We start from the raw sequence: 143293 nt of genomic DNA, 5'->3' as shown, positions 1-143293 counted from the left end.
TCTGGGCAGGTGGAAAACAGCAACATGGGTCTTGCCTTGACATCCACCTGGGAACCACCTCATCTGGGGCAGAGACTCCCACCCCTGGCAGCTCCTCCCCAGCCTTGGATAAGAGCTGCAGGCCTTCAGATGAGGCCAGTAAATAGTGGCAGGTCAAAGACCTGAACTGGCTCTTCCCTGGCTCAGCAGCAACTGGAAATGCACTTTTCTGCCCCACTTTACAGGGACAACTTATGCAATTCACAGTCCAGCCCTAATTTTAACGTCAAGGTGGGTTGGGTGTTGTTGTTTGGGGGTTTGGGTGGGGGGGGGGTATTTTTTTTTTTTTTTAATTCCTTCATGCCCATCGAGAATTTCCATTTCAATCTCATCAGTTGCTGCATGGGCCCATCGTTTTTGCTTGGAAATGCACAGGACATGTCCATACAGCTCTACAGCACTGCTCCCCTCCCTACACCCTCTCCACCTCCGCTTCCCACCTTCCCCCTCCCCAAACTATGACTCATCTCAAGGCAGAAGGTTAATTTAGGTTAATTATCTTCCTGGTTAGCAGTGCATACATGTCCTGAGCAGCAATAAAGGTTTGACACCCCTCCTGCTGCTGCAAATCAATTTTCTTCCTCATTTACTGTAAATGGAAACGAGCCAGCTCCTCTGGCATCAAAGTAAACATTTCTCTGCATGAAACTCAACTTGTGAACCTGGTAATTTCAGATTTGCTTATAGCATGCGCATTTGCCAAAGGAGAGAGAAAAAAAAAAAAAAAAGAGAGAAAGAAAAAGAAAAAGAAAAAAAAAAAAAAAGAAAAGCAGCTGTTTGATGTCTCCAAAAACTAGAATTAGCCCTGCAGATCAAACATCAGTTTTCCTGCTGCTTTAATAATGGAAGGATCCAGTTGCATTAAGCACGGGGATATCATTACAGCATGCACGGTGCTTACACATAAGCTAACCCCTAATTCCCCTACTTAGCAGCTAATGCATGTTATTATTATTTACTCCTGCAGCGAGAGGCTCAGCCATGATCCCAGTCCTGCGGGCTGAGGTGTTCCAGAGGAGAGTCCCTGCCCCGGAGTCTAAATAAGACAACAGGAGACAACAAAGGAAATGTTGCTGCCCCTGGGGCAGGGGGCGAGAAGGGACACGCAAATAACCCCCCAGCAAGTTTGCAGCACAAGCAGGAATAAGACGCTGGTGGTTGCAGCCCTACCCGAGCCAGCTGCCACTCCTGAAGGTGCTATCAGGGAGGTGGAACCCAGCTCAGCCCCCTGAAAATTGAGTTTTCCATCTGAGCTGTCTCTGTGGTCAATGGGGACAGGTCAGAGCATTTGGAGGGTGATTTTGGGGTTAAGGGAGAAGGTTTTTATTAAGGAGTGTTGGGAAACACTGGAGCAGGTTGTTCAGAGAGGTGCTGGGTGTCCCATTCCTGGTGGAAGTCAGCTCAGCCTCCTGAAAATTTAGTTTTTCACCTGAGCTGCTCGTTCCAGCTGTCTCCGTGGTCTATGGGGACAGGTCAGTGCCTTGGGAGGGGGATTTTGGGGTTAAGGGAGAAGGTTTTTATTAATGAGTGTTGTGAAACATTTTAGCGGGTTGTCCAGAGAGGTGCTAGGTGTCCCATTCCTGGTGGAACCCAGCTCAGCCTCCTGAAAATTTAATTTTCCATCTGAGCTGCTCATTCCAGCTGTCTCCGTGGTCTATGGGGACAGGTCAGTGCCTTGGGAGGGTGATTTTGGGGTTAAGGGAGAAGGTTTTTATTAAGGAGTGTTGTGAAACATTTTAGCAGGTTGTCCAGAGAGGTGGTGGGTGTCCCATTCCTGGTGGAAGTCAGCTCAGCCTCCTGAAAATTTAATTTTCCATCTGAGCTGCTCCATGGTCTATGGGGACAGGTCAGTGCCTTGGGAGGGTGATTTTGGGGTTAAGGGAGAAGGTTTTTATTAAGGAGTGTTGTGAAACATTGGAGCAGGTTGTCCAGAGAGGTGGTGGGCATCCCATTCCTGGAAATATTCCAGGGCAGTTTATACAAGGCGCTGAGCAACCTGACCTATTGGAGTGTCCCATGGCAGGGACTTGGGTGAGATGGGCTTTAAAGGTCCCTTCCAACCACAAACTTTCTGGGATCAACCTCATGATTCCAGGATTCACTGCATCCACTGCAGGTAGGACGATTTTCTCACTCAACCATAGGGTCTGGAGCCACAACAAATTGTCCAAAATGAGATTTTTACAGCCCTTTGGGATGCTTTGGAGGACCTGCCACAGGCAGGAAACCTGACATCCGTGGCACATGCACCGGAAGGTCTGAAGTGATGAATCTTTGGAGGGGTTCAAAGATGTCTCCACTGAGCAGAGCCCTGGATCACCAAATCAGAGTGAATGTCTCAGAAGAGGAGGGGAATCCCAAACCCAGTTCCCAACCCTAAGAGAATTTCCCTCAGGGACAATGGCACCTTTCCATGGGGTGAGGGTAGAACACGATGTGAGGAGGGGTGGCCTCATTAATCAAGGCTGAAATTGCTCACACAAGCTCCAAGTTCTGTTTAAAAATCTTCAGCACCCCCTTGGCATCTTCTTTTCTTCTCTGGAGAGGGAATGGTGATCCCTGCTTTTCTCCTAGAGGTTCATGGAAGCCTCTGCTCTGTCTCTTCTGACATCAGTTCTATGAATTTGTGGTTCAAGACAGGAAATGTTTTGAATATGGCCCGATCAAGACTGATCCTGGGGTTGTGGAAGAAGCACTTAAATTTTATAGTGAACAGGGAAAAATGTTTGTTGTGATAAATACTCAAACTTAGGAAAGAGGGACTCAAGCAACAAAAAGGGAAATTTTCTTGAAAGGCGTCGAGATGGTCGGGTTTGTTTGAAAGTAATAAATGGTGGAAAAAGACTTAAGAAGGAGCATAGGAAATCTGGCAGCTCTGCTGGCCCATGAGCAGAGTGAGGGGAAATTAAAATCAAAATTGACTCTATCTCAAAATACCTAAACTGAATACAAGAATTACTGCCATTTGTAAAGGTGTTTTTTTTGTTTTTTTGTTTTTTTTTTTTTTTTTTTTTTTTTTAATAGGTTGTGACCTGATGGACTTTAAAACTAGAACTGCTCCAGGGTAGCAGGACAGTTATAACCCCAGAATCTTCATTTCATCCCAAGGGGGAAAACTCTTATATCCTTCTGTAATTCCCTCCATCCCCTTTTTATGACCTTGATTGAAGGTTCTGACTTTAAAAGAGGCTGGGATGTAGCACCCTCTTCTCTGAGGAAGGATGTGATGAGTAGACAAAGTGATGTCACAGAAACTGAAATTTCTGAGAGGACAATTAATTGCACAAATCTATAATTAATCATAATGAGTCACATTTCCTCTCTGACAGCAAAAGAAAACAAAAGAAAAACCGTCCCTTTTCATGCTGTATTGCAGAAATGGAACGACTGTGATAAGAACAAGCCAATTAGGGACATCCTTGAGGGGATTTTGTATTTAAAATAGAGTTAATTTTGCTTAGAGGATGGAGAGGGAGCAGATTGCTCCAAGTTCCTCTGAGCAGAATTATCCGTGGCTGTAGAAATGTTCAGAACTCCATGAAGAATACAAAAAATAATCCTATGCTCTGAATGGAATTACATATGTTAGATAGGTGCTCATAATTTTACATACAGTTTTGGGTTGTTTTTTGTTTTGTTTTTTTTTCCTTGCTGAGGACAAAGCTGAGGAGTCAATGCTGCCCAGGCTGGAAACAGATTTCCCAGGGAAGTGATTGTGGCATCAAGCCTGACAATTCCAGGAGCATCAGGCACGTGGAGGGGGTTGTGGAGTTGTTCTGTGCAGGGCCAGGAGTTGGATTTAATGATCCTTGTGGGTCCTGTCCAGCTCAGGACATTCTGGGATTCCATAACACTGAAGCCCTGGGGGTTTTGTTGGGATTGCAAAGTTTAAAAAAATCCAAGTTGTTCATTTGACTTGGTGGCTCAATGAAACAGCGACTGCTGCAGTAAAATCTGGAAGAACATCAAAGCTGAGTTGGAAAAGAGCAGCATTTCTACTTTTTAATGCATCCCCCCCAAACTGCATACCCTCATACACAACATTAGCTCACTTCAGGCCTTGATGAGCTTTTCCTTGACTTTCCTCTAGGACCAGAATAAATAAACACAGGTTGATTGGAGTTACCCCCTTGCCTTGACTGATCTTTGCAGATGAACTCCCTCTCCTTTTAGCAACAGTTTTTCCTCCTTCTGAAGCCCCAAACTGATAAATATTCCTGAGAAACATTGTGTTGATGTTGGAACACCATGGGCATGGTGCACAAAGGTACCACCCCTGGCTAAGAGCTCCATGAGCCACAGAAACCTGATTTATGTTACCATTTTAATTTATTTTTTTTATAGCAGCATCTCAATTCTGTCCCCTGAGTGTTGCAACCTCTGCTTCTACATTCCTGGATTTCTGGTCCTCTCATTCTCTGATGCTGTTTCTACCACGCCGGTGGAAATAATGAAAATTGGGTAAGAACTGAGTGTTTTGAGCAAAGTGCAGTTCCTTTGGAGGATCAGAGCTCCAAGAGTGGCACTTCAACCAACAAGTGGCAGCAGCCTGATAATTTTTAATGAAGTTTTCATCATCACAGGAACTCAGGGAGCTGAGACCTGCTCAAGGAAAACCTTGACACCAATCAAACAGCTCTGCTACAGTGACCTGGACCCCAAATTTTATCACTCTGTCCTCTGAGTGTTGCAACCTCTGCTTCTACATTTCTGGATTTCTGGTCCTCTTGCTCTCCAGTGCCGTAAGGGTTCATCTGCCCAAGCACAACCACCTAAGATAAATCAGATAAATGATTCCCTAATCATTATTCCTCCCTGTTGACCCTGGGAGGGTTTTTGTGTGAGCAGCTCCCATCTGAGGTGAACTGCAGCGAATCCCATCCCCTGCTGCCTGCACCCTGCTGGCTTGTGCCAGCTTGAATAGCAGACTTGTTCAGCTCTGTACCATTTCATTATTCCCAGGCACCTGGAATCTGCAGATCATCGACCTAGGGAATGAAATATATTCCTCCACTCGAGGAATCACAGCCTGGGTTGCAGGAGCAGAGCATTGTCCCTGGGGGTTAATGGCCTGGTGGCACCAATGTCCCTTGTGCACATGCAGCCAAGCAGGAGATGCAGCTGAGCAATTTTTCCTTTTATTTTTTTTTGTTGTGGTTTTTTTTTTTTTTTTTTTTTTTTGGCTGAGAAGGCAAGATTTGCTCCAGGATTACTTATGCAAGCAGCTTGCTCTCTGCGTGGCTATAAACACTAATTTGGAGACCCACAGCGAGCCAGAAGCGTTGTTGATGAGATGTTGATGAGGCAGAGGCCAGAGAGGTGTTTATGAGGCAGCGGTGGTGCCAAAGCCAAGCAGCTCCTCTGAGCCCTGACTGGCACAGCCCCATCTCTCCAGGCTCAGCCACAGAGGGAGTTTATTGCATTCCCTGGGAATTCTGACGAGGAGCTCTTCCTAATTAACCTGGCCGTGGTTAGAACGGGCAAGAACGGAATCCTCCCCAGGTCCTGGCAGCTGAGCAAGAAACTCTTTGCAAAAAGTGTGATGGTTCTGGTTATTTTTACCCAAGAATGAAATGACACATGTATTATTTATACTTTGGACCACAACTTATACTTTTGACCCAATAATGACCACCCAAGGCCTGCAACGCAGACTTTTTTCACCCAGTTACAGAAAACCACCCAAACCCATGAAGAAGGAGGAAGAAGAAGGTGAAGAAGGAGGAAGAAGAAGGTGAAGAAGAAGGTGAAGAAGAAGGACTTAGACAACACCCAAAGCCCTCCATCTTAACTCACATGTATTACTCTATACTAAAATCCCCGAAATCCAAGCTTCCAGAATTCCAGCATCCAAAGAGGACAGAAAAGATCGTGTGAGAAGAACTCTATGGATTGTGTGGTGCTGAACTCTATGGATAATCAGTGTCCATGGTGCCATTTCCTCCTGAAATCCCTTCTTTTTCACTGTCCTGATGAACTCATGTAGGAGCTGCAATGTTGTTTCTTTCCTCTTGCTCTTCTCCTCTTGCAGTTTGAGGCCTCATACACTTACAACTTTTTTTTTAATTTTTAAGTATTATGTGATTTGGGGTTTTTTTATCTGTGCAGACATCATGTCCTTCACTGTCCTGTGGAGATCCTACAGAGCTCTTGGTCACGAAAAGGACGTGACTGAGAACTCTCAAAGGACTTTATGGAGAAACATTTTTTATCAAGAGTTGTCTTCCATCAAAAGTTGAGGTGTTTTGGGCAGACATTTGTCCTTAAACCCTCTGCTGAGTGAGGGCCTCTGCTTCTAGTTTTCAGCCTCCTCTTTTCCAGAACAAAATCTCTTCTAAGCTTCCTTATAGTTAATTTTTTCCTTAGGTACATTCGAATTTTCCTTTCTCTACCCTTTTCCAGCTTGTCTACACCTTACTTAAAATTGTGTGTCCAAGAGTAAGCCTTTAACTCTGTTCACTTACACATTGTTTCATCAAAAAATACTTTCAAAGTCAGTAACTTCTCTCTTTTTTGGTTGTTCTTGACTCCAGATTTTGTAGCCCCCTGGTGTCTGCACTCCCAATGAGTATCTCACAGTACCTCACAAATTGCATTAAAAGAGAATCACTTCAAGAGGAATCTCTGACCTCCCAGTTCCTTACAAATCCAAGTTTTTGTGGATCAGAGGTCTGAGGTCTTTGGGGCAGGTTAGGTTCAGTCTGGAAGGTTCTTGGTACAAATTGCTCTGCCCAGGATGGAGGTGGAGAATCCTAGAAGGGGAACCTCATTTAAATTTCCTGTGTGAGTTTTTGTGCCACTGTCGAGATCCCAGCTGGATCAGGGGGATTCCAAGGAGTGGAGTGACTGTGTCCAGACTTCCCCAAGTTAGGAATGGAGGATCCTAGCACAGAGCTGGAGGTGGGGAGAGGAAGTGGATTGAAGGGGAGGATGAAGGAATGGCATTTCACAGCTCGAGGGGATGCTCTGTCTCCAGGACAAGGCTGCAGGATCCTGCTGGAGTCCTGGACAGAAATCCTGCTGTGGGAATGTCACCTGCTGCAGAGACAGAGCCTGAACTTCTTCCCTCCTCTGCCCTCACTGGCACTGACCCTGTGCAGATGTTCACTGAAAACAGCTGGGCCACAAAAAACCAAACCAAATTCAACTAAAACCAACCAAAACTGAATCCATCCCCCCAAACCTATCTGTGGAGGAAAGCACAGATCCCACGTCATTTAATTTGGAAAAGGGGTCAGATATTATAATAAGAATATTGGATAAAAATAAGATCTTTTTTTTAAATAAAAAACAGTGATTGAAAAACGAGCACAGGGAAGGAGAGATACCAGCTGCTGCCCCGAAATAATATTTCAATTGCAATAAGAAACTCCTTTTATAATAAGAGAACGTGCAAACGTCAGCAGTGTGGCATCTCCTCGAGCTGTTTAGATGCTGGCTGTTTATTTACACAGCAAAGAGCCACGTGGGAAGGTGTTTTGTCTGCAGTGAGTGAAACCTTGTGGCTTGATTTAGAAGAAAGACCTTTCCAAGATAAACACAGCTGGTGTTGTGGCACGGGAACACGGGATGGAGGAAAGGGAAAAAAAAATAAAAAAAGCAAAGATGACGAGCCAGCATCTTCTCAACCTTTGCTTAGAGGCTGTTGGAGTCATAATTCACTCAAAGGCACGAGAACAAAACCCTCGTGGCTCCCTCCCATCATGGTGAGATCTGAAAGCCCAGATATGGTGTTGGGCAGGCAGGAGACTCTCTCTCAGGTGGGCAGATGTGGCTTTTGCTGGGCTCTAGGAGAGGCTGGTGTGTCCATCCAAGCTGCAGCTATTACAGCCTGCCCCTGCCCTCAATCAGAGCTCGGCTGGTTGTTCACAGAATCACCTGGAAAATGTTGTTCTCAGGCTTGCCCTCTGCTGTATCAAAGCTTTGTTTCTGCCTTTTTGTGTTCCTTCCCCTCCTGTCCCCTCCTTGCCCCCGTGAAGCGACCAGGGGTGTCTTGCAGTGGAGCCCTTGCCTGTGATTAACGCGCTGACCTAGCAATTATTCACATCTGGATGGGTCTTTGTTCCACTTTGAAGTCTCTCAATGGCTTCTCTTTCCCCTCACCTGTCTTCATTCTCCCCTCGGTGCCCCCATCCCACCTCCTCCTTCCCCACCTCGGCTATTAGCCCTCAGAAGAGCCAGTGGGCCCCGAAATGAAACACAGGAGGGACCCAAAAATTCCTCCCTAATGGGCCCAGGTGAGCTCGGAGTGGCAAAGGGAAGGTTCAGACCTTGAAGATGACCTTTCCCAAAGTGCTTGAGTCAATAACAGTGTGCAACCCTCCCCAGCCCCTTGCTGATAATTGCCAAGGTGGAGATGGACTGGAGGCTCTTTCTTCTCTCCAAGCATGTGAGAGCTTTTAATCTTCGCCCAAAAAGGGAAAAAAAAAAAAAAAAAAAAAGAAAATAATAAAAGACAGAGAGAGAGAGAGAGAAGGAGAGGGGGAAAAAGAAGGAGCAAAGAGCTGGATGATGGAAAAGATAGAATTGGCTGGGTAAAGGGTGAGCCTGGCTCCTCCTGAGGTCCTCCTGCAGTGGGAGAAGTTTGGGGTGAGCAGCAGCTCCTCTCAAAAACCATCTTTTGTATGTTGGGAGAGGAGGAGGGGACGCCTCCCTCTCCCACATTCCTCCACCCAGCCCCCAGCCTCTGGAGCAGGAGGAAGATGAAGGGGTTTGTGGGGCTGGGGGGAGTGGGAAGTCCCTGTGCTTTGAGGAGATTAACTTTTGGAGTAAAACACAGGGCGATAGTCTTTCAAAATTGCCTTCCAGCTATGACAGGCAATGCTCAGATTAATCAGATTACAGATGCTCTTTTATATCTGGCAGATGGGTTGGGACAAGGTGGGCTGGGAGAGAAATGCTTCATCTTTTTAATTTTTTAAAATTATTATTATTATTATTATTTACTGCTATTTTTTGATGCAACACAAGTGTTCCCCACCTGCTTCCAAGCCCAGTGGTCAGCAAAAGGCCTCCAAAGGTTCTAGGTGGGCTTTGGAAAACACAGCTGGAGCAAGCCCTGCTGTAGGAGGACGTGAAGAAAAGAGGTCCACGGTGCCAAAGGAAGCAGAAAGAAATGAAATGTTGAGATGTGAAGGTAACATGAGCAAAACGAGATTTTTTTTTTTCTCCTTTAAGTAGAAAGTGTAGGTGAAATGATTGTGGGAAAACACAAAATTTTGGTGCTCAAGGAATTACATCCAAAGGAAGCTGTGCCCATTTCTAGAGCATTCAAAGACTTTCAGGCTTATGTTCACATATCTTTTATCCACCTAACCTTGAGAACCCCCTTTTTCCAAGGCTGTCTGGAAATAAGAAAGGGGAGCAGTGTGTGCCTTGCTCCTCTGCACATTGGAAAGAGCAGGGACAGAAAAATACTGACTGAGGATACATTTAGGGCAGAGCAAGAAAAATTATCTAATTTATAAATGATACATTTATAAATGATAAATTTAGAAATTATATTATAAATTATCAAGCCACAAATTATAAAATGCCTTCCAAAGGAAACCTGCTGTTCCAGACACTTCACTACAGAATAATTTTACCTGTTTTCAGCTGTCAAAACATTTAATGCCAAACAAGGCTCCTCGCTCGCCTTTTATATCCAACTGCTAGAAGCAGGCAGCTCCAAGGATGTTCCTCTCCCCTTCAGATGGGATGAAATCCTTGGATTAATTGATTAATTCTCCTTAATTGAATGAGGCTCTTATGGCAAATTGTCACTATAAAATCCTGAATTTCAGCTGAGCTACAGCAGATTGTTTTAATTCATTTCCAACTTTTGACAAACTCAAGGATGGTCCCTTCCAAAACATGAGGTCCACTTGGCAGAGGTTTTGCTGATCTTGGTTAACCTCTCAAGATGCAAAGTTGGAAGGAAAACCATCCTGTCCATGGGTGGTGACATGGAGCTGTGAGGTGATGAGGTTGTCTCCACTTTCTGGCCATGAAATTCATCATCCAGGATTTGAGTCTCTCTCCAGGCTCAAGGGTGATCACAATCACCCAGGTTGGTTCTTCCAGGGAGAGCAGCCAGGGCTGGAGGATGCAGCAAGAGATAAACCCCCACAGGGCTGGAGTTGGATGGAAATGTGGAATAATTCATCCACACTTAGGAATAAAACAGCAGCTTGGTGAGAACAGGGAGCTTGAGACCCAAACAGCCCAAACAGGACCTGAAGTTGTAAAAAATGATCCCTGGATATTGCTCAGGATATTTGTGACACAGCAAGTGCGTGGCAAGTGTGAGAAGAGCCTGTGTGGGCAAAATCAGGACATGTAATTCCATGGAGCAGGGAATGTTCTGTTTGCTAAAGGAAGTTGCAGCTTGGAGAACTTGGACACAGTCACTGGAGGGGCTGTGTCCCACAGCTGGGGGAGTGAATCCTGCAGGGTGAGTCAGCCATGAGGATAACAGGAGAGTGTTTCCTGGTTTAAGCCCTGTGGAGCTGGACAAACCCTGGGAAAAAAAAAGACATGGATGGAGACACTTGTTCCTTGTGTGGGAACTTCTCCAAGGTACAACAGACCCGTGTCTGTGATGTCTTGGGAAGGGAGAGACTGAAACAGAGACTGGGCAGGGCTGGAGAGCAAAGGAGAGATTTATTAAAAGGCCTTTAAGGATCCACCTTGGGCAGGACAAGAGCCTGGCCAGGGCTACACCCAAGGTGGACACAAAATGGTCACAAAATGGACACAAAATGGACTGAGCTGGGAGGTTTAGAGAACTACATAAACAGGTTCAGAAAATAAAGTAAAATACAAATCCAAATGGATTTTCATGGATGGGTAATCCTCTACAGCAGGCTCAGGTAGGAGCAGCTGATCTGATCATGCACATGGCTTTGTCTGAGACTCCACGAGCACCTCCCCATCCCAAACTGCTGCTCCTCATCCCAAACTGCTGCTCCTCATCCCAAACTGCTGCTCCTCATCCCAAACTGCTGTTCCCTATCCCAAACTGCTGTTCCCTATCCCAAACTGCTGCTCCTCATCCCAAACTGCTGTTCCCTATCCCAAACTGCTGCTCCTCATCCCAAACTGCTGTTCCCTATCCCAAACTGCTGTTCCCCATCCCAAACTGCTGCTCCTCATCCCAAACTGCTGTTCCCTATCCCAAACTGCTGCTCCTCATCCCAAACTGCTGTTCCCTATCCCAAACTGCTGTTCCCCATCCCAAACTGCTGTTCCCTATCCCAAACTGCTGCTCCCCATCCCAAACTGCTGTTCCCTATCCCAAACTGCTGCTCCTCATCCCAAACTGCTGTTCCCTATCCCAAATTGCTGCACCTCATCCCAAACTGCTGTTCCCCATCCCAAACTGCTGCTCCCCATCCCAAACTGCTGTTCCTCATCCCAAACTGCTGTTCCCCATCCCAAACTGCTGTTCCCTATCCCAAATTGCTGCTCCCCATCCCAAACTGCTGCTCCCCATCCCAAACTGCTGCTCCTCATCCCAAACTGCTGTTCCCTATCCCAAACTGCTGCTCCCCATCCCAAACTGCTGCTCCCCATCCCAAACTGCTGCTCCTCATCCCAAACTGCTGCTCCCCATCCCAAACTGCTGCTCCTCATCCCAAACTGCTGTTCCCTATCCCAAACTGCTGTTCCCTATCCCAAACTGCTGCTCCTCATCCCAAACTGCTGTTCCCTATCCCAAACTGCTGTTCCCTATCCCAAACTGCTGCTCCCCATCCCAAACTGCTGTTCCCTATCCCAAACTGCTGCTCCTCATCCCAAACTGCTGTTCCCTATCCCAAACTGCTGCTCCTCATCCCAAACTGCTGCTCCTCATCCCGAACTGCTGCTCCCCATCCCAAACTGCTGTTTAGTGCCAGACCAAATGGCACAAACTCACATGTCAACCAGTTGATCATGGCTGGATAGATTGTGCTGCTTTCCCCCCGCCCCTTGATGTCTTTATTCTTAATTTTAAACCAGTGTCCCGTGGTGATATCCCACTCTGTTGCCTTTATCTCTCAATTATGCAGGGATTATTGCAGAATTAAAGGTGCATTTATCAGGCTTTTAGGAGGAGCCAGTGTTCTGCCACCGGCCATGGAAATGAACAATTCCAGGGACTTTTATCTTCCTTCCAACCAATGCAAAAAGCCTGTTTTCAGCTTCCAAACCTGCCAGTAAATAACCTGCCTTGGGACAACCTCCGACCCTCCCTCCTGCCCTCCACACTCCTTCCACTCAGTTTTCTTCCTGTAATAGGTCTGGAAAGGTTGAAAGGTGCTGAACTCTTGTGCAGGGAATTCAGCTTTAAAGACCCTGAACTCTGAGATTCCCCGAGGGGCACAGAGGAGGGGAGGAGGAGGAAGAAGGGGAGGTGTCTGCTGCTTTAGCACGGTGACCTAAATGCTACATCTCATGTACGTGTCATGTCAAATGTCATCTCCAGGGCTGGAATTACTCCGAATAACCTGTCTGGTCAGTGGAAGTGACTGAAAAGGCTTAGCTGCAAGCCATTGCTTTGAGAAAGCCTTGCCTTTTATACTTCCTCTTTCATTTATTTATGGGCTGGGGAGTTTTTTTCCCCCCCTCCTGTCCTTGCACAAGACCCAGCGAGTGACTTTTGCTCTGGCTGATTGTAGATCTGCCTGAGGAGCAGCAAACAGCAGCTGCAGAACAGGAAGGAAACAGTGAAGCCCATTAGGAGGTGGTTTTTTGAGGTCAGAAATGAGAAACCAGGAATGAGGGCTGGAGGGAAATGTTTGAGCAGTCCTCTTTGGTTGGGCTCAGCAGGGAGGAGAACACTCAACTGGGACCCTCCAGCAGAGTCTTGGACCCTGTGTGCTGCAAAGCCAAGGTGACATTGGTGACAATGTCCTTTTCCTTGGGAAGGCTGAGCTGGGACAGAGACAGGACAGAGCTGGAGAATAAAGGAGAGATTTATTGAAATACCTTTAAGGTACACCTTGGGCAGGACAAGAGCCTGGCCAGGGCTACACCCAAAATGGTTCCAAAATGGTCACAAAATGGTCACAAAATGGACTCAAAATGGTCACAAAATGGACACACGGTCACCAGGTCTCACACTTTAATCAGTTTGGGTCCATTTGCACCTTGGGGTTGAATTGTCCAGTTCCAGCTGCAGCTGATGCAGTCCCATCCTTCTTGTTCTCTCCCTTCAGCCACCGTTGTTGGTGCTTTGGGGCCTGAAAACTTGTCCCAGGTGTCCTTGGTGTGCAGCAGGACAAGGATTTGTTTTGTGTCCCTGCTGTGTGCAGAGAGCTGAGTGACACTGACTGTGAGCTCAGAACACCCTGGGCACCACAGAACATGAAATACATGGAAGCTGAAACATCAACAGGCATCAGCACTGTCACTCTCCTTGGGGGTGAAGGCTCCATTCCCCAAACCATCTCCTCTCTCCCACCTTTTTCTGCTTCAGAGCCTCACACTGCCATCATTTGGGAAGCACTTCTGTATTTTTCAAAGGATGGTGTTAAAAGATACCTTGGGGAATGAGCACTGCCTGCTCAAAGCCTCTTCAATCTACTCAAAAATAGGCAGTGGGAGATAAAACTGTGAATTAATTCACAGTAGAAATAAGGCAGAGGTGCCCCAGGAGGGAAAACCAGCCCAGCTGTTTGCCTCTAGCAACAAGAGAGATTTGGGACAATCTTCTTGGCCAGGATAAATGTCCAGAATTTAAACAGGTCACGTTTGGGATGCCATCAAACAGCGAGGGAGAAGATGCTGAAGCAAAGCCTGGGATCATAAACTGAGCCTTCCTCTGCATCAACAGCAAAATAAATCCATGCAAAGACTTGATGTTTGCCCAAGATCAGATCTTGGATAAGGGGATCAGGACCACTGAATCAGGAATTAAACCTGAACTGGGTGTTTCAGGCTTAGCCTCGACTGCTGCAATTTTGGAATGGGAGATGCACGTCTTCATCTCAGCAAAATTACTGGGATTATTCCTTCTTCCAGCTTGGCTGAAATGGTTTTTCCAGGCAGTGGGAACTCAAAACTTGGAAACTGGTTATGTGAAATTCAGATCAAGAGCTTAAACCCTCCAGAAGGAGAAGGTGGCCAAAGGTGGAATGGTTTTCCAGCACTCATGTGGACACATCTGAGAGGGTTTTTTCCTGTACCAGATTTTTTGGAGGACAGGAAAGCTCTTGTAAAAACAGCATCTAATCCCTGTTCCTGCACAGCAGATTTCCAAGGAAAGATTTTTCCCAACTCAGCCCTTCATTTGCCTTTTACCAGCGGGATACAGCTCATACTTGGGATTTCAAGTAGGAAAGAAAAATTAGATCAAGCCTTCCCAGCAAGTCCTATTAAAATCTGTTGGGTTGTTTTGTTTTGTTTTGTTTGTATTTTAAACATAGATCTACACAGTGATGGAATTCCTTTGGCTTTTTGAATAAACTCTTTGAACTCCCAGCTGTTTTTGTGAAGGGGAAAAAACATCAAAGACTTTTCTGCAAAGTCCCTCCATGTACCTGAGGAGCTCAGGGCTCTGCTCTTCTCTTGGAGTGCCTCTAGGAGACTGTGAGGAGGGACTGAGGGGTGTGAAAATGTGGCTGCTCCTGGGAATTCAGGAGAATTTCCCCTTTTCTGTGATTGACTGGCCTCTTTATCAAGCTTCATTAAGGATATTTTTCAACCCATGGCTGTTCTTCAAGGACCCACAACATCTCAGTCTCAGGTCTGGGTCTCTTTGCTCACCCAAGATTCAGGTGGTGGTTTGAGAGAGTCTTTTGCTCTCTGAAGGCCCTGAGCCAGACGTGAGAATGAAACAGAGTCTTCAAGGTCTTGTTTTTTCTTGGTTTCTTGCATTGTTTATTAATTCTTATCTCACAATGTTCTCTGATCCTGGCTGAGGTGTTCTGCTGCTGGGACACAGGACAACTTCCTCCTCGATGGGAAGTCACTGTCCTCTTATACAGATAATTATGTGTGTATTATTTATACAGATAATTACGTGTATATTATTTATACAGATAATTACGTGTGTATTATTTACACTGATGTGCCAATACCCATCACCTGTACTAACAGGGTCACCTCTAGTCTGACCCAATCCCCTTAAACTACTTTGTGCCACTGTCACAGCAAAAGATGGATGACAGGGAAGAAGAAGAAGGAGAAGAACCCAGGGCACTGCCCTAAACCCTCCATCTTGTTCTCCATTCACCTTCACACTAAGAGCCCCAAAAACTACAAAATTTCCCACCCTGGGACACACTACACCGCTGTCTGTCACACCTTTGTGGCTTGTAATTCTTCTCTCAACATTGGAAGTTTCTTCCAGGGGCTGAAGTCAAAGGTTGTGTCCCCCTGGGCTCTGTGCCAGGGTCTCCAACCCCCCTGGATGACCCCAGACCCCCCTGGTCAGGATTCAAACCCTCTTCATTGGGTCCCAGTCCTCTCTGCCAGGGTCTGTGACCTTCCAGAGGAATGCTCTGGACTCCAACATCTCAGTACTGATTGCCCCTGTCCAGAGCTCCTTTCCCAGGTCCTCCCACAATTTGGAGCAATAATGCTTCAAAACACCAATTTGCAATTTGGTGCAATTAATTTTCAATCAATTAATTACTGGCAAAGGCAGCTGAAGGATGGGTCTGAGGCTGTGGGTGAGAGACAGAGAGAAGGGAAGAGGTTCCCATGGCGTGGATTTCCTGGGTGAGTGACTCTCACTCTGCGTCTTGGTTGTAAAAATCAAAAAGTGGAATTGTTCCCTCAGCCCAGGAAGGTTCCCTGATGCCCTGGTGAGGCTGGGACAGGGAGGGTGGAAGGGCTGTGCAGGGCTTTGGGGCCAGAGGAACCCCCTCTCTGAAGGCTGAAGGCAGTGTTCCCCTTGCAGAGAGCTCGCTGCAGCTCCTGAGCCTGCCCCGTGTTTTTGGGGAAGGCAGAATTATTGAGGAATTATTGAGGAATTATTGAGGAATTATTAAGAAATTATTGAGGAATTATTGGGGAATTGTTGAGGAATTATTGAAGAATTCTTGAGGAATTATTGAGAAATTATTAAGGAATTATTGGGGAATCGTTGAGGAATTATTGGGGAATTGTTGAGGAATTATTGAAGAATTCTTGAGGAATTATTAAGAAATTATTAAGGAATTATTGGGGAATTGTTGAGGAATTATTGAGGAATTATCGAGGAATTCTTGAGGAATTATTATTGAGGAATTACTGAGGAATTATTGAGGAATTATTATTGAGGAATTATTGAGGAATTACTGAGGAATTATTGAGGAATTATTGAGGAATTATCGAGGAATTATTGAGGAATTATTGAGGAATTATCAAGGAATTATTGAGGAATTATTAAGGAATTATCGAGGAATTATTGAGGAATTACTGAGGAATTATTGAGGAATTATTGAGGAATTATCGAGGAATTATTGAGGAATTATTGAGGAATTATCAAGGAATTATTGAGGAATTATTAAGGAATTATCGAAGAATTATTCAGGAATTACTGAGGAATTATTGAGGAATTATTGAGGAATTATCGAGGAATTATTGAGGAATTATTGAGGAATTATTAAGGAATTATTGAGGAATTGTTGAGGAACTATTGAGGAATTATTATTGAGGAATTATTGAGGAATTATTAAGGAATTATCGAGGAATTATTGAGGAATTACTGAGGAATTATTGAGGAATTACTGAGGAATTATCGAGGAATTATTGAGGAATTGTGGAGGAACTATTGAGGAATTATTGAGGAATTATTAAGGAATTATTGAGGAATTGTTGAGGAACTATTGAGGAATTATTGAGGAATTACTGAGGAATTATTGAGGAATTATCGAGGAATTATCGAGGAATTATTGAGGAATTACTGAGGAATTATTGAGGAATTGTTGAGGAACTATTGAGGAATTATTATTGAGGAATTATTGAGGAATTATCGAGGAATTATTGAGGAATTATCGAGGAATTATTGAGGAATTGTGGAGGAACTATTGAGGAATTTTTGAGGAATTATTGAGGAATTATTAAGGAATTCTTCAGGCAGGAGAGCAGAAGAGGGTGATTTGTGGTGGGGAATATCCTGATGTCCCTTCAGTAATGGCTGAGGCTGTCTGGCAGAAGGTAGGAACGAGTTAGGGAGCAGCACCTCTTCCTTTTGAAACCAGAGCCTCTGCGGATGCTTCCTGCGGGTTGGGACTGGAGAAACGAGCAGCTCTTTTCCCAGTTTAGTTCCTTTTATTTTCTCCTTGGTTTGGTTTTGGTTAATTTTCAGCTTTTTTTCCCTCTTAGTTTCCTGAGAAGAAAGCACTCCAGAAACAAACCCAGAGGATTTAAGATCCTGATTAGGCAGATCAATTTAATTTGGTTTTTTTCAGTTCCAGAGCTGAAGTTAACAGGGATGGAGAAAAAGAGGTGAAAACATGAGGGGTTTATTGAGAGAAGGAAGTTGTGTGGGGATCTGGGGAGAGTTTCTAACATTGGGTTGGAATTTCCACCTGAAAAGTTACCTCAGAACAACTTCAGTGTCTCTTGCCTCTTTCCTGTGCTCTTGTGCCAAATTTCAGGGCTGGGAGCTCCAGTGGAACTGGGAATGCACAGGAACCAGGCTGGAGAAAAACTTGGGGTTAATTATTTTGCCCCCTTTTTATAGGAAATGAGAGGGAAAGGGAAGGGAAGGGAAGGGAAGGGAAGGGAAGGGAAGGGAAGGGAAGGGAAAGGGAAAGGAAGGGAAGGAAGGGAAGGGAAGGGAAAGGAAAGGAAGGGAAGGGAAAGGGAAGGAAGGAAAGGGAAGGAAAGGAAAGGAAAGGAAAGGAAAGGAAAGGAAAGGAAAAGGAAAGGAAAGGAAAGGAAAGGAAAGGAAAGGAAAGGAAAGGAAAGGAAAGGAAAGGAAAGGAAAGGAAAGGAAAGGAAAGGAAAGGAAAGGAAAGGAAAGGAAGGAAAGGAAGGAAAGGAAAGGAAAAGGAAAGGAAAGGAAAGGAAAAGGAAAGGAAAGGAAAGGAAAGGAAGGAAAGGAAAGGAAAGGAAAGGAAAGGAAAGGAAAGGAAAGGAAAGGAAAGGAAAGGAAAGGAAAGGAAAGGAAAGGAAAGGAAAGGAAAGGAAAGGAAAGGAAAGGAAAGGAAAGGATGAGGCAGAAGTTGGTGATCCAGCCCTTTGACAGGCCTCTCCAAAAGCCCCAGTGACCTCTGTGATTCTACGAAAATCAAAAATTACATTCCTAATAAACTAAATGTGTGTGGGGGAAAAAATGGCTCAGAAGGGATGGAGACAAAGTCAGATCCATTTTTTTTTTTTTTTCATTTCAAATATCCCTTTGAAAAGAAATTGTTTGAACCAAGGAAAAAATATTTTTGATAACAAAAATGTCATTGAGTCAGGTTGAGGACTGGAATCTGCACATCTTCCTTTGGAAAGGCTGAAACAAAACAGTTCCATTTTCCTCAGACAATGGGATTTTTTTTTTTTTTTTTTTTTTTTGTCCTCTACAAGGCAAAATGAAGGAAAACCACCAGTTCGACCGCCCAAAACTTAAAATGCATTTCAGAACCGGGGATGTGAGACCAAAAAAGAGATGATGGATGAAGAAAAGCAACTTTTGCTTTCACCAAGGAACTCCCAATGCCTTTGTGGAGGAGGACAAGACCAATTTCACTACAAATCCTGCGGGACTGGCTCAGCTTTATCCCATCACACACAACTGGGATGCTCAAAGATACAGAACATCAAAGGGCCAAACTCTCCCCACTCCGGAGTGTGCCACATCCCGTTTTTTTCCTTGGGAAAACAGCTCAGGGAGCGCCCAGAGGGATGGATATGCAGGAACACCGGGATGCTCGGGGGTGAGGGGATGTTTGTCAGGGGCTGGGAGGTGATTATTCCCCCCGGAGCCTTTTATATGGTCCCCAGGGGAGCCCAGGGGGGATTGCAGGGGCTTCTCACACCCGCAGCTCCTCTCTCAAGTACCTGCGAACAGGTCCCGTGCCTTTGGTCTCAGCCAGGTCCCAGCGGACCCCGGGCCCCATTTCCTCAGCTAATGGGTGGGAGGGCAGCCAAGAATGTCACTTTTTTTTTTTTTTTTTTTTTTTTTTTTTTTTTTTTTTTTTTTTTTTTTTTTTCCTTAAGGGTTTTTCAAGGCAGGCTGTAAACCTCTTGTTTTCCTCCTCCTCGGCTGGGTTTGTTGCTCTGCTGTCTCCCCCCCATCCCTCTCCCAGGTGATGTTAAAACTCAACAGGCTCCTTTATCCCTGGGCTGGCTCTTTTCTGTGGGATGCTGGAGCGAAATCCACATCACTGGGGAGGTGGCAGCCCCACATCCTCTCGGATTTTTCCTCATTGGGTTTTCCCCAGCTTGGCTCTGGCTGGAGAGACCCGGGCTTGGGGCAGAGTCCTTGGGTGGGGAAGCTGCAGCCAAAAAGGGCTGGAAAATCTCATTTTTCATCAGTTTGTAATGGTGCAGCTTGAGAAATGCTGCAGGAATAAGACTGGAAATTCTCATTTTTCATCAGTTTGTAATGGTGCAGCTTGAGAAATGCTGCAGGAATAAGACTGGAAATTCTCATTTTTCATCAGTTTGTAATGGTGCAGCTCAATAAATACTGCAGGAATAGGGCTGGAAATTCTCCTTTTCCTTCCGTTTTCTCCTTTCCCTTCAGTTTGCAGTGCTGCAGCCCGAGAAATGCTGCAGGAATAAGACTGGAAATTCTCATTTTTCATCAGTTTGTAATGGTGCAGCCCGAGAAATAGTGCAGGACTGGGGCTGGAAATTCTCATTTCCCTTCACTTTTCTCATTTTCTTCAGTTTCTCATTTTTCCTTCAGTTTTCTCTTTTTCCTTCAGTTTGCAGTGGTGCAGCTCAATAAATGCTGCAGGACTAGGGCTGGAAATTCTCATTTTCTTCAGTTTGCAGTGGTGCATCTCAATAAATACTGCAGGACTAGGGCTGGACTCGGTGGTCTCAGAGGGTTTTTCCACATTTCAGGATTTTACAGGAGCAGCAGAGGTGCTGAGGCCAGCCCTGCAGGGGATGGAAGCTGGGTTATCCCCTCCTGCCCTGGGTTATCTCTGAGCTGCAGAGATCCCAGTTTGCCTTGTAGCTCCTGGTCCACCAGCCAGGACCCAGAGCAGCAATCCTGGAGCATTTAGAGCCCAGCCTGGCACGGGGCTGATCCTGCATTTTGTCTGCATTTTGTCTGCACATTCCCACTGCAATAAAAGGGCTGGGAGCTGTGTTCCCAGTGCAGCACGAGCCAGGAGTGATCAACCCCAAATCCGGGGCTTTTCCAGTGGATTTGGCCCAAATCCTCAACACTTTCTTTGAATTCCAACATCCCAGATCTGAAACAGGGTGTTCTCCCCTCTCAGTGAAACGTTTCCTTTAGGAATTGATGGATGATGTCGAGAAAAATTTGTGATTTCCCAAGCAGCTTTGTAAAGATCTTCTCCTTCAGAGGAAGTGGATTGGGCTCTGCTCTCGAAAGACCCGATTTTAAAGCTGTGGCTGCTGGAAAAGGAGCAGGAGTAGCTTCAGGAAAAGTCATACAGGAAGGAAGTCATACAGGAAGAATCATCTTCCAACCACCACAGTAAAATAAAATAAAATAAAATAAAATAAAATAAAATAAAATAAAATAAAATAAAATAATATATATATAAAAGCATTTCCTCAGGTCGCTGGGAGCAGGGTGATTTCAGCAGAGTAAATGTGAGCCATCGGGTCTGTTTTCTGGCTGTCTGAGCAAGTCTCTCCCTGCCTCAGTTTCCCCCGGGGAAAAGAAGAATATAATATAAATATTATATAAAGAATATAGAGAATATATAATATAATATAATATAATATAATATATATAGAATATAAAGAGGATGGTGAGGCACAGCTCTGAGCTGCAATGTGGCTTTGTCTGAAAGGGCTTTAAGTTCTCTCCCCTCCTGCATCACCCCACTGCAGGAGAAGACTTGAACAGTTTTTTTAGTTCCAGTGGGGTTTTTTTTCATGGCAAACACCAAATCCCCTTCTAAGGGGAGAAAATTCCCTGTAGCAATGCTCAGAAAACTCCCACCAAAACGTTCCTCTGGGGGACACAGGGAGATATTCCACAGAATAATGGGATCACAGAATGGTTTGGGTTGGAAGGGGCCTGAAAAATCACCTGCTCCAAGCTCTCCACCACGGGCAGAGATACCACCCCTATTTCCTTAGGTTTTGTGCAAAAGAGGCAGCGCAAGAGCTGTAAAAAAATAAATCCTGTTGTCAGGGAAATCTAAAGGAATGTCCTTCTGGCTTGGGTAAGGCAGCAAGAGTTGTCTGGGCTCCCCCAAATTTTGGCTGCATCATTCCCTCTCCTACTGCACTGGCTTTCCCAGAGGAGAAATGGGGATTTGGCTGTTCCAACTTCCCCTGAATTTTCAGACTGGAAAATCTTCCAAGTGGCTTCGATGCCTCTTGTGGAGTGCAGAGTGAGATTTGTGTTCCTGAAGCCTGGGACATGTCCCTCAAAAACCTTGGAAAAATTCAGATGGACTCCTCCAGCGTCTCTAAATTTCCATATCCAGAGGGGATGAATGGTTAGATCATTCCCTCACAATCTTTTTGTGCATGGATTGGGCTTTAGCCATCACCCTGGACGTGGACCAGGAGGTTCTTTGGGAAGTGCAGCCTGGAATGCTGGGGGTTAATCACATCAGGACAAATACCTGAGGAATTAATAATGATTTGCTGCTCATCAGGCAGCCTTCCTCCAGAAATGTAACGCAAGAAAAAACACGTTGGGAAATGTCAGAAAAATGCAGAGGAAAAAAAAAAAATAACCAAATTGTGGGGGTTGGTGGTGTGAGGGAGCAGTTTGGGACCCTGTTCTGGCTCAGTTGAGGTGTCACCTGAGAGGATTTTCCCTGCTGGATGAGGCCACCCAGAACCTCAGGGCCTGGGTCTGCCCTTTGCTCAACTCCCCCAAAAGCTGGGAGGCAGAAGGGGTTTGGGGGATTTCATGCAGGGCACGACCTGTTTGCTGTGGTGCTGCAGCTCCATAAAAGGAGCTGGGAGGACAAAAATTCCGTCTGCTCTGGAAGGAGAGGCAGGGCTGTGGTATGAAAGGCATTCCTAAAGAGGATGGATCACCTGGGCTCCTGTCAGAGGGAAAATCAGGGATGCAAACCCAGCACAAGCCATCGACGGCTGGGGTCTCGTGTCCCCATCTGGGGAATTCCTTGCTGTGCCATCGTAAAAAGAGAAAAGGGAGGGAAATAAATGGAGGAATAAAGTGATTTACAGGAGCAAAAGCATCTCAAGGGGCACTTGGAGCTCTGAAAGCTTACAAGTGCTCATGTTCCAGGGAATAAGTGAAATAAGAGTTTTTTACAACTGCCCCTAATTTTGCACATCAAGGATAAACAGCGACAGCCAACTTGGCCTGAGAGCACCTCCAAATCCCTGGATTTCCCTGCTGCTGGCAGGGGAAATGATGTCCCCAGAAGGATGGCAGTGCCTGGGGAGGGGACTTGGGTGGCTGAGCCATTTGGAGGGACACAGGCAGAAATCCAGGCCTGAGCCACCTCTCCACAAAGGCCCTTTATTCCCAAGCAGCCACAAGGATTTGGGTGTCACAGGGTGGGAGATTGGGACACAGGACACATCCCTGCTGCTATCCCAGCTGTCCCTGGTCCCCGCTCACTGCTAGGATGAAAAACCCTATTTTCTCTGGAGAGTGAAACCCTTTTGGTTCGTGTCATTCCCACTTTGTCTTCCTCACGGATTCTCACCGTGGCTTTCCCCAGGGGTGAGCCTGGTGTTGGTTTGGGAGCTGCTGGCTCACCTTTGCTGGATATTTTGGCAGCAAAAGGAGAGTTTTGTCACGAGTTTCCCTGTGGCCACCAGATGATGGCAGGGATGTCCAGAAATAACAAAATTTGGGGTTTTTTCCTCCCATTTTGGAACATTTTGGGATACCTACTCTAATGATTAAGCAAAACCACAGAGATCAGTGTGATCTGCTGCTGTCAGCTCCACTGCCAGAGAATGACACAGCTGATTTTGGGCTGGGGGTGAGGTTTTTGATGAACAAACCCCTGGTGTGTCACCTGTTGGGAGGCACCTGGTGCCCCTGACCCGGAGCCAGCTCATTGATGGATGCTGTTGGGAGTTGCTGAGCCACTTCTCAGCCACCACTTCCTCTGCCTCTTGCCAGGAAGAATAATTTCAGTCTTGAAGCTGTGGAGCTGTTGAAATGTGGAGGACGATTTTGAGGAGGAGAAATCTGCAAATTGCACTGCTCCCAATCAGCACGACGTGGAAGGAAAATACCTGGCTGCTTCCCAGGTATCTGTCCCTGTTGATCTTGGTGAATATTCGAGTTAATTTATGAAAATCCAAGAACTTTCACCAGCCTTCGAATGCAGAGATTGGATCCTGGCGGTTGGATTTGACTTCTGATATAATCCTGCCCAAATGAGTTTTCCTGAAGCTACCGCCCCTGAGAGGAAAGAAAGTGGGGAAAAAAAAAAAAAAAAAAAAAAAGGAAAACCAGGACAATTTGTGTCCATTTGCAGATCTGTGGTTCAACACCCCAGCTCATTCTCTCCTTTCTAATTGCTGCTTTCTTCTCTTCTCGGGCTCCTTTGTTTCTCTCTGCAAGCAGCCGCAGCTTTCAGATGTTTTAGGGTCATTCCTCCGTGTGCTGCGATGCTGATTATTTCTCCTGCCCTAATTGGGTTTCCCATATCACTCCCAGGCCACGCAGAACACCCAATTCACCTGAGAAACCCTCCCCACAGCCACACTCAGGACAACACAGGAAAAACAACCAAAAAAACCCTCACTGGGGAGCAAACCATGGGTTGTGTCATTTCTTAATTGCGCTTGTCTTAATTAGAGGGTTCCAAAGCTGCTGCAGCCATGTGCCCAGTTTGCCCCATTAACACTTGGGGAGGATGAAGATGGTGTTGATAATAGCCAAGATTCCTTTTCCCGATGTTTTTTAATCCAAAATATTCCGAGTGGAAAGGACTCCAAACACTTCACAGTTGATGAATGATTTGGGAGAAATCTCCCTTCCAGACAATATCAGAATTGCTGCTGATGTCATGGAACAGGTCCCATTCAGAAAAACTATTGACAAGAGTCCAAATTCTTCCCGCTTTTAAATCTCCTTTAATTTCTCCTCTTTGTGGGGATAGAAGCTGTGGGGGTTTTGCTTGTTTGTTTATTTCCCCCTTGCGGAGAGTAAGTTTTAATTTAATTTGCATGTTGAGTTGCTGCTCTTTTTTGTGTCACTTTTAATATATTCAGAGCATTTGGGGAGCCTGAGGTTTGGGGGCAGAGGAGGGGGAGATTGTTCTCATTGACGGATGCGGCTTTGAGAGAAGAAAGCGAAAAATTGGGGAAAATAAATTCCGCGAGTGCCAGCACAGGCGAGGAAATGCAGGATTTTTTTCTTTTTCTCCATGTATTTTTCCCAGGAAAAATAAGCAAAATCCTATATTTCTTCCTTTTTTTTTTTAATAGCATCTGCTTTAACAGAAATAATTACAGCAAGGACAAGAAAAAAAAAAAAGCCCCCCAAAAAAATCCCCAAACAACTAGGCAGCGATTAAGATAGATAAATCCCAGGGAAAGACTAATCAGAAGGATTCATGAAGACATGCAGCCTGCACCCAAAAATACCCTGGAAAATGAATATAAAGAGGATTATGCAGAGCTTTCCATGGACATGGTTGTGTCCTGTGTGTTGAGATGGAGTTTTGCCTCCTGCCCACGAGGATGAGGCCGTGAGGGATGGGGAGACACAGATGCAGGGATGTTTTCTGTTCTATAAACCCTTCTTTCCTCCACATCCCCTCTTTTCCCTCCCCTCCCCACTTCCAGCTTGCTCTTTTCCCAAAGTGTCGCCCCTAAATCCGTGTTTTAGAGCCCGAAATGAGCAAAGCAGGAGTTCCAGAAGTGTGTTACAAAGAGGAGGTTCTGTCCAGGCTGAAGGAGGTGACAGTGCTGAGGGCCCCTTGCCAAGGACCCTTGCCTCTCCTAAAGAGATTTAGAATTTCTCAAGGCTTTAGAAACAACCCCAAACCAGCTGCAGGAAGGTTTGGAGCTGCAGGAATATGCTGTGAAATCGAATCAGAATTTTGCCACCCCAAGCCGCTGAGGTTTGGTGCTGTTAAAACACAGGGCCCGGAGCCAACCTTGCAAAATCTCCTTTTTTTGGGATCATATGGCCAAAACGAAAGAGGAGGGTCCCTGAAGGCGACCTCGAGGGTGTTTATTTTTTTCCCTGTTCATCCTCCAAAAACGCACATTTAGAAATCTCTCCCAAGGGATGCGAAATCCGCCCAAAGGTGAGGACAGGTGACACTCAGGGATGCTCAGACCTCTCTGCCTTTCCCACTCCACACCATCCCTGGCCCGATGAGAATTCCAGGAGACAATGCCAGCCGCCTCGGCCCGATGAAAGGCTCCTGCCCTGCTGGGTTTTTTTGGGGGAGATAACCCCGACAAAAACCCCCACCAGCTCCTGCCGCCCTCCCCCTGGGGAGGTTGTGTCCCCTGTGCTGGGGATTCGTGTGTGTGTGGCACCATTAAGAATTGATATGCTCGATATGAATGGCCATACTTCAAAACCCATGAATAGACCCCCGAGCTCGCCCCCCACCACAAAAAAAAAAAAAAGAAAAAGAAAAAAAAACAAAAAAAACCCACAACCAAAAAAAACCCAAACCCCCCCCAAAACAACAACAACAACAACAACAACAAAAAAAAAACCAAAAAAAAAAACCCAAACCAAAAAAAAACCAAACAAAAAAAACACACACACAAAAAAAAAACCACCAAGGAAAAAAAAAAAAAAGAAAAAAAAAAAGAAAAAAAAAGTTGTTGAAAGTCCCCTACTCAGCCTGGGAGGGAAAGTTTGTGTATCAATCTAGTTTTATAATAGTGTAATTTAGTGTCTAGGCCCGGGCTCTGGTGGTGATATTGTGCTGTGATGAATGAGACAGAGGGCTCCAGGCTGAGCAGGAGCTCGAGGACCCGGCTGCCTCTATTCAGGCCAAACTAATCGGCTTCAGCTCAGCTCTCCGCCAAAGCTCCCCTCTCAGTAGTGGGTTTTTCTCTGGGTTTTTGTTACTGTTTCTTAAAGAGCTCAGCTGGCTGCTGAGGCTGAAAAGAATCAAATTATTAAAGATTTTGTGGAAAATCCAGTGAGAATGGGCCCATGCAAGAATAATAGCATTGTGCCACCGTGGGCCATTCCCAGCTTCCAGTCGGGAGAAATTGTCAACTCTGTCTTTGTTTTCTTAACCCTTTCAATGGAAACAAAATAATATTTAGCTCAGCACAAAATACCTTCTTTTTAATTTCTAATCCTTTCAGGTTCTTTTTTTTTTTTTTTTTTCTCCTTCCCCCCTTCTCCTCCTCCTCCTCCTCCTCTTCCTCCCTCTCTTTCTCTCTCCCCCTCTCCCTCTTTTTGTTGGCTGCCCTCTGAAATACATTTATATCCCTCATACATTCCCCTTTTCCTTGCCAGTTGGCCAGAGGGGCATCTGTTATCAGGAAAGCCCCTTCTTTTTTAAACAGGATGTAAAATGGGTGATTAAATCCTTTATTAACAGTCGCCACCAGAAAAGGGAAGAGGAAAGGGAAACGTTTTCTTTCAAGCTTCTATTTTTAACGTTTGGAGGCAGTTAATAAATCATTGGTGTGTTCTTCAGTGGGCTGGCAGAAAAAATGTGTCATGTTTTTAAATGTCAATTTAAAATTTTAAATTTAGAGGCTAAATTTATTTAATTAGCACACTGTAATGGCATTAAAGATCGGAAAGGAAATGTCTGCCTGTCTCTCCGTCCATCCTCAACCCATCACGCAAGACTCAGGCAAGCAATTTAATCACTCCCCTCTTTTATTTGGGGACTAAGTAGCTTTTCACGTGTGATCCATCTCTTTTCTGGGCTGTTTTTCCTCTGCACACACCAACCCTAAATGCATTGAGGAGAGGCATTGTCTGGGAGATGGGAGGAAAAACTGTTGGACACAGCGTGGATGTTGAACCCAGCTGGTCCCTTGGACCCAGAGAAACTGGGTGTGGGGTGTGTGGAGCACCCCAACTTTCCTGGGGGATGGAAGCCTGGGGTCACAGCTCATTTCCTTGGGCAACAAAGTTGCTCCCACCTTTTCCAGGCTTTCTCAGGAATGGAGCAGGTGTAGGGAAAGGGGAGGGGGTGGGAAAAATCGAATGATCAAAACAAAACCTCTCCATCCCCAGAACGCAGCATCAGGGACGGGGTGACAAAGCACGATGCCAGATCTTCCTCTGGAGTAAAGCTGGATGTGAACAAGCCTGCAACCCTCCAAGTTATAACGTGGATAGAAAGCCCAGAGTCAGAGGCTGGGGGTGAAAATCCAGGGACAAAAGGGCACTCACTGTCCCACTGTGGGAGACCTCTCCAATCAGGATATTCTCCCTCAGCTTTGCTCTGCTCCAACCTCCTGCCCACAGAACTAGGTTATCTCGGTAAATTTGGGGCCAGCTCCGTGTCTTTGGGGCTGGAAGGGGTTGTGTGTCCAGTGCTACAAACAGACCTTGTGTCCTTGTGTCCCAAACAGCAGCCACTGGACAGGGGACTGCTCCGGCCACTTTCCCCGTAACAAACGGAGGGTCCCGTCCAAGCCAGGTGGCTTTGGGACAGGGGAAGAAGCTTATTCAGGATTTTAGAGCTCAGCCAAGCTCAGTCAGGAAGCCTGAGATGTTTTAGGCTGGGGGAAAGGCGTGGGGACCCCGGGCTGCTGTACCAGCTGAGGGAGAGAGGCGTTGCTTTATCTCGGCGCTTTCTGGAGTCGAGTCTCTTTTGTTTGTGCTCCCAGGGATAAAGTTGTCTCCCTACCCCTGGCATAATGCTGGCTTGGGAGGGGACTTTTTTTTTTTTTTGCTCTCCTGGCACTTATAGAGAGGACAAGTCCACCCCTGCTTGCTTGAATCACCTACAACGGTGGGAGAAGAAGGGAGGATGCTGCTGGTGCTGAGGGATCTCACCAGTGAGTCAGCCCAGTGTAGGTGGAGATGACACCGCAGCCCAAGACACTGACATGTCTGCTGATGAGCCAGACACAGAGGAGCTGTTGATTATCTTCCTCTGGACAAGGTGTTCATCCCCCGTCCCACCTCAGGATGTTTCCTCCTCAGTCTGCTCCAAGGAAGGAGAGAGCATCATCGTGCTTTCCATCTGAGGTCATGCGGGAATGTCCCAGAAAAAAAAACCACTTGAAGCACCTTTGTGTAATGTTGCTCCCAGCCCTTTTTCAAGTGTAAAAACATCCTCAGAACTTTCAGGGCAGGTGATAAGAAGATCTTCTTCTAAAGAATCCTACCCTAGAGACCTCTCAGACATTATCTCATGGCCTTGCACCCCTTTTCCTCGTTAGTCAGACCTCACCACCATTACTCTGCTCTCCTGGAGCCTTCTCGGCCCATTTTCAGGCATCGTTCAGAAATGTCACCTGTTACAGTTCTGGTTTCTTTATTTCTGCCAAGGTCAGGATTGAAGACATGGGAAACGTAGATTGGAGTTCAGATTTGGATGTTTGTTGTTTCTCACCCATGTACAGACTCACAGGCAGTGAGGTCTAACCAGCAAGTCAGAGAAATGAGGTAAAATGGAGAGCTTCTAACTTTTTCCAAGGCTATTTAAGTGATAATTACCCAATAACGAGGTGACACTTCTATTATTTATACTTTTGACCCAACAATGACCACCCAAGGCCCACAATGTGGACCTTTTTCACCCAATTACAGAAAACCACCCAAACCCATGAAGAAGAAGTACAACCCCAGTACTGTCACACAATTTCAGGAGCCTGTCTCAAGGCCTCAGGTCAAATGTGGTGCCTGCCTGAGGGTCAGCACCCCTCAGCTCAGAAAGGCTGGAATTTTCAGGGTTCCAACAGTCACCTATCCCTCTTTGAACACCACGTCCTGTGGATACAACCAGCACTATCCATCGGGTTCTCCGTGACTTTCATGCTGTGGTTCCCACCCCTGACCTCACTCCCCAGCACCCTTTGTTGGACACCTGAGGTCAGGATGAAGGACACACGCCTGGAAGGGGCTAAGCAGGGGTGGCTGAGGGACTTTGTTGGAGCTAAACCTTCTCAAGGACACTTCTCATCCTGAGAACATTCGGCTTTCCTCATCACAAACTTGGAGATCAAACAAGGAGCATCACAGGGATCCTTCTCAAACTCTCTCATGGTCATGTCCAACTGTCTTCTTTTGTCTGCTCTTGGAGATGAGTTTCGCAGCTCAGGGGGCTTTTGGTTGATCCTTGAGAGCTCTGCTGGAGCTGTAGGATGCTCATGGACCTGCCACAGCCCGTGGTGAAGACACTGTTGTACAAGAGACAGTGTGTCCTAAACTTGGCGACGTGCCTGGATTAGAAATTAAAGGCAAATAAGGCAACCTAAGCTCTGGAACTGCATCAAAGGCAAATGCAGGGTAAATGGGAAGGATCCAATTTCACAGTTAAGCTTGTTAAATAGGTGGGTGGTGGCTGCCGGTGGTGCGCACGTCCCTTTATTAACAATTTAAAAATGAAATGTCCCTGCCCTGGAGATAGTTGGAGGATCAGAGCTTTTTTTGGGGCTGCCTTGCCACAGGTGATCCTCACTCCTGCAAGGTTCCTACTGAACCCAGCAGAGCTACTCCAGGCACAAAGGACCATCCTGGATAAATGGAATGCAGAAGCGAGGATAGTAATAAACCCTTGGCAGTCCCAACACAGTAGAAATAATCCAACAAATCTTCTTTTTTCTTTTTCATTTGCTCAGTCTGTGAGCGAATAAGTCCCAGACAGAAATTACCCATCTGTTCATTCACACTAATATGGTTTTTGTTTCAGATCGTCCTGGTTTTCCCTGGAATCAATTCCACTCCAGAAAGGTGTTCCCCTTGCACTGAGCCTCTGACTGCTTTCTCTGAGGTAGACTCTGGCTAAGGATGACAATTTGGCAAAAAGGATTTGCCAGATGATATTTTTTTTCCTTTGGGTACAAATCTCAATGCCATCACTACAGCATAGTCATTATAGCCAGAGTTGGTAGAGATTTCACTGGCAGCATTTTCAGATCTCTTTGCAATGTAAAAAAAAAAGGTTTTGGATAGCCTTAGAACAAGTTTAAACCTTTCATTCCAAGACTGTCACATGTTTGTTTGCAGTGTTCACTGGACAAGAATTATTAAAGGTGTCTCCTCTACCTACATCAGCATCAAGATGAACAAATATGATTTTCGTTTATTTTTGTGCATAACTTGGTGTGCCCTGTTGAATTATTGCTACTTTTTTTTGCCTGATTTCTTTCTCGCTAATGGCAATTTATGATTCAACTGCAAACCTTTCATAGCTGGACTTTTCCTCACGTTTACATTCTCAGCCCTGTGATAGATGAGCTGAAAAGAAACAAAGCCTCTTCCCTGGGTTTTTAGCGCTCAGAACCAGGTTGGAGAAACATTCCCGTGAGGACTCGAAACTCAGAAAATAAATTGCATGGATCCAGCACGGATTATTTCTCAAGATGCCGCGATGTTTAAAGAGCTCTGATGATTTTTGGCAGGGGAATGCCTGGAGAGGCTGTTGGGCTGCCTGGCAAGGGCAGCGCTACACGGAACGGTCCCGTAAACAAAAGGAGGTAATTAAAATACACTCGCCAGAAAAGAGCCCAGATTTCCCATGCAGCGTGGAACACTGGGGACAGCAGAGCTTTTCCTTTCTGAGCTCCCCTCAGCTCCTTGGTTTTTATCACCTCTCAGTCAGAGGCAAGCAGGACAATAGACATTCCTTGGGAAATTCTCTACAGGGGACACGACGCCGAGGTCTGTGGTGCCAGTTTTACATCTCCTTAAGGACTTGTCTTCATGGCAAATGTGACCAGAATAGCTATTTTGGAATTAGCTTTCTATGGTGTCACTATTCCAGAGGAAAGAGATTTTATTCCAGATGAATTACCCTGTTGAGGAAAGCGCTTTCTGTTTTGCAACTAAAACACTGTTATGTGTAGGACAGCACATGGTAACGTGCAGAGATATCTGACACGAAGAGGGTCAGATAAAGCCACATTAATGACATGCTCAGATTGTGGTCTTATCTGCAGCATCAAGTGGGGAAAAATAGAGTATCCCTCCTTAAAATGTATTTTACTAAAATACCTTGTCCAGTATGAGCTGCCCCACCTTGTCTCTCTCACCAGATAATGGGGTGAGAAGCTCCTCCACCAGGATCTCAGGTCCTTCAGGTACGTTTGGGTGGAGAAATTGCTCTGTATAAAATTTCACCCCTCTTTGATTAGGAAGGAAACCAAAATTCAGACCCTGATCTAGAACTACGAGAGTGGTGGTGACACCAACCCTCCTTCAGCTGACCTCTCTTCTCAGACGGGAGGTTGGACTCATCCTGCCAGTCCAGATTGTGTTCAATCCAGGTTGTGTTCTCAGGGTGAGCACACCCCACACAAAAGTCATTGCAGTCTCTGAGATAAACATTTAAGATGCCAGCGGGTCACCAGTGGACAAAATCTGTGCCCCTGAGATCAGTGGTGTATTTGGGTGTCTCAGAAATTGCCACCTTCTCGCTGATTCCCCCACGCTGTTATTTCTTGCCAAGCATTGTCTTTTATGTGGCTCGGTTCCCTCCAAGTGCGTGTTCTGCCCTGGATTTAAAATGTTTTTGAGGCTTTTGGCTCCACTGAGAAACTGGGGCCCCACTGCTTGGCACTGCCTTGTCTGCAGAAATATCCACCCTGGCCATGGTGGAGGTGTTGATTCTGGATATTTATCCACGTATGGCCCATGGGAAATGATAAAAACAGATAACAGATGCTCAGGCAGCATCTGTGAGCCACAGAGCCTCTGTATCAACTGCCCCAGAGGAGAGATGTCTGCATGGGTTCTCCCAGTTGGATGGAAAATAAATAATCTTATTTTTTTGGGGGGAGAGAGAAGTGTGAGGATGTTCCTTCCAGTGAAGTGTTTCTGGAGAAATTGGTCCAGCCCCTGATCTCAGACTGAAAGATGCTCCACAAATGCAGGAGAAAATGAACCCTACAATGGATAAAGGCCACTCAAGAATTTGTGGAGAGGGGGAATGTCTTTTACTGGGCCATCTGATATGACCAGAGCAGAGAAATGTGCTTCTGGGTACACAAGATCTTCTTCTCATCTAGATCAGTAAAAATTAGGAGAGATCAGACAAACGAAGTCTGTAGATTAACTGTGCCCTGTGGTGGTGAAGGGCTTGCAGCCTCCCATCTGTGACGTGGGCTGAGCTTTATCTCACCAAGTTATGCTCAGAATGAACCTCAGGGGCCTTTTCCTCCTGCAATCGTTTGTACAATCCCTAAGGATATGGATGGAAGGTTCTGGAGAGCACAGGCTGTAAGTCCAGTGTGTTGCAAGAGCCATTCCCTACCCAATATGTGGATCAAGTATTGGCAAAAAAAGCATCTTACAAGGGTTGGGTTGGCCCCTGAGATGTGGGAATTCAATCCCTGTGATGCAAATGCAACACTGGGGGAGTTATTTGCTGTGGGACCCATCTCACATTATTTACCAAAATTTAATGTCTAACCCAAGGTGGTCTTACACCTTCTGCAATTAATTAGAGGTTTTCTGGAAAGTGATTTATCCCACCCGTTCTGGGGGTAGAGTGAGACTCCAACTCCTGGTGTGGCACACCAGCCTCACTTCAGCAGCTTTTGCAGACATCTCCATCTGCCTCTCCAGAAGGCAGCAAGAGACTCAACATCTCAGTTCTGTTTAATTCTGTCTGTTTAATTTTAGGAGACCAAGGCCAGGTGGTTAAAAAAAACCACCAAATCATCTTCTGGTTTCTTTGTGCTTCTGCTCCTCAGCTGTAAAATAAAGATAAGCAGGGTCTGCCCCATCACAGAGAAGGGGTGGATAGAGATGAGTGGAAGAACACGAGATGTGTGCTGTGGTCACACAGCTGAAGCTGTGGCTGCCCATCCCTGGAAGTGCTCCAGACCAGGCTGGACAGGGCTTGGAGCAACTGGGGTTAGTGGAAAATGTCCCTGACCATGATCTGTTATCAGAAGAAACAGTGGTGGAAAAGCATGGAGGACTATCACCACTGGTGTGATGGTTGATGCCCAAAACTGACCTCATGAGCAGGTCTGTCCCTCAGTGTGCTGCCACTTTTGGACCCCTGAACGTGACAGAAATGTTGATCTAAAAACCCTGTCCAACACAGAGGAGCAAAGAGTCTCTGTCACTATGGAAGCACCTTTGATGATTGGTCCTTTACAGCTTACAACAGGCACTGGAGATCCAGGTACCTCAGCAAATCCCAGAAAATAAAATAGGGATAATGGAAATGCTGCACTTCAGCTCTTAAGGTGCCAGGAGCAGTGGGAAAACAAGGCAAAGTGGGGCAACACTGCAGGATGCAGCTCGTTCGGGTCACTTTTTCTTCCCTATTATTTCATCCTCTGAGAGGAAAATTCCAGATCAAATCCCTGTGCTGGTGACTCTTTGGGTTTAGAGTCTGGAGGGATTTACAACCAGCAAAAGTGTCTCTGGATGGAGACATCAATGCTTGGCTCTAACGCCTGAAGTTCTTGAGAAGGTTTCATGTCACGAGAGTGGAGAATTTGGAGGAGTTATTGACAGTCTTCTGTAGGATTAAATTCCAGATCCTAGTTTTAGTGCTGCAGCTCTTCAGATAGATTTTTTCATGGAGGACTTCAAGGATCATCCAACCCTCTGCCCTACCTAGACTTCTGCTGTCAAGTGCAGAAGAGCTTCTTTTGAAGCCTGGTGGGACAAAACCTTCTTTTCTTCCAGTATTTTATTAGAAAAGGAGAAATCAAGATTTGATTTATCGCCACCATTTGGATGTCCTCTGAGCTGAAATGAGAGAAGACTGGGATGAGAGACACAGTATACAGTGAAATCCAACATTTGAGGCACCAAGAAGAGGTCCACTGTCTCAACAGACACATTTTGGCACATTTTTTACTCCAAAGAACGGGTGGAAGGTTTACCATTGAAGCAGGAGATGTGGCAGCACATGATGAGGCTTTGAGCAAACTCAGTGGTGTCACATCTCTTAAGGGACACGTTCTTCTTGAGACGGCCCCCTTCCAAAAACACCTCCCCAAAAACGCATCTCCTGCAGTTTTCCTTGCAGGAAATCATTCAGCCACCAGATGTCTCTCCACGCTGCCCTGGTGAACAAGGAAGACAAAACTGGAAGTCAAGTCACATGGGGAAAAAAAAGCTTATTTATAGATTTGCACTCTTGTCTTCGTTAAGCCAGATGCTTGGAATTGGTTTTTCCACCATCTCGGTGGGTACTCTGCCTCAGGGGTGGGTTTTGAGGCATCTCCATGGGCTCAGGAGGCTGGAATAAATTGTCTCTGGAGCTCTTTTTGCCCATAGTGGCACTGCTGAAAAACTAGAGCCAATGAGGTCGCTTTGGAGGTCAGAGGAGATTTATGGAAGAGATGGTCTTTAATGAAGATGTTTCAAGGTGAGGAATGTCCAAGATGGAGTGGAGCAGCCAAAGAACATCCAACCATGAATTTAGAGCATGGAGAACATACCTACAGAAGACTCTGTTCCAACCTCCACCATTTTTCCAAACTGGAAAATGCTGGTTGCCAACCTTTTCATCCATCTGATATCCAAGATTTAAACTATCCCAAATCTGAGGCAACATTTGCTTTCCATTTGTTTTGAGAAGTTTATGGTTAAAGACCATTGTGTGAACTGGACACTTTAGAGTATTCCCAACAAATGGGGAATTTCAAATGGAGTTGCACATTACTGAGACTAAGAGGTCATGGAATAAGTGCAAGTTCCTCTGTCCTCACAAATCATGACTGATTTCATTTCCCAATGGGAATGATCATTTAATTCTGCTTGGTGGTCAGCCTGCAGCAGGTTAGGAATGAAGTGTCCCAAATTTCCTTTCTTTTCCCATGGAGAAACCACATTTCTCTTCAAAAACAGCAATATGAGCTGAGTTTGTGGCATTTGTGTAGTTACAGCCACTTAAATTTACTCTTCAAAATCACTCCCAATTTGCATTTACTGCCAGCTCCTGAGTCCAACAGGAATCCTTGTGCAAGTGAATGACGACTGCTCTGATGATTTTGGATCTGGAAGAGGAGCCCACTCACCACCACTGGCACACTGGGAAAGATTTAGCCAGGTGAGGGCCAGGTTTGAGCACCTTCAAGGTTTGAATCTTCCTTGCAGCCACACAGTCGAAATCCAGCTGACTCAACTCGGGCCTTTTGTGCTTCTTCAGCAGCTGTTCAGATTAATGTCATTAAGGATTTATTATTTCATGGTCTGGGCAGACATTGAGGCCATTTTTTGGTCAAAAATGGAATTTGTTTTGGTGTCTTCAGCTGCAAGTTGCTCCCCAGTCAGAAGTGGCCTTCACCCTTCAGGTCCTGTGATGATCAAGAGGTTTTCCTTCTTATGGAAGGTAGTGTAGACTTCTCAGGCAGAACTATTTTTGAGCCAGGATCTGACATGTTCAAAGGCAATTTTGATACCAAAATTGATATAACCCATGCAGCATACGTTTGAAACGTATGTACATTTTTCTTTAGCATTTTATACCCTTTTTTTTGGATGCTTTTTCCAAGTTCCACCTCACAATCGAGAAACCTGCAAATCTGAGGCCAGGCATGCAATTTTGGGAAGGTTTCGTCAGGCCTAATTTGCACCTCTAAAAGTGAGATGCCCAGGTCCAAGTTAGTCAGCCCAGGCTTGTTTTGTGGTCAGGGGAGAGGAGAGTCACCCCCAGGGGGAGATTCATCTCTTAAAACAGACACCCAAGGCTGGTCATGCAAATCACTTGCTGGACATGTCCCGCTCTCTCCTTGGCCGTAAAGATTTGTTCAGGCTTTCAATCTTTTTCAAATCAGGTGAAATGAGCACTGTCTTCATTTTTTTCAGTCAGAGTGAGAGAATAAATTCTCTTTTTCTGAAAGTCATTCCACCCTGAAGAGTTGAAAGAACGGTAGTCTCTAGAGGATCTGTTTTGTGGACATTTATGTGTGATGAATTTATGCCCAGGTTGAGCTGGCCCCATCTCCTGTCTCTGACACAGCTGTGACTGGGGAAGAGCAGGACGACAGGACAAACCCAGGGTGATCCTCCCACTCAACTCCCAGCAACCCCCAGCTGGGACTTCCAATGGAAAAGACTTTTTCAGCATAAAAACTCCTCACGTGTCTCTTTGGTTAATACTGTCCAGCAACTTCTTAAGTTCAGATAAATTTAAACACCTACAGCTCCCTGAGGCAGAGATTTCTTCCGTCAAACCCCATGAGCAGAAAACCTCTTTTCTGTTGTTCTCACCCTAATTACAGTGGATGTCTCCTGGGTGTAATGTTATGAGAAATGGTGGGTATTTGATCCATATTCACCTCTCAGCACTATTGTGGCCCAAAGCCTGGCTGCCCCAAGGATTTCTTGGGAGGATTATGCAGGCTTGCACCACATAACCTGTGCTTACAGAGCAGTTCCCACCTTCTTCATGCCAGCAAGCTCTAACCACCCGCTTGATGAGCTAGCAGAACGTTAAGTTTTTTATTGGCTTGTACTAATTGCAAGCCGCAAATGAAAAAAAGTAATTTCCTTGGCATTACAGGCTTGATAAATGAGGCTGAAAGGTGGACCTGACTTTTCTCTAGTTAACCACTCATTGTGCTGTTAATAATCTGACTTTTTTTCTGCACTGAGATGATTTGCAAGACATCTGGTTGACATGCAGAGCTGTGTGAGCTCCTTGGGTACAGTTGTTTTTACAGACAAACTGGCTCAGGCAGCCCAGGGCCATGGCTAAGAGCTGGCTTTGTTTATCAGCATCACATAAATAAATGCAAACAGAGATAGCCAAAAGCAGATCACTGGGCCTGGGAGTTCTTTGGGACAGGGTCCACCACCCTGTGCTGTGTTTGGGCATCACCCAGCACGAGGGATGGTCCTCAGGAGTGAGGAGCCCAGAGGCACCACCACAAAACAGGGATTATCATTGTGATCGAGGCCGTGATAACAGCAATGACACCTGGATCTCATTGTGCTCCCCAGCTATCAAAACACCCTGATTAAAGGGGAGGAGAACTAATCCATCCAAATTGCACAGCAAGTCTTTTGGTCACATTTTATCCCGTGTTTGGAGTGTCTGCTGCCTTTTAATGAGTAACCTTTCTCTTCCCCCAGCAGGAACAACATCTGCTGCTGAGGCAAGGTGTGTTGAGCAGCCCCTGCCAGCCTGAAACAGCAGCTGGGAGCCGGGGAACTTATTCTGAGCTCTTGAGGACCACTCAATTATCATTCATTAACAAGCCTAAAGGTCAGCCCCTTGCCAGCCCTCCGTGTGCCAAACTCCTCCTGTGTGACTGTGGTGCTTGGAGGGTGGTGTTCCCACTCCATGGCTGAACCAGGAACGAGTTTCCTTATTGATTTAGCTGGTCATGTCAGCCAAAGTCCTTGCCTTGCCCACTTCAGGACTATTGACTTGTCCTGCCCCTCTCCACTTCATCGAGACACCACGCTGTCCCAGCGGACACTGAGGAAATCACAGCAGAGAGGAAATCCCCTGCAAAGTCCTGGCATAGCAGTGTGGAAGATAAAACCATCTGTAGGTGTTTGAAGGGGCCGTGCCTCATTACATCCTGCACTCACAGTGACAACTCTTCGTCAAAAAATCTCCCCCGTCTTCATCCTGATTAACCAAAATCTCCCGTGTCGTCCCTTCGGTGAACTTGGGTCTAAAAGGTAGAGTAGGACCCAAGCTGCTTCTTTATTTTTGACGGCCCCTGGAATTTGGGTGTGTTGCTTGTGAAGGAGCAGCTTGAGGAACAGAAATTCCAGAGGGAGCATTTGTCCCCTGGAAAGCAGGAGTTTGTTGAAACCGGAATTCCAGCGGGGTTGCTCAAGAGCGGGCTGGAGTGATCAGCCCCTGGGAGATGGCTGGTGACTCAGCCAGGGCATTGGCTTCTCTGTCTGATAGGGAGGGGAGGCTTGGACCTGGATTTCCATATGCTGCCACAAAGACCTCGACATTCCCAGGATGAAAGACACTTCCTGCACCAACCAGCTTCGTTGATTAGGGCAGAACAAACAGGTTCAAGGCTCTCCCCGGATTCCTGCATGAGGGAAATACTCACTGCAGTGAATTTGGCACTTCCTCACCACCACCGCTCTTTCCCACGCACAGAATTGAGAGTTCTCTCACATATTCCAGCGGAAAAAAGATTATAGAGTAAATGTATTTCTGAGACCTCAAGGCTTGGTGAGATGTAGCCAACACAGTCTTGCTGTGCCTCCTCTCTGGCAAAAGAGTAGATGAAATTTAGGGTGTTTGGGAGGTTCCTGAACCAGAAAGAACGGCACAAGGATTCAAAGGGTCAGGTCCAGACCACAGATCTGTTTTAAATCGCCTTTAAAGTGATTTAACCTTGCTGTTCTTGCACGAAACCAACTCGAAGAGAAACCAAGCTGACCTCACCTTAACACCACCACCAAGTTCATTAGTTAACACTTCACCTGTTGACACTCGCAGGCAAATCCCAGACTGGATTGTAGCCCTGTGGAATGCAAATCTGGCTATGTGCCTCCAAATGACTGCATGATGGGGGGAAAAAACCCTTCCACACCTGCAAATAAAAGACATCAGTAAGCGAATTCCAAAGCCAGGCTGGGTAGCAATGAGATGGCAAAGCTTTCATATTTTATTGGGTCACGGTGTGTTTCTTTATGGCCTGGTGAGCTGCTGGTCAGGAGCTGCTTTCAGCTGGATTTCACAGCTTCAAAGGATGTTGGATTGGACTGATTGCTCGAGCGGGATTCAACTTGTAGATTAAGACATCATAATTTGGGTGGCAGTATGCAAAGTGCTGCCTGCATGTGCTCCAAGGCTCTGAGCTCCTGTTACAGCCAGTGGAGACTGGATTTCCCGTGTGCTCGAATGAACACAGCTGTCCAGGACCATCTGTGGGTATCTCAGTGTAATTCCTCTGGGTGTCCCCCAGAAGGACCTCCCAGAGGGTCTGTATGCGCCAAACCCATGTGACATTCAGATTTCCAAAGGGGTCCAGGCAGCACTCAGCCCTTATGGTGAAAGGAGCCCCTCGGCTTATTGTGAACCATAACAGGAACTTGGAACTCAGACCTCGACTTCAGGCAAATTTGGCTCAGTCTCATGCCTGGTGACATATCCTGGGGGATGTGAGACAGCTCCCTGGAGCTCCCAGACATCACACAGACCTGCAGGAGAGCCATGGTTCTCCTGGAGCAGCACCCAGGGGAGCTAGAAATTCCCTGAGGGCATCCTCTGTGCCTGTCTGTGGTTCTGAGTTTGTGCCCTGTCTCTAGCTCTGAGTTTGTGCCCTGTCTGTGGCTCTGTGTTTGTCCCTGTCTGTGGCTCTGTGTTTGTCCCTGTCTGTGGCTCTGTGTTTGTCCCTCTCTGTGGCTCTGTCCTTGTGCCCTGTCTGTGTTTGTGCCCTCTCTGTGGCTCTGTGTTTGTCCCTGTCTGTGGCCCTATGTTTGTCCCTCTCTGTGTTTGTCCCTCTCTGTGGCTCTGTGTCACCTCACTGCTGTGAGTGTCCCCCTGAGCTGACCCCACTCCTGGCAGTCCACACAATCCCGTGTGGAAGGCTGTGAGCTCACAGAGGCTTTGGGTGCCTCGCTCACCTCAAGGGTGGTTGGTTTCCACCAGATGGGGTGAAAGGACTCGGGGACAGGACAATTTGCACAGTTCCTATGGGTCAGGCACATCCCAGGCTGGTTTGAGGTAGGGTTTGTGCAGGACTGTGCAAGGAAAGCAGTCAGGAGAGGACATGAAGTGCTGCCCAAAGTGGGAACCTGGCCATGGTTTGCTGAGGAGCAGCTCAGTCAGTGCTGAGGTGAAAGGCTGAGAAATCTGGGGCTGTTCAGCCTGGAGAGGAGAACATCCTGTGGAGTCCTCACAGCCCCTCCCAAGATCTGAAGCAGCTGCATGAAAGCTGGAGAAGAACTCTTCATCAGGAACTGTAGCGACAGGAGAATGGGAAAGGTCTTCGTACTCAAGGAGAGAGAATTTTAGTTAGATACAGCAGAAATTCTCTCCTGTGAGGGTGAGGAGGCCCTGGCCCAGGTTTTCCAGAGGATCTGTGGCAGCCCCTGAATTCCTGGCACTGTCCAAGGCTGGGTTGGACAGGGCTTGGAGCAACCTGGGACAATGGAAGGTGTCCCTGCTCACGGCAGGGGCTGGAACAAGATGAACTTTAAGGTCCCTTCCAACCCAAACCATTCTAATTCTAATTCTAAATCTAATTCCATGATTTCTTTTTGCTGGTGACCAAGCCTCTCCAAGTTCAGTGCACTCAAAGGAACATGGAGCTCTCAACTCCTCTGACTGTCAGGTACCTGGTACCCCTCTGCAGCATGTCAGCCCTTCAATTATGCCTGAGGATGAGGTTTGACTCTTGGCTCTCGTGTTAAATATCTCCCACTTGGTCACTGAACAGTTTTGGGTGATTTCTGTGACCTGGGTTGTCTCCAGCAAAGGCCATTGCCATGGCCAAGTGTGGCCATAGTTTGTGGTGCCTTCCCCATGGGAAGGCATTCATTTTTACAAAAATAAAAGGGAACTTCATAACAAAATGTCCAGGTCATGAGGCAGCAATAAGTTATCAAGAACTTGTTTTCTTTCATCCCTAAAAGGATCTGGGAGTGTTCATGGCATGTGTAAGCTGAGAGTAACTGAGATGTCCACTCATTTCTTAGTTTTGCATATTATGGTTCAAAAAAGAAAAAAAAAAAAAAAGAAATACTCTTGCTCGAACCTGGTGAAGCAAGCAACAGCTTAACAAACAGGCTTATCTCAAGTGCTCTTGAATAAGAATGTTTATCATTTATTTCTGGAAAATATGCTGAGCCCAGAATGCTGAAAGCTCTCTGTGGTGTTTGACCTGTGTGGTTCAAAGCCAGGCATGGGGGGTGTTTTGGGGAGGGGGATAATTTCTCTGGGGTGTCCCAGTGTTCTGCCCACCTCCCTTTCCAGGGAAAAGCTCTTTTTCATTTATAGATGTGCTCATTTAGAGCCTCTGTAAGAAAACTGATTTCTCCAGAGGGTGATTTATACCAGCTCAGGTCTGTGGTTTAAATAACTGGGATAAATCTCTGGATGTGATTAAATCCCTCAATCAGCTATAAAGTCATCAAGATTGGTTTTAGAGGAGGTTCTTGGTCTGTGAGGGATAAAGTTGAGTGGCTTGAGACTCTCCTGACGTGAAGGCCACAGGGATTCCTGTGGGATCTGATCCATCTCTGTTGGAGTGGGGTGGGAGGTGAACAGGGACAGAGCCCCCAGAAATGCTGCCCTGTCCCCACTGCAGCCAACCCACCCCCATCCAGCCAAACTGACAGTTCCAGGGAGGATCTGTGCTGCTTTCTGGATCCATGAGCCCACTGCCTTTTCTCCCTGAGGACAGAAGGGTGGGGAAGGCTGTTCCAGGCTTCCTTTGGGAGCAGATTCATCTGCACACAGCCCATGGAAGTTCAATGGAACGCTAGCCACCATGGTTCCAACAAAAGGAACATGGTTTTCCCTATTTTGCTTATCAACAGTGTCTCTCCCTAACTGTATCCTGGCAATCTATTCCTTTTTCCAGCACAATTGCAGCCTTGGGAAGCTGCAGGACTGTCCAAGAGGTCCCCAACCTAAAGTAATAACAGAGGAAGAAAGGAATGATTTGGATTGGCAAAACCAACACAAAATTTCCAGAGACATTGTGAAAATTCACCCCTTTGTCATGTCGGGGTTTTATTGCACTGGAGGAAGGAACTGGGTTGCTGTCCTCGTGATGCTCAGCTGAGAAAGGGACTCTTGGCAGTTTAGGTGGGTTTATTTTATTCAAAATTCAGTATTGTGATACTATTTTATTTATTTGTTTTATATTTGGGTTGTCACCTCCCACAGAAGCTGTGCATGGGTTAAATGGTGACAACACAGGTGACATCTCTTCTTCCAAAGCACACAGGAAGAGGAAGGCATATTCATTTCTTATTTTCCCCCCAGCTGAATTTCAGCCTATGATATGAAATACCATCCAGTGAAAACTATGGAACCGTGGGAAAAAGCACCCAAACACAGGTTCAAATAAATGCCTTTTTTTTTTTTTTTAATTTTCATTATAAAGTTAACACATCTATCAAACTTAACTGGTAACAAAAAAACAAAAAACAAAAAACAAAAAAACAAAAAAAAAAGAAAAAAAAGAAAAAAAAAAACAGTTACAAGACATTGCTAATGTGCTGTCAGTAGAAAATAGGGTAAAAGCCAATGAGGTCACAAGCACAACAGCAGAGCAACAACACTGTCCCGATGAGTTATTTCCGCAAATATATACTCTTCCTAATATATACATTTATTCATAAAATAAATAATCATAAAAAAAATCATCAGACTTAACAAAATACTGAGAGAAGGGGGCGGGGGGGGGGCGAAAAGGTGACAACTGCTCTACTTTGTACAATAGCTTTGGAATTCCAGGTTGTATCACACATGCAATCTGTACACGGGGCTGCTGGGGTGGGGTGAGGGCATGGGTTACAGACACTGATGGAGCTTTGAAGAGGGCGATGTAATCAGGCAGACAGTCTGTGGGAAGGGAGAGCAACAACGAAAAAAAAAAAAAAACAAAAAAAAAAACCCACTCACAAGAAGCTACTTGTCCTTGAGTGCTGGACAAGCACGTTTTGTACCGTGGGGGGAAATCCCCTGGGGCTCTACAGGTTTGTGTTTTTGTGTCTTCCACGCTGCTGGTGGGCTTGTCAGAGAGTCCAAAGCTGGGGCAGGTCTTGCTCAGGCAGGTTTGGTCCTGGCAGGGACAGAAAGTGATGCCACAAGGAGTAGGTGGAGTAGGTCCCTACTGGGATGAAGAGGTGAAGGCTGTGCTGCCATCAGGACAGGGGCAGTGGGACAACCTGGACTACAGCAGAGACTTGGGGGAATTTTATCTCTACAGAAGCCTTTTGGAGTTTTTGGGAGGCTGGCTTGAAAAGACTCAGACCCCTTGTGCTTTCCAAGTGGTAGCAGCAGGTGGCAAGTGTTGGGAAGGAGCTCTGACACCATGGTGACATCCCTCAAAACCATGGGTGACACTCAGCTGCTTGCTCAGCCCGTGTCTGTGGCAGGCCTGCCTTCAGGATTTTTTGGTGGAGTGGAATGAATGGAGAGAAATAAATAAATAGTAATAAATAATAAGAAGAAACTTGGAAAAGAAAGGGAAAGGGGGAAAGCTTCTCCTCACTTTCCCCACTTCCATGCAGGGCTGTCCAAGACCACCCTTGGAGTGCAGAACATGTGTCAGAAAAGAGACAGAGGAGGAGATCATGTGGAAAAGACCCTTGTGGCTTCAGGAACTTTCTCTGTCTGGGTGATGTTCTCCTAAGAGCAGGATTTTGCCCGTGGATGACTTGGTGGGACCTGTCCATTTCCATTATTTGTTCCTCAAAAGGAAGAGCAGAGATGCTCCCTTGGGGCTCAAACCATGACAAACCAGGCAGTGAAGTGGATTCAAATCATTATTTTTACAGAATAAGTCCATCTTCTCACCTGCTCCCCTTGAAACACTTGTACCTGATTTTTGTCAGTTTAAGTGAGAATTGGGACCATGAACAGTTTTCCACCTTAGAGAATCTGAAGAGATTTTGGAATGTGGAGTGGGATCCTGCTCATGGATGAAGACACACACACTTGGGGATGTCCCCAAACCTGTGTCTGCATGGGACTCAGACATCTAAACACCCATCTCTGATGGAGAAGCATCTGCATGGATCTGCCAGATATGCCCTGAGAGTTAAGGGAAGCCCACATTCTTCCAGAGGAGCTTTTAGGAGCCAGTGGGGTACCCTGGAGCATCCCAGATGGCTCTAGACACCTATTTCAATAATTTAGTTCAGCCCTAAATGCCAAGTTTAGGCAAATGGAGCCCATAATTTGGCTTGTATGGGGGTTTAAGCACCTAGCACACATGTAGATATCTGCCTTTAAGCATCTCACTTTGTATTCCAAATCCCACTGTAGGTACCAATGCCTGGGAATCAACTCCTGGCCTCTTGTTCATGCTTGAGAAAAAAAAAAAAACCAATCTCCTCAAAGGTGGAGATGCACCAAGAATCCCTCTGGAAAATGCAGCAAGGTGGGAGCAGGTGACTTGCCCAAGCCCATGAGAACCCTGGGAGGGGTCAGGAACGAGGACTAAACCCCTCTTCTGTGAAAGGGAGGGCAGAGGAGCCTCCATTTCCCATCAGAATGAGGAATCTGCATCCCTCAGCTGTTAATGGAGACCTGAGCTGGGGGGTGAGGAGCTGCAGGTCAGGAACTTTGCTGGAGAACACGAGGCAGGGCAGGAAACGGGAGGATGGAAGGGTTAAGCTGTGAATAAAACAATTCAGCCAGATGCCACCGCTGCTGCCAGTGAGAGAGAGGGGATCTAAAAAACAGAGGTACTCCCATAACGAGAAGTCACCAGTGAAACAGCCAAGATTTAGCTTGGAGGGAGGTAGAAATCAAGAAACTGTAGGTATGGAAAAGAGATCTTGTCCTGCCCACCTTTCCTCCCATCATCCCACACTCTCTTACATCTCATCCCAATGGCTGCTGGAGTTCAGGGATGACAGATCTGAGCAAACATCCCCCTCAGCCTACCACTGCCAGCAGGATGATCCCTTCCCTGCAGCCTCAGCCCTGCAGCAGCACTCTGGAAGAGCCAGGAGCTGGTTTTTTTCCCTGTGGGCAGCCCCTGGAACCAGGTGCAAAGGCTGATACCTGCAGGGCAGTTGGATTTGGTGCCTTTCATAGCCGTGTTTCCATCTTCCCAAATGGATTTCGTTAAAGCATCATGGGAAGTCTGGAGTAATTTCCATAGTGCCGATCCTGGGACTGGATTCACAACTCCCAGCTCCTGCAGAGTGCTCATGCTTCAACCCTGCATATCCCCAACATCATCAAACACCAGATTTTCAGCCCTGAAACCAATCTTTCAAGCTAAAAGAAAAAAAAAAAAAGTGACCCAAAGCTCAGAGTGTTTCTCCTGTATATGAATTTAAGGATGGAGGCATAATAAGAATACGAATGCACATGACAAATTTCACATAATCCATGGACATTTGTGTGGCAATATATCTGAATGCAATGAAAACACACAAAAAAAATTTGAGATTGAGAGGCAGAAGCCATTGTTTCTGAGGTTTGCCAATACAGGAAACCTGCAATGCTCAGATCAGACGACAGCACTGCAGGGCTGACGTGGTCAGTGCTGACTCAGGGATTCCTGTGCTATGTTGCATTTTGTGGTGTGGTTGTCTCTGCAATCCTCTCCCAAAAATTAAACCCAGACTGCTTTAGTTCTGCACATGGAGCTTCCCATAAGGGCTAGAACCATTTCTGGAGACTTCAAAATGTTTTGGAGAAGTGCTGGGCACGACTCTCAGCTGAGAGAGGCACACACATGGGGTCAAGCAACAAAAATGTCATGCACTTCCCTCCTGATAGTTTCATTTTCTCTTGAGAATGAGAAGCCCCCAAATTCTAAAATTAAACCAAACCAAGAAGAAAATAAAACCAAACAAAAAACACCACCTCCTAAACTTTCCATTTCTTTCATAGAAAGAAAAGAGATGAGGCCAAATTCACCCCTCGCAGGTAACTCCACTGTCTTTAGTGGGTTGGATGTGGAACTGATGGGGCCCATCCGACCCATCTGCTCAGCTAAAGGAGAGGTTGGGGAGCAGCACGTGAGAGGATGGAATTATGGTCCTTTTTTACCTTTTATTTTTTACATCTGTGACCTTGTTGGGTGACAGCTTGTCCCTTTTCCCCGGTTCTGCCAGACACACCCCTGGAACAAACCCTCTGCCTGAGGACGAACCTCACCAGTGGACACTGAGGGGAAGGACACCAGGGAGCACAGAGGTGAAGATGGCCAGCTCCCATCTGTGGGAAATGAATGATGTTTTCCTTCTGGTTATAAACTGGAGCATTACACCGAGGTGGGGCAGGAGGTTTGACAGAAAACCATTTCCAGAGAAGTGCCCAATCCAATTGCCTACACAAAGAACATCTCGGGTCACTTTGAACACCCAGCGGTCTCTGACTGCTCAGGTTTAGCATTTGTGTGGGTCTTAGGCCATTGAAACAACATCTGGACCCCAACAGAATATTGTAGGGCGCCTTTAATATGTCACCAGATGTTTACATTTTGAGTGAAATGCCATGATACTTCCATAGGTAAGGTCCTGCTGTTTTCACAGGAGAACCTGAAGCAGAAGGCAGCTCTGGGTGGCATTTAGACCACCTCCTGTAGGGAAGGATGGCACCTCACTCATCATTGACTGAATTTCTCTCTCCAGTGCAGTGGAAACCCTGACTGGAGACACCCAGCGCAGGCAGTGGAGAAGGATCTCAGTTCTCCAAAGACACCTCCTGAATTCATGTGTGGCAGTGAGCCATGGCCCAAGCCCCCTCTCCAAAACCATGGGGTCAGACACAGGCCCAGCTCCCAGACCCCTCACAGGCTCTTTTCCCCCCTCAGGGATGGGCAGAGTCAGACCCAGGGCTGGAACCCACCTGGGGTGACGAACAGAATTCACACAGACATTTTCCATTGACTTTAGTAGCAGCTGCTCAACCCCTTACATTGTGTCATCACAGAGATGATTAATTACACAACAAACCCAAACGAGTTCCCAAAGGCTTTGTTAAAAACCCCCTGAATGGGGAGAGGGGAGTCCCCAGCCATTGAACTGGTTCCAGCCTGAGTCCAGCTTGGAGGGAAGGAGCACAACTTCCAGCACATCTCAGGTGATGATCAGGTTGTGGCTTCACCTCCTTGACTCATGCTGGACTTCACATCATCAGTCTGGACCCATGGAAGAGCTCATCATCCACTCTGAGCTCAGCAGCTGAAGTCAGAGATGCACCCAGAGGGCACTCAACCAAACAGCTCAGGTACCATCCCAAGGGTAATGAATCACTTTCTGGATTTGTTTCTTGCCATTGATCTCAGCAGAAAATTAGATAAATAGATTAGACCAGATGAAGTAAATTCCACTTGTTGCCGTCAAAATTTGTTCACCTCTATAGGCAATTGCTCAGCAAATGCCCAGTTTCAGGTTTTTTCCCCCTGCTGCTTCCCAAAAAGCTTCACCTGCTGGTGATGCTGGGCTTGTTCTGGTGCAGAAGCAGAAATGGTGGATGTGAACATGCTGTGGATGGGCTGGGGTCAGATTCCAGCTCCCACAAACGGAAGCCAAATCCTTCAACCCATTTCTTCACTGCTGTGATATAAAAGAAGGAGTTTGAAGCCAATTGGCTTAAAAATCTTAAGGTAAAACCAGTTGTGGGTGTGACCCTGCTGAAGTCAATGGATTGAAGGGACCGTGCGCGTGCAATGATTTGAATTTTCACTCTTGGGTCACCCTTTATTGACAGAAGTTCCTGGTAGGACGTGTCTGACATCTCTCACTGTGGCTGCTTGCACTGCATCATATTAAGTAAATCAGATGTATCTTCCCTTATCCCATCCTCTCCAATTTATCAATGTCTTCCACCCCATATGTGGCTTTCTGGAGCATTTGCTGTCTTGACAGATTGTGTCTGAATGTTGGTTACAAGTACAATCTCCCCCTGCAGTGGCTTCCTTTACTATTTCCCACTATTAAGTTTTCCTTTTCTTCAAGACTGCACTATGAAAATCCGCCATGCATCCATTAATTGATCTTTATTTAAGCTTTCAGTGATCTGTTGCCTTCTCCACTGGTTTGTGGCCATCAGTGGGATGCAATGTTTGCATGGACAGATATCAAAGACTGATTTTCTTCCCGTATTTTTCTTTGCTTCTCTTGATCTCCTTCTCTCTCTTCTGCTCTCATTTCGCTGCAGCTTTTTTTTTTTTTTTTTTTTTTTTTAATGCAAGGCACTTATAGAAGTGCCTCCATCAATAAGCAAATCTTGCTTGTGCCCTTGGGCACAGCCCTGAGACAAATGGGTGATGCATAAACTGCACCAGCCTAGGAGTAGTCCCAGGAGACGCTGTGACTCAGAGTCAATCCTCGGAGGCATCATTTCCTCCTGTTTTCTCTCTGATGGGATTAAGCTCTGTTTGTTCCCTTCTTCTTCTTCTGAGTACTCCCTCCTTTGGTTCCTGGGAAAAGGCTGACACGAAGAGAGGAGCACTCTGATTTCTCTACAAGGATTTCCAGGAGTGAACCAGCCGACAGCCATGATTACATTGCCATGAAATGGGAATCAACTCATGCCCTGTTCCCCTTCCTGTGCTGAAGAGACAGAAGAGACACCAATCCATTGTCCTTTTTGCAGGATAGGAACCCAAAAGCAGGGGTAAGGCAAAGAGGACACAGGGCAAGTGCATCTGGGGCTAATACAGGCTGTGACTCCATGCTTGGTTCACCCCTCCTTTATCCCAGTATTGACCAGGAATAACCCAAGCAGGGTTACAGTACTGTAAACACCAAGGTGATGGGCTGAGTTCGTATCTTATACCCTGAAGGAAGTCCTGATTGCCCATGGAGGAGGTGAGACCTGTTTCTGTAAACTGTGATCCTGATCTGGAACTGGAAGCAGAGCAACATGCAAAGAAGGGGAGTGAGGGGTGAGCAGCAGAGCTGGGCCAGCACTGCAAAGCTGGGATTTGGCTCTGTGTCCAAAGTCACCCAAACCCTGGGCTGGTTCAGACTCTGGCTTTTGTCCATTTTAACCTGTGCCACTTTTGTACGTGGGAATGGCGGTAGGAAGTAGGTGTGGAACAAGGTTTGGCTCGAGCCTGAGACTGCTCCAGCTTGTGGGGTGTGGTGGTGACAGTGGGTTGGTTCACTCCCGTGTAAATTAATGGTGACAACGAGTCCTTCAGATCCATGTTCCCAACAGACCTGTGGGCTCAGGCTGTTGCCAAGTGCCCGGGAAGCCTCCATCAGGTGCAGAGAGTGGATGAACTAAGTGCACTTTCCACTGCTGGAGATGGAACTCCCCAACGAGGTGGGAAGAGTGAACACTTTCCCTTTCCATCCTTTGCCTGGGGTGCTGAGGAGATGGATGTCCTGTGCTCAGGAGTGAGTGTCCAGCCCCAGGAGACTCACTGTTTCCAAGGAAGACTCACTGTTTCCACGGAAGACTCACTGGCTGAGCCGTGTCCCAGGCTGGAGAGCTGCAGCAGCATTCCCAGCTGTGGGATTGGGTCCTTCTCAATGCACACACACTGAGTCCTCTTCACTTCACACACAAGACACTGAACTTCTCCGTGCTGTGCACATCACCTGTGTGCCAGCAGGGCATTTACAGGAAGTTATCAGCAGTTTTCTCTCTTTCCCTCCCTCCTCTTCCCCCTCCTTCCCTTTCTACAGATGTCATGGAATCCTATGTCAAATCTGGCAGAAGCTACTATGCTAAAGACTTCACAACAAGAGCTTGCCCACTCTCCAGCTCTGTTAGAGATTTGTAGACTTCTCTGGTTCCAAGGCAAAAGCAAAGAAATAGTCACGTTCTTTATAAAAAAAAAAAAATTCCTTAATTTATCTGCTTTTATTTCTTTTGAGGCTGTTGCTCACATTACACAGTCTGGCCATTTGGGTTTGCAGAGAGATCTCTCAGAAAGCTCAGCACTGCTGTTCAGCACAGCCTCTGCCTGGCTGAGGGAAAAGGAGATGCTTAGGAAGATGCAAGTCTTTCAAAGGACACTTAATCACACGAGTCACTGCAGGTGGGTGAGAGCAGAGCAAATCCATGCTTTTGCTGATGCTCTTCTTTCCAGCTCGGTGTTGTGGGCTGATAGAAAAAAGCTGCTCTCCTGCCGGAGGCATCGGCGTTCGGGCAGAATTTGTGTGACTGCCAGATGTACCTCGGGATAGCCCAGAAGTCATTAGACCTATTCTATCCAACCAGTTTTAGCCTTTTTTTATTGTAATTATTTTTAATTTTTTTGTCCAGTTTTTTTGTTTTTATATTCATTTAATATTAAAAAAAAAAAAAAAAAAAAAGTAGACTTCTCTCTCACGTCTGCAACCTCAGAGGAAGTAGGCTCGAAATCCGTTTCTCCACTCGGAGCCCCGGCAAAAGGGTTTTGTTGGGTTTTTTTGTTGTTTTGCCCTGCTTTATTTGCACGTGTGGACGTCGTAGACCCGTATGCACTCCTGGCAGCGGACGTAGCAGCACCAGTGGAAGATACAGTGACACTTCTCCTTGCGTTTCTCAGTCCTGGTGTTGTGGCCCCGCCCGCAGCACAGGAGGTCACAGCCGTCGATGCCGTGGGAGGTGACATTGCAGATCCTGTCACGGGTGCCGAAGGAGCCCGTCTCAGGGTTGGGCTCGCAAAAGTTCGGCGAGTTCTCGTAGTAGACCAGGTCCTTCTCGGTGGGGGCCTTGAAGAAGTTGTACTTGGGCCGCAGGGTCTCCACCCAGCCGCGGGACTCGCGGTGTTTCTCCACCACCATCTCCGAGGCGCTGTCGTACTTGTCCTTGAGGTAGTCGCCGATGACCCTGAAGTCCGGCTGGGACCACCAGCAGGTCTTCACCTCGCAGCTGCCCGACAGCCCGTGGCACTTGCACTTGAGGTGCATGAGCTCAATGATGGACTGCCAAAGAGAAGAAAGGCAAAGAAGGAACACGTTAACATGCCGTTAAAACACTTAGGACATTCTGCTGCTTCACCAGGATTTTCCAAGGAATTATGAATGTTTTAGTAGATATATTTATACTCCTGTGAATGACAATCCCCCAGTCAATGCCCTGCTCACTGCTGAGTCTAAGCCTTAAAACTTCTGTCCTTTACGGTTTACAGTGACTGGTTCTGATTCCCAACTCAAATTTAAGGATTTATCAAAAACTTTCACTTAAGGAGATTTCTGAGCTTGTTAACTTCTGTCTTACCAATGTTCGTGTGGGAGTACTGCAGTGTTGCCACCCAGGAAAAGAATTCAAACACATCTGGGCAGAGAAGCAAAGAACACACAAAGCTACTCAAACAATGCCTTCATAAATGAAAAATTTAACTTTTCTGATGGAAACAAAAGGAACATGAAATGTCCTAACTATCTTGACCAGAACTCCATCCTTTACATATGTTTTGTGTTCACTTAAGTATACAAGGTTCAAGCCTTGCTATGGCTGCTTTCAGAAACTGAGAAGGAATTTATTTTTATTTTGAAGCCAGGATTCGGATTTTTTATAAAATCATTTCAAAGGAAAAAAAAAAATTAAGAGCCCAACTTTTGGTTTGAAAAGCTCAGGCTTCAACACAAAACACTTTTCCTGGGATAAATGGGAGGGTGAATACTGATCTCAGAAGTTTTCTACTTGTTTTTACCTCTTATAAAATAAGTTTAAATAAATAGAGGTGTTGCCCTCCAGTACTCTGAGGTGGGAGACAACCTTATGCAACAGCTTGATAATCTGCGTTTTCAGAGTGATCAGCAAATTTCTGGGTACGTGAACAGGCGAGTGCCAGCCTGAGCCCAAGAGATTTGCCATGAATCAGCACCTTGGTGTTCACCAGGTGCTTTCCTGCGTTATTTACGGAGTATCACCCACCACAAAGCAGGCTGTAATTAGCCATGAGAGAGAACCACAGAGGGTTTGGTTTGTATAATCACGCTGAACTTAATCAAAACTCCTGGCGGAGTGGCAGGGCTGGAGTTCCTCTGGGAACTAACACGGAACGTTGCCCATGGCTCAGGTTTAGCTGGAAGCACTCGAGTGTGGAGGCCTGGAAGAGCTGTCCTATGGGTGCTGGCACGGTGAGCATGGAAAACACCAGGACTTTCTAAAACAGTGGGGTTTCAGGTCATGGTGTGACATCTGCTCTCTAATCTCTGGCACCTGTAAAATGTCCTAGAAAAATTCAGCACCAAGGAACAAGACTTGGAGTAAAAAAGACCTCTGCAGGCCTGTGATCACAGAGATGTCCGTTGGGTTTTTTTTCCCAAGGATTATCACTTTAAAGGAAATTCTCACTTTAAAGGAAACCCCTCCTTTCCACTCTACACGGCTTCTCCCCAGCTCTCTCTTTCCCATTAGGTATCCCAGTAACTGCCACCAGCACTGCCCCATCCCTGGGGGTGCCTGGGATAATTTAGGCCAGAGCTGGAGGAAACCACATTATTGCTTGTGGTCGTCTCCACTGCAGACAATTTTGGTCTCTGGTGGTATTTCCCTTTCAAAAGTTGTATTCCAACAGCTCCGCTGTGGTGTGAGGTGGGATAACACCACTGGGAATTCACAGGATCCACTTCAGGAGCTCTCAAGAAACCCCAGCCTGCCTGAGGACAGGTGTCCCAGCGCAGCACCGGTGGCAGCTTTGCAGAAATGTCCTCCTGGATATGTGAAAGACCTTCTGCTGAGGGGACAAGACCCCTCACATTAACCTGTTCTCTGTTATCTCAGAGAAGCTGTGGACTAATCTCTGTTAGAAAGGGCTTTGTGGCTCAGTTCTACAAATTGTTTCCCAGAAATTAAATTTTTCTGGCATTTATGGGCTGTTCTTCAGATAAAAAAAAAAAGGAATATCTCCCTTTTGGGATTATTCCACCTAGGGAAAAGATTCATAGTGTATAAGGCAGATTTTGTGCTTTCTTTTCCCCCACATGTTTTATTTCAGGATTGCTTGAAGTAAAAACAGCTTCAGGCCATGATCCAGGTTTAATCAGGAGGTACCAGAGTCATATTGCCTCTAATTTTGTTTAAATACTTCCTGGGAAATAGAACAGGGTTAAGAAGATGGGTTGTGGGGAAAGCTCTCCTGCTCTTCTCCTCCCTCAAGGCTGCAGAGAAGGGGAGTGGACAATTGCACTCAAACTTCAGGTGCCCCACAGTCAATGGAAGGAAACAGGCACAATTAGGACATCATTAACTGAGTTAATAACTCTAATCATGGAATCACAGAACGATTTGGGTTAGAAGGGACTTTAAAAATCATTCAGTTCCAACTGCCCTGGAATGGGCAGGGATACCTTCCACTAGACCAGGTTGCTCCAAGCCCTGTCCAGCCTGGCCTTGGTACTTCCAGGAATGGGGCATCCACAACTTCTGGGGGTAGATATCCTTATAAGATGGGATGAAATCCCATCATAAACCTGCCTTGATCTATCCTCTATAAAAGAGATCTGGACAGCTGACTCCAAGGCAGGCGCTGAGATCTGTGTGGGTGAATTTATGTGGAGCTTTCACAGATCAGGCACATCGACCTAGAGCTATCACAGGACAGGCATTACCACTTTGTGACATAGACTTGACCAGATTTAGATCTTTTGAGTCTCCTTAATTTCCTCCCAATAATAATTCCCTCCCAGTAATTAATAGTTCTGATGGACAAACCATTTCCTGCTTGGTGATCATTAAAAAATAAAAGGTTCTTATTTTTCTCTTTTTCCCCACCTTCACTCCTTTCCCCTGAAGAGAAATACATCCCGTGAAAATGTGAACCACTCATTACACGGAGTAATAAAACAGCAACAGGAAAAAGGAGAGACTTAAGAGCCCTTACGGTCCTCCCGGCCTCGTTGTTGTGCCTGTTCATGGCCGAGCGGGCGTCGGGCCGGTTCTCCCGCGCGTCGGCAAACTCCCTGGACACCATGCTCCCGAACTCCACGTCCTCACTGCAGCCTCCCCACTTCCAGCCCTCGCCAGGAGAGCCCTTGTGGCGCGTGTCACACCCGCAGATGTTGGCCGAGCCCTCGGCGCAGGACCTGGTCACGGCAAAAGCCACCCCGGCCGAGGCGATGGCGTGGACGAAGGCGGACTCCCTGGTGGCTGTGGAGAGAGAAGGCAGTGAGTAAAGGGCCAGTGGAGGATGGATTGGATCAGTCCTGTGAGCATCTTCTCTGGAGGGCATGGCAGAAGGCCAGGAAATCCTCCTCTTCCCCTGTGGTCTGGCTTGGACCTATTCCAAAGATGTTTTCTTTCGCTAGGAAACGAAGCTCCCGTGCAGACAGGACCAGGCTTGATTCAAGGCCACTGAGGTCAGCCAAAAAGTTCTGACTGGGGTCATCCTCAGGTCTCTGCAGAGGGCTGTGCAGACACAGAAAGCTGTGCAAACCTGAATTCCAGCAGGCACATGGAATATTCTGTGTGGTACTGTGCACCACACAGCCAGGCCCTGAGCTGCAGGCTCCGCTTCAGACACGCAGGATTTGGGTATGTTCCCAAAAAAACGTGGAAAATGCAGGTTTACACTTAACAACAGCCTCATGCTTTACCTCATGCTTTAACAACAGTCAGTGCACCACACAGCCAGGCCCCGAGCCATGGGTTTCACTTCAAACACATCGGATTTTGGTATGTTCCCCAAAAAAATGGAGAATGCAGGTTTACACTTAACAACAGCCTCGTGCTTTACCTGGGGGTAGGACCAGCACCAGGTAAAGCTCCTCTTCCTTGGCAGGGAGAGGTGCTGGTGGCTGGAAGGCAGAAAAATGCCAGGATGGTCACATCCTCAGTCTTCAGGATGTAAACCAAACCATGTCCCCACTTTCCATCACTTTTTCCCCCACCGAGGCTTTGCCTCTCACTCAGTGACAGTGCTCAAGCTGCACCTTGCACCTGCCCCAAGTTTCCCTCACTTGCCTAATTAAGGTCCCTGCCAAGGGGACTGGAAATGAGCTTTCCTTTTCTGCCCATTGCCTCAGGCTGGAGGGTGGGAGCAGCCAGGAGTTGTCATGGTTAAGGACTGAGGAGTTTTAGTCTTTGTGGAGAGCTCCCATCACAACCTTCCATCCCAGGGAGAGCTGGACAGGGAAGGCTTTCCTCGCTGCCAGTGCTTTTTTCCACACTGCGCCAAAATGAAAACCAAACTTTTCAAACTGCTTTGCAAGCGGGGAATACCCTAAGATACCAATTTTTATTTCCCTTTATCCTCACGGTTTTGATTTCTTTACTCACCAGAAATGACCCTGCAGTTCAATACCACCCCTCAGAAAACAGCACTGCTTTTTGGCTGCAGTAAAATGGGATTTTTACCCTGAACAGGGCTGTTCTCAAACCCTTGAGGCAATTCTAAGCAGACACAATTATTCTGATAACTGGCCTCCCTTAATTCCTGTATTATTCCACGTTCACCTCATGCTTATAGACCAGTTATCCTTGAAATCGTGTTGTTTCTGACATTTTTCAGATGATTCCACTGGGACATTGAAATATGAATGGATCCATAAAGGCACAAGGTCACATTTTCAGCTGATGCAGCTTCACCAAACCTTCTACTGAGCTTTGTATCAGCTGACTACTCAAAAACCACCCAAACCTTCCCTGCACCTTATTTTGCTGATCTGAGCTTTCCCTGGGCGTTTTGGCTTAAACTTTGCCTTCCAGATGCTTCCAGGCTTTACTAATGTGAGGAGAGTTGAATGCACCAAGCCAAAAATCAACATGTTTTCGGGGAGCAATCACGACTGCGGAGCAGTCCCGGCTGGATTGAAGGCTTGAGCAAGAACTCCAGCTTTGCTTTGGGAAGGCTACCAAAGACAACAATATGCAAATCTCACAAACTGCATGAACTTACAAGCTGAAGGGATGAGCAATGTCCTGGAACATGTTTGTCAGGGCACTTGGGGAGGTTATTAAGTCACTGAGGGCTACAACCAAAAAAACAAAACAAAAAAAAAAAAAAAAAAAAAAAAAAAAGGGAAAATGCAGGAAGCCTCAGGTCGCCAGTGTGATTTTGAAAAACCCTTGTTCAGCATCTGCCCGAGCCTGGAGGATCCAAGAATCCTGCAAATGATGACCATGCAGCTCTTGACTGTGAAAGCTCAGCTTTGAGCGTGAGCAGGAGAGTCCCATTTGAACAGGAATGGGAACTCTGCATCTTGCGCTTGCCTAAGTCCAGGTGGGATCCAGAAACCAAATTTTGGGGGTGGAGAACTTCATATGAGAACTCCAAGGACATTTTTGACCAGCCCTGGAGTCTCTGAAAAATAAAAGGCTTCTCACAAAAGCCAGTGAGATGAGGTGGTGGGGTGAATGCCGTTGTAACCTAGCAGGGAGGTGGAAGGTGCAGGGTCTGGCCAGGGAAAGGCTGGCACACCTCCCACATCCTCCCAGTGTGGCCCAACTGATCTTGAAACCTTTCCATAAAATCACAGAATGCTTGGATTGGAAGGTCCTTAAAGGTCATGTAGCTCCAACATTCCCAGTTTTCTACTCAGGGCTGCTTTCACCCCATTCTCCACCCAGCCTGTGTTTGGGATTGGGATTGGCCTGACCCGTTTGCAGGTCCTTGTTGAGGTTTGCACAGACCCACATCTCCAGCCTGCCCAGCTCCCTAGGGATGCATCCCTTCCCTCCAGCCTCTGACTGCACCATTCAGCCTGGTGTCATCAGCCAACTGGATCCCACTGTCCATGTCACCACCGAACAGTGCCAGTCCCAACAGCAACCCCCAAAGAGCACTGCATCTCCTGGAGTGCCACCACACAGCTAATTCCTGACCCACCACGTGGTCCCTCCGTCAAATCCAGGCATCTCCAATTTAGAGACAAGGATGATGTACTTTCCTCTGACTATGACTAAAGCACGTTCCTTGGTCGGGTCAGCTCTGATCTCTTGGGAATTTTTCCCACCCTTTCCTCTGCTCAGGAGAGATCTGATCCAGGCCTTTGGCTTGTTGGGAAGGTGCTGTAGGTGCTGAGTTGATGTTTGCAAACCTCGTGGAGACCCTCCCTGTGCCTTGCCAAGCTTGGACCAAAACTAAAATGTCTACAGCCATGGTGTTAGTGCAGGAAAACCTCTCCTGTGTGGATATGAGAGAGGTGGCCTTGGCTTGGGAGTCCGTGATTTGTGGATCTCAGCTCGGATTCAGCAGGAGCCATCAGCTCAGCACAGAGTTTTTTCCCTTTACTACAGTAAAGACCTGGAGAAGCTGGAGCATGTCCAGGGGAGGGAATAGAGCTGGGAAGGCTCTGGAGCACCAGGAGAGGCTGAAGGAGCTGGGAAAGGAGCTGAGCCTGGAGAACAGGAGGCTCAGGGGGGACCTTGTGGCTCTGCACAACTCCCTGACAGAAAAGGACAACCCAGGGGGGATTTGGGATCTGCTCCCAGGGAACAGGGACAGGAGGAGAGGGAACAGCCTCAAGTTGCGTCAAGGATTGGATATCAGGGAAATTTGGATATTTGAGTTGGCTATTAGGGAAAATTTCGTCACTGAAAGTGTTGTCAGGCACTGGCATATTGTCCAGGGCAGCGATGGAGTCACCTGGAGGGATTTAAAAGGATATGGCACTTAGGAACATGGGACACCAGCGCACGTGGCAGTGCTGGGTTCATGTTTGGGCTCAGTGGCCTTGTTGGTCTTTTCCAACTCCCAGGATTCTACGATCCAATGATTCTGTCCAGGTGCAGAGCTCACCAAACCGCAGGGAGCTTCGGGCAGCACAGCCTGGAGAATTCCCGAGTGTTTCCAGGACCTGGCCACAGCCGAACCAGCAGATCCAGGCAGACAGTTTTGGCTGTAGAGACCAAACCCTAAATCTCACGTTCCATCACCTGAACTCCCCACAGTCTTTAGCCCTTGTTGAAAGGCTGTTGATGGGATTTGCCTTAAGCAGCACCAATTACAGCGGACTCTCCCCTTCCCAGAAAGCGCTCATCGCCTTTTACAGCCCGCATAGGACCTAATCACTCCCCTGCTTTTGAAATGCAGCCACCACTTAGGAGCACACAACAGGAAGCAAATGGCGTTGTATCTGATCCTAACTACCTGGGGAATGTAGGCAGGCAGGGCAAAGGAGCTGCGATCTGGCCCCGGGGCACTGAGGTGATGGAGGAGTTTTGTCTCTTGAGAAAGTCGCAGCCCCATCTCCTTAATGACTCCGCGGCATTTAGGGCACCGGGTTTAACATCTCCTACCCCCCTAACTTAAGGCACCGGGTTCAGTATTGACGCAGATGGGAGCGGTGCCACGGTGTGAATCACGTCCTGCCACCTCCCCAGCCACGGGACTGTCCTGCCTTCCCCGAGCATCCCTGATCCTGCCCGGCTCCAAGGCTTGGGGCTCCCGCCGCAGGCGAGGCGGCTGCGGGAGGGGACGGAGATGGAGATAAGCAGAAGGAAAGCATGCACTTGTAATGGAAATGAGGGGTTATTAAGGTGCCATATAAAAAAGAAAAAAAAAGAAAAAAAAATGCGGGAGATTGGGCGGAGATAGCGGAGAAGTGCCGTGCCTTGGCCGGGTGGCCTCGGTCCCCTCTGGGTGGCTCTGGGAGCAGCAGGCAGCAGCTGGTTTAGGGCTTAGGGCTTGAAGGGAGCCGCTGGAAAGTCATCTGGCAGGAGGAGGTTAGCAGGGACCGATGTCTCAGGGGGATGTTGGCTTCAGAGCGTTTGAACCACCTTCTTTTGGTCACCAAAGCTCTGACTGCAGCTCCTTCAATTCCTGCCCGCTCCTGAGTTTCCCTGCAGAGACTTTTGGATGTCTGGTGCTTTTCCACGGTTGCCTCTCCATTCTGGGGGGACTGAATATCACCGAAAAAGTGCTGAGACTTCCAGAGGGCCTTTAGGGGCGTCCCCTAAAGCAGAGGTCTCCAAGTCACTGGTCCCTTCTGGAAAAAGGCTTTCCTAAGAAGCCCAGGCTGAAATCTGAGAAAATGAATGTCCCCTGAATATCCTGAGCAGAACATCTCTGACCACTTGTCCCATCACCAAACCCATCCTGAGATGCAAAAACACTTGGCTGAGTAGTTTAATTTTGATAACCCAGAGGCCTGAGGATGATGTGACCTAAGATTCGCTTTCCTGTTGTGACAGGGCTATTTTATGTGACTTTAGGCAAATCCTTTAGTCACTCTGTGCTTCTGCTTCCTTATCAGTACACCCGAGGACAATCCTGCTTATCTCCCCGGGAGTCTGCAATGCTAAACTCCGTGATGTCTTCAGAATTGCAGGCAGAAGGAATTGGAGCCAAGCAGAGGGTTCTCAGATTGTGGGATGAGGAAGGCAAATGAATAACTGCATAAATATCTCGGCTGTCCAATACGTGAAAACTGCTCTCCTGTGTTCTTCTGCCCAGACAGTGACTTATTTTCCCAGAACGATGAAATTATTAACCCCAGGTCAGGCAGGTATCCCAGATACGTGGCGAGATGGACTATGGTGATGCAGTAGGATGAATACAATGGGTTTATTTTGCTCTGAAAATCCCTTTTTTATCACATCCGTACTGCAACACTGAGCCCTGCTGTCTCCATTCCTGACACCCTGAATCCTTCCTTTTTGAAACAGAGTCCTTAGAGCGAAGCACTGGCTTAGTGCCTTTTTGGGCTGGATAATGTGTAAACAACATGGAAAAGAATAGAATTGTCCCAGACAATGAGGGAAAGAATTGCCAGCCCGTCTGCTCCTGAGGAGAGGATCCTGCTCCTTGTTCCATGATTGGAAAGGCGTGGCTGTGAACCCTGAATTTCTGACACCTTCTGGAGTGCCCTTGGGAGAGGCATTTTGCTAAAAATGGAGCGAAATAGAGGAAATGGTTTATCTGTTTAGCAGGACTGGGGGGAGGAGTTGTGCTGGCTTCTCTGAGCTCCGTTTTCCAAAGCTAAAAGTCTCTTGAAAGGTACCTCTAGCTCCAGCTGCTTGAGACACCCATCTTCGAGGGGTGGAAGGTGCAAAGGCTTTCCAACGTTTTTCTGGTAGAAATTGTTCCCTAAGAACATGAGGGCGTGTGAGAAAGGGTTTCAATTCCCTCCTTGGCTCGAGGGGATATAAACCCACAGCTGTCAGTTAGGATTTGCACAACAGTTGACACTACGCTGACTCTGGATTAAAAGGGGAAAAACTCGACCAAATAAACTAAATAAACCCTAAGAACTAAGAAACTGGAAATAAAGCTGGGAACAACCTGGTATTTCTGGTATTTGGAGCAGCACAGCCCAGCCTTTTACACTGGGGGCCCGTCCTAGCTCAATTTGCCCTGGTTCCTGTGGTCCTCCCTGCACCTTTGGCATCACAGGCATTGGAAGGTGTTGTCCAGTGGAAAAAAGGTAGTGAGGAATTTGTGAAGAGCTTTGGAAGCCCAGCCTTCGACTGAGGTGAGGTGAATTTGGGTTTTGAAGATCCCCACCCAGCTGCTCTCAGCACGCTGTGCTCTCCTCCTCGGATCCATCAAGGATCCCTGGATGTGGGAGCAGAGTTGTGCCAGTCCCTCGTGGGGAGGGTCACCCAGAAACCTCCCCACGAGGATAAGCCAGGAGTGTTTGAAGGAAAGCTCACGCTGCATCACTTGGGATGAAAAAGAAGAATCCCAGAAAGGATTAAAATACCAAATGAGCCTGCTCAGTGTGTTGAGTAGCTGGTGGCCCCTGGGAGAAGGAGTTTCTGTAGGCTCTGCCAGCCTTGCAGGCACAGCTGCTTTCTGAACAGCAGGAGCAAAATCACACGGGACTGGTGAGTCAGAGCTGCAAAAGCACATGGAGGCATCACTGCTGGCTTGTACCAACACAAATGGCATTGCCTGCTGGCCCTGAAATCCACGTGCAGGAGGAGCAGTGCAGCCCAGCCTGTCCCAGATTGCGGCAGAGGATACTCCAGCCCCTCAGCACGGCTAAACTTGGTGACCAGCAGGTTCCTGAAAGCCAAAAATTGAGAGGTCAGGATATGGGGGTGATGTCCCCCACCTTACAATGCTCTTTGGGGGCTTAGGAGGAAGCTGAGGTGAGACTTCTCATTAGGGACTGTTGAACTAAAATAGGGGTAATGGTTTTAAATTAATAAGATATGGATCCAGACAAAAAGAAGTAATATTTTTTTTTATGATGAGGGTGGTGAAGATCTGGAACAAGTTGTCCAAAGCAGTGGTGGATGCCCCGTCCCTGGAAGGAGCCAAGGTGGAATTAGGTGGGGCTTTGAGTGACCTGATCTATTGGAAAGGTGACCCTGCTCACTGCAGGGGGGTTGGACTAGATGAACTTTAAAGGTCTCTTCCAACCCAAACCATTCCAAGAAATGAAGGTTCACATTTTCACAGGACACATTTCTCCCCAGGGAAAGAAGTGAAGCTGGGGAAAAAGAAAAAAACCCTCAATGTTAAAAGCCTTTTTTTTTTTTTTTTTTTAAATGATCACGAAGCAGGAAATCATTTGCCAGTCAGAACTATTAAATATTGGCCCAGCACCAAGGGAAGGCAGAGAACAGGGAACTCCTTGGCACACACTGGCTGACAGATTGGTCCACAGACTGTGCCCAAGTGCTGGAGGCAAACAAGTGTTGTTCCCATTGTAGGGGAGGAAGAGGAACAGGAGGAGGAGGAGAAGGAAGGGGATCACAGGGATGTCGTGGCTGCTGGGACCCTGACAGTGCTCAAGGGGAAAATACTGGGAATGTTGTAAACCAAATATTGGCTCTGGCAGCCTCGGAGGCAGGTGAGCTTCAGTTTCCTCACATTCCTCACGATTATAGCAAGAGAGGATTCCATCTCAGATAAAAAAAAACGCAGAAAGGTTTCAAGCCTCAGCCTCCAGCTTCCCTCAGCTTCCCTCTGGAGAGGTCCCTGTTCCCAGTGCTCCCATTTCCCTTCACCCATCCTCACCACCTGCAGCGTGTTGGTCTCCTGCAGCACCTCAGACCTGGCACCTCCTCAATTGCCCCTTTTCTCCTGAAAATTGAGTCCTTGTCCCACACTTGCTGTTTGCTTTCTACCCACTGAGACGGAAGCTGTGGCCTGAGATGGGCTCAGCACGAGGACTATAAAAGGAGGGGACAAGTCAGGCTGAACATGTTCCCAGTGTGAGCAGCGTTCATCCTGGTTATGCTGGAAAACACTTTCCTGAGTGAAAGCTGAAGGAGGAGATCCTGAGATTCCGAGATCTTTAAAGCTTTTGTTTCTTCCCTTGGTGTCACTCCCAAGCCTAAACCACCGAGTGCCCTGACCCCATTTTCTGCTCAACCACAGCAGCATCGGCCAGGGAGCCCTTGTGGTTACCCTGAGAAGATTCCAGAGGCTTTGGGAAGATCAGAGCCTGGTGGGATTCACGTGCTGCACAAAGGGCCTTTCTGAACTCCAAAACCCTGCCTCAGTTTCCCCATTTGCAAAGCCATGGGCAGAAAGCTCGTCTTACACTCTCCAGCCTGAGCTTTGAGCACCTTTTTGGCCTGCAGCATTCCACAGGGGAGGGGGAAAAGACAGGAGTTTTCTCCTCAGTCAGTGCTGCGTGATGCCTTATTACTCCATAATATATATAACTCCATCATATATAACTCCCTAATATATATAACATAACATATATAACATAAACTCCATATACCAGCTGATGCTGGGATCACTGTTTATCCATGGGGCCATCCAGGAGAACCTCAGCCTCTCCAGCTGCCTCTGGACTGAATTGTGGTCACCTCCCTGCAAAGGAGTGGGGACTAGAGGACCTTTAAATGTCCCTTCTAACCCAAAGTATTCCATTATTCTATGACATTGGAGACTTTCTAACCAGTGCCTCATCTGGTTACAGGTCTTGGCAGCAGCTCCAGGATGATCCAGAGCAGCTCCACGTTGCACTGAGGTGTGTCCAGAGTCACATAAATCCCCATCAATCTTGTCCTGAAGACCTTGGTTACTCGGGAACCTTTGAACAACAGCAGAGCCTGAATGGCTGCCTGGGATCCCTCGGATGCAGAAGGATCACTAATTGCATTCCTCATTCCTTGTAAGACTGCAACCAGAGAATTATAGGACCACGGAATGCTTTGGATGGGAAAGGACCTTAAGATTGTCTTATTCCAACCCCCTGCCATGGGCAGGGACAACTTCCACCATGCCAGGTTACTCAGAGCCCCATCCAGCCCAGCCTTGAACATTTCCAGAGCTGGGGAGTCCACAATCCAATCTGCTCTACAGACTGGCCTGAATGTTCTTGGAGTCTTTGCCAGTGAAGCCCAAGCTCCTGCTGCCATTGCCTGTGTTCAGGCTTGTGTCACATCCCCTCCTCTCCAGCAGCAATCCCACGTGGGTTTATCTCCTTCCCAAACCTAGAGAAGGCCACTCTGCCAGAGCAGCAGCCCTTGGGGTCTGCAGGTAACTGAGGCTTTCCCTGGAATGGGATGAAGGGGGCTCCAAGAGCAGCTGCAGCTCTGGGAGAAACGCAGCACCCACAGCACAGCAGGTGATGGCAACCAGGAGCTGCCCCTTGGGCTCTGTGTGACACCACAGCTTGTCCCCTTCCTCACAGAGAGCCCTGCCAGCCCCGTGCCCAGCTGATTCTGCACAGGTTCTCACCAAAATCCAGCTCCAGGGCTTGCTTGGCTTTTTTTTCAACCAGTTAAAAATCAGGCCCCTAAATGCAAAGCCTTATGCAAATGCACAGTAACAAGAAGTTAACCACACTTTTGCATATCTGAAAGGAAAGGTTAGGTTTGGGTCCCATCTGTGTTTTGAACGGAGTTCTGATTGAGTTCTTGTTTCCTCTGAACCAGCTGTGCTAGTGTCAACACATCCCTGGGAAGATGAAAGGCCCTAAAAAGACATTTGATCAGATTAGCTGTGATTCAGCTCATTGGAGGGAAATTATTAAATGGGCAATTCCTGCCAGGGAACATGAAGGCGATACAGATAAGAGGGAATGTTGGATTGAGGGAGGTTGGATTAGCACAGCTTGTAAAATCCTGAAGGCCAAGTTTCCCCAAAACATCTGAATGGTGGGGTTTTCTTTTTTCTTTTTTCTTTTTTCTTTTTTCTTTTTCTTTTTCCTTTTTCTTTTTTTCTTTTATTTTTTTCTCTTTTTTTTTTTTCTCTTTTTTTCTTTCTTTTCTCTCTCTCTTTTTCTTTTTTTTTTTTCTTTTTTAATTTATTTTTCTTTCTCTTCTCACTTTCTCTCTGTTTCTCTCCAGTTGTCGTTGCACCGGAGCTCAACAGAGCTGCGACCTCCAGCGTGGTGCTCAAACCTCCAAACCTTTCTGGCACTTCCAAACCTTTCAGCCCGTACCTGAGACAGGTAGAGCTGGATTTCCAGAGGCCGAGGCAGCCTGCAAACCTTGTGCCCTGGGACTGGGGCCAGTGCTCCCTCCAAGCCCCGGTGTGAGCCCAAGCCCAGGGTGGGCTGGAGACTGGAATGCTCTCCTTAATTAGCCACTGTCAAAACAACCCCAGGTGATCTTGCAGGTAACCAGACCCCCAAGACAGGCAAATCAGTGGGACAGTCTGGTATCAGCAGCCCTGAGTCTGATACCTGCAAAGCAAAGACCCCTTATCTCTCTCTCTATCGCCCTATCTCTCTGTTGATCTAATCATTACCGTGTGTGTCTCCCTGCCCACCCTGCTGAATTTCTGTTGGTCATATGCGGAACACTCGGGCAGCGTCTGATGCCTCCCTCCTGCCATCCCATAAATGCCTTCTCCTGAATATTCCACCGTCCTGGAGCAGCAGCACACGGTCCTCTGAGTCCGCCCCGAATTACCCCAAGCCCTGGTCTCCCCAACATCCCCGGGAGGCTCCGGACAAAAGGAAGCTGTGTGCCAGTCGGGGTTGATTAGCTGAGATACAGGGCGCACATTGTGGTAGGACAGAGTCCTTAATGAAAGGGGAAGGCGAAGGAAAAGGAGCGGGGAAATTCACTGGGGTGAAATTCTCCGGGGTGCCTTGGAGGTTAAAGGATCATTGGGGGTCCCTCTTGACCTCGGGGGGGAAAATAAAATAAAATAAAATAAAATAAATAATGAAAAAAAAAAAAAAAAAAAGGCAAGCCCCAAAGGCTGCTATGCAAAACAGCTCCAACGGTCAGTAGGATACAGGGAAGCAAAAAAACAAAAAGAAAAAATAAAAAGGAATATAATTGTATTCTGTTATCAGAAGCAACATGATGGAACAAAAGGATCGCCCTCGCCCACCTGAGAATGGAATGTGAGGCTCCATTTCGCTGCTCTGATCGTATTTGACAGCCCCCCTCGAGACTGCCTGGTTGGTATGGCAAATCGTCCTTATTACCTGCTGGGGTGAATGAATCCCCCTTTGTGCTGGCACTGTCACGCCGCATTAGGTTGACAATGGCCCGAGATATTTTATATGAAATTTGCCCTCACTTGTGATTAGCCAGCACCAACTAAGTCATAGCAACCTAGAACTATGCATTGGCCGGGCCCCGTTGTCGGCCGAAAGGGAAATCCCTATTCAAATGGTTTAATAAAACAATCTAAAGGGCGTGTGAATCGTGAAAAGCATTTTCACTTTTCTCTTTAGCTTAATCTCATGGTCGCTGGGATATTGTGCTCCGAGCAGACCCCAGCAGGGTGTGGGCTAAGGTCCCCCATCAACTTCTTTTACAGCCTCCTTTTCTGCGAGTTAATGATATACCGGTGTGATTGCCTCCCGCAGCAAGAAGAAACACGCATTTGATGAAAAGGATGGACCTCCTAACACATCCTAAATGGCAACAATTTCTCATCCAAAGGTCACAGGTCATAACCTGGATTTTGAATCACCACCCAGATCTTTTTCAAAGCCCTGCTAAAGCCGGGGGATTCGGCGAGGCCGTTTTACACACACGCACACACACAGAGACACGGCGTTATCTCCAGAGGTTCCTGCTCCGCTTGAGTCCTGAGCTTAGTGCTCGGAAACAATTGGATTTTTCCCCGGTTTGGGGCTGCAGTTTGCTGCTTTGCACATCCTCTCAGCCCTGCAGAGAGGTGGGCAATGCAGAGATGTGAAGTCCTTGAGGGTCACCTGGAGCTCAGCAGCACCTGCGGTACCAGCACCACCCTTGCTTGAATCACCAGCTGCCCGTTCACCCCAACCCTGATACACTCCCAGCCCCAAACACCACCTCCAGCAAGGCTTCGAGGCCTCAAAACTCTCCCCACTCTCTTGAAGGTGTGGAAAACTCCCCCAGTGCTGACCCCCTGATAGCTGAGATCTCCCACGCAGGGGTGAGATGCAGCCACAGAGATCTGACTGTGGAGTGGGGTGGGAGGAGGGAGAAGGAGATGCACAGGGCTCCCTTTCTGCATTTTTGCTCCACTTCCTCACTGGGGCTGGGAGGAAGCAGAGTCGCTGCAAGGCTCGTGCTCCTCTCAGCATTCACCTGAGCAGAGGAAAGCTTTGCTTCTGCAAGATGAGGCTGGAAATCCCCAGGATAACAAGCTCCTTCATGAACCTCCCGCAGCCCAGGCTCCGAGCACAAACCAGAGGTGAAGGAGAAAGCAGCACAGAAACCTGCTCACTTTCCCCCACTTTTCTTTCTCCTCTTTCTTCCCCTCACGAAGCCTTAAGCCAAGTGGGGCGTTCGTCTCCTGGTCGAACATCAAGATTCTCCCTCCAGGTTTTCCCACTGGCACTCAGCAGGAAGAGTGGGGCTGAACAGATTCTCGTGAGGGACCCCCTTGGCTTCCAAAATCCACATTAACCTCTCCTAAAATGTGCTCACATGAGCTGTGGTGTGTTTCCACTGCAGCTCCCCATATAATTGCAAGTTATGTGGGGCAAGGAATGATTCTGTTATTAAGTGCTTGTACACTATTTAGCACAATGGGGCCCTGATCTCTGCTTGGGGCCTCGGAGTCTACTGTAATACAAATAATTAACCATAATAGGGCTGGGAAAATATCTTAATAAAACCATGGAATCAATTTGAGGCAATTAAGCAATTTTTCGGCTTGCAGAAGTTTTTTTTTTGCTTTGCAGGCCCCATTTGGAGAAGGGAGGGGGGGATCTGAGTGCTGGAGGAGCTGCTCACCTCCCTGCAGCAGGCTTGGGCAATCCGTTGTTTTTTGGGGTTGGTTTTTTTTTTTCTGTGGGTTTCAGTTTCACCCAGCTGGGGAAGCAGAAAAATTTGATGCAGCTCCCACAGCATAAAAGCCACTTTTTTATAAATAGCTTGTGAGAGGAAGCATGGTTTGGAAGCTGGATCTGTGGTTCCTAAGGGAGAAGGGGCTCAACCCTACAAAACATGACTTTCAGGCAGCTCCTCTGCCCCAGCTGCCCACCTGTGAGCTGGAGAGCCATCATTATCTTCCCACTTTTCTAATCCCAAACACTTGAGCACAATGCTAGGGAATTTCAGGTCTATTTAGACACCCAGGAATAAGGAAATTATAAAGCCCCAGATGCAGGCTGGATGATTTACAAGCAATTTTAAGTCAGCAGATAAGCTGTGGATGACAGATATTTTGGTTATAGATGGAGCTCTTGTGTAAATTTCAAGCAGAAAAGGGAGCTGAATATACCGAACATTTGTCTGAAATTTCTCCAGTTGTGGGAGAAATTCATCTCTGGAGGATGCAGGTGAGGAAACTGCTGAAGGAGCTCGGCTCCCAAAGATGGGAACACCAACAAATGCTCTGCCTCACCCAGCCAAAAGAGGAACCTCAAAACCTGAGCTGCAGCTCCCTTTCCAGAAGGAAACGAACCTCTCCACCTTCCACGAACACATCTGCTGCCCAGGTGGGACAAAGAGATAAAGACTGAGATAAAGACTCATAACTTTGTCATGCAGAGATTTTTATGGCCCTTGGCAGGAACATTTATCACAGAACCATGGAATCACAGAATGGTTTGGGTTGGAAGGGACCTCAAAGATCTGATTTCAACCCCTCTGCCATGGACAGGGATCTTCCACTGTCCCAGGGTGCTCCAAGCCCCATCCAACCTGGCCTTGGGCACTTCCAGGGATTCAGGGGCAGCCAGCTTCTCTGAGCACCCTATGCCAGGGCCTCACCACCCTCCAAGCCAAGAATTCCTTCCCCAAATCTCATCTAACCCTTCCCTCCCCACCATAAAAAACCATCTTCCTTGTCCTATCACGACTTGCTCTTTCACCCCGACCAGCAGCCGTGTTCTGAGACATTCCCTTAAATCTTTTAATCCTAAGAAGACACAGTCAAAATAATCAGAACAGAAAAACTGGGGAAAAAAATAAGTTTTCTCCTCACATTGTTGCGCATTGCCAGCATGGATGAGAAAAGCCTATGAGCTGGTGATGAGCCTGGTGCTGGTCCCAGATATGGAAAAACGAGTCCTAGGGCTTAAAAACTGAAAGAAATTATCCTGACCACCATTTCAAAGCAGACCCTCTACTGCATCATGTCCTAATAATGTTTAATTTCAGCCACCATGAGGAGTCAGCCTGACATTGTATTGGGTGGAAATGTCATTGGTTGGGTTTGGGAAGCTGAGCAAAACACAGAAAGTGAAGACATGGCATGAGGACCTCCTGGGGATCTGTCACACCCTGAATAACACAAGGACTTTGTGCTCTTGGTGAATAAAAGACCACAGAAATGTGATTTGTGGAAGTTCTCCATTGGCTTCACTGTCAAATCATAGACAGAGGTTAAATGATAATAATAACACCACTGAAATTGCCAGAACTTGTATCTGCTTGTGATTTAATCAAGTGAAGCTCTCACCTTGCCCTCACCAATGGGAATGGGCTACTTGACCTCCAAAAAAACCCCAAATTTCAAATAACCTGCTGTAGAAGCAGAGGATACCAAATGCCTCCAGATTATTGTCTCAATCAGTCATAATTTGTATTCCCAAGACAAACCAATTTCATTCATCTGATGCTTCCCTCACTTTACCCATGTTTCTGAAGCTCAAATAATGATCACCTCTAATTAGAGAGATGCCTTGTGCCACACACTGGCCAGCCCTCATGTCCAGAAATCCCCTCTCCTGGAGATGATCTCTTCCAGCCTGAACTGTACATGGATTTTGCCCTCCCAGGCAAGGAAAGGGATGGGGATCCAGAATGGGAACAGCCTCTGGGTTGGGATTGGAGTCTCTCTGAAGGGACCAGGGCTGGGAGAGGATGGGAAGAGCAGGGAGGTGCTCTGGGTTCACCCATTTTAAGCCAAATGATAACAGATTCTCTGATGAACCCTTCCCCTTGCTCAGGCTGTGTGTATTACAGTATATTTTCTTCTTTCCTTTCCCACTATGAGGGTCTTCCAGAGCTTTGCCAACCTGATGGCAGGAAAACCCACAATTCCAGCTTTGGCTTCTCATTCTTGCTGCTGTCAATCCACCAAAAGCCTGCTTGCTCTTATTTCAACCCTGCCTTCATATTTGAGGACTGGACATGATTTTATCCCTGTTTTGACATCTGATGTGCTGTTACAGGTTCATGAAGAGCATCCACACTGCCCAGCTCTGGGTGTGTGCTCTCCAGAGTTGGTGGGAACATCTCACGGCTCCTTATCCAGAATATTAACTCGGAGGGGAGGAGAGGTGATGACCTGTTCTGCTTACACTGATTTTGGTGATTTTGTGGGAGGGAAAGGCACTTGTCAAGCTGCTGGAGGAGCCCAGCACCTTAAGGATTTCCTGCCAGTGCACATCGCTTTCATCCCTGCCTGTCTTAGAGCAACAAAATCAAAGCTCCGCATCCTGCGGTCCCCGGGGATGGGAATTGCTGAAAATCCCTCTCTTGCTGTTAAATGTGAGCTCCCTTGGTGGCAACGCTGCTGCTGCCCTGTGTAATGAGTGGGGGATAGATGACATATGAAGTGCAAAAAAAACGGGGAAAAAAAACCCCAAGAAAGAACAACCGAGCAGCCTTCGGAAATGTCTATGCAAATTAGTTACTGAATAAATCGAGTCAAGTAAAAATATATATTTTGGCCATCAGCAGAAAAACATGTGGCCTGATTCTCCTCTTGGCCTGGTGTAAATCAGAGTAGTTTATCTCTAATTCAGTGCAAGTGGCAGAAAAGTTAAGCCAGTGTAATTAGGGGAGCATCTTGATATTAAAACACTCTTTTTTCCCTACAAAAAACTTTGGTTTTGATACACTGTTGGTTTTGCACTAACACCTGGACAGACTGGAGCAGCTCAGCTCCAGAAGCACTTCAAATCACAGATTCCAGACTCGGGCCTCGCACCCTTTGGTGCCCAAAGGCAGGATCCACTCTGCCTGAACCATCCCTGACAGATGTTTGTCTAACCTGTTCTCCAAAACCTCCTAGGTTGGGGCTCCCACCCTGTCCCTGCCTCATTACCTTCACCGTGACTCCGCTCTTCCCAACCTCTGCCCCCAACCCCCGGCTGCCCCTCGGGTGGACGAGGAGGAGAACTTGTCCAATTAACCCGGGAGAAGCCGGGCAGGGGATGGCAGTGAGGGGAAGGGGAGAAAGGAGCCAGGGAGTTGTGTAACAGATCAGAGGCAGAGCTGGGAACCGAGCTCTGGTCCCTGGACTCAGCGAGTTATTCCTGCGTAAGCAAGGGAGCCCTTAATTTCCAATTCCGCTGGGAACCTCGCCTTTCTCCTGGCCTTTTGCAAATAAGTTCCCTCTCCACGCTCGCTTCCATCTCTCATGCTAATTTCGCTTCCCTCTCAGCATCTCTCAGTGCTGTAACACACGCAGCCCCTGACTGAATCATCGCTTTGCCTCTGCATGACTAACACCCCTGCTATTTGTCTAACTGTTTCCACTGATGTACGTTTAATATGTAAAAAGTTAATTAAAGCCTTGTTCATTAAAAAAAAAAATCTGGGCCAATTTAATATTTTTTTTATAAATACCTCAAGGTAATATTTCAATTAGGGGCTAAATGCCAGAAAACACTGTCAGGTTCACCCTCACCACCTCCCCATCTCTAATCAAAGCATCAGGTTTGATATTATAAAGGAAAAGCCACTAAAACCACAACAATATTTAGAGGAATTCGCTCTGCAGGTGCAGAGATCAATCCTGAGAGAAGCTGAGAACTTCCAGCTCTCTCTTCCTGAGAACTTCCTTTCTTTCCAAGTGGAAACCTGTTGAAGTGACCCTGAGGAGAAGCCAGTTCTGCACCCAGAGCTCCTTTCCAAGTGGATTTATGCTCATGCCGGGGTGGGAGAACCTTCTGGATCTTTCTAATCAGTTTGGTCCAGCAACCTTTAATCATGCAAATGGCTCTGTGCAGCTCCAGACTTGCCAGCAAAAGGCTTGCAGGTCTGAAATTGGGATTTCAGTCCTGGCACAACAAAGCTGCTGATGGTTCCAGGCTGGAAAATGAATCCAAACAAAGAGATGCTTCTCTCAGGTCAGCTGGGAGGAGTGAAAATTCCGGAGCTTGTAAATCACCTATTCAAAACAGTCTCGTTAGTGGACAAGATCATTCAGGAGCTCTTGGGTATCTTGGTATTTCATGAAATCTCAGAATGATGAAATGGTTTGGGCTGGAGAGGAACTGGAATATCATCCAGTGCCACCCCTGCCATGGGCAGGGACACCTTCCACCATCCCAGGTTGCTCCGAGCCCCAAACAACCTGGCCTGGGACACTTCCAGAGATCCAGGGGCAGCCACAGCTTCTCTGGGCACCCTGTGCCAGGGCCTCAGCACCCTCACAGGGAAGAATTTTTCCCTAATATCCCATCTAGCCCTCTTCCCCTTCAGCTTAAAGCCATTGTCATTTTATCTGTGAGTGTCCCATCCCCTGTAGGTGATCCTAGAACCAGATGGCAAAGCCACCTACAGAATATGATTCTACCCATGTCAGGAATAAGTTCTTTACTCAGAGGGTGGTAAGGCCCTGGAATGGGTTGCCAGGAGAATTTGGGGAAGCCTTTCATCCCTGGAATGGTCCAAGGCCAGGCTGAACAGGGCTTGGAGAAACCTGGGATAGAGGAAAGGTCTTCTTGCCCACGGCAGTCAGTTGGAATTGGATGATCTTTAAGGTCCCTTCCAATCCAAACCATTCCAGGATTCTGATTTGGGAAATCTCAAAATCTGCTGTGCCAAAAAATGAGGGCCATGAAAATGCCACATGGAAGGAGCAGTCCCCAAACTCTCCAGCAAAGGGTGAGTCACGAGATCTATTCTGAAGATCTGCAGGCCCATTTAAGTCAGGTCTTCCTTTCAGGAATTTTTATGGGGTCATTTCCATTTGTGCCTTCAGACAGAGATAGTGGGGTACCTGGAGCAGTTGCTGGTACGTGACTTCCCTCCGTGGAGCCTTGCAGGGCTCATGTAGGAGCTGTCAGAAATGCTAATATGGCAGCACAGGCCTCAACTGGAAACCTTAGAGAGGGGATTAGAAGAGATGAGTCCTCATTTAGCTTTCCAGAGCAACAGCAGAGATAAATCTGGCTGCTCCTTTGGAGGGTGTTAAAGGAGGATTTCCTGGGAGGTGGATCCCCTCAGTGGGGTTTTATTGTGCTGGCAGTGGGGCGGGAAGGAATGGATTAAGTGCAATGGGATGTGGGGCCTTTGCCTGTGCCGACAATGGATCTGAGCTGCGGAGGGTGGAGAGCTGTCAGTGGGTGTAGGAAATCAGCCTTGGTTCCTGGCTTATTCCTGGAGGTCACACCGCTGCTCTGGAGTTGGGAATTACTCCTCAGAGGTTCAGCTCTGCTGGACCTCCTGGTGTGGAGGAGCTGGGTCACCCACATCCTGCCCAATCCTGTCCTGCATTAGAACAATGCCAGTGCTGATAAGAAATCCTGCCCATAAATTACTCCTAGGTCCCACCATCCTCTTGACTTTATTGAAGATGAACAATTTTTTGTGCTGTTTCTTGGCTACAGAGGGAATTTTGGGATGTTCTCCTTCCAAACCCCATGTTTGTTCTATTGGATAAGCCCTCTTGACTTTCTTGAAGATGGACTCTTTTTTTGGTGCTGTTTCTTGGCTACAGAAAGAATTTTGGGATGTTTTCCTTCCAGTCTCCATGTTTGCTCCATTGTGGATAAGACCAGTGCTTTGGGCATCAACACCAACCTTGGTGCTAATTTTGTGGATTGGTGGAAGCCTACAGGGAGATCAAGAGCTGAGAGCTCAGCTGAGCAAAGCTGAGAGAGATTTTGGTGAGGAACTGCAGGGATTCTGTGAATTTTAGGGCCTGTTTTCCCCTTATTTTAACACTGAATGCAACATGCAGCCTGTGAGGCTGAGTCCCCTTGAGTAAATGCATTTTTTAACCCAAGAAATAAAACAGCCACTATCTCCAGTTCCCCACAGTCCCACAGAGCTGGTTAGAGGTCAAGCACTGAGATGAAGAGCTCCCAGATAGTGAATCTTACCCAAGGAAGACAAATCTTTCATCCAAGCTGGTTAACCTCAGTCGGGTTAAATCAGTTTTTATGGCAGGGCAGTTTGAGCACTTGCTCAGGAGAAGTTCAGGGCAGGTTTGGGTATTATCTTGGGTGAGGAGCTGTGAGGGCTGGAATGACTCCCCAGCAGCTCCTGGGTCACTTGTGGCTCTCCAGTATTTTGTTTATGGTTTCTTGTGGCCCGTGAGCAGCGGGGCTGTGCCCACTGGGTGTTGGAGCCCAGCACCAGCAGGATGTGCCACTCTGGGATGTGGTTTTCCTGCTCAGATCAGCTCCAGAGGAGCCACCACCACCACCCTCTGAGGGCATCTTGGTTCACCACCACCCTGGACTTGCTGATGTGCATCACCTGTGGTGACAGCAGGAAGAGGATCCACCATCCCACACTGAGGTTCATCCCGAGCTCTCTGATCCCAATCAGGACCAACTTTAGCTCCTCATTTAAGTCGTTTCAAGGCAGGCTTACTTGCCCACTTGCCCAGTCTGAGCTGAGAACACCCTCCTTATTCTGGCAGCGTTGAGGGAACCCAATAAAAGCCTAAAGCACCACGAGTCACAGGCCTCACAAAAGAAGGTGCAGCATTTACAAGCCAGCAGCGAGCTCCAAGCCTCTTAAATATCACAACACCCATCCCAACCAAGGAAAGCCCAAAATACTTCCAGCTTTTGGCCAGCCACATTAGTGGTCAACCCCATAAAGTGGGTCAATAAATACCTGCAGTGAATTGTCTGGGGTGCTTGACGCAGTGACCTCACTGATTGCAGCACCAGGGATTGCAGGCTCTTTTCCAGCTGGAATGCTGATCCACGTGATTTTAAATTGCATCTACCCCACTCTCCAGACTTGGAATAATTAATATTTTTTAGCCAGCACTCCAGTGTAAGAGGCTTGTGCTGTCCTGGTGGCCAGGAGAGCGAAGTGTGATCCGCTTCTGAAGTACTTATGTGAAAAATCAGGTTAAATATGGAAATATGTTCAGAGTCCTTTAAAAAAAAATCAACCCACAAAACAAACACCCTTGGCACTTCAGTGTTTCTTTAAAAAAAATATCCTTGGCTTTATGTCAGGCTGGTGAGAGGATTTCAGGGACGTCACAGTAGCTTTAACACTTACTGGAAACATCCAAGGTGAGGCTGGGTGGGGATCTGAGCAATCTGAGCCAGCTCAAGACACCCCTGCTCATGGCAGGGCTTGGACTAGATGACCTTGAAAGGTCCCTTCCAACCCAAACCCTCCTATAAATGAACAAAATGATGGGGCAGGAATGTTCTGAAGGTTGAAGTGAGGCTTTGCTCAAAGTGAGGAGGTTTTAGGCAGAGTTTTTAACTTTAAATTTGTTGAATTGTGGTCAGAAATAGATGATCTTTGAGGCCTCCTCCAACCCAAACCCTTCTGTGGTTCTGTGACTTGATTCTCCTCATGCATTGGTTATTGATTATTTGATTTAGTTGCTGAGCCCTTGGGGAAACACTGGAAACACAGAACTGAGACCTGAGGTGGTGATTTTCTGCTGGTTGGGAAGTTCAGGAGTTCTGTCCCTTTGAGAACCAACACCAGCAGACAAAATCCATTGTCTTTCCCGATGGAAAAGCAGTGAGACAGAGAATTTGATGATAAAACATGTTTATCCTCTTCAATCTTCCCTGATCCATGGAAATCAATGATATCAAGGTGTGTTCAGGCCAGAGTTATATTTAATAAAGTTATAAATTAATAAACTAAACTTCACAGAACTTAGTATTTGCCTAAAGAGTCACTAAATTATGTCTGAAGTGTTCAGGTGCAAGTGATGCCTCTCGAATCAAAAGACCCTTTGCTCAGAGGAGCAAAATACAGAGAATATTCTTTATTTTAGGCACTTATTTTATATTTTATTTTAGGTGAGGATTATAACTAGAATGCAAATCTCAGCAGAGCACCACAGAACATTTCCCATAAAAACTGAGCTCCCATCTACCCCTCTCAGGATTCATTTGCATCTTCAAATTCATCTCTTAAGGAATCTGTATCTGAAATCCAATCAGAAAAGCAGACTGGAAATGTTGTATGAACAGACACAAATTTCTCCAGCAAACCCAACTGCACTAAAATGATCTTTCACCCTTTTTTTTTTCTCTAAGAAAAAAATCTGTGCCATTTCCTAGGGGAGAACCTTCACGTCAGGACTCAGCAGCTGTAACTTGAGAATAATCCACAGATTTGGGTCCTATCTCTTACAGCTATGGTTTTATAGAGCCGTGAGGCTGCTGCATGAATTTAGAGGGGTGTTCAGGGGACCACTGCTCAATTTTAATTCTGGATTTAGGCAGAATGAAGGAGTTCAGAGTTCATGGCTAAGGTTAGTAACAAGGGCAGAAAAACCCTTAATATATTCTAGGGAATTCTGTTTTGCTTCATTTTTAAGAGTTGAAAATCTGATGGACCATGTAAGAGTCTGAATTTCTGGGCTGATTAAGTGTTTTATCTTGTTAATGTCGGGTATTTTTTTTTGTTTGTTTGTTTGAGAAGATAAAATCATTCAGCCTCAATAATATAAAAAATACTTGCGTAGTCTATAAATTACTAAAGGTGTGATTCTATGATGGTTCAATGATTCTCTATTTTAGCATAAGATTGCACTTAAATTAAAAAGAAATAACATGCCTCATTTTCAAAAATTCAAATGAAACTATCTGAAATGTAAAAAACCTCGAAAAACCAACAAAAAAACCCCAATAACAACAAAACCAAAAAACTCTTCAGGAAAAAAAAAACCAAAGTTGTGAAAACTTTTTCCCTGGAAATTAAGGGGAACCTGCAGAACATCTCCAGTTTGGTGCAGCTCCCTTTTCTGATGGAAAACCGGCTCAGAGGAATAAATAAACACTTTTTTTTTTTACGAGATCTAATATCTCCTAGGCTGAATCTTGTGCCCTTAGCCTAAGGGGTCTCCAACTTTTTCGTGGCTTGGGGTGAACAGAAACAATCTCCCGGTGCCCTCCCCACCCGTTCACACTCCCACAACATCCCTGTGGCAACAGCTTCCCTGGGAAAGCAGCAGTGATTAGGAGAGGGATAAACCATAATTATTAGCTATCACTGAACGTGATTTAGTGCCTGGAAAAGAATGGGGGGGAGGAGGAAATGGTGCCAGGTGCTGAGTCAGCAAAGTGCAGCCTCACCAGGAAGGGTTTCACCGAGTTGTGTTGCTGCCCTGCTGATCAAACAGGGGAGGAACGCTCAGGAGGAGGCCAATAAAAGTGTTTAAATTGTGTTACAAGAGCTGCAGGGTCCAGAGTGTGACCTCCAGCAGGTTCTGTGGTGGTTCTGTGTGAAATGGAGAGGCAGAGGAAGGAGGATCTGCCCTGCTCTGTCCAGAACCAGAACTAGAATCTTTCTTTTCTGCCTTGCCCACCCATCGCTGGCCCAGGTTGGGACATGAGTGCTTTGTAAAAGTGTTTTTTTGCTCTGGGAAGGGTGGCATGAGTCGAAATGAAATGAAAAGTGAAAGACACTTTCTGTTTTTCCAGTCAGGACCTGTTCCCAGGGCTTGAGGACAGCTCTGAACCTCCCAGGATCTGGTGGCTTTCTGCATTTCTCTTTGTGTTTTCACAGAGCATACAAATATTTGGGTTGGAAGGGACCTCAAAGATCATCCAGTTCCACCCCCTGCCACGGGCAGGGACACCTTCCCCTGTCCCAGGGTGATCCAAGCCCTGTCCAGCCTGGCCTTGGACACTGCCAGGGATCCAGGGGCAGCCACAGCTTCTGTGGAAAATCTGTTCCAGGACCTCCCCACCCTCTGAGTAAAGAACTTCCTAACATCTACAGAATTCATATTCTATGGCTTTGCCACCAGATTTTAGGGTCACCTCCAGCCAGAGCTCCAGAGCTTCCCTGAGGCTCACCACGCCACCTTCCACCTCCTTGAAAAGCCTGCCCAGACCAAACCCAACCCACAGGAGTTTCCTTCAAGCCCTTCCCTGACCACTTCCCAGGCTGTGACATACCCACACCCCTCTTTCACAGCCCCCCTGGCTGTGGGCAGTGCTCTCCGGGAGGATTTCTGTGACCCCTGAAAGTGGTGAAGGTGGGCAGGAGACAGAGCACCTCACACTTCAGTGCTTCATCTCCTGGGGTTAACTTCACACAGCCCTCAGCTTCCCCCATCTCATGCTGCTTCCCAAAAAATGCCACTTTTGTGCACCTCCTGGCACAGGGAAACTTCCCATCTACATCAGGTGGAGCTCCTTTGCATCCCCTGACATTTTAGAGCCCTTCCAAAATCTGCTTTCCTCCCATTCCTGCTTGTCCTCACTGCTCAGCCTTGAGCCAGCTCTGTCCTCATCATTCCTAGCAGGACATTATCCATGCACAACAGAAATCCAGGCTCTCACCAATCCTTTTGAGCCATTCCCATTCCCTCTCCTGGTGACTGATCCTGCGCTCTGAGCCATGTTGCATTTTGTGGTGTGGTTGTCTCTGCAATCCTCTCCCAAAAATTAAACCCAGACTGCTTTAGTTCTGCACATGGAGCTTCCCATAAAGGATGGAAGCATTTCTGGAGACTTCAAAATGTTTTGGAGAAGTGCTGGGCATGACTCTCAGCTGAGAGAGACACATCGGGGTCAAGCAACAAAAATGTCATGCACTTCCCTCCTCATAGTTTCATTTTCTCTTGAGAATGAGAAGCCCCAAATTTGAAAACTAAACCAAGCCAAGGGAAAAAAGCGCCAAAAAACAAAACAAAACAAAAACCAACAAACAAACAACCCCCCCAAACAACAACAAAACTCCAAAAACAAACAAACCAAAAAAACCAAACCAAAACAAAATAAAACCCAAAAATCGCAACCAAAAAAAAAAAAAAAAAAAAAAAGAAAAAAATTTCTCACAACCAAATTCCAAAGCTTTCCATTTCTTTCATAGAAAGAAAAGATATGAGGCCAAATTCACCCCTCGCAGGTAACTCCACTGTCTTTAATGGGTTGGATGTGGAACTGATGGAGCCCATCCGACCCATCTGCTCAGCTAAAGGAGAGGTTGGAGAGCAGCACGTGAGAGGATGGAATCATGGTCCTAAAAGTTCCTAAATCACATGACAAGAGCTGCTTTAACCCTGTGTTTTAGAGCTCTCTTAACCTTGTGGATCCCCTTGGATGGGCAGTACTGAAGGAAGAGGTACTCCCAGAAAGATGAGGCTGAGGAAAACAAGGAATGAGAGAAGCTGAGCCAGCCAGGCACAGGATTCCTCCTGTGTCAAGAGACATCCTGTTGGAAAACTCTGTGATCCTCTGCAAGAGCAGAAAAAAACCACTCAGGGCACCTTTCAACACCTTTGGTTTGCCTGCTCCAGCCAGGAAAGATGGAAAATGCTGGTTCAACAGCAATCCAACCAGATGATCCCACAGCCCCTTTTGGCCTAAAAACCCCCTGCCTCTATTCAGCACTGCCAGCTCCCAAGGCATCTCCCGGCGAAGAAAAAGCCACATTCACGGCCTGGCATCCCTCTTTGTCGGGGAAGCTTCTGTCCTTTCGGCTCTTGGCGACACACAAACCGAGTTTATCCTCACGGCAAACCCACGGCGGCTGCCTGATGCCGGAGCCATCCCCACACAACCTGTGACCGCTTTTCCCTCACAAAATCCCGATGAAGGAGGCACCGAGCTGTGGTTGTTCCCCAGCCTGGCTGAAGACACACACAAACCGAGTTTATCCTCATGGTAAACCCAGCCGGCCCACGGCCGCTCCCTGATGCCGGAGCCATCCCCACACATCATGTCGCCGCTTTTCCCCTCACAAAATCCCGATGAAGAAGGCACCGAGCTGTGGCTGTTCCCCAGCCTGAGGTCACACACAAACCGAGTTTATCCCCACGGCAAACCAGGCAAACCCACGGCGGCTGCCTGATGCCGGAGCCATCCCCACACAACGTGTGGCCGCTTTTCCCTCACAAAATCCCGATGGAGGCACCGAGCTGTGGCTGTTCCCCGGCCTGGCTGAGGCCCACGGGGCTGTGGGATGTGTGTGTGTGTTTTTGTGCCTCCCGTGGTGCTCCAAGGGCCGGCTTGGGCTTCTCCCGGGGACAAAGGGATGCTAATTCAGCTCCCTCTGCTGTTGCCTTTTGTCTAGGGCCGGCTCCCACGCTGCGGCTTGGCGCTCCGGGGATGCGGCAGAGGGAGCTCCTTATTGCCACCAAAGCTGAGCCCGGCTTTGGGGAAGGCGATTTGGGCAGCAGGGGAAAAGGGGAAGGGAGGGGAGAAGGGAATAAAAGCAGAACTCGGCGCAGTCCCGCTCGGAGCATTGTGAGCTGGAGGTTCCAGTGTCCCGCCGGGACAGGAGACACCGGGTTTGTAGCCACGGGCTGTCTGCTTCCTCCTGCTCCCTGGTTTCCTCTGTCTAATGGTTAGATGGCCAGGAAAAAAAACCAAACCAAACCAAAACAAAAACAAAAACAAAAATCCACACAAAACCCCCCAAACAAACAAAAAAACCCACCAAAAAACAAAAACACCAAAAACCCCCCCCAAAACAAACCAAAACAAAACAAACAACAACAACAAAAACAAAAACAAAACAACCACTCCCCCCAAAAAAACACCCCAAAACCCCCCTCAAAACCAAAACAAAATAAAACAACCCAATCCCCCCCCCAAAAAAAAACCCCAAAAAAGAACATAAAAGCCTCCACAAAAACAAAAGGAAAAAAACCCACACCAAAACCATCCAAAAAACAAATAAGCCTCCAAACAACAAAAAAACCCACAACCCCCCAAAAAAACCCAAAAAAATCCCAAACAAACATACCCCCCTCAAAACAACAACTAAAACCCCCAAACAAGCAAACAAACAAAAAAACCCGAACAAAACCCGGAAAATCCCCCAAACAAAGCCAAAACAAAACAAACTCCGAAGAAACAAATTAAAAAACACCCCCTCCCACAAAAAGCCCCAAAAAACCCAAAAAGCACAAAAAAAAAAAAAAACACCAAGAAACCCAAACCCAAAACAAAAAACCAAAACCAAAACCAACCAACCAACCAAACCCAAAAAAGCAGAACAAACCAACCCAAAACCGTAAAAACACCAAACACACGCACACAAACCAACCCCCCCAAAAAACCCAAAAAACCCCAAAACAAGCAAATAATATATATATATATTAAAAAAATAATAATAAAAATAAACAAGCGAAAAAAATAACCCACAGAAAAAAAAAAACCACAAAAAACCCCAAACTACATCTCAGGGCTGACAGATGAGTGGGAGGTGCAGGGAGCACGGAAAGCAAACGGGACGGGCTCCTGGAATTGCTGCCATTTCCTTTTCCCCGTCCCTCCTCTCGGGGTTTGCAGCCTGTGTTGGGTGTTTACAGCTGTTTACACGGGCTGTCTCCTCTCTAGAGGCACGGGAGCCAGATCTTTATCCCGGGATCACTGTGCAGACAGGGAGGTGACGAGGTCAGAGCCTCCAAGAAAGCCTGAGAACGTTTGAACCCCTGGACCTGAGGGCGCTGGGGCTGGAGAGGTGATGCCCTCAGGTGTGGTGTGAAGCAGTCTCCTGTGTGCCATCCCTGCACAAGACTTGTCCTTGGACACCTCTGAAGCCACAAGAGGATGAAGTGACTCCGTTGATGGCTCCAGCAGCAAGAGAAGGAGCTCCTCAGCGCCTCACTGGACTCTCAGCCAAAAGCTGAGGGGTGACACTTTGATACCTTTCCTCAGCATCTCTGTTTGCTGCCCTTGTAACCTGCAGCTCTTGCCAAAGCTCGGGGGAAGCTGCAAACCCCCCAGGACTCTGTGGGCTGCAAACCAGGGACACGGCCACAGCTCACCCAGACCTCCCCAAACTGCTTGTCCAACCTGCTGCAGCTCCAACAAGCTGCTATACTGAGATAGCTGCCCAAAACTCAGGTCAGGAATGCTGCAGCCAGGAATTTGGGTTGTCCTGCAGGCTGGAATGGTCTCAGCAGTGCAGCGTCCCCTCAGCCCATGCAGCTATCCCAAATCCAAACTCAACTGACACTAAACCCAGGCGGTGCTCCTGTCTGGAGGATGTGCCAGCCTTTCCCCCAACCTCTGGCCCGCAGGATTTGTGCATCCTGAGTATGGCTGAGAGCAGCCTGCACAGCCCCATCTTCAATCCTGATCCTCCCAGTTTCCTTCCCCATAGTTACAGGGCAGAGTTTGTAGATCTCCGTTGTTGATACCAGGGCAGCTGCCCAAATTGCCATTGGCGGGGAGGTAGATGGGGTGTGGCTGGAAATCAGATCCTCTTGGGAAGAGTTTCATGAGAGAGCGGAGAGAACCTCCTACATGTAACAAACCTCCTGGATGGATCGGTATCTTGTGGCTTTCTGCTCATGCCTTACTTTATTGCAGAAGTGCAGAAGGCTGATCCAGAGCAGGGGAAAAAAAAGGGAGGGGGGAATGGTTTGGCTCGGAGACAACTGAGATGCCAGAATGCCACCAGGAAAATATGATGAGATCTGCTGAACGTATTAATTTTAAACCATTATGAGATGTTATTATGCCTGGAATAGCGAGGGACTGCCTGCGTTCGGTGGTCCAGGAGTTCCTTTGTGTGTGCCATGTTTGTCCATCATTAAAATGGCCTCTGCAGCTGGGGCTGGATATCAGGATCGCTTTCCAACAGGAGAAATATGAGGGGTGGGAACTATCTGCCCCCAAAATGGGCCTCTAAGAAGCACCCATGGAAGTCAGAGGCTGTAGCCCTAGGCTCCCTCTATAGTCAATGGGAGAAATAAACATCTTGCTATGATTCATGTTATCCTGAGATAGGTGTCTGAGATAGGTCAGATGAATTGCTGCCCGGAGATGCCGATTGCTCTCCACTGACTGCAAAGGGAGCCTGGGGTGACTCGCTCAGACTTTGACATCCAGCTCTGAGAGATGAGATCAGGCCCATCAGGGAGCCCGGGGAGTGATGTGACACAGCAAGAAAAAAATATGGAGGAGACTCGTATCTCCGAGGGATTCTAACTGAATTTAAAAGTCTGCTTCCATTCTTGCCTAATCTGGGGAAAAACTCACGTGGTTTTCACCAGACATGAGATTTCTCATCCACAGTGGTAGAGTCAACCCTTGAACACAGATTTGTTTGGGCTTTCTTGAGGCAAAGAACACATGGAGCTTATCCCCAGAATGTCTAGAGCCCAAAACAAACCAAACCTCACAAACAAGCCGTGCCCAAAATCAGCCTGGCTGCAGAGGTGACAGTGCCCAACATTCCACAAGAAACTGGATGTGATTTGAATCCCACATCTCTCAGGAGCTAGACAGATGCCTGCTCTGCCCTTCACGTAGTCCCTGGGAGCAAGAGTCTTCCCATCCAGAGCCGGTCTCCCTGGATTCCCTCAGTGATTGATGGAGAGATGTAGAAACGTCAGGCTGTGAATAATTTAATCTGAACTGTCTGGAATACATCAGGTGAATCATGCCCTGGAGGACCCCAGCAACAACTGGAACTACCTCGACTTGTCTCGCTGTCTGGCATAAAGGACCCAAAGTTTTGCTGACCCACTGCTCTCCTGCAGGCCCCAGTTTTTAGCTTTTTAGGGAGTCTAAGTAGCAAAGAAAATGGTCAGTGCTGGAAGAGACAATAGGGGGCTGGTTGTCAACGCCAGAGCAGGGGAGGTGATTTGTAAAGAGGAGGCTGTCTATCTCTTGGGGATATGTCAAGGCAAAAATGTCCTTTGGGAAGAGATGTTGCAGTCAAATTCAGATTTTGGTTTCATTCCAGAAGTCTGGAGGGGGAATTCACCAGTCTGGATCATGCAAGAATCCTGCTTGGATAATGACAGTCACGTCAGGCCGTGAGCCCACACTGTGTGCTCTGCTGTGGGAAGGAACGAGGCACTGGAGATCCAGGGATTTCAGATCTCTGCCGCTGTTAGTTCTGCCCCTCTCCACTGCCAAGGGACCTCCAAAGGGATCATTTGGTGTCACCTCCTGAAGGACACTCTGCCATGTCTGCAGGACAGTGTCATCTGCAGGAATGTGGTGAGGGAAGACAACAGGAAATTTTTAGGCCTCGTGGTCAGCCTGGGTAAGATGACAGGGACATCCCATCCCACCTTGAAATGAGATGGAAGTGCTCGAGGGCAAGACACCTAGTCAGTTTAATAACAAATCTAGTACTCCTAAATACTCCTTATTTCACCTCATGCTCAGCCTGCTGGCTGCCCAAACAGGAGTTGCGCCAGAAAGGACACAGGCTTGGCTGGCCACAGACAGGATTAACCCCAAAAAGGGACACGAGCAGTGGGTCACTGTGCTCGGGGCCGGCGGCTGACCATTATTTCCGGAATGAATTTACACCTCCCAGGCCTTAGTCCCCCATCATTTGTCCTGTGGGTGAGGAATTTGATGCACGTCCCATGGGTGCAGAGCCACGGGATTCCCCCTCCCCGGCTCCTTCCCACCCCGTGGCACAAGAAGAGGGCTGGGGGGCGGCTTCCCAAGGGCTGCACACGAGTGTTAAAGTCTAATAAACAAGCCCCGCCGGGCCGAGCTGAAAGAATCCGAGCCCTCTCCAACAAAGCATTTAATCCAGTTTGGCGTAACCTTTGACATTATTAGGGATCGCGGTGACCCTAATCCAATCAGATTGATTAACTAAAGCGGAGACCCCATCAGCAGACCCCCCTCTGGCCCCTGCTATTTAGCCCTGACCAAACAGTGGGAGAGACGTGCCGTATTTACACCACAATGGGTCGGCGCTGAGAACCTGTTTCATTACAGAGAGACTTAAACTCCCATTACTCCATCAATGTATCATTCTTCAATAGTTCATTAAAAGCTGCTCCTCCACAATAACTATTAACCATTTCTCAGCCCAGCTGGCAGGTTTAAAGCCCCGGCCAGTCTTTAGCAGAAGGAGGTGGGAGTGAGTGAAAGAAATAGATGGACAAGGGCTCCCTTTTTAAATTTAAACGAACAGCGGGCTTAAATAGTTGGAGGTAATTTACTTTTATTGAATGGGGGGGAGAGGAGGAGAGAGAGGAAACTTTTATTTTGACTTAATTATGTGCTGAGGTCCTTTAAAGAGACAGGGCCATGATAAGCTTTTATTGTATTCCTTCTCCTGAGACTGGTTCATATTTCTGCCCAGGGGAGTCTCAAAGGGAGCTCACGAGGCATCGAGAGACTCTAAACTCACAGCTTAAGCATGAACAGCCTCTCCAGCCCACAAAAGCCAAAATAAAGGCAAAAGGGACAATTCCCAACGCGTGGCACTTCAGCTGGAGGTGGAAAATGCCTGTCAGGTTGCACTGTTCACTTTCTGCTGTCAGCGATGGGGCGTCCTTCCCCTACATCCTCCCAAGTTTATCCTGCGTAGTTTTAGAGGCAACTCAAAAGTCTTCCCTTCTCCTTGGTAAGCTGAAAGATGCAATAATTGCATTAAAAACTGCCAGGCCTCTCAGGCAAGTGGCTGAGCAAGAGCTGTGGCTCAGGTGGTCACTTCAGGTCACGAGGCCATTGCCATGTTTTCCTCCACTTCAGAAAATACAGGTGGAGAAACAAATAACTTTTTTTTTTCCCTTTAGATATTACTGTTGGAAAAATTCAAGTGAGAGGTTCTTTCTACTGTCCAGCAGTTTAGATTTGAGCTTCTGGGAGACTAGGAATGAGTTGTAGTGTCTTTATATTAAAAATGATGAGCAGATTAAGTTAAGCTAGCGAGAAAGAGATCAGACTCAATTCTTTCCCCATAGAGGAATCCTGGTTTTTGCATTCCAAGTAGTCCAAACTGACCAGAACTCCCATTTGCTGGGGATTTGCAAGGAAGACCCAAAAGTGGCACCTGTCTGAATGTTTCTCCACGAAGCTGCACACCTGCCCATACCCTCCCAAGACCAGAGAGGAGGAGAAAAACTCAGTTCCACAGCCCTGAGCCTAAAGCACAAGGACACATTCCACAGGCAGGGACACCTTCCACTTCTCCAGGTTTCTCTGAGTCCATCCAACCTGGCCTTGGACACTCCCAGGGATATAAAGTCCACACCTCTCTGGATAATTGAATAGGGAAGGTTTATTCCACAGCCAGGGCCTTGCAAACCAGAGCAGCCAAATAGGGTGGGATGGGGGATTTTTGCTCTTCCTCTGCCCTGGGTGACATATAAAGAGCAAGAGGGATTTAGGGCCAAGCCTGTCAAGGGTTGCCTTCAACAGCAGCAGGTGAGGATCCCCTGGACATCACCATTCCCTGCTAGCCCAGCTCATCAACGTCATTCCTGCTTGATGTGTGATTAATACAAAATCCCAGAATTATTAGGGTGGGAGCGGGACCTCTGGCTACAAAAAACTATACATAAATATAGTCTTAGCTAAAACATGTGGGATCTTTTCCCATGGAAAGGCAGATGGGGGAAAAGAGTCTGGTTTTAGATGAGATATCAGAACATGGCTCTTAAGAGGACCAGAGTCTGGTGACAGTTTGGCACTGCTGAATCACAGCTCAAGCCTAGCCCTGAATGAGCAATGAGGTACCACAGCAGCAAGGGCAGCCCAGACAGCGAGGTTTGGGCCTGGAAAGGATTTCCTGAAGGCATTAAAATCGGTCCTTTTCAATGCAAGGAGTGCAGACAGTCTGTGAGGCAAAGGGGACATGCTTTAGGAGCTGCTGAGGGAGGATGGGGTCCCCCACTGACTCACACCAGAGCTGCACTCAGACCCCTGGTGACTTAAAATCCAAGCTGCAAAACAGATTTTTTTTTTTTTTTTGCTTCCTTGCTTTGTCTCTCTCTCTCGTTTTCCCCTTCTCCCTTTCTGGGTAGGAGCTCAAGTATGTTCCTACCCTGGGGGATCTGCCGCACAAGAATGCGACTGAGCTGTTTTCTCTTCTCCCCCCGCTCTCCTGCTGTAGGTGAAGCAAAACTGAAGGGTGGTTTGATTCTCCCTCAAGGAACAACATTCTTCAGTTATGAAATCGTCCCAGTCTCCTCTCCCTCCCCTGAGCCCAGCTACCAAAAGCCTCCAGTCTGGAGCAGGGGCAGACCCTTCGTGCCGGCACAGCCGGGAGATAAGACAATTTGGCAGATTTGGGGATTGGGGTTCCTTCAACCCCAGGTCAGCAGGGAGATGAGGAGCAGTTTATCCACAAAGATAACTGCTCCAGGACACGTGGGGTGTCCAATCCCAGGCTGTCTGGGAGCCCAGAGAGGTCATGGACTCCCCATCCCTGGAAGTCCTCAAGGCCTTGAGGTTGGACAGGGCTTGGAGCAACCTGGTCTGGTGGAAGAAAACGCCCAAATCTGTTCTGAGTAATGCAGCAAGGGGAAAACTAAAAATCCAGATGGGAAGCACTGCAGAACACACCCTAAGGTGGGTAGAGATCAATTACATATACCAGATTCCCTAAAAATATTCCAGATAGGAAGGAAGGGAGGAAGGAAAGGCCCCTTTGTGCTAAAGGTAAAGGCAAAACTTATCCCAGACTTAGTGAGACCAGCAGGACCAGGCTGGATTTTAAAAGACACACAAACAAGGGCAAAGACAGATAAAGGAGTTCTCACAGGCTCCTACCAACTAATAAGGGAAAAGACCAGAAACTCAGGCTTGGCTTAGGGCTTAAATCTCACAAGATTCAACAACCTAGGGCAAAACATTTCCAAGAGTTCCAGCTTCTATCAATGGGTGCAGAAACAGTTGCCTGAATTTTCACCCTGTCCTGATTTGCTCTGTTCACAACCAAGGAAAGCAGAAGCTTTAATCGATGGTGATTTCCCCAGGCCTTTGATCTTCATTGTATTTCATCGCAGCATCAAAACTGATGTTATCTGATAAGTCCAGTCCCTCCCCAGTCGCCATCATTTCCCCTCTGCCATCATCTAGAGGCCTGAAATTACAGCCCAGGGATCAGAAAAGGAGCCAGGCCCAGCTTGACCACTGCAAACACAACAATCCCCTGTGTTCCTTCCCAGGGGTGCAGGATCATGGGACAATTCGTGCTGAAAGAGATTCGGGGAGGTCTCTAGTGCAACCCCCTGCTCCCAGCTGGAACTGAGATAACCCCACTCCTTTATCCAGCTCAAGCCCTGTCCCTTGCAGGATATTTTACAGGACATTTCACAGGACATTTCTTCAGAAGGGAATGAGCTCACAGGAGGTTTCTCAAGATCTCTGCTGCCACTCCACCAGCGGTATTCATCCTCCCAAACCCGCAGCTCTCACTTACCTTTATCCAGCACGGGCCCAAAGATGGCCAAGCTGTCGTTGACGGTCGTGCAGTTCCACCTCCTCCCTCGGAACTGGTGCTGGCATTCCTGGATCCCAATCTTTACCCCTTCTGCCACGCTGGGCATGATCTCCACGTAGTTCCGACAGAAGCGCAGCTGCTTGGGCACCAGGCCCGGGATGCTGCCACACAGGATGGGCTGCGTCCCCAGGGAGGAGTACTGGTGACCAATTGCCAGGGACCTGGGCAAAAAACCACAACAACAAAAGAAAAACAGGGATAAAGAGATGCTGTCAGGCTGGATTTCACTTTTGTAGTCAGTTCAGAAGAATGGTGATGGAAAATCAACATTTTCGGTTCTTTCTGCATTCCCCCTCACCAGAAAACATCATTTTCATTGTCGGCCTTCCCCCCAAAAAAATCTCTTAAAGTTTCCTACAGGTCCATCAAGGGAAAAAACTCTACTTTTAATATCTTCCTTCCCTTTTCTCTATCCTCTCAAAGCCTTAATCCACCATTGTGCTGTGAAATATTTCCTTCCTTCTTTCCTTCTTTCCCTCTTTCCTTCCCAAAGGGCTCAGCTCATACAGAAAATTTCCTTCTCAGCCGGGGGAGGGGGGGGGGGGTCAAACAGGTATTTCTCTCTTTGAGACACAAGCACACATCTAGAAGATGCTTTATAGGAAATTTTGGCAGCTGAGGAAACCCAGTGAAAAGCATTTTCAGAGCTGCCCAAAGGAATAACTCCAGCACCAGAAGCCATCAAGTCTTTGGACTCTTTAGAAAAGCAATACTAGGAGTTTGGGAAGGGGAACAGCATCATTCTGTGGGGCTTTGGTTGAAGTGAGGGGAGTGAAATTAAAGCCAAACCAACAACCAAAAACCAGTCCCAGTGCAAATTCTGTGCTCAGCCCAGTGGAAGTCTTGGAATGATTGTCCATGAACGTTTGTGTTGGTGAAGCCTTGGAGACAAACAAGTCAGCTCTGCAGGGAGATCAGCAGATATGCTGCTAATTGGATAGATTTTTAAAGTGTTTTTTACTGGTGCTTCTAATAATAACCTTGATTACTAAAACCGAAGGGATTTTTAGAGCATAATTTCCTTTTCTTCTAATTAAATCTCTTGATTGTCTTTTCTGCCCTGAATTAATGACAAAGAGGAACCTGCCTGGGCAGTGTGTATTTCTGTTTACATTCATTTTTTTGCTGTGTGGTTTTCATTTGGGAGCAGCCTGATGTGTTTGAATTATCAACAGGGCTGTCAGGGAATAAAGCCTTCACTCTCTTTTGCTTTGACTTAAAAAATAGCACCAGAATTCTATCGTTGCTGAAATCCAGAACAAAATTAGCTTGCTTTTAGCAATTTTTTAGGCTAGGATAAAAATTATTTTAAGGTGATTGTTTTAAAGAGAAGGGTCCTTGCAGCCAATTAACTCCTCTCCTGGAGCGGACCTGGTCAAGGGGGACAGAAGTGAGAAGGAGGTGGACATTCACACGGCCAGGAGACACATCTCAAGGGCTTTGCTAACTGCAGACTAAGCTTTACAAATCCATCCTTTCCAGCCAAATAAGGACATCCATTTCTGGATCCCAAAGGGCTCCAGGTAGGAGTTTAGGACCAGGATAATCAGCTCAGCCAGGGACATGCCCTCCAGTAAATGAACTTTAGATGGCCAAGGTGGAAGGTGTGGGGAAAAGCGAAGGACTTCCAGCTGGTTTCCTAAACTTAGATGCCTCTTTCCACCTCTGCTGAGCTTCTGGGAGATGATTGATCTCAGCATCAGAGGGCAATTCATCCCACCCCAGGGAAGGAAGGTGAGACAAAAGGCATGATCCACTGTCCAGAAGTGCCCCTCTTTTTCCAGTGCATTAGAAGGGAGGGAAGCAGCTCAAAATTGTGTCCTTGTCACCCACATTCCCATGCTTGTGACAGGGATGCCTCCAGCTGATCTGCTCACCCCAGGCTGCTTTTGCAATCTGCCAGTGGAGAGAGGCAGACACTTGTTGTACACCACAATGACACAGACTCCGACTTCAGAAGGCTGAAAATTACTCTTCTGTTTTTGAGATGTGACTCCTTTATATACTATTCTACACAGACCAATTTGATTGGTGACACAAAGACAAACCTCTTCACTCCCATTGCTCAGAGCAGAGGGACATCAAGAAGTCCCTCCTAGGGAAAAGAATGAAAACATAGGTACGGTTTACAAAAACGTTTCTCCTGTTTACAGAAAATTCCCTGGGAAAGGAGTGTCAGAAAACTAAAATATCTCAAGCATGAAACCAGGGTTATAGACACCTCCATGCCACAATTCCTGCCAATGGAGAAAAACAGACACTTCCATGCCACAATTCCTGCCAATGGAGAGAAGCAGACACTTCCATGTCACAATTCCCTGCCAGTGGAGAGAAGCAGACACTTCCATGTCACAATTCCCTGTCAGTGGAGAGAAGCAGACAATTCCATGTCACAATTCCTGCCAATGGAGAAAAACAGACACTTCCATGCCACAATTCCTGCCAATGGAGAGAAGCAGACACTTCCATGTCACAATTCCCTGCCCAGCTGAGGTGTGTGTGCTTTGGGCTGGGGTGAATCACAGCCTTTGCCCACCTGGACTGTGCTGGCCAGACTCTCAAAGCCCCTGGGTGGCAGGTGGGGCCTGTCTGCACCATGGGGTGAATCATCCCTGACAATGAGGGTGGGTCAGTCCCTTCAAACACCCCCACCCAGGAAAGGCCAGCCCTGTGTGGAAGGCCATGCAGAGAGCTCAGCTGGAGAAGGAGTTGAGTTCCTGCAGTCACCTGCAGGAAACCCACAGGAGAGAACTGAGGAAAGGATGCATTCAACTAATTTTCCTTATCTCAGGGGCTTGATATGGGTTTTTTTAGCTTTAGATTCATTCAGGGTGCACAGCTGGCAGAAAGCCGTCTGTGAAATGCCAAGTGTACACTTCTGTTTCACTGTTAAATATTGTACAAAACACTGGATCACCATTTCTGGACTAAAGACACCTTTTAAAACACTGTTTCAGGCTTCAGAGGGTTTGTTGAGTGTGTTGCCTCTGTCACCTTGTTGAGAATGGAGTTTTAGAGTGCCACATAGCCAGATTTTAATCCATGGAAACCTCCCCAAGACTGGGATTTACAAGCTTATTCCCAGCTTTAGGATTGGGACGTAAGTGATCCTATCTCTGTAAACCATCTGGAGAGATGCCTTCATTGAAGTCTCCAGGGAAAAGCATTACTTCAGTTGTTCCTACCCATCCTCCAGCCATTGACTACAGAGAATCCAAAATGTGGATGTTTTCTGGTATCTGAAATGGGAACATCTGTAGAGTTTGTTTCCACATCGTCTGCAGCCACCAACATCCTTCCCAAAGCTCTCCAACGTCTCCTACTCAGCTCCCAGCAAAGGTAAACCATCCACTGAATTACCATCAACCTGTTGCTGGCTACATCCACCATGTGCTGAAGCCAAAAGTAAATTTTGGAGCCATTTCAGTAGGACCCTGATGAAGTTTAGGATTCCAACCTCATAAACTTTAGTCATATGAACAGCCAAACTCAAGCCTGTCTCTGGGTGGTTTTTTTCTGGTGGTTACTACAGTGGTAGAATGAAAATACCAGTGAAAGGAAGAGGAGTTTATGGGTTGGTGCCCTCAACAATTCATTTCCGTCGATGGGAAGATCATCTAAGATTAAAAAAAATTAAAATAAAAATATATAAATACTTCTAATTGCTTTTTCACATTGCTCCCTGCTCAACACAGCAGGGAAACAGTCACACCTTGCTTTGATCTGTGTTACAGTCTGGACAGTTTAATCTGCAAAAGACAATCTCCAGCAACAGCCTCGTTCTCAAGGTGTCATCAGGCCCTGGGACGGTGTAAATGGAAATTTGGCCATCCATGGGGCAGTGTGGAGTCACTTGACTTCCAGCTGGAGGTGCAGGGTGGAATCTCCAAAAATCTCCCCGTGAGCAGTGGCTCTGCTGTACAGCAGAGCTGAGCACAGTCCTCCTCCTCCTCCTGGCTCACTCACAGCCTCTGCAGTGTGATAACATCTCCCCGAGCACCCTCTTTTGGTTTCTACTTTGCTTCCAGGTGTAAACACTTTCTCCCTCTCTAAAACCAATTTATCTTTGGGAGAACCCAGTTCTTTCAGCTCCCTGTCATTATTATTGATCATCAGGTGGGAACCTTCTGAACCTTCCAACCTTCTCCTCCACCCAGAACAAAACCCAACAACAACCCAACAACCAAACTTTAAGAAAAGATTGGGAAAGTCTATAAAGATCAGAATCTCATTTCAGTGTTGCTCAACTCTCTCGTAGCTCCCATCATTCATTTTTTTTCCCTCACTGTTTCCAATGATAAAACCTGGCATTTGCATTTTTCCACTCTCCTGGGCTCTCCACCCAAACAATCTCCTTCATGTGGGTAATTCTGAAAACGTGGTGCCCAGAAACGGGCCAGGTGTCATCTGCTGTGGTCTAACCAGGCGTCACCTTCAAGTTCCCTAAGCACCAACACTTCCTGGATGCACCGACCCCAGCCTCTCCTTTTCCACTGGAGAATTCCTGAAGCTCTCAATTTTACAAACACTCATGCCCACCCAGAACAGGTGCTGCTCGAGTCTGAACCGAGGGAAAGGGTCAAAGAGTTGTTCCTTTCAAATCAAACCAGGTTTTTTCTTCCCATTAGCACAGGAGGAGCCACAAAAACACAGCTCTGTATGTCCACAGCCAAAGTTCTTAGCTTATCTCTAAGCCTTGCATGCCCTGAAGTGTTTAATTCAACCTCCAGTGAGCATTTTTCTTTGCCAACACAACTAGAGAGCTCTTCATTTCCCTTATCTCAGTCTATCTGCTCCTTCAGCAGAGCCGTTGTAAATAAGTACCTGGCCACCTTCTTAATAAATTACATGTACTTTCCCTCTTGGAATGGACACCCCAGCAAGGCTGGGAGGGAGAAATATGCAGGAAATACCTGCTCAGAGCCTTTTTTTTTTTCCCCCCAGAAAAAGAGATGATGGTTTCAGCTCTGGATGACCTCATGGTACAGCACCACTGTGCTGACTTTTCAAGGTCACCACCTTCTCTGCGTGTAAAAAGTCCTTGACACATCAGGAGCAGTGTGGGGAGACTCCTACAGCTGCTCGTTTCTCCCTGAATTCTGTCAGTCCTGTGCTCTGCAGGAGGTTTGTTCTGCTGTTCATCTTGGAGAGGCCTTTTGAGAGCTTCCTCCAGGGACGTTCTTCCGGGGTTCCTGACACGTGGAAAATAACTTCATTTATTAAAGCTGAGCAGCAAAGGTGCAACTTGCCAAACGACCCAGGAGGAGACCCTGAGTGCACTTAAACCCCACCAAATATTGGGAACTGAGCACCAGGAGTGACTTTGCTCCTTTTGTCCAGCTAGCCCTGGTGAAGAAGTTAAATCAAAGGATGTCCATCTGCTCATAATAGAGGGGATTTATGTTCTCTTGTAGATGCCTTAAGTGCTTCTCCCTGTGGAGGGAACCCCCTAACAGCAAGGTGCCACACCTCCTCCAAATCCTTTCGTATATTCCGTCCAGCTTTCCAGAGGTTCAGCTCAGCCCCTGTTCCTTCCTAGCTCGTTTTGTCTGCCTTTCTGTGGTGCCACATCCCTTAGAAGAGTCTCAGCCATGTGATGAAAGAGGGGACAAGTTGTGTAAAGAGGTTTGTCAAAAAAAAAAAAAAGATATATTTTCACAACACATCTGTGGTATTATGCTCCTAAGATGTTGAAATTGAGAAGATGGCTGGAGAAATGTCCACAGGTTGTGAAAAGCTGTAAGGAAAAACCCTTGAGAGCTGTCTCACATCTCCTGGCACCAGAGGGGCTCACAGGGGTGGGGAGTGGGCAGCCCCTACTCCATCCTCCACCATCCCAAACAGACCCTCTCTCGTCTCCCACCATGATCCTTCAAGCTGACCAGCATGGAATCCACGTATCTGAGGCTGCCTAAACCCACTCTTTTTTTGGAGAAATGAGTAGCAGGAAGGCTGTGGAGCCTCCAAAACTGGAGGCTGCCATGAATGGCTGATGGCACCGAATGTCAAGAGGCTCCTGGGGCAGGAGCTGTAAGCCAGCTGTGATCAGTTCCTATAAACCACAAGAGACAGATGAAGTGTGGTGTCCATCTAACATGGACAAACGGGAGCTGGGAAGGAAATCCCAGAACAGGAGGTGGAGTTGAACCTACTGTGTCACACGGGAAGGACACGGACCCAAGAACAGCTGTAAAGTTGATCAGAGGGATGGAGCATTGTTCCTGTGAGGAAAGGCTGAGGGAATTGTGTTTGTTCAGCTTGGAGAAGAGAAGACTTTCAGGGTGTCTTCAGTGTGGCCTTCTTGGACCTGAAGGGACCAAGATCAGGATGGAGAGAGACAATTTACAAGAGCCTGGAGCGACAGGACAAGGGGAGATGGCTTCAAACTGAAAGAGAGTAGGGCTGGATTAGATATTAGGATGGATTTTGTCCCTGTGAGGGTGCTGAGGCCCTGGCACAGGTGCCCAGAGAAGCTGTAGCTGCTCCTGGATCCCTGGAAGTGTCCAAGGCCAGGCTGGATGGAGTTTGGAGCAGCCTGGGATGGTGGAAGGTGTCCCTGCCCATGGCAGGAGGTGGAACTGGGTGATCTTTAAGGTCCCTCCAACCCAGACCATTCTGTGGTTTTATGATTCTGTGGTTTGAACCACCAGCCCAGAGGCCAGGTGGGTGCACACACAGAAAAACTTCTAATTCTACATTCACTGGATGGCCTTATTTTTTCACAGAAACTACCAATATTTTGGCATGTGCTGTGATTTTTTTTTCTCTGTTTTACCATGAAAACAAAACCTAAAGAAACTGTAGGATGAAAAGAATGGAAGTGGAACTTGTCACTCCCCATTATTTTAAATGGAAAAAAAAAAATTGTTCTCCTCACTAATGCCCTTCCTGCATCAAAGTGGTTTCCTTCTATGCTATTAAAACTATCCCAAACCCAAGCAACTACAAAACCTGGACAGTAACAAAAATTTTAATTGATGTTTTAGTTAAAAACTTGGAAACCACTTTAACACAGATCAGTAAAATGATAGGTTTGGCGCTCTAGAAGACATGAATCAAGTAACTGATTCTGCTGAAAGATTTTTTTTTTCAGTTTGGGGGTTGTTTTTTTTTTTTGTTTTGCAGGGACCAGTAAAAATCAAGCTTAGGTTTAAGCAGTCTAATTACAGAAATGTCGTATTTTAATTGAGAAATTATGAGTCTCTGCAACATTGATTGCAGTGGGGTCCTCAACATTTGGTTCTGGGCATCTCGCTATCAAGACTAAGACATTTCAGAGAGGTTCACAAAAAGAAATCTAAGCCTGTTAGACAGCTCTAAATTCACTCTGCAGGTGTCTGTCCTTCCAGATATTTTTTTTTGTTCCAGCCTGGAAAAGAAAAAGGCTGCAGCCTGCTGCGTTAACTGTTCTCGTTGGACACCTCTTCATCCACCTCCAAGTCCAGCACAAGGGCTATATTTAAATCCCATTTTTTTTCTCCTCTAACCCCAAGAGCATGCACATAATTTTGTGGCCGAGTCCAATGCTGCGAGCACGCAGGCAGGGAGGTGACTTTTCTCCCGCAATAATTCCTCACCCTTGCCCCGTATGAACAATAACAAAGGTGATGGTGATGATGCAGCAGCGCTGTGCTCCTCCAGCACCTCTCATCAGAGGATCTCTGAGCGTGGGACTCACCTCACCCGACTTTGACCATTGAAAAGTTTGGAATCTCAGAGCAGCTCGCTGTCTGTCTGCCCCAGCCCATGGAGCAAGATCAGCATCTCCAGAGGGCAACTCATGCTGAGGGAGATGCCTCAGATAGGTGGGCTGAATCACTGCAGATGCCCAGGAGGCAGCACTGGCTGGGGAAAAATGAGCAGCATAAACTGGACACTTTTTTTTTTTTTTCTTTTTGTTTTCTTGGGGGGCTTTTTGGGGTTTTTTTGGTGTTGGTTTTTTTTTTTTTTTTTTTTTTCCCCTAAGCTAAAAGCAGGAAGCGGGAATTTCACTTTTTTGTTTTGTTTTGTTTTGTTTTTAGAATCTGAGAAATCCTTGGAGAGCTGGAGGAGGAGGCCAAGGAAAGTCTTTGCTATCTCTAAAATGTGCACCATGACAGCTTACTTAAGAGTAGTTTGAGGCTGGATTTGAAAAATAATGAGCTCAATGGCAGCTTCAAGTGGGTGCTAAGAAAGCAAAATTCCCTGAGCTGAGGTTTGGCCGGGACAGCAAATTCCCACAGGAACTAAGGCACACCACAACACTCAGCACCTTCCACTCTGAGTGCAAGAGATGCTGCTTTGACTTTGTCTTCCCTTAGGATCTACAGAACAGAGGAGGAGAGAATACAAGTATTAACAACCCAGTTCCTTGGAAAAACTCTTTGGAACTCTTTAATTACCCAAGGCAATTAACTCCTTTGCTACACATGTCATCTGAAAAACAACCCAGGCAGCAGAATAAATGGCCCCTCCAACCACGTTTTCAAGCTTGGATCCAGGTCCTGGTGACCCTGGTGTTGCTTCCATCCCACATCCCACATCTGGGGCTTCTCCCTGAAGGTCTCCCCGCTGCAGATCTGCCTCCATCCAGCTCCATTTACCTCCCCAAAAAATGTGCCAGGATGGCAGTGCAGGGTTTTTAGAGATGTTTAAGCCTTAACATTTTAATCTGCCACCTACACTGCAGTTTATGAGCGCTGTAAATCTCGTGGTTATAATGAACTCATCTAATGATATTGCTGATGGATAAATTTACCCGGGACGAGGAACAACAGTTACTTGCAAATGAAAGGGGAGTAATTTGAAGTTTCATGTAAACACCTTTGCTGCTTTTTTGCTTCTGACTTCTCCCAGCCTAACCCCTCTCAGGGTTTCATGACAAATGGAAAGAATGTGTGTTTGTGAGGCAACGACTGGCTGGCCTGAAAAAGAAGCTGCCTCCTTTCTCCCCAGCACAATGCTTATATAACTTGGGCACTGGAATGAAGATTTAGGTGAAAATAGCTCATAATTTTCTGGGTCAGGTGTGTTTAAATTAGGGGAATGGAGGGAAGGGATAAAGCAACGTATTAGGCAGTGAAAAATGCCTACCCAACGTAAAAAATATTTGGACTCCTACTCTGAATTTCAATAATAATTAGGGCTGTGGCTAGTCCTAATGCTCCCGGCTCCCCCCTCACCCCATCCCTAAAGCATCCCAGCTTGAACTTTTTTAAATGATCAGCAATATAAAGTACATATTGTGGTCTCAAACCTCTCATTAAGGCTCATCCCCCAGCGCTGAGGTCTGGTCTGGGCTATGTCAGGGCTAAATACCTCGGAGGACTGGGCTCAAAGACCTCAGATCCCTGCAAAGATTGGATTTTGGACTTCTAAATTGCTTAAGTGCTTAAGTGCTCGGGGGAATTTTATCCTGAGACTGCTCCGTGCCGAGGCCAGTTTTGAAAGGATGGAAAGTCATTTGGAGGTTTGGGTGAGGACAGCAGGATTTTCACTGCCCACTGCTCTGATAAAGCGAATTACTGACATTTCTCAGCCTCCCCTCCAGGAAGGCGCTGCAAGTTTGTGCTGAACACACAGGGACCCTCAAGTTGTGCACACACACACACACACAGGTCTGAGAGTTCCTCCTCTGGCTTTCACTGAGTCATCAGGCTCACCAAATGTGTGAACTCACGCTATAATGTTCTCCCAGAAAAATAACAAATTGATTTCATTTTTACAGGCTACAGCATGCTATATAATTGGAGACACTGCCTTGTCAACTCAGACCGGTCTGACCCGACCAGAGACATTGCTTACAGCTGTTTACGGAGCCATAAAGTTTCCTCCTCTTTGTTTTTCCTTCCTTTTGCACTCTCTCTCTCGCTTTCTCTTTTTTTTTTTTTCTTTTTTTTTCTTTTCCCTCTAATGAATCCTACAACTACTTTTAGTTCTGGTCGTAAAATACTCCCAAGGAAAATGCAGGAAGGCTTGAATTTAGAGAAGCACTTCATCTGGTGCCTCGTGTTAACACTGGAATCAATGGGGCTTGAGCACATATTTAAAACTGAGAATGTGTTTAAGGGCTTTTATTGCACCCAGAGAGTCAATAAGGAACCTGTTGTCACACTTGTATGTGCTTTTATTTTTTTTTCAATTTAATTATCGATACCACATTAGAAGTTGGGATTGGGCAACCTCAGGGATTGTTTCCTCTGCAGACCCACAGCACAGCTCTAGCTGCATCAGGAATTTTGCCATTTCTCATTGTCACTGTGTCAAATCTGAAACATCTGAGGAAGGGCAAATTCCTGCATAACTTTATCAGCTCTACTGAAACTGTGAGCTGGGACTGGGCATGACTTTTTTACATTGCAAAAAAAACCAAAAAAAAACACCACCCTGAAATGTTCTCAGTTTGGCACATTTGCCAAGCACTCACAAAAAGCTTAATTTTTCTGACCGATGTAAAAATAGCAGTTTTATGGAGGGTGTGGATTTGCAATCAATGTCATTTTGTGTAAAAATCTGTTACGTTTATCTTAAAATACTCGGAACCTCAACAGGTGAGTGAAATGTTTTGATTTTTTGGGGGAAAAAAAAAAAGATTTCTGATCACATGCCTGATTTTGCTACCATGAAAAAGCTGCTTCACTTTGAACTAATGAACTGAAAAAGAAAAAAACCAAAACCAAACCCAAAAGGGCTTTTCATCTACTTGCACTATCCATCAAAATACCTTCTAAGCGCTTTGCAATAAATTATGGCTGTGCTTCCTTTCATATCACTCATCCATCACGGGATCTGCTCCTCCTTTGGTCTGAAATGTCACAATTCTCCTCGCTCTCAATGCCCCTGAACCACTCAAGGACTGATCAATAGGGAATCAGCTGTTCCAGGGTCATAAACAGACATAAACACATCTCACACCTTCTGTGGGGACCATTTCTGTCACAGGGTGGACTAAGGGGAATATTTGTCCCAGTCCTGGTCCTGCCATATGGGAAAGGAGCATGAGAGAGGGTCAGGAAAGACAAAGTGTCCTCCAGAAATAAAAGTTTCAGGTCTGGATTGCAGCTTTTAGAAAAATGTGGAAAGCAGCAGAAGGCAGAGAGCTCCTTATCTTCTCCTTCCCTCTCTTTGGGAAGAGCAAAAGATGACCTGGTATTAGACAAGAAAAAATCCACATGGAGGAAGGGCATGAATAACTCCAGAGCCCAAAGAGAAAACAACTCTTATTTAGCACTAAAACAGCAACGAGGCTGCCCTGACAGCAAAGCTCAAACTTTTTTACTGCCCATAAAAATGATTATTTTCCTCAAATGAAAATGCAATTTCTGCTGCAACAGAACAACTGGATTTTTTTTTTTAAACTGCTTTGCATGGGAAAAAAATCCTCATGGCTTCTTGACATGTTTCAGCTAGATCTCAGTAAAATTAAAGAGGTACAGACTGATGAGTCGCTCAGAGGTACAGGAAAAATGCCAGTGGATGTCCTGGCATTTGTATACACCTTGAGAGGGAGAAAAATTCTCTCTCAGAGATCATCTCTCACAACAGAAAGAATAACAACCGCAGTCAAACCTGGTGCAGGGAAAGAAGGGCAAGGTTTCATTTGCTTTGCAGCCCTGACTTTTACCAGTGTCTGACTTTACCATTACTTCTACCACTGTAAACCTCCTGCTTGCTGAAATGGATCTCCTTCAGCCCAAAATTCCTTCTGCTGTGAAAGGAACAGGCAGGGAGGTTTCAGCCATAAGGCAGCTGAATTTCCTTGGGTTGCTCAGCAAAGACCCTCCATTTGGCAACCCCTCAACAGTGACAACGACCGAAAGTTAAATCAAGGTTTTATAACCTGTTTTGGAGAAAGGAAGCCATATATATATTTATCTTTATATATATTTAGACTACGTGTTACAAAGGAATTCTTCCCTGTGAGGGTGAGGAGATCCTGGGATGGAATTCTCAGTGAAGCTGTGGCTGCCTCTGGATCTCTGGAATTGTCCAAGGCCAGGTTGGACAGGGCTTGGACCACCCTGGGGTAGTGGAAATTGCCCCTGCCCATGGCAGGGGTGAAATGGGATGAGTTTTAAGGACTCTCACAACTCAAACCATTCCATGATTTTATGACTCTCAAGCAAGAGGCCACCCAACTTCCAAATCTCTTGGGTGAAAAAAAAAAAAAAAAAAAAAAAAGAAAAAAAAAGAAAAGAAAAAAAAAAAAAGGGTGATTTATATAAAAGCTTCTTCCAGACCTGGTCTAAATTCCAAATCCACAGCCAGAGCACCACGTGTGCAGCAGCAGCCAGCACAGAAGCACCAGACTTTCCTCTCCAGGTTCCTCTCCCTAAACCTCCTGGGGTCCCGTGTTCTCACACCAGGAGCTGCAGCTCAAAAGGTTTCTCCTCCAAGTGGTTTGGCGGATGTGGTGCCTTGATGTTCCTCAGAGGAACGGGATTGTTCTCCAGGGTGGGAACTTCTCGACTGGTCAGGCAGTGCCTGGATGGGAAACATCTGGAAGGGGTCAGGCTGATGGATGGCAAAGAAACTCGGGAAAGAGGAAGAATCATGGAATCACAGAAACCCAGACTGGCCTGGGTTGGGAGGGACCTTAAAGACCATCTATTTCCAGCTCCCTGCCGTGGGCAGGGACACCTTCCACTATCCTAGGATGTCCAACCTGGCCTTGGACATTTCCAGGGATCCAGGAGCAGCCACAGCTTCTCTGGGCACCCTGTGCCAGGGCCTCAGCACCCTCACAGGGAAGAATTCCTTCCCAGTATCTAATCCAGCCCTACTCTCTTTCAGTTTGAAGCCATCTCCCCTTGTCCTGTGACTCCAGGCCCCTGTAAATAGTTTATCTCCATCTCTCTTGTAGCTCCCTTCAGGTTCTGGCCACAATTAGGTCACCCTGAGCCCTTTTTCTGTCCAGGCTGAACCATCCCCACTGCAGGCAGGAGGGGAAAGATTCTGAGGGAAGAAAGTGGGTAGGGAGCTATCCTTGAGGCAGCAAAACTACCCCAAATCTCTTGGCTTGGGGGATGGAATAAGATTCTGGGTGAAGCGCAAACAACCCCTCAGTGCCGGGGGAATGGATCCCCCGTAGAAAGACTCAGGAATCTCTCCAGGTTCTCCAGGCAGCAGCACCTGCAGCACCTCTCCCTGAGCAGCATCCCAGCCTTAATGATTTCCTCCTGACAGTGGCTGGGGAGCTGCAGACAGGCTGCCAGATAGAGATCAGCTCGTGCAGGGGTGATCACTGCTAGGCAAAGATACCAGCTTTGACACGCAGCGAGGGAAGTGGCCAAGAATTTTGGGAAAGCGATCCCAGCTTTCTGCTGCGCGTTCCCTCTGCCAAGATACCACCTGTGTTTACTTTAGAAACTAGAGACGAGCCCTCCTCTTCATCATCATCATCACCATCATCATCATCATGAAGCTGCAGGGACACTCATCTTGGCAGATGGATTCCTTCCAGCTCGGATTCCTCTGCTTTCCCTGCAGACCTGAAGCACTGCTGGAGCTGGGGGATTATGCAATGCTCATCACTGGGTTTCACAGGAGATCTGAACGGTGACAAAACCATTCTGGGGGGAGGGAGCTCCACTGGAGACAAGCAAATCCACCCGTGGATCTCATGTGGGGTCTGAGTGGCCACAGGGACCGCGCAGCCCCTGCAGCAGCAGCTCTGTCTCACCCAGGAGCCATCAAAGAGGCTTCACTCCCTGGTTTTCAGCTTTCCCATGCTCCCAGACCCCAAATGCAGAATTAGGGGATCGTGGAATGACTTGTGTAAGAATGGTTTGTCTGGGAGCTTCAAAGGTCACCTGCTCCAACCCCCTTGTCGTAATTTGGGATTGTCTTCATCCAGGTGAGAGCCCCATCCAACCTGACCATGCATGTTTCCCGGGATGGGCCCCACCAGCACTCTGGGCAACCTGTGCCAGTGAAAATGCATCAGAATGTGGAAAAGTAGGAGCCTAAAGTAGAATAGACTTTTGATATATTCGACTGGATGTATTTTTACTGGCCAGAAATGTTTAACTGAGCAAATCACTCAAGATTTTTGCAACTTTTTTTTTTTTGTGGTTTTTTTTGGGTTTTTTTGGGGGGGGTTTGTTTTGTAATTTTTTGGGGGGGTTTAGTTAAGCACTATAGGAAATTTCAACTGCCCATACTGCCTGGAAAAGAGAAAGTTCAGTTTTAAAGGAATTTTACAGGAATAACATACTAAAGGGTATAGAGGCTCTATAACTACTGCCTCAGAGCACAACTCTGGGGTTTATTACAATGCTGAGTTAATTAATTAATGGAACTCGGTTTCGCAAATTATCACCGAGGTTCAGAGGAATAGAAAGGGATTTGGCAGGAATAGAAAGGGCTCAGTTATTTTACACAGAGCAGGAACACCTGGAGATTTGACAGCACAAAGACTTCCAGGGGTTTAAAGGTCCTTAATCCCATCACCTAGAGGACATCACCCCATTTATCACCAGCCACGAGGGCAGAGAGAGAATGCTTTCTTTGGAAGGAGTTGCTCAACTGCAAAGCTGAAAATGGCAGTGGAAGCAAAGCCATGAACACGAGAAGACGTTCACCCCTGGTGCCACCATCAGGTGCTCTCTGCCCTCTGTTCCTGTCCCTTCCTGCCTGTACCCACTCAGGGGCACCTAGTGACACATCCCCGTGTTGGGAGGTTTGACTGAACATTTCTCTGCTCTGGTGCACCCAGGCATGGACCAGAAACATCGAGGGTGCCCTCAAGGAACACTTTCTTACACCTCCTCTTCCTCCTAGTAGTGACTAATTACATTTGGAAAGCAGAAGCTCAGAACAAGGTGGGTCGAGCCTCCAAAAGCTGGTGAGATATCTCCAGGGAGGGTCATTTTGGTCACTTTTGGACGTTGAGCCTCCAAAAGCTGGTGAGATATCTCCAGGGAGGGTCTCTTTGGTTGAGTGCACAGGGACACCTCACACCCTTCCAGCTGCACTTGGGGGTCAAACCTGGCTCCCAAGTGCCCCAGGTTTTCTGTAGGATCTGTGCAGTGGTTTCCAGCCTTGTTTGGGTACTCTGGGAATCCACAGCCTCGATGTGGCCCCCTCAGCCCTGCGGGATTCAGCTGCTGTAAAGGCTACAACACAGACAATCCCACGTGTCCCATGTGTCCAGAGGGAAGAGCTGGACACAATTAGGAGACAAGGAGTTTGACCTAGTCAAGATACCAGTTCCAACTAGAAGTCATGGAGTGAAGTCCAGCTTAGTGCTGGACTCCACTGGCCATGAGAGCCTAAAGGAAGTGTCCAAGGCCAGGTTGGATGGAGCTTGGAGCACCCTGGGATGGTGGAAGGTGTCCCTGCCCATGGCAGGGGGTGGAATGGGATGATCCCTCCCAACCCAAACCGTTCTGTGATACCTCAGGTGGGAGTTACTGGCAGTGCAGGTGTCCAGTGAGATGAATCCCACCTTGACCTCAGGATTATTTAAGTCAGGTGATGAACAAGAAGTTTGTATTCACCTGGACCAAACCCTTTGGCCAAAGGAACTCTGGTTCTGAGCTCCAGAGAGACTTGCTGAGAGGAGGAGGGGGGCTGCAGTGGGGTAGAAACTACCTCCATGGGAATTATAAAAACACAAGAGCAAAGACCTAAACCCAGCAATTCCCACTGTAGACCAAGCCAGGGACATTCTCACTAGGACACAAAATTCTGGGCTGAAGATTCAGGCACGTTCCACTCCTTTGCCTCCTTGTGATATGGTTTTCCTCATCTGGGGCAGGGGAGCTGGTGACAGGCAGTCACAAAAGCTCAGGAATTCTGCCGAGCTCCCTTCCAACAGCGCTGCAATCTCAGGGATTCATCAAGGTATATAATTACCAGGTCAGACCACCCATTAACTCATCTCCTCTACACCACTGGCCGTGGCTGAATCACCTGCCCCAGGAAGGTGCCCACTCATGATCCAGAGATATCCAGAGATGAGGAATCTACCATTTGTCCCAGGGATTTGCTGACCCATCCTCCCTGTGAGAGCTGCTGGTGCTGCTGGAGCCAACCTCTTGTGGCAGTGGTGGCAAAGAGGCTTGTACACAAAGACTGTGGCTTTCCACACAGGGGACTTGCAGGTGCTAATTTTGACCCTGCTGAAATCCCTGAGAGCTGAATCCTGTCTGGAACAGGAAGCAAGAAGAGGAAGACAGCCGGTCCCCCATAATTGTTAACCTGGGTTTGGTTTACACCCTTAAAAATAATAATTAGAGGCTTCAACCTCTCCCTGCAAGAGACCATTTGTTGCTCCTGCTGTAAAAGTGGGTTTGTAAGTAAATATTTTGGCTGTCTCCTGGAAGTGCCTGTGCTGGGTATTCACTGTAATGAGGGTGACCTCACCAAGGAACAGGGAGTGGGTGGTGGGGAGCAGGGGAAAGTTTTGGGGTTTTCAAGGAGGCTGGTGGGGGAAGACAGGGACCGACCTGCCCTCCACCCCACTGTGCTTTCCCCTCTCTCCCCACCACGCTCACCTCCTTTTCCTTTCTGAGCAGCAAAGTGCTGCTGCTGTTATTGACACATATTTCAAACAAGCCCGTGCAAGGGACTCGAGACACATTACATTGCACATGGTGCCCCGGGCCACACATTCGCCTCCTTACACCGACAGCACGTTTTGCTTCATAAAGAATGTGCAGGCCTTCACCTGGAGCTATTTATCTGCTGTGCTCCAAAGAAAGGAGACGGGGAGAAAGCCCCACATGCCCACGTTGGCTGTTAACCCCAAGCTCCAAAGCCCCACAAGTGGCCAAAAGTTGACCTCCTTGGCCGTGAGGTCTGGGCTGCTGTGTGCTGACGGAGCTGGACAGATGCCTGCAGTCCATTCCCTGTCCTTCTGAGCCCCTGGATTTAGGAAAAGCCCTTTTTTGCACCCTCACTGACCCACTCATAGCTCCCAGCTCATGCTCCGTTCAGGGAATGCAAGCAGAGCTCCCAAACTCCCTCATCACCCCACCCTGGAAGAGGAAGCCTATCTGGTGATTAAAAGTTGCTGATACACACCTCTTTCCAGGAGCAGGGTAATCTTCCCTTGCTGTTAGCAACATTTTTTTTTCCCCCCACTGCTTTCTCTAAATCTCTCCATCGTTGTTATTACAACGATAACAACAACAATTATTACCATTATGCCTCGAACCCTGAGTCTGAGATTAGGGCTCCCATTGTGTTAAGAGCTCGGTGGAGAAGTGTCAGGGAGATGTTTCCTGCTGTAAAAAAAGCTCGTTTTCTGCATTCGGGCAGGACATGAAGGGGTGAAAGAAAGAGAGAAGGGGCCAGGAATGAGGTAGGAAGGGAGGCAGCAGTGAGGAGAAAATGAAGAGCAGTTAGCAGAATAGCAGGAGTCAGCACTGGTGCTTTGCCTAAGCAAACCCCGCTCCTTGTCTGTGTCCACACATGTCAAATCTCGACGGGGAGAAGGGGAATACTCCTTTCAGTTTCCCAGCTGCAGAAACGTGGATTCTATTTTTTTTTTTTTTTCCTTTTTGACACAGCAGAGCCTTCAGCAGCTGCTCACAGCCATTGCCTCTTCTCTGGTAGACCCCTGCTTCAAACGTGTCAAACACCCAGGAGAAATAAAACCTTTCTCTGTGGCAAAATCAGGGTGGAGAACTTTCCACCACAAAGCACCCCTTGCTCTACTCTTACCTTGAAAAGAAATACCTGCACTCCTGTCCTTTTGGGGGCTGGAAAGCTGCCAGGGATCCGGGGTAAGGAGTTGCTAACATCGTGCCATACTAATAATTCTTCATTTCACCCACCTCTTTTTCTGTCTCTTTAGATTAGATTTGAAGTGCTGCGGGGCAGGGACTGTCTCTGGCTATGTGCACACACGGTGCTCAGGACAAGGAACCTTTCCACTTCCTTGGAACTGGCAACTGTTCCAAGGCAAAATAATAAATAATGGGGAAGATCTTGAAAGGTGAAGTGCAAAACGACAGCAGGCTGGCTGAGAGGGGCTGGGAGGGCGCTGGAAAAATTCTGAAAGCTTTTTTTTTGTGTGTGTGTGGTTGGTGGTGGTTTTTTTTTTTTTGTTTTGTTTTGTTTTTTTTTTTTTGTTTGTTTTTTTTTTTTGGTTGTTTGGGGTTTTTTAATTTTTTTTTTTTTTTTGATAAATGATTTTACAAAAAAAGGATGTATTTCCTGGTTCTAAGAAATCAGTGATTCTGCTGGGACGGGGATCTACAGGAGCACTGAAATACAGTGGGAGGGTAAAAGAAAAGTCTGTCCAGGTGGAGCATGAGAAGTTGAAGAGAAGCAAACGCAGTTCCCTCATTCACCTTTACTCTTACAAAGAGAAAAGACAATAAATGTCGGTGAAATCCCAGTGGGGTGGTTTAAAAGCCATCCATCAGCTCCCAGCCCTGCTCACGGATCTCACTCACCCCATCCCTGTGTGCACTCAAAGAGCAGGTGAGAAGAGTGGGGAATTGTGAATGTAAATTAGGACACAATAAGGCAGATAAGGGATAAGGAAAGCCCGCAGTGGATAATCCATGGTTAGTGGTGCTAAGAACATGAGGATGACCAATAAATAATTGTTTAATGTGTTGTTAGAGAACATCCAGAGATATTCATGCACACGTTTGTAGTCCCTAATAATATATTAACCTCCTGTAGATAAACAAGGAGATAAAGAAGGAAGGGAATCTTGGATATTTCTGGATAACTACTGTTAACATTCGTCATAAATCTCCAAGTGATGATGGAAAACAAGAGAATGCCAAATAGGTTAGGAATCCACTGTGTTGTTAAAGAGCAAATGAATAACTGTAAATCTGTTATCTGGCCCAAAAGGGAAATGGATGATACAAGACTGAGCCCACAGAGGAGGGAAAAGTTGTCATATAATTAGTCCTAGGAACCACAGTTCTATGGAAAACTAATTTCATGCAATTTTTAAATGAAATTGTTGAATAGAGGTGATCAAAGTGATGTTGATATGGCATTTTTAGTCAGAATATAAAGAAAAAAAGGGAATAAAGGGTTCAGAGTAGTCATATGTAGGATCAGAGGAGTACAAAAGAAATCCAAGGGGACAACTCTCTCCAGTGTCACTCTGCTGAGTAATTGCCACCAAACGAGGCTGGTTTTAACTGGAACTCCCTGAGATCATCTCAGTGCCACCGAACGTTCTCACCAACAGCCAAAAAAACTCCACCACATCAGTGCTGAAAAAGCCTGAAGGATATGGGAGCACTGGAGGGGTGACAGTGAAGGGCACGGGCAGGGCAGCAGCACAAAGAGAGGGGTCAGGATGTCACCATGTCACCACCCAAAGCCATCCCCGTGCCCCAGGTGCCAGGCTGGTGGCAGTGACAGGAGCCATGGCAAGGCTCCAGGAGGAGGTGAGGGTTTGGGGACTGACCCCAGGATGTGAATGCTGAGCACTGCAGGGTTAGAGGGTGAGCCCAAAGGAGGAGGGAACAACCCAGCCCTCAGCACCGGGGAGGACAGGACCCAAAATGTCACTTCCAGGGGTACTGAAAGGCTGGAGGAGGTCTGGAAAAGCAGAAGGACATCCAAATCTGAGAGGAATGATATTTATACCATCTGCTACACCATCCTTCCCTTCCCAGAGCAGGTTCTTGGACATGGGACTGAAGCAAGTCACATACAGAGATACTTTGAATATCACCAAACTTCCCCTGGTGCTTAGAACCAGAGCTTTAACCCGAATTATTCAGTCCTTCCTTGATGTTTGACATTATAGAAGCTTCCAAGAAATTCCTCTGATGTTTAAGAGCAGAGGTCTGAATGCGAGCTACAGGAATTTGAGGAAATGCCACCCGGAGCAGCTTTTTGGGATGCTCTAACTCCGGCAGGGGTTGTTAGACCTGACAAAGGAGCCGCCAGGTGTAACCCTCCTGGTCCTAATGGTCCTGAAGATACAGAGTCACGCCAAGATCTCCTTGGAGGTTTCCCACCCAAGCAGTGACTCAAAGCTCCTCATTGTTTTCGGGGGAAGGAATCTGACACGATCAGGGCCGAGATGGTGCAGGGCTCCAGGCCACAAAGTCCCCTATCACCGAGGGCTGTAAAAGCCCCTGATCAGAGGAGCCTGCCCCAGAAGCCCTCAAAGGGCTGAGCACCAGCTCCTGCCTCAGACAATGGGATGCAATATATCGCCAACCATATAAACAGCCAGTTGGGTGAGACTGGGATAAGATCATGGCTTTACAATGCTGCCCCTCCTGCTTTTAACCCATCCCAGTGTCGGCTGAAACCGGGGATGTGGCAAGCCTCAAAGGGATTTATGCCTTGGAATTGCCGGGCTCCTCCAGCCTTACAGGAATAAGGATGTTGATTCTCAGCAGCAAATTGCTCCCACTCAGCGCCCGACTTTTCCTCCCTTGATCCTTTCAGCACCACCTTTTTGTCGAGAGAGAGAGAGAGAGAGCATCTAATCACTTATCAGCGAGGGTCTTCAACTAAAAACGCCTCAGCCGTGGCCCTTTCATTCATTGTCCAGCAGCATCCTGCTCCACAAAGGCTTTTTGCAGCCAAAACTTTCCTGTAAGTGAGACTGGACCTGCTCTGGGTCAGCGTTGTGAAAGACAGCCCGTGCCAGCACCGGGGAAGGAATTGGAATTGCCTTGCTGCAATTCCGATGCTGCTTGCTGCGACAGGACAGAAATGTCTCTTGGGTACCCAGAATTTGGTTGGCGCCAGGGCTCTGGGAACAGACTGAAAGGCGTGGGTTGTTTTTGGATGAATCATGTTTTTAATCATCAAACACTGCCAATCAGAACTGCAGCAGATTTTCCCCAGATTTTTTTTTTTTTTTGGTGTATGTGTGTGTGTATGTTTTACCTTAAGAGTGATAATTTCAATTTCAGGCTCGCAGCTCTGGGTTAAGCACACACAGGAACTTCGTGAGCACTGAGTGACCAAAAAAAAAAAAAAAAATCCTCTTGTTGGGGATGGAGAACCTTCAGCACTGCCAGATTGAGCGGGTTATGAAACTGTCCCAAACGCTAGATTTAAGATCATAATCACCCCAATGTGCACAGGGATCAATTCTATCGGCAAATTACTTTAATTAGGAGAGAAGGTGGTGTAGTCATTAAGGTGTGAGCATGGCACTGTGCGCTGGGGACATTTTGGTTTGCCTCAATTTCCCACCTGTGAAGTGGGAATAACAGCACCATGCACATCCATGGACACAGCCATTCCAGTAGGGAATTAAGGACAGGGCTGTTGACACGTAGGTGATGGATTATTAATGACTGAGCTGTATTTCAACGGTGAGCTGCTGATGGATCACTGGGTGTATGTTCTTTACAAGAGCTGCAGAGGTGCACATCCTGTCTCTGCCCATAAGCAGATTTTTGTCAGTGATTAGGAAACCCCACTTCCAAGCTGCTGTGGCACCTACAAACACAATTTTGGGTGAGGGAGGCTTCAATTCTAGTTCTATTTAGGAATCTCCCCATTTCACCCATGAATTTTCTACTTTTAATCCTTGGAACGACACCAAATGCTGCTGTTTTCAACATTTCCTCTCAAGTCTTGTTTGACCACTGAGGGGTTTTTTAGGTTTTCAACTCCTTCCACTAAATAGGGCAGGTGGTGAGAAGCTGGAAATTTCCTTTTCTCCCTCCTGGGTCCATTTCATTTGCTCCTGATTTACCCGATGCCCCAGCTCAGGGATGGATCAATGAGACACCACCAAGAATGTAAGGACAGGATGTCCCACGTGCTTAAACATGTGGTTAAGTGTTTGGCTCAGCCAAAGTTTTCATAAGGATTAGATTTAATGCAGGGAAAGTGAGTAATCCCACGCATGACCCAGGTTTCCTTGTGTTAGATGCTGTCACCTTGGACCCTACTCTGAGGAAATGGCTGTTCCAAGTGTTTCAAGACTTCCATCATTTAAAAACGTGAAAATCGCCAGGAATTTTAATCAATGAATAAGTAAGTAAACCAGAACCCAAACCCAGCAAAACGATTCTCAGGTAAAACTGCCAATAAATCTGTATTCAGCTCTACTTTACCAACCATAATTATCCAATCAAGGATTTAATTCAAAACTTGTTTACCGAGGGTATTATTTATTCATATTAGTTGCTAAATTGACAAAGATCTATAGTGGTAGATGAAATTGGGCATGCAGAAGGAAGGCTTGAACCATAACCTGATCCAAAATCTAATCCAGAGTAAGAGATTTCCAATCAAAAGACCTCCAGGAAGCCTCTGCCTCTCCAGCTGGATGGAGCTGACTCGAAGGGGAGCCCAAACAAGACAAAACAATATTCTGAGATAGGAAATGGGAGCAGGGAGGTGACACAGTTGGGTCTTTGCACAGTGTGTGTATTTAACACGTTTTCACCTATTCTTTCTATTTCAGCATCTTCTTAAATGATGGCCAACAGGAAAAAAATCCAGGAGAAAGCACAGGTAGGAAGCTCAGATGAACCCAGGGAAGAACCAGACAACAATTGTCTAGGATTTGGTGCTCACAAAAGTCTTGAGCAGATTTGCCTTCAAGAGAGTCACACGAACATGGCCCAGATTAGAGCCCTGAGCCTCATGCTCACTATAAACTTTTGAATTCGCCCACTTTTCCATGTGGTTTGTACATTATTAGTGTCTACTTTTACCAGCTCCCCTTTAAAACCACTCAGGAGCTCCTGTTTATGGGTGTTTTTTAGGGCAGGTGGAAAAAAACCACTGGGGCAGCCACATCTAGACTTTAATTTTTGAGAACATAATTCTTCAGGTTTTTTGGTTGGTTTTTTTTTCTTGCTATTTCTCCTCTTTTTTTCACAGATACAGATAAGGAATTGTGGTGAGGCTGTTCCTTAGGAGAACAGGCTGTCCCCACCTGGAGCTCAGCTCCCGGAGGTTTGGAAATCAAAAGGCATTTTTGCCCGTTCCCTTCATTGGAAGTGCATTGTCTTGATGTGCTTTGAGTGAAATCAGTATTTCCTGGAAAGAGCTGGCTTCAGAGGGGTTTGGATGAAGTAAATCAGGATTCTGCTCATGTTTTCACACCCTGGGCCCTGTGCAGACCTGCTGGCAGCTTTCGGATGCCCGGCACAGACGAGATCAACTTAGTGCGCAGCCAAGATTTGGGATTTGATCCAAGAGAGGAGATAAGAACCCCAAAGGCCAGCTTTATGGCCCTGTTACTGATAAGGTGGCAGAGCAGGGACTAATCTAGATACCAGCATAATTGATAATAACCTTGGAGCTTCTCAGAGCTGTTTAATGACCCAGGAATCCGGGGAATGCTGCTGCATGGCAGAGCTCCTACCTCAGGCTGGGAGAGGAGGTGTTGGGTCAATACTGAGCAAAAGGATTGCTTCAGCCCCAAATTTTACCTGCCTGAGGCCTTACACTCCTCATGCAGCCCCAGTCCTGGGATGCCACACCATGAAGGCGCAGGAAAAAAAGCATGCATCTCTCTGGGATAATTCAGCACCCTGGGAGACAATGGAAACGCAGCAGGCGAGTTCACATCTCGGAGCTGGGGAGCTGCGTGTCACACCTCAGCCTGGAATCAAACAGATTCCATAGCTATGGGAAAATATGCAAACAGTGGCTTCCAGCTGAGACAAGTTCAGCACGGCTCGGCCAGAGGGGTGGAGGCTCCACGTTTTGACTCACCTAAAGGAGTTAGTGCCTAAGGACCACCAGGGTCCCTCTGCAGTGAGCCATGGAGTCCTCATGGAGAAGGGTGGGAAAGTCCTCCTGGAGGGCTGGGAGAAGGAGTGGAGAGGATCTCTGGGTGGGTTTGGCTGCCAGCTGCATGGGGAATGGGAGATCCTGCTCCCCAGCTTGTCTCAGCTGGAAGAAACTCACTGCACATATAATTCATCTCAACTCTGTCCTTTCTGTATTAATCCAGTCCCAAGGCGTTTTGGAGCAGTGCAGAACACACCAGGACAAGGCTGCTGCAATCCAGGGGTCTCTGTCAGCTCCCTGGGGTGACAGGCCCTCAGCTGGGGTCAGACAGCACCAATCCTGGACTTTCAGAAAGCCAGGACTCAGGTCCTTAACAGCATCCAGCGTGTCCCTAAAGAGACCAACCCCACCCTTGGCTGCGATGACAGACCCCTGCCTCCTTCCTCCTGGCTGCATCCACACTGGGATCTGATGTGACTCCACACTGGGATTCCATCACACTCATGGAGACCCCAAAAATTAGTTTGCAAGTTCCATATGCCCTTCTGCTATCACTGTCTCGTCAGGTCAGTCAATAAACCCCGGCTGTTTGCTACAGTTGTGTGCATTTGTGGCCATTTTCTGTGAGGAGCCTCTTCTTAAACACCAAGCCTTTGATTAAGGAACACGCTGGTTGCTTATCAGCAGGGTGCTAAAGAGAGGAGCAGCACAGTCCTTAAACAATGTTGATCTCGAGATTCTTCTTCACCTCTGCTGTAGGTACAGGCCTTTCACACCCTTTAATAATGGGGAGTTGAGAAATGCCCACCTCACACACTGAGGGTGTGCCCAAAGGAGGGGAATATCTGTGTCCTACCCCTCTGAGGGGCACCAGGTCAATTCTTCACTTCATCCCCACTCAGGAAAATCTAAAGGAAAGCACTGACCTGAGCTTGGGGGCTCTGACAAAGAATTATCTGTTCTCATGCACTCAGGAGCTTCTAAAAAGCTCATTTGCAGCTCGGGTAGGACCCATCTCACCCAACACAAACCACCTAAAATGTGGTCACCTAAATGCAGTCTGACTGTTCACCCAAGTCCTGCTAGATCCGATAAAAGGAAAGGTCCTTTCAGGCAGCAACTCAATCATAACTCAGTTATGACAACCTAAGTGAGAGGTTTCCCATTTGAGGAATCACAGAACAGTTTGGGTTGGGATGGGCCTTTAAAGCTCCTCTGTCCAACCCCTCTGCCATGACCAGGGACATCTTCAAGCCTGTGGGGTGGTTCAGAGCCCAGGCCAGCCTTGAATGTTCCCAGGGATGGGTTATCACCATCTCTGGGCTACCTGTGCCAGTGCCTCACCACTCTGATCATAAAAAACTGTATTCCTCATATCTAATCTGAAAAAAAAAAAAAAAAATGTATTCCTTGTGTCTAATCTGAGTCAATCATTTCTTAGTTAAAAAACATTGAGCCTTGTCCTGTCTCAGCTGGTCCTGCTAAAAAATGCTTGTCCCCATCTTTCTTGCCAACCCCTTCAGGCACTGGAAGGGACTCTAAGGTCTCCTCAGACCTTCTCTTCTCCAGGCTGAGCAATTGCAGCTCTCCCAGCATTTCTGTGGCCTCCTCTGGCCCTGCTCCTGTGGATCCCCCTGAATCCTGAGGATTCCAAAGATGGAATTCCTAGGGCCAGGGTGGAGAGGAAGCATCACCTCCCTCACCTGTGGGGGTGCAGCCCTGGATTTCTGGGCTTCAAGTGCATAAATGGTCAGGGAATGTCCAGCCTCTCACACACCAGCACCTCCAAATTCAGCTCCCCAGGGCTGCTCTCAATCCCTTCATCCCCAACCTGGATGGATCCTGGGCTTTGCCTGGATCTAGGAACTTGCCCTGGCTTTGTTGAACCTCTGGAGCTCATCCAGGTCCCTGTGGATGTCATCCCTTCCCTCCACCGTGTCACCTGCACCACTCAGCTCGGTGTTTTCTGCAGAGGGTGCCCCCAGTCCCACTGTCCACATCACTGATAAAGGAATTAAACAGCACTGGACACAACACAGACCCCTGAGGGACCCTGGGGGTCACTGAGCTCCACATGGACCTTGAACCTCTGACCACCACCCTCTGGAGGTGACCATCCAACCAGTCCACCCATCAAATCCACGCCTCTCCAGCTGGGAGGGGAGGATGTTGTGGGCACTGAATGCAGTGACTGATCAGGTTGGCAGAGAAGTTTTGTGATTCCCTTGAAGCCACTCAAACCTGGTCACAGCAAATGGCTGCAGTCAGTGGGAAGTTGCAATTGCACAGTTTGTTATCCCTGGTACTCAAAGTCACAGATTGGCAATCTGTGACCATCCAATTGTGAAACTGTGACCAATTTCACCATTTTGTACCTGAACGAGTGAATGTCCAAGTCCTGAGGCTGAGGCACAGATAAATGCCCGGAGTGTCCATCCAGTCATATCCTGAATTCCAACCTTTCCACTGCCTCTCCCATCCCTTTGGATTCTGTGACAGCTTCACTCAAGTCAGAGTACCTCTGGAGAGTCCCACCAGCTGAAGATAAACCCTCACTGAATTCCAGTGAAATGTCACTCATTTGGTACCACCCAGCCATAAAATAGAAACCTCCATTCCACAGTCCCATGGTCTTGCCTGGGATCGAGTTGAATAAATCAAATGATGACATTTCCATCATTTTAACATCACTCCTCTCTACCCTGTGACTCCAGAGCATCCAGGCAAGCTGTTTCCTCTGATATTTAACTGATATTCAACCCCTTTCTTTCCTTCTCCAACTTATACCCTTGCTACTGTGGGGAACAATCCCTGCTTGCTTTCCTCTACCACATACACCTGACAAAACGCCTGAGAGCTATTACACTCTCATTCCTTGGCCCAGCTTATAGCACTTGGAGCTAATCTTTGCTCCTCAGCATCAGTCCTTCCAGCTCTTTGACTGCGCTCCAGTTTGTCAACACCTTCCTGGCAGGAGCAGGGGATGGAGCCCAGCAGTCCAGGTGTGCTCACTCCGGAGCCCTACCAACCCCATCTGTTGGAGTATCCAAACCTGCACGGGCCCAGGAGTGCCCAGAAATGTGAGGACTGAATTAGAACCTCCAGAAAAAACTAAAATACATAAATCCACGTGGACGTGAGGTAGAAATGCAAGTTGAGTTTCAAAATAAGTAAAGGATTTTTTTTTTTGAAGTGCTGTAGCAAAAAGCAATTGAGTTGGTTAATAAGGAAAAGACCTAAGATTGGGTTTAAAGTTGGGTGGCGTTGCCTTTTGCAAAGTTAGTTAAACTCTAGTCACAACAAAAATCATGTAGCCTTGCTAAAAATCCCTAGAACAGATAAAGATGGATTAGATTGATAGGCATAGAATTCATGTAAGAATTTACAAAAATTGTCGCGCATTAGCCTTAGTTTAGGATAGGTCCAACACTTTTGCAAGAAATTCCTGTTTAAGCCTGACTGACCACAATTAGAATAAAATGTATTATTTTGAGAACACACACACACAGGGGACTCAGGAAACACCACAAATGCGGCTGCTGTGACTGCTACTGAATAAAGACCACTCAGGGGACACAGACCATGGCTGCTGCCACTGCTGCTGCCACCAAGATGGGACATGGGGACTTTAGTGGACTGGAACAACTCTGCCTTCATGAGGCTGATTAAACCGTGCAATAAAGACCTTGGCTTTTACAACCACCCCTGGCCATAGCCTTTGGTGAAGACGCCCCAAACCTTGATGCCCATCAGCTCCATCCCAGGCTCTGCTGGCCTGTCCCCTCTCATCTCACCCTGGGGATGGCCGAGGGCTGCGTGCCCGTGCAGAGCCCGTCCCCTCCCGTGGGTTCCCCGTGTGGAGCTGTGGAATGGTGCACGTCGGCATGGCAACGCTCTCCACAAACGCCGAGGCTCTGCCTCCCTCTGTTTACTCACCAAGGTGACGCCAAGGGAGGTGTTGGCACATGGTGAATGGGATCAGGGAATTCACAAGTCGCTGCCTGCCAGCAGAGCTGCTGCCACTGTCCGTGCGTGCGCTCCGAGCCTGCACCGAGGCACAGAGGCTTACAGCTCCTCCTTTGCCCTTGACTTTGGATTAAGTTGAGGTCATACACAGGTGCTGCAGGGCTGCCAACGTGTCAGGCTGCAGCAGCTCTGCTGCAGTCCCTCACCTGAGGATGATGCATTTTTTTTTATCCAGCAAAGGAGGTTCAGTGCTTTGGTAACCTGCCTGCCTTTGGTGCAGCTGCCTCTGGTAGTAAATTGGAGATTATCCCGTGTAATGCCATGACTTATCCTTCTAGGTAAGACAAACACCTTCATTTTCTTCTCCAGCAATAATCAGACCCAGATCTAAATCAGTACTACTCGATTACTCTTGAAAGTGAGAGCTACTTAAAGTCAAATTAGGATCAGTGGCAGGCAGTGGGTTACCAGTGTCTGGAAACTGTGGGCTTCCTTCATCTGCACACATCAAAGTGAACTTCCACTTCCCTGAGCATTGGCTCAGCCTGATCCAAATCAGCTGAACCAAAACACAGGAGGCTGATCATTCTTTCCTTTCATATTTTCAGGTTGGTGCCCCGGCCCTGGAAGTTCTCAAGGCTGGGCTGGAGAGGCCTTGAGCAACCTGGCCTGGTGGGACCAACCTGCCCATGGTGGGGGGAATTGGGACTCTAGGATAATCCTTCAGATTCATTCCAAGCCCTTAACATCCTAGAATTCCCAAGTTCTGTACTTCATCCCCCTATCTCCATGATCAACAACTCTCTGTGATGGTCAAGAACTCCGTGGCCAGGCTAGCAGAGCTCTCAGCCACCATTCCCATTTTTCCCAGGATAAATCTTCACTGCTGCACATAAGTCAGCTGGCCTTACTCTACGTAAAACCACTTTTAGCCAGGAAGCAGACATTCCAAATTAAACCTCCCAACTGCTGCCTTTTGGGAGAAATTGTACACGCCTTCTTGACATTCTCTGGATTTTTTTTTCCCCCATAGTTTATCACATGTTGAATTCTCAGGCTGGAATTCAGCTGCTTGAGCACAGGTGTGTTAAGTACCATTTGAGGTGCTTTCCAACATCCACCTGGCTCCAGCCTGCCTCCCCTAAGTCATGTGGGTTCCTGGGGTGACACCAAGCATCCCTTGGGATGACACTGCTCACTCCTACATACACAGTACAGGGAACCTGGAATCTCCACTCACTTGGATCACTCTCTAGGCACTGGTAATGCAGAAAGCCAAATAGAAATATCTGGACCTGAAGCTCAGGATTCAGTTCAATCAGCTAAATATTTCCTAAATATTTACATGTGAAAAGCCCTCTGTGAGATCCTCACACAAGACAAGATCATGAGGGATCTGTGGGAAAGTTCCACATGGGCTCCAGGGAAATCTCAAATACTTTAATCACCTACATTCAGCCAAATGTGTCAAACTCTCAGGGAGGGTTATCACTGTTCTGTTTGGAAAATTGCTATTTCCTCAGGACTAAAATCTCTTAGTCCTTTTCCCTGCTTAGGATTGTACAGGAAATTCGGAATCCCAAAACTGAGATTATGGAAAGGTCTCTCTGTATGAGGGAAGGAAACTTGGAAAAGGTTATCTATGTCAGGGAAATGAAACTCGGAAAAGGTTATCTTTGTTAGGGAAAGGAAATCTGCAGCATTGAACAGGCTATTGAAAGACGCTGATTTGAAAGAGTAAATAAGTGCTTGGGTCGTTACTTCTAAGCTCAAAGGCTCTTCATTCATCTCCTGCACACTCAGTACCTTGGAACTTGACCAGTTCTATGATTTTGGCTCACACTGAAGGCAAGGAATTGCACCCTGCAGAGAATTTCCAGCTCTGAGTCATCGTGAACACCTATAAAATGCACAGAAATCACTAATGATTTACCTACACGGGACACCATCACAGAGCTAGCAGGAGTGGAAGTACATTCCTGCCTATTCCTCACAAAATACAGAGAGTCCAGCAGCAACTGAATGACCTGCAACAGGATGTCTCAAAGTAACTAGTTTTTCTTTGAAAGGTGCTCCATGTTAGGCCATAGTTTCTGAGATATCAGCAGGTCTGACACGGGATCTCTGGGAGACCCAAGGCCTTTTGAGAGGCAGGTGGAGGCAAAGTTGGTTGAGAAAACTGTAAAGGGAGGTGAGATCCATTTGTCCAGCTGAGGACCTCCAGCAGGCAAGGAGTGCTCTCCATCTGAGCCAGCCAGCTTCCCCTCTCAGCAACTGAGAGAATTCAGAAACACCATCTGAGGGCACAGTTCAAGGTGTTTTCACTTCATTTTTGTTTTAAACAAGTTCAGGGTGAGAATCATGTCTCACTACAATCACCCATTGCTCCTCCTTATCGACCACGGAGGAGACAGGAGAAGATGTCTGTGCTGCAGATTTCTGTGGGAAATGGATTTGCAGAGAGTTCTCAAAGCCTGACAGAAGGCTCACACAGTGTGCATCTGTGTGCAAGCATCGAGATAGAAAATGCTGATTTGGAAATGCCATGGGATAGGACAGACATTGTTGAGAGAGAAATGGAACTGGAAACAAGTTTCAAAGGGTGGCCTTGCAAATAGGACTGGATACTTTGGAGAAATAGAACTACGAAAGGTGCATTGCAGTAGGACCCACGAGGGGTAATTTTAGATATTTGGCTTTAAGGCATTAACAGCATTGTGTGGCAAAAGCTGATAGGCCAAGGAACGCTTATAATGGATTGTAATTAGGGAATAGTTTGGCTTCTGATTGTGATGGTGTGAATTATAACATCTGCACTGTCTCACCCTTCACATGAGGCTGAGAACAGAATAAAAGTTTTTAAAACGCCTCAGAGTTGCCCCATCTCTGGGTCAGAAAAGGGGATAATCTGACAGATATTGAGTGTGGATGTCCTGGAGCAGGTCCTGAAGGAACCAGTGCTCAGACACCACCTCACGACCAACCCCGTCTCAACTTCATGGTCAAGCAAGAGGAGCTCAAATTACCCCCCAGTGCTGACCCACAGCAATCCTACACGTGTGAATCCCTAGCCTACAGCAAACGCTGGTGAATGTGATTTAAATTAACCCTTTTTTATTGTGGGTAAGCAAAGCCTAATTACCTGGCTTGCTGCGGGCGAGGTACCAGGGGTCAGCTGATGTGTGGTAACTTGCTGCACCACAGAAACTCGATCAGGAGTTTAATTTGCTGGGACTTACACAGGCAGGCAAACCCTTAGACCTGGGTTCTAATTCCTCCCAAAGCCTCGGGCGGTACAAAACTGACTAAAAAGTTGTATTAAGGGAGAGGGAGAGGTCACAGCGATGCCCCTCCGTGCTGGGAGGTGCTGTGACATGGTAGCCTTCAGTATTGCTACAAACCCATTTTGTACAAATCTAACAGTGGTAACAATAAAAAAACCTCCACTTAAAGTCCTAAATCTTTTTGCAGCTTAAAGCACTAAGAGCTGGTTGTATCAAAGAGCAGCAAATCTGTTTCACCAGCATCCTTTATAACAGAGGCAGCCAGCATCCCTTATAACAGAGCCATGGCGAGTAGAAAACAATAAAAGGCTTTTATTTCTCACAAATAATTCGGGTTTTAGGTAGGCTAATAGGGCTTTTGCTTCTGAGGGAGGAAACAACCAATGAATGTCACCAAAGGTCCTTAGCCTTGGGTACCATAATAGTCCAGTCAGTCCTAATTCAGGTCTAAGGCACAAACTCAACCCTTTTATTGTTAGAAGACACAACTTTCATATTCTGCCATCCCACCTCTGCTCTCTGCTCCCAAGACAGACGGGATTAGCAAGGTTATAACCATAAGCAGAGTCCTGGTGTCCTCACCAGCCTGGGACAGAGCACAGGAACACTTCATTCCCACACCTCCAGGGATCCAGAGGGTCCACAGGACACTCCTGAAATCATCTGCTCCAAGTACTCTCGAAATGACAAACTCCCAACCAGACACTTGGATTATATGAAGCATTTTTTCCAATCTGGGAGTGAAATGGGAACTGAAAGCAGCCAGACTCAGCTCAGAAGCAAACCTGAAGTGTGGTGAAGTCGATGAATTCCCCAACTGGCCAAAGCCCTCAAGAGAAAGGATGGATTCTCCCAACCTGTTGACTTCTTCAAGATTCAACTCAAAGCTCCTCCCAAAAGACATATTTCAGCCTAGTTTGTTTGGGTGAAGAGGCGAAAATGTGGTGGAATCCTCAATGCAATGCTAGGAAATGAGCCCACAGACCTTTACATCCCAGATCCACTTTCAAATGGGTCAAACTGTCAATCACTAATGCTGGAATTTCCTGAGATGGGACTCAGTTCACAGAATGAGACAAACACAGGGATATACAGACACAAAAATGTCCAGCAGGGCTGATTCTGCCTTTGCTAAATCCACTGTACACTGAATATTTGGCAATTAAACCTTATCCACCCAGGACTGCAGGGGACCCCAGTCACCTCTGGGATCAAGCTCTCAGTATTTATAAGAAAACCCTGGAAATTTGGACCTGTTTTATGCTAAAGAGCTGAGCTTGCTGCTCCCACCATTCCCTCTGACCCCCCAAATAAGGCATGGACTGCCCTGTACCAACAAATCAAAGAGTTTCTTAAATCCTTGGGGAAACGTGATGCAAAGAACAGGAAAGCAAAGGGAAAGGTTTTCAGACATGGAGGCGTTACAAGACAGTAGCTGGATGTTTCAACTGGAGAAAAATGAGGTCAGTCCTGTCGAAATTTTGCAGAGCTGAAACTTTGTATGAACTTAGAAACTCAGTTGTAATCACTTTTGCCATAAAGGTAAGAACAAGAAAATGATCACAAAAAACCAAGTTGGCCTGGCACTCTGGAGGTCACTGGAGACCAGACCCACACTCTGCAAAGCCACAGGAGTTGTGATGACATCCCTCAAACTGCTCAGGAGGTTCTGGGGAAACCTCCTCCATTCCCGGGTCACCTCCTCTGAGCACACATCCAGAAAAACCTCAGAAGACAGCCAGGCCTGCTCTTGTGAAATCAGTCTGGAGGCAGAGGCTTTCTCACTGGAGAGCAGGGCAAGAAGGAAGCTTCCAGAGCACAGTTAGAATGTTCCCTGGAGTCAGGGCTGCTGCAGGAGCAGCACAATTAGATTTTGGGAGGACGTGTAGGCACTGGCCATCTCCTCAAGCCCTGACTCTGTGCAGGCAGCAACTCCCCATGAGCTGGGGGTTCACCTCTGTGCTGTAACATCGTTAGTGTGACATTTGTCACCTGCTGTCTCCATCCTCCAGGCCATGGAGCTGCGCCAGTTCACACCATTCCAGCTCTAAACGTGTACTCAAGGATGCAGGACTTCAATAGATATGAACAAAAAAAAAAAAAAAAGAAACAACCCTCAAAAAACCCACTCTGAATTCAGCAGGTCTGGAATTTCACACATGCTGGTGGCAGAAACCAATGTTCAATGGAGTTCCATCTAATCTCTCTGGAACGCCTTAGAGTTAGGAATTCAGTTAATGATATCACCCATAACCTCTCTCTGACCTCACAGCACAATCATCAGGGCCACAGAAGAGCAGCTTGCTCTGTCCCAAGGTAGATGGCTGCAATAGGTGGGGTTGAATTGTCCTCTGGGGGAGTTAGGCCCTAAAAAAAGGGTTCTGCATGGAAACCGTAAAGCAGATGTTTCGTTTTGGGGGACAAAAGCTTGCCACCATGAGTGGCATCCTCCTGAGCCATAGAGAAAATATCTGTGAGTGAGTTCAGGGGGAGAGGGTTTTAAATCAACTCTCAGCTTGGTTTGAAACTGAAAGAGAAGAGATTTAGGTTAGATATTGGGAAGAAATTCTTGGCTGTGAGGGTGGGCAGGGCTGGCACAGGGTTCCCAGAGCAGCTGTGGCTGCCCCTGGAGCCCTGGAAGTGTCCAAGGCCAGGTTGGACAGGGCTTGGAGCAACCTGGGATAGTGGAAATTGTCCCTGCCCATGGCGGGGTGTTGGAATGAGATGATTTTCAAGGTCCCTTCCAATTAAATCCCTTCTACATTTCTATTATTTCTGTGATTCTGTAGTTAACAAACACAACTCAATATTTCTCCAAAGAAGTGCCAAAGTTCTACCCAGCCACTGGCCACTCACGAACCATGAGTTGCCCTCTGAAGGGTGCAGGGATGAAAAATTGCTTCTGTTTTCTCTCCAAGGTCTTGGCTGTCCTTGTCCCAGCCATAAATGGTTACACCAGGCTGGTAGCAATGCTCCAGTCCTAAAGAAAAAGAAGTGAATTTGCAGACCTAAGGTCAGCAAACCCTTTCCTAGAGTGGCCAGAACCAGCTGCTCCAGAAAAAACAAATGTAGGATTTTCATGGAATGTCATTTCCCTGTAAAAATCTTATTCTGGTCTTCATCAGCAAGATGTCACTTAAAGCCCAGAAATAAAAGTCCCCAAATACTCTTTGTTATTAAGTACGACAGTCCAGATTTTTTTTGCACTAACTCTACAAATATTGCCTGGAAAAAATGTATTGGAAAATACTGTGTTTAAATGGGAAGAGTTTGAAGAAGGTTTGGGTCTTTTACCTCTTTTCTCCAAGTAAAATCAACAAGGAAGGTCAAGGACCTGACAAACACTTCAGGTTTCTCATCAGCCTCTCTTAAAATAGGGATTAAAAACCTTCCAGACACCTACTGGCATCACATCAATGATATTTGTGGGGTGTTCAGGCACCCAGTCATCCCTCCCAACTTTACCTGTCTAAAAGGGAGGTGTTTAGGCTGTTTCTGGAGTGGATGGAGAGAGATAGGCAACTCCAGACAGTGATTCATCACATCCACCAGGGAGATCCCAATCTCAGGAAGGATGAATCGCCCTCAGAAGGTGCCCAACTTTCTAAGATGGTTGGTTCAGATAGCTGAGCTTTCCACGGCTAAAATTAAGTGGGTGAATTTGGTCCAGGGGTCTCTTAGGGAAGGTTCTGTCACCCAGCAGAGCAGGGATACCACTCCTGGTGTGCTCAGAGACCAAAGGGATGCTCAGATGCTCTGGGCAAACCCTGCTTTCAAAGTAGACTTGTCTCCAACTGGTGGAGAGCTTTCCTGAGGATGAATTGAATCTTCCCCACCTCACCTGAAAGGAGATGCCTCAGATAACTTGAGTCAGCCTTTGGGATCATGGTGAGACAAATTCCCAGCCCATAAGCAACTGGGTTGTCAGTTTTGTGGGTATTTTTATTTGACTGGAACATTCAGTCCAGTTCTTGGAATATTTTGAAGGCATTTTCTCCTTGCTCTGTCCTCGGGCTGGTGCACAGTTAATCAGTGCCTGCACCTAGACAAGGTTTCTGTCTGTGCAGCGCTGGAAGACTCACAGACCACTGTTCCAAGGTTTTTCCCTCAGAAAATCGAGGTCTTTCCTTCAGAACACTTCGTGGCCATTTCCCAGGTCTATGGAAAGCACTTGGAAAAGCACCTGGTGACCTCAAGGCAACCTTGGAGCCCTGCTCATCCCACAACCACACCACCCTTTCTCCACTGGCTAAAGAGCATTTTTGTGTGCCTGACTTCATATCTCCACATGTTTAAATCTCTCCAGGGCTCAGGAGCTGGCTGTGAGAAACAGGAATATTAATATATTCTGTCAGTGCCCAGAAGGTCTCTGACTGTGAGGCAAGAAACGATGGTGTGGTGCCCGCAGATTATCTGCCCTTGTTGGCTGATCCTGGCCACCAGGACCTCAAGGACCTCGAGTTCCCTGCCAAAACAGAGCAGTGGAGTCAACCTCAGCAAATCCTTCCCGGCAAACCAAAGGTGAACTGAAGTAATTGCAATTTGAAATGAAGAAATGGCAAAACTGTGGTTTATGTAAAGCTGAGGAGTCGGATTTTTATTTTTCAGGGTGGCTTCTCAAGGGTACTGAGGTTAGAGGCACAGGCCCAAGTTACTGGGAGTCAAACCAGGGTGTGAGCCATGTGAACACCCATGTGAACGTTCTTGCCCCCTGGTAAATATGAACCATCTCGTGTTTATTGCAGGGAAAGAGCATTCACACGGGCAGTTACCACAGAAAAACTGGCATCTGATGAGTTCACACCCTAACTTACCTCGTGGTAATTTGTTCAGGTGCCCAGCCCCTAAGGTGCCATTCCCAAAGCGAAGTCGGAGGACGCAATGTCCCCTTTACACTCAGAGTCAGCAACTACCCATGGCATGGGAAAACGAGCTCCACAGGCTTCCTCTGCTCCATCCAGAACAGGGCTTTGGACCCCAAGTTTCCCAAAAATCTCAGCAGCACGCCCTCGCCGACAGGCTGTGCCATTCCCCAGAAGTACCGAATCAATTATTCACATTGACTGAGGCTCGGCCAAGGCTGGGGATTCAGCCAGCAGCCTGTGGAGCTGGGAGCTCTCAGCACCCATCGCTGGGTGCAGCTCAGGCTACACGGGGCAAGGATGGACTCTGTGGGTTCTGAAGGACACCCACCTTCAGTTTCTGTTTATCTGTCAATAAACGTCAATCTCCGCGCGTTTCCTTCAGGTACGCAACTTCAGCTCCGGTTCTGCAATTCTGCCTTTGCATGCCCCGAAACCCCATCCAGCTCCAAGCCAAGTTTTGCTGCACCTTGTCAGATATGTACAAGCCTTAACCGGGCTCCCTCTCTCCCCTTGCACTGGGATAGGGGAGATGGGGCTGAGATATGCCTGTAATTTCCATACATTATTGCTGCCTGTCCCCGATAGCGTGGATAATAACGTGCTGTGGATCAGCACGGGAAAACTCTCCCTGCTCCCAGGCTCCATCTCAACCCTTGCCACCCAGCCCAGTGCCCGAGCACAGAAAATGAACAGAACTGCCCTGGGATTTAAGCAAAAGCACAAAGCAAACACGGCGCTTTCCTGGCCCAGAATCAAAGGGTGAAGCAACTGGAAGGATCCAAGACCTAAAGGAGCTCGGAGTCTTAAGACACGAGACAAAGGAATTGCACCAAAGCAGCACTTTCCTGGCCCAGAATCAAGGTGTGAAGCAACTCTGTAGGTTCCTGAGGGATCTCGGAGTCCAAGGCATGAGACAAATAGGTTGTCCCAAAGTTTCCATGACTTCCAACTGTCTTTGGAGCAGAAGCCAAAGCTAAGAGGAGGGGTATGTGACCTACCTAAACACACATACACATACAGGCTTATGCATTATATCTGTGTTTAACTACCTTCCATCATTGTAAATACTTCTTCTCCCCAAAGAACCCTCACAGAAGGGATTCACTGGACTTTTCTGGGACACATCCCTGGGAGCTGCCAGCACCAATCCACAGGAAAAGGGACTGACACAGAGCTGTGGCTGGGAACCACGGGTCTCCAAAGCATTGGAGTCCTTCATCCTCCTGAAACCTGATGAGGAGGTTCCTCCTCTTCACCCCTTCCTCAGCCACACAAAGCAACAAGGAAATTCCTGGTGTGGCCCACTGCTCTCATAAATCACATCTCAGACTGGGAAGGAAGGAAGGAGGGAAGGAAGGAAGGAAGGAAGGAAGGAAGGAAGGAAGGAAGGAAGGAAGGAAGGAAGGAAGGAAGGAAGGAAGGAAGGAAGGAAGGAAGGAAGGAAGGAAGGAAGGAAGGAAGGAAGGAAGGAAGGAAGGAAGGAAGGAAGGAAGGAAGGAAGGAAGGAAGGAAGGAAGGAAGGAAGGAAGGAAGGAAGGAAGGAAGGAAGGAAGGAAGGAAGGAAGGAAGGAAGGAAGGAAGGAAGGAACCCTCTGGGCTGGAACAACCACCCTACAAAGACAGGCTGAGAGAGCTGGGATTGCTCAGCCTGGAGAGCTGGGAAGACCTCATTGTGGCCTTGCAGTAACTAAAGGGGGCTTTTAAAAAAAGAGGGAGAGGGATTTTTTACATGGGCAGAGAGGGGTTAGACAGTGGTAACAGTTTTAACCAAGTGAGAAGAAACTTAAATGAGATGTTAGGAGGAAGTTCTTTGCTCAGAGGGTGGTGAAGCACTGGAACAGTTTGTGGATGGCCCATCCCTGGAAGTGTCCAAGGCCAGGTTGGATGGAGCCCTGAGACACCGGAAGCAGTGAATGACATCCCTGCCCATCGCAGGGGGTTGGAACTGGATGACCTCAGAGGTCTCTTCCATCCCAAACCCTCCGGTGCTCTGTAATTCCACGGAACAGAAGGTGAAATGAAAAAAATGAACAGAACAAGGAGTCGTTCTGTGGGCACTGCAACTGACTCTTCTGTCTGGATTTAGGATGCCCAGGGAACACAGATACACACATACTCACACCCTTCTGCCTCTGCTCACATTTCTACCCCATGTGACTGCCCGTTTTGGTGAGATTTGTGGATATCTGACATTTTTCAGGACCTCTGCCAAATGAAGCTCATGAGGCCAAGAGGTCTAAATGTCATCACGTGGACAAACAGGCAGCAGGATTGCTTCAACCTTGGATCATGTAGAAACGAGTTCTGAGAGGTGGATTAGAGCAGAAATGGATCTGAGAGCCCTTCCAGGAGCCCCTCCTTGAGCCCAGCCTGGGTCCCCCTCCCGGGCCTGAAGGAAATCAGTCCTTTGCACAAGCAATTACAGCTTTTACTGCATAAAAGCCCTTTGGAAAGGCCTGAATTTCACAGGAAAAAAAGGGTCAACGTGGCTGAAAATTGCACAAATTACACCTGAGACGTCTCTGTCTATTCTTTCCTAAGATTAATAATGAAGTCTAACTCAGCACAGTAATGCCCAGGGCTAAGTTCATGCCTAACTTAGCACCCAGACAGATTTAATAGCAAAACCTGTGTGGAGACCTGAAGTTCAGTCAGTTCAGGGTTCACATCACTTCCCTCACTCTTCCATTATATTGATGCCACTCTGTTCTTCTGGCATCAAAGAAAACGCCAGGCACCTCTCCTGACATCTCTAAGATCAAGGAAATTGAAGATAAACCCACCTCTTCCTCACTCACAGTAACAGAAACAGTCTGGGAATTCGAGGACCAGACAGCACAAGAGTATGAATAAATTTGTGCAGATCTTATCTGCAAGGTCAGCAGAGGCATGAAAACGAGAAGCTCGGAAGGCAACAGGAGTCGAGTTGGTGAGTCCTCCTGCAGGGATTTCAGGATCAGAATCCTGATTGGTTTTGAGGGTGGTCTCTGTCAAGGTGCCTCCACTTGGCACCTCGTTACTGGTTACAAAAACTCAGCCCAAATGACAAAACCTTTGACAAATGATCCTTTTGCAAGAGCACTTTTCTCCACACTGAAACACCACAGAACCCAAAAAGCAGAGGCTTTTGTAGAAATACAAATTCCTTGTCCAAGGGAAGGAGGAGTTTAAGGATTTGGGCACCAGGGAATTGAATCATCTGACCTAACCTTGCTCATGCAGGAGTCGGGCTCCCAAGTGGTCATCTCTGTTCTGCTGATCCCCGACAGGGAGAGATGCTTTCCTGCCGAGATTGACACGGATAGGGCAGCTGAGTCGCAGCCAGGATGTGCCAGCCCTCCTCCATGGAGTGCCCAGGAGCTGGGATGACTCCCCGGGATGGGATGTGCACAGCCCCACAGCAGAGGGAACAGCCCTAAACTCCTGTCCCGTGGTCCCTGCCACGCTGCCTCACACCTGTCCTGCCGAGGTTATCTCCTCACCCAAAAATTGTTGGGGATTTTTAAAATTTAAACAGTGAGGCAAAGGTAAATCTGGCCCAGCTTCTCCTCCTGGCTCTTCTCAGTGACCCCAGAGTGTCCCTTGGAGTGGGATGTGGGGCAGTGACCCCACAGTGTCCCTTGGAATGGGATGTGGGGCAGTGACCCCACAGTGTCCCTTGGAGTGGGATATGGGGCAGTGACCCCACAGTGTCCCTTGCAGTGGGATATGGGGCAGTGACCCCACGGTGTCCCTTGGAGTGGGATCTGGAGCATCTGTCCCTGTCAGGGCCTGCAGAAAACTCTCATTTTCCACCTTTCTGAGTCTCCTCTGTCCAGGACACCCAGCTATTTGTTGAGGCTTGAGAAGGGCAGAGAAGAAGCCTGGCCAGAGGTCCCCTGTCCAAGGATGTGTCTCAGCTCCTGAATCACCTCTTCCCCCGGTAAATCACAAAGCCTGCAGTGCATTAGGTAGTCAAGGTTGTGCATGTTGCCCTTCTGGTACCAAGGCTTGCCAAAACGGGCTCTTGCATGCAAGAATCCAACAAGAGCCTGATTTCCCTGATTTCTGGAGCCTGTCTGCAGGACAGAATTCCTCAATTTATTCTGAATCCCAGTGTCAGGGGCAGCAGGAGCCATCACCACCCTCATGCTGCTGGCAGACACCACCAAGGTATCCACGGCTGGAAATTCGAGCCAGTCTATACAAACCCTGAATCAGCGTGGAATTTATTTAGACTATTAGTATAGAATTCTGACTCCTGTTAGAATTTGGAGACTCTTCTGGCCAGCAGGGCAGTTTTAGTGCAGTTTTAGTGCAGTTTTAGTGCAGTTTTGGTGGCTCTGTTAGCTGTGCTGGGAAGTGCCTGCCTTGCTCTGGGCTGAGCTTGACCCTTTCATTCAGCAGCAGACTACACGGTGAGTCAGCAGGACACACGGACTCGGGATCACAGACCTGCGATGTGCCCGTGGGCAACTTACACCAGGCCTTTCAGTGGCCACCGAATTAGCATTTCCCTGTCTGATCCCCAATCTTCTGCTAATGCGCCTTATCTATTCTCTTTCAACTCTGTTTGCCCCATCTGTCTGGGCTGTGCACTCTCCTCCCAGGCAAAAAAAAAACCCGTGCCCACTGTGCCCTCGGTCCTCTGTTGCAAGTGGCTTTGAGGTTTTGCAATCCATCCCCTAATATCCATGACCCATCCTGCTAGGGAAAAAAAAAAAAAAAAAAAAAAAAAAAAAAAAAAAAAAAGCAGCCATTAAAAAAAAAAAAAAGAACCCTTCCTTGTGCAGATGATATTCCTACTGGCGGTGAGTCAGAGTTAACTGAGTTAATTTACACCCCTGACTTCTTCACCGCTCTCATTCCGGGAGATTTGCTCCAGCCTGGAGCACGTGGGGATGGATGAGATGATGCCCGGATTTAACGGCGCTCACGCCTATTTTTGCAAACCCACGAGTGTGGGATGGATCTCAGTTAAACCCAAGGTGTCTGAGGGCTAGACAGCTGAATCTGTGCGGCTCAAAGCCTGTCCTCTCTGCAGCACGGCAGAGGAAAGAAGCACTTCAGAAAAAGCAACAGAGCTAATCCACTTTTCCTCACGCTCAGAACGAGCTGTGGGTGTTCCTGGACCAGCCACAGGCAAGGGGCAGCTCAATAAAATCAGCTAATTGATCACGCTGCAGCCAATGCCATCAATGAGTCTGAGGCATAAAGCACAAATTTGGTGTCCAAGTAGCCCTGAACTTCCCTCCTGTCCTTCCCACCCAGCCTCTTGTTCTGTCTGAGCACTTCCAGCAGCAAATCTTGCCAGGGGATGACCCAAGCACAGCCCTGGAGATGGGGCTGCCAGTTCCTTTCCCTGAGGATTTAATAAATCAGCTCACGTTGTTGCAGTCAGCCGGGGAAGGGGAGAGGCTGGGCTGAGCTTCCCAGCCCCTGAACCCTTCACTGCAGGAAAAGAATAGAATATATCAAAATATATCAAAAGATGGGGCTCTGAACCCCCTGGGATGGTGGGAGGTGTCCCTGCTGGTGGCACTGGATGGGCTCTGAAGTCCCTTCCAAACCAAATCATTCTGGGATTCTGGGATCCGCTGTCCCCAGAGCCTTCAGGGTGGATCTTCACCACCCCAAATGCACAGGGTGGCCCCCAGCTCTCCTGCTCTGGATCACTGATGCAACTTATTCCACACCAAATTCACCTCCATGGCTCTTCCCACGACCTTCAATTCTTGTGGATTGAAACTTCACAAGGATTCCCCTCAAATGCCCTTCTGAGATACTGGATTCTCTCTAAATTTTTCTACATCTGTGGGAAACAGCACCAGGACTCCAAGTGAAGAGTTCTTTAAGGGTCATTTGGTCACTGCAGATTGACACTGAAGGGTCTTCCAATGGAAATACCCTCTTTCAGCACTCCACATGTCTATGTGGATCACAGATAGATGCTCCTAATGCTTAGGAGTGTTTCAAAGCCAAACTTGACCTGTCTAAAGGGAGATATTTTTGTCCCAGTCATCCAGGATCCTCTTCCAGGCAATGGCTGGGAAACTGGCACGGCTGGGATGGGAGTCATCTCACCCCAAAATAAAAGTCTGACAGATGTCACATGAGCTGTATCTCACCTCTCACCACTAACTCTAAAGGAAATTTCACTGTAAATTATTCAGGAAAGGTTCTCCCTCCAGGAGGGATAAAAACCAATCATGGATCTCCCCCCCATAAAAAAATACCCAGCATTAACCAGATTTTTGTATCTCTGGAGGAGCTGTGGGTCTCCCAGTAAATCCTGCCAATCTTATCCCATGCCCAGTGCTATTTCCCTGTCCAGACTGTCCCATTTCTTCCCAGCTTCAGCAGGAAAAAAACAAAACAAAACAAAACAAAACTAAAAAAGGGGATTTCTCCCTTGTTTTCTGGCATGCCACACAAGCCTGTCTAGCCACAGGCCCTGCTGTTGTTCTCATGGGGGCAGAGGGACAGGCTGAATGGAAAGCTTGGCTGCTGTTCAAGGATTTCCATTCCAATATCTCTATTAGACAAGGTGCACCCCTCTGGGAGCACAGGGAGCTGCTGCTCTGCCCAGGGCAGTTTGGATTTGGCTCAGCCTCAGCAGAGATGGGCTCTGCCTTTTTCTCCCTGCTCCATCCCACGGTGGCAGCTCTGCAGGATAAAGCTGCCTGCCCTGGCCAGGTGAGAGTGCAAAACTTTCACCGTAAAGCTGCACCTTCCGGCAGAAACACAGAGGAAATAAAAACGTGTAAAGCGAAATGAAGAGGCATAGACTGGGAAAAGGGGAAAGGGGTTGACTTCAGAGACCTGACAGCAAAGTTAGAGGAATTCTAGAAATGCAGAAACACGTGTGGCTGTGTCCCTCTGACAAGATGACTGTCAGGGCAGGGCCACAGGGAGACCACTTTAGCTCTCTGGTTAGGTTTTGAGAGAAAGTTCTATCACAATCCTGAGGTGATGACTTGTGGGTGTGACTGGGGGGGTTGGTGGGAGACTCTGGATGTGTCTGAAGAGCACGAGGAAGATGCATTTGTTCCCTGGATTAAAGGTAGGATTGAATATGTTACAGAGGAAGCTGCAAACCCCCCAAACTGCTGGGCTGGGACAGGACAGAACATGAATTTCCTCAGGAGAGGGTCTAGAGGTTTTTAGTACCAGCCTGGGTGTCATGAATGTTCCTGCACCCATTCCAATGCACCACTGAGATTATAAAATACAGGGAAATGATGGATAAAAAGCCCAGGACTTGATTTGACCCATGCGAATTTGAGCCTGACAACAGGAATTATGGATTTTAACAACTAGGAAATAGGCAAGTGTGCAAAAGGCTTTTGGTTTGGGTATATTCTGACTAAACCTGGATGACATTTTGGGGGAGATTGCCCTGAGCTGATCTCAGCTCCTCCCCTGGCACAGAGGATTTCACCAGTCAAAACCACCTGAGACATGGATTGGCCCAGAAGAAAGCTCCTAGCTCTCCTCCAAGAAAGGAGCCAGGAGCCCCTGGCGTGGATGGAGACACCAAAACTGCGGACACGTGATGGGGGAAGTGAATTCCACCCCGAAGCTTTGCTCAGCTGCCTGCAGATGGACACAGAGTGGTGCTGAGCTATTTTCCTGGCTGCTCTCCAGCTGCTGCCCAGACAGCAGCAGGTCACCAGGGGGTTGTGTATCAGTCCCTGCCAGGCCTCTCAGGGTGACCAGGATGTCACCAAGGCAGTAAATCCTGTGCATGGGCTCCTGATGGGAACCTGAGCATCTGCAGCTCTGGGCTGGATGCCACTCCAGGGAGGCACTGGGAACACTGGGAATGATGCCTGGAAAGCAGGAAAGCTCCCAAAGCTGTGAGGAACCGCAGGAAACGTGAGGGCCTGGGCTCGAGGAACAGCTGAGGAACTTTCTGAGATTTCTCCACCACACTTGGAGCCTACAGAAGCCCTGGGAGAGGAGAAATGACCATCCCAGACACCGGGAATCCCTGGCAAGGTCGGTGATGTGGGAAGAGAACCAGCTCAGCTGCTCTGATGTGACTCTGCTGGTGACGCCTGAGAGCCCAAAGGTGCGACAGAGGAGGAAAGAATTTCCCAGCACGAAGGAAAATACCTCGGGAAAGAGCAACAGCCTCCCTGCTAATGATTATCACCGTATCCGCAGGAGAAAAACTGTCTGGTTTAACACCGGCACAGAAACTGCGCTGAGGAGGAGACCAAAGGCACCTTGAACTCCTTTGATGACCCGCTCCCTACAAATGCAAAGCTCTCTCGGGGCAGCAGCAGCACCCAGATGGGAAGGGGACTGTGAATATGCAGGTGACAAACCGGGAAGAGGGACAAACATCACCTTTGTGATGCAGAACGCTGTGCCCCGGCTCCCGGGCTGCTTTTGAAAGCCGTGCCCTATGTTAGGAGTTCAGAACAAGGGAGTTAATGTATCGGTTCTTCCCTCCCCTCGGTTTTTTTGGGGGGGGAGTTCCGGTGGAATTCCCAGTGAACTCCTGAACTGATGGATTTTTATACAGGTTGTGCTGAGATGACGACAGGGTTTACAACAAATCCTGCCACTTTCAAAGGGACAAAAGGGGGAAAGAGCATCGTGAGTGACACAGGGGAGATGGAAACACTTGGCATGGACAGTTTCACCAGTGGCTTTTCTGCAAGAGCAACCCAGACCTGCTCCAGCAAAGCCCTGATGGACACACTGATGGACACACTGATGGACACAATGATGGACACCCTGATGGACACCCCAAGGGAAGGCTCCTGCCTGAGGGTCCCTCCAGTTCCAGTGCTAAGCCTCCCTGACCTGTCCTGGCTCTGGCCTTTGTCCCTGGGTGCATGCCAGAACAGCAGAGCCGGGTTTAGAGACTTCAGAGCTGGTTTTAGCCCATTTTTGGGCTGGGGACACTCCTGCTGCAGCTTTGGGGCTGAGCACATGGACAGGAGCTGTGTGCTCTGCCCAGCGCTTCTCCCCCTGTCCTTTTCCCATCCTGTCCCCCTCATTCCAGCGGGTTTGATCCCAGGGCCAGCCTGGCCGGGCTGACATCACCCGGCTCCACATCACCAGAAACCTGTGGAACCTTCTCCTTCCCAGCCTCCAGACCTTCCTCATGCTCTTCCTCTCTTTCTAACCACACTTTTCCTTGGGGACTGCCGTGAGCCCAAGCCTGGGAAGGGATTGGTGCCCTGGGAAGGGAATTTTGGATGATGGAGGGACAAGTCCATCCCCGCTGATTTCTCAGTGCCCGCAGGATTCCCCTCTCACCTCCCTGTGCCAGCCTTGCCAAACGCTCTCATCACGGACAAAAAAACCTCTTTGAAATGCGCCCCGGCGATTTGAATCGCCAGCTCCAACCAGACTGAGCAAAGGGCAAAGCCCAGAGCGAGCCTCAGGATTGTCCTGGTGGGATTTTCCTGCACCTAGCCCCAGGATTGTCCCGGTGGGATTTTCCTGCACCAAGCCCCAGGATTGTCCCGGTGGGATTTTCCTGCACCTAGCCCCAGGATTGTCCCGGTGGGATTTTCCTGCACCTAGCCCCAGGATTGTCCCGGTGGGATTTTCCTGCACCAAACCCCAGGATTGTCTCGGTGGGATTTTCCTGCACCAAGCCCCAGGATTGTCCCGATGGGATTTTCCTGCACCAAGCCCCAGGATTGTCCCGGTGGGATTTTCCTGCACCTAGCCCCAGGATTGTCCCGGTGGGATTTTCCTGCACCTAGCCCCAGGATTGTCCCGGTGGGATTTTCCTGCACCAAGCCCCAGGATTGTCTCGGTGGGATTTTCCTGCACCAAGCCCCAGGATTGTCCCGGTGGGATTTTCCTGCACCAAGCCCCGGGATTGTCTCGCTGCAATTTTCCTGCGCTCCCAAGCATGCCGAGGGAAAAAAAAAAAAAAAAAAAACAAACCAAAAAACAAAACTATTTACTCCTGATGAGGTGGAATAATCTCCTCCTCCTGCTTGAGCAGCAGAGGTGCAGGAATTGGTGCAGGGGATGCAGAAGCAGCAGCCGGGTGGGATGGAAGCAGGATGCAGCAAGAAAGGGATCCCGCAGGTTTGGGATGGAGGCACCAGTGAGTCAGCCTGCTTTCCCCTGCTGCGGTCAGCAATCCTTGACTTCCCTTTTCTAGGAGACACCACAGTAAAGATCAAGGCTCCTCCAGCCTGAACCTTTTAGGAGGAATGGTCAAAAAGTCTTTTTGGGGTTTTTTTTTTTTTTTTTTGGCCCAACAGACAACAGTGCAATTCCCATCCCTCAATTCCAGCTACTCTGGTTGGAGATATCCCTGCCCACCACAGGACCAGATGGTCTTTAAAAGGCTCCTTCCAACCCAAATTATTCCAAGTGCTCAAAACTTCCTCAGTGCAAATTCTCAGGGGTGTTCCACTGTCTGCAAAGGACAGGTTTTACCTTTTACCTCCAGGGTCACCTGGAAACAGCCGGGGAACAAAAGGATTCCCTTTTCTTTATCTTAGTTAGGAAAGGCTTTTTTTATTGGAGGCAATTCCTTCCTGCAATTCCTTTATTGGATCCAATGCCTTGAATATCAAGCTGCTGGTTTCCAGGTTAATTTATCTAACAAAGTCCTCTTAAAATGGAAAGAAAAAGTCGATTAAGAGGTAGCAGAAGAACACAATTTGATAAAATGAGTCTGAAAGCTGAGCAGATGAGGGATTTGGGATTTTCTTTAGGAAAGTCCCAGCCCTCCCCTTGTTTCAAACAGAGACTTCTTGCAAAATTTTTCAGTTCCTGCTGAGAAAACACCTCCTGGTGTGATCTTGGTGCAGTCATTTCATCCCACCACAACTGGGCTGTGCCAGGAGCTACACAAACACCATCAGAGTTTGTTTCCTCAGTCCCACCACAAAGAGGGAGATGGGAAATGATTTCCCTTCCCCTTTGCACACAGCATCCTCTGCACGGAATGGGCAAGAGCTGGTTTTTACCACTTAGATCCACACAGAAAAGTCCCCTTTGACCCTTTTCCCTGCACTCCACTGCTGCCTGGGTGCAAACCACCCATCCCAAACCCAAACTGGTGTCTGAGAGAGGCCTAAACCATCATCCTGTGATTATTGTCCTGCCAAACCAGGGCTGGCGCAGCTCCTGCTGTAACAGGGATACAAAAGGGGCAAATCAAAAAGGGTGGGACAGGGCTGGATGCAGAGTGAGTTCACTGCCACACTGCTGGATTTTCACATCTCACCACAACCTGCAGCACGAGGGGAGGGGACGAAGGTGAATTCCAGCACCTCGGAGCAGAGAATGAGGAGATGCAATTCATACTTCTGAGCTCTAGAGATTGCTCCAGGAGCCCTGGTGCCAGCACGGGGCTGTCCCTCAGGTGACCTCCCAGGGCTCTGCCTCTCTCCTGTCATGGAAAACAACCTTCACCCTCCTCTCTGCCAAAGCTCTGCCTTGCCAGGGCTGGGTGTGCAGCACACAAGGGTTTGGGGCTTCTCCTGGGAGACAGAACCCGGCCTGGGTTTCACTCACTTTAAAGTGAAGGCTGCTCCAGCCACGCTGAGGGGAACAGATCCCAAAAAAAGAACAGAGAGCACAAGGGAGGAGCTCATCCCTGCACAGCCCCTGCCCTGGTGATGGCACAGAACAGGGACAGACTCAGGTGCTGCACTGCTGGAGCGATGTCCCTGCTGTTGGCAGGGCTCACTGGAGCCTCCACCTTTCCTGAAATGCAAAAAAAATACAGATGGAAAGAGCTCTTAGATCCCTTTCCCTTAGACCCCTCTTCCCCAGCTCTCACAGAAAGGGAATCCTGCAGGACATCACAGCTCCATCCTGCACGGGTGAGGAAATGCACGGGGCTGCTGTGGGCAGGGCTGGGCACTGAGAGCAGAGCCAGGCCACAGGCAGGGAGACGTCTCCACACACATCCCCACAGCCCTCACGTCCTTTTCCACACACCTGCCACCTCCAGGGACACAGCTCACTGATATTCCCAGTTTTCCACGTCCTCTTCCCAAGATCTGCTGTCTTCAGGGACACTGCTCACTGATATTTCCCAGTTTTCCACATCCTCCTCTAAAGACCAAGGACCTCCAGGGCCACTGCTCATGCTATTTTCCAGTTTTCCACATCTCTCACATCTTCTTCCACAGCCCTGCCACCTCCAGAGACACAGCTCACTGATATTCCCAGTTTTCCACATCCTCTTCCCAAGATCTGCCACCTCCAAGGACACAGCTCACTGATATTTCCCAGTTTTCCACATCCTCCTCCAAAGACCAAGGACCTCCAGGGCCACTGCTCATGCTATTTTCCAGTTTTCCACATCTCTCACATCTTCTTCCACAGACCTGCCACCTCCAGGGACACAGCTCACTGATATTCCCAGTTTTCCACATCCTTTTCCCCAGACCAGGCACCTCCAGGGACCCAGCTCACTGATATTCCCAGTTTCTCAGGGGGCTGATCCCGTCCCACACCACTCTGGGTGTGACACAGGAGCTGTGAGAGCAGCACAGGGGACACAGGAGCTCCCCCAGGCCCAGACAGAGGCCAGACCCTGTCCCCCAGAGCGATGTCACCTCATCAGACCCCAGCCAGTGCCTGTTGTTCCATTACAACTCCTCTTCCCGTCCTTCTCCAGGCACAGAATTTAACCACACACGTCCCAAAGCCGCCTCACACCCAGGAGAAGTGATGCCAGTTTGTTTTTCCTACAGCAAAGAGAACTCCCTGTGCTTCCAGTTCAGCCCCTCCTGGGATCCTCTCCCCCAGGAGCAGCATCCTGGGCTGCAGGACATTGAGATTCCCATCATGGAATCTCTGTGTTAATTCTTATTAACTTGTTTTTTTTTTTTACCCCTTCCTAAATCCAGCCCTTCTCCCTCCTCCATCATTTCTGCCCACTGGCTCTGTTCAGACCAAGTCAGGCCACTTAGCACGGATTAAAATAAAATCAAATCAATGAAATTAAAGTTGTTGGGTTTTTTTTCCCCATTCCATGTGGAGTGGGTCAAGGCAGTGCAAGTCAGCTGGGAAAAGTTTTAATTCTGTTCTCGCTGCTCCTGTGACTCTCCACAGATCCTCAGGACAGGGAACAGGTCACATTTAATCCTCCCTTAGCCACGAATTTTGCTTGGGAATTCCCTCAGCCTTCCTTCACTCATTCCAATCTTTCTTTTTTATTATTATATATATATATTTAAAAAAAAAAAAAAACAGAACCAAAAAATGAGCAGCACCAACACTGAAGAAAAGCAGCAAAACCCGAAAACGATCTGACTTTTGCTGTTAATCTGGCCCCCTGGGTGTGGAAGAAGAGCCTGTTGCTGCTCCCAGGAGCTGCTTTAGCTTGAGCAGCTCAGTTCTGCACTGGAGAAAATCCTGTGGAGTTTCTGTGGCACACAAAAAAAAACCCCAAAAAACCTCACCAGAAAATCCCTAAAACTCATCAATCCCAATGGCAATCAGCCCTTCTCCTCGGATTATTTTGAAACCATTGTCGTCAAAGCCGCTGTCTGTAAATGAGTTGTTTGCTGGTTTTGAGGGACTCAGGGAGCATCACCACGGATGGAGTGATGCTGCTCCAAGGGATCCTTTTTGCCCTTTTTCCTCCACTGAACTTTCCCCCCCAAAGCTCCCAGGGAACGTGGGGATCTGCTCGGTCTGGATTGAACAGGTGGGAGCAGCAATTCCAGAAAAAAACAACAAAGGAGCTGTGAGAGGTCAGACAGAACTTAGGGCAACACTGAGAAATTTCTATTTCCCCTGATTTTGGGGACAATTAAGCAAAACCCACAGGAAAAGATGATTTCTCAGCCCCTGCTTTCTTTCTTTTTTTTTTTTGTTTTTGGTTTTTTTTTTTGTTTTGTTTTTTGTTTTGCACCGATTTTCTCACAGTGTAAATCCCCACAGCCCCGTGTGCTTTAGGACGAGTTGATGCTTTAATTAGAAACGATTAGTGAGGAAGAAGGGGAGGCACGATTTTTTTTGGGGGGTGGGGGTGGTAAATGACAGATTTGCTGCTCTAAACACCCAAATCACCGTGAGGCTTTTTGAGACCAGAGATGCTCGGGATGGGATGTTTGCTGCTGGCATGACCACACCAAAAAAAAAAAAATAAAAAATCCTGGTTCTCTCTTCTCCCCCCCCAAAAAAACCCCCAAACAAACCCAAAGAACCCAACCACAAAAAAGGAAGAACAGAAGAAAATTCAATTAAAACTCCAACAAAGCAGCACGGTGGGTTGGGTAAATTTGGGAACAATTTACCCGGGCTGGCCTAACAGAAAAAGAACTTCTCTCCCATCTTTGGGATGAGCATCCCAGGGACCCCAGGGCCACTTCCAGACCCCTCATTCCCACGTTTTTCCAGGGTTGTCCCCTGTCCCCAGCCACGGGGGTGGCCCTGGGTTCATCTCTGCCTCGGGGGGTCAATAAAGAGGGAAAGGGGGTGGCTGGAGGGGGAATTTAGCCAGCCAATGTAACATCTCCCGGCTCCCCCACCCCAATCCGAGACTCCTTTGCATTTCCATGGCCCCAGGGCTTTTTTTTTTTTTTTTTTTTTTTTTTTTTTTTTTTTTTTCTTCTCCTGGCCAAAGAACCGTCTGAAACACCGGGCAAGGACGAGAGGGGTGGGGGGAGAAATAAAACCCACCAAAAGAAATCACCCTGAAAGCGCCGAGTGCCGCCGTGTCCCCGCACACACCTGAGGGTTTCTTGGGGAGAAACCTCCTGCCTTTCTGCCCAGCTCCTTTTTCTTCCCGGGGTGTTTTGTGGGGTTTTTCCCCCGTTTTTTCCCGCAGTTCGGGGACAAGGAGGGGACAAGGGGGGGACCGCGCTCCCCTCGCCGGGGTGACACACGAAATATTTCTCCCGCCAGCAGCAGAGGAATGCGCTCCCCTTCTCCAATCAGGAATGCGAGCAGAGTTTCTAATTATAAGTTAGATGGTGGCTGGGAATAAAAGATTGCTTTTTAATGACTCCCGTCCAGGTGCTCTCGCCGCCTGCCTTCCCAAGAACGCATTTGCATTGTCTTGCCTTTTTTTTTTTTTTTTTTGTTTTCTTTCTCCTTTTTTTTTTTTTTTTAAACCTCCTTCTCCCATCCCAACGAATTCCCTGCTTTCAGACATACCTGAAATAGTTGGAGAGGCTGCTGCCTTCAACACCCTCACCTCTGCAAGCGGCGGACAGGGAGTGGGGGGGACCGAGCGCGCATCCCGGGCTGGGGGCGCTGAGCAAAGCCACCAAAATCGCTTTCAAAATTAATTAACAGGACTAGGGGATGATGATGATGATGATGATGAATTTTTTTTTTTTTTTAAGGGGGGGGTTCGGAGCTGTGGGTAACTCAGAGCCTCCCACCCGCGGAGCCCCGCGGAGCTGGAGCCTCTCTCTCTCTCTCCGCGTTAGGGCTTCCCTGAGCGCAATTACCTCCGCGGGGTAATTAGAGCAGATCGTGCACTTACATGTCTTGCCCAGCACCATTTGCTTTGCCTTTTTTTTTTTTTTTTTTTTTTTTTTTTTTTTTTTTTTTTTTTTTTTTTTTTGGTGGGGGGTAGCGAGCGAGGAGAAAAAACCAAAAAAACAACAAAAAAACCTCTTAAAGGCGAAGGGCGCAAAGCGCGGAGAAAGGAGGAAAAATAACCGGGAGAGGCGATATTATTCACAATATATAATATTCTTCCCCCCCCCCAACTCATCCCCCCCATCAAAAATAAAGCGTCGCATGCCGGGGAAAAAGGGAAAAAGGGAAAAAGGAGCGCAAGAGCCGCGGATTTTGCGCCTGTAGCATCACCCCCGGCACCGTCCCCGCTCCTGCTCTGCCTCCCGCAGCCCAGCCGGCGGAGCTTCCACCTCCTTTCTCTTTCTCCCCATTCCCTCCCCCTTATTTCTATATATATATATAAAATTTACCCCTCCATAGTCCTTAAATAGTCCTCAATATTCCTCAATAATAATAATAATAATAGTAATAAAAATGCCACCCGAAAGTTTTCTTCTTTTTCTCCCCCCTCCCCTCCTCGCTTCCTTCCACCTGACTAGCTCGAAATCACCTTGAAATGCTCATGTCAACTTGTATCATTATCTCTTTTAATTCAGGCAGCGCCTTTTGTTCTTCACGGGAGAGGATCAAAGCACTCAGGGAAGAGCAAAAAAAAAAAAAAAAAAAATAGAACAACAACAAGAAAAAAAAAACACAACAAAACTTTCCGATCGCTCCCTCTCTCGTTCTCTCTCTCTCTCTCTCCTTTACAGTAGGAGAAGGAGAGATCAGGTATAACCCAGTCAAAATAAACAAAGTGAATGCATAAATAAAAGAGGTGAAATGCAGGTTCTAAGAACTTGCTGGCGCTGGAACAATCCCACTGAGTGGCAACGAAAGGAGAATTTCAAGTCATCTTAAAGCGCAGGGGTTGCAGAGAAAACACAGAGGAGGGGAAGAAATAAATGAAAATGAGCGAAAAAAAAAAAAAAAAAAAAGAAGAAGAAGAATAAAAACTTACCACCAGATTGGGTAACTTGACAGAGCCTGACTCAACCCACAAAGAAACAGGAAATATCCAAAAGAGGCCATTGATGAAAAGTTGTCTTTCTTTTTTTTTTTTTTTTCTAACCAGAGTTGCCAAAAACCTTCCTTTCTTCTGAGGCAGGATGATTATTTTAATAATAATAATAATAATAATAATAATAGCAATAATAATAATAACAATAATAATAATAACAATAAGTTAAAAGAGAAAAAAAAAATTGAAGTGAACTCAACCCGACCAGGTAAATCCTCTCTCTTGCTTCCTCTACTAGTCTCAAAGGAAAAAAAAAAAAAATCTCAGAGAGGTAAAAAACTCTTCTCTCAGCCAAGACACTGAAGGCAAATATTAAAAAAAAAAAAAAAAAAAAAAAAAGAAAAAAAAAAAAAGAAAAAAAAAAAAAGGAGAGAGAAGAAGAAAAAAAAAAAAAAAGTTTGAAGTAGCTCTCTTAAAAAGGACCCAATCAGCACTTATTGCCAAAGGGAGAATTCTGATGCTTTGGCTTGTTCTGTCAATCAGGAGCGTGAAGTCAGGAATGAGCTAATTGCAAGGAGATAGTGTTTTAATACTCATTAGGGGGCACGTTGGCCCACAAGCCAAGGGATAAAATGTAGTTTTAAAAAAGGGGAAGGAAGATTTAGGGGGTTTAAATAGACAGGGGGGACCCCTGTGGATTTGGGTAGCTATAACAACCTGCCCGGATTTCACTCCCTGGGTCGAAGCTACTAAAATGCAAAAAAAAAAAAAAAAAAGAAAAAAAAAAAAAAAAAAAAAAGTGTGAAAGGATTTTTTTCTTCTTTTTTTTTAAAAAAAATTATTGTTTTCTCAATTTTCTCCTTCTTGCCATTCTGTCTTCTTCTTCTTCTTCTTCTCAAAGCCTCATTTCCTCACGGGGACCGTTGGGATGCATTTGAAGCAACTTTCCAGAAACTTTTCGGTTGGTCTCCTTTTGAGGGGGGCTTTTTTTTTTTTTATCCTTTTTTCATGAAAAAAAAAAAAAAAAAAAAAAAGATTTCCACCCAGGCACGCACTCCCCTTCCCCACCAGTCCAAGCAGTCGCAGATCCAAGAGCTCCACTGAAGACATCTGCTAAAAAAACCTCGATTTCTTCCATGCAAATCGCCAAAGGGCTCCTTGAGATCATCCCAATTTCCAGGAATTCCCAGCCCCGGACATTGGGAAGGCGCTGCTACGAACGACTTCATCCACCAGATCCACCCCACAGGGCAGCAGTAATTGAGCTCTTTTTTAATTTCTCCCTCTACATATTGTCCCAATTTCTCTCTTTTCAGCGCCGGTGGTGGGGGGCGATTTCGGCGGTCCCAAAAATTCGGATTTTTTTTTTTTTTTTTCCCCAGAGGGTGGAAAGGAGGAAAAAAAAAAAAAAAAAAAAAAAAAAAAGGGGGAGGGGGGAAGAATCATGATTAATATTATTAATTTTAGGAAGATGTAGCTCCTCGATTCCTGCTCCGTGGTGTCGGATTTGCTGCTCCTCCGGAACATATTGGTTAAAGCTGGCTGGGGCTGGGAGCAAAGTGTCACCCAGAGCTGACAGGCGTCCCCTTCCCCTGGCTCATTTGAAAGGGGGCTGGAGAGGGAAAAGAGGGGATGGAGGCACGGCAGGAGCGAGGAGATATTTTCTCCCTGGAATAACAACTATCCTCTTTTCCAGGGTTTTTCCTTTTTTTTTTTTTTTTTTTTTTTTTTTTTTTTTTTTTGTGGTTTAGTTGCTTGCTGCCTGTTATTTTTTTTTTCCCCCTGGGTTTTGACACTTTTGAATTTATTATTTTTTTTAAAAAAAAGGTTCAGAGAACTGGAGGAGAGTTTATTTATTCCTTTGACTCGCTTTAATTTTTATCTGCGAATCAGAAAAAAAAAAATAAAAAAAAAATGCTGTGGCTCGCAGGGAACAAAGAGAGGTACAATTTTTTTTAATGACTTTGTTGGGGGAAGCCTCGCAAACCCCGCATTAGCTCAAATCAAAATGCGCTTTCATCCTCATTAAGAGCCGCGTTTCTATTTTCCCTGAGCAGGGAATATTTCCATTTACACACACGCAGGGCTTTACATGCGCACACCTAAAGATATGTTTGTGTGGAGCGAGATGGAGAGATAGACCCATTCTAGGGAAATTAGACCAGAGATGCAGTTCATGCGGGGATATTTAAATCGCTGAGAATTTGGCACGGGGGGTGGGAGGGGGAAACGTGCCTCGGCTTTTTTTTTTTTTTTTTTTTTTTTTTTTTTTTTTTTTTTTTTTTTTTCCCTTTTCGCTTCGGATGACGAGCGATTGCAAATGTGAGCTCTGGCAAAAGCTGGGAGATTTTAATCGCTCCGAGGAGCCGAGCTCGGGCTGAGCCCCCGGCGGCTTCCAGAGGAGGGGAGAAGGGATGCTCCGCTCGCCTCTGCCGCCAAATCCCCGCCGTGGTGATGCTGCAATTAGAGCCGGGGTATTAAATCCATCCCCCCTCTCTCTCTTTTTCTCTGTCTCCTCTCTCGGCTCCTTCAGCAGCTCCCAAAGCCCCTCCCGGAGCAGCCCAAGGGCTTGGAGGAGGGAGTTTTATTGCATAAGGTGGGAGAAGGAGGAGGAGGAGGAGGAGGAGGAGGAAGGAGGGGGGCTGGCGGTGTGTGAAAAATCATCTTAAGGACTTTCCCTGTGTATTAGAGAAAATCCCATCCAATTATGGCATTACCGGGAAGAGCCAAAACACGGCGGCTTTCAAAGGGAGGGGATTTCTCCGTCTTTTCAAGTGGAATTGCTCACGCTGCAGACTGCGGCACTCACACACACACTGAGCCCGGCCGGGGGGGTCCCGGCCGCGACACACATCCCTTCGCTCATCTCCCTCCTTTTGTTCCCTGGGCAGGGCTTGAAACATCTCCCAGAGGCTCTGCCCCTCCCTCCAGGAAGCGGACTTTACCTGGAGGTACAAATTCACCTCACTCTCCTTTTTTTTTTTTTTTTTTTTTTTTTTGGCTTTTTTGGTTGAATTTTTTTTTTTCCCTCTCTCTCTTTGCTCCGGGCAGCTGCCGGCGCTCGGGGAGGAGGATGGAGAGAGAGGGAGAGGGAAAGATAATCCACTTTGTCAAGGGCGCCCAGACACACGCACAGCCCCGGGATGGGTTGGATTCCCTCGGGATGGATTCCCTCGGGATGGGCTGGATTCCCTCTGGGATGGGCTGGATTCCCTCTGGATTCCCTCTGAGATGGGCTGGATTCCCTCTGGGATGGGCTGGATTCCCTCGGGATGGGTTGGATTCCCTCTGGGATGGGCTGGATTCCCTCTGGGATGGGCTGGATTCCCTCTGGGATGGGCTGGATTCCCTCAGGATGGGCTGGATTCCCTCTGGGATGGGCTGGATTCCCTTGGGATGGGCTGGATTCCCTCAGGATGGGCTGGATTCCCTCTGGGATGGGCTGGATTCCCTCAGGATGGGCTGGATTCCCTCTGGGATGGGATGGATTCCCTCGGGATGGGCTGGATTCCCTCTGGGATGGGCTGGATTCCCTCAGGATGGGCTGGATTCCCTTGGCAGCTCTGCCGCCAGCAGCTTTGAATGATCCTGATTTAAAAAAAAATAAAAGGTTTCTGGGGTGCCCCTGATGGTTATTCAGAACGCTCCCAGTGATGGGTTATCCCCGAGCGAGGTGACTGCTGAACCTCCGAGGTTTTGCAGTGGGTAAAAAAGTTCCCAAGGGTTTTAGGGATGCAGGAGAGCCCCAGGGAGGTGGCACTGCTGGAGTTTGGCCACCCAGACCTGCGGGGTTTT

At 47.4% G+C, this 143293-nt stretch overlaps 1 protein-coding gene across 1 annotated transcript; it reads right to left on the bottom strand.

The window, feature by feature from the left end:
* Positions 1-50163: 50163 nt before the first annotated feature.
* Positions 50164-139911, bottom strand: WNT3A (Wnt family member 3A). The gene is made up of 4 exons (XM_066313433.1): positions 139499-139911; positions 87210-87451; positions 53572-53837; positions 50164-50665 (listed from the first exon to the last, which is right to left on the bottom strand). The coding sequence occupies exons 1-4, from the start codon at positions 139567-139569 to the stop codon at positions 50186-50188; spliced, it is 1059 nt and encodes a 352-aa protein (XP_066169530.1). The 5' UTR covers positions 139570-139911; the 3' UTR covers positions 50164-50185.
* Between the last annotated feature and the right edge of the window lie 3382 nt (positions 139912-143293).

The sequence above is a fragment of the Sylvia atricapilla genome, chromosome 1 (assembly GCF_009819655.1).
Source record: "Sylvia atricapilla isolate bSylAtr1 chromosome 1, bSylAtr1.pri, whole genome shotgun sequence".
Lineage (NCBI taxonomy): Eukaryota > Metazoa > Chordata > Aves > Passeriformes > Sylviidae > Sylvia > Sylvia atricapilla.
This window is presented reverse-complemented; position numbering and strand designations above follow the sequence as displayed.

Coding starts and splice junctions, on each gene's coding strand:
- WNT3A (XM_066313433.1), bottom strand. CDS start 139,569: ATGGCCTCTTTTGGATATTTCCTGTTTCTTTGTGGGTTGAGTCAGGCT. Junction 53,838..87,209: donor TGGGCCCGTGCTGGATAAAG/GTAAGTGAGAGC, acceptor CTCTCTCCACAG/CCACCAGGGAGTCCGCCTTC. Junction 50,666..53,571: donor ACAACGAGGCCGGGAGGACC/GTAAGGGCTCTT, acceptor TCTCTTTGGCAG/TCCATCATTGAGCTCATGCA.